Genomic DNA, 112783 nt, shown 5'->3' with positions numbered 1-112783 from the left:
AGATGTGTAAAAAGGGGAAGGTGTGGGAGAGCGGCCGTGAAGGAGTACGGGCCCGGCAGCTGCCACTCTCTACCGGGCGATCCTCATCGCGCTTGGAGTTATCTGCTGAGGCTGATTTTTTTATCTTTAATTTGTGTCCCGGCTTTCGGAACCCCTCACTGCGTTGCCCTTTTGTTTTCCGTGTCTCTGCAGGGGCGCACCTGCTCAGCCCCTTGACCCGCTCCTTCTACAGAGCAGTGGCATTCTTCCATTTTTTCCCCCTCACTTATTTTGTGATGGAAATCTTGTTGCCTTGAAGTTATTTTCTGTGGGAAAAAAAAAACAAACCCAAAAAAAACCCAAAAAGACAAAAGAGCTCAGATTACACCACAGTTCATACCAACCAGGAGAAAATAATCCCATTTTTTTTTAGAAATGCCTTTGACATTCTCTGATCTTCCCACATAGGAAACACTGAACAGGAAGTTCTTTAAAAACAACTGAATTGAGTTAGACGAAGACAAGAACTATGTAAACAGAGTAAATGTCGGGCTCTCCCCTGAAGAGCTGTTACTCTAAAACATCCCCAGGTCAGGAGATCTTTAATCTTAGCATTCTTTTCCATCTAAACTTAGATTCAGGTGAGGTATTTAAAATCTTCAGAACCAGAAATTTGTCCATGAGAACTCAATAAATAAGTTTTCCTTCAGCTGCACTTTAAATTAAAATTTAATGACCAAGGGTTAATGTTACTAGTGTAGCTATGTTATTCTGTATTAATAGGATTTTTCTATCAAGCATTAAAGGGAGGGTATGAATCAAATTTCAAATGCCATAAAATTTCACCCATTTTTTCCATTAGCCCACTTCACTTTTTCTTCTTTGAAAGTACAGATATTTTGAAATTTAAATGCTTTGAAAAATAGATTTCTTTTAACATATTTACCTTATACACTGTTTAGCCCTGTAAGTCAATATTACCATAGAGGCATGATACCACTCTACCAGATCAAGCATGTGACTCATAGTGGCCTCTGCTTCTGCTGAGGCAGTTTGGTAGATGATAAACTAAGATTTATTTATAGATTAAGGCCAAAGTGATATATTGTTGAAATAAAATACCTAAGGTTGAAGGTTCTAGCTTCCAACTGTTAATTTTAACAAGAACTGGTCTAAACAGAGACTCAATCTTGCTAATGCTGAGAGTAATAAAGACATATACCAGAAGGTTTCAGTTATTAACTCTGAGAAGCCTTGTGAATTTGCCCAAGTCTGATTAGATTTCCATAAGTTGTGAGTGTATTTTTAATACAGAAGGGGAAAGTTGGAGAAATTATGGTGCTTAGATTGTTTGGGAATTATGAGATCTGAACTTTTATATACTAAATATTTACAAAGTGTGTGAAAGAACCTTGAACACTTAGGCAGTAGCACTCTCATCTTTCTGATCATGGTATAAAGACACATCCTTTTGCCTTGTCCTCATGGTGCATTGAGAATTCTTAATTCCTGGGTTTTTATTTTTTAAAAAAAATTAGTATTTTTCTGTCACATATAGATAAAACCTGACAAAAGCCAGATGTTGTAGTAGAGATGCACAATGACACCTGTTTCTTCTTCCATCATAGCCCCATCTTTATTACACACAGTTTATATTTATAAGGTTATCAGAAGGCACCGTGTTTAATCCCAGTTGGTTAGGAACTCAGTTCACTGGGTAGTAATGGTGAGTGTACATGTCAATCAAAACTTTTTTATCCAACAATGTTTACATACTTTTCCCACTGATTCTCATGGAACAGATCCCTTGTTACTACAGATGCACTTGTTTTTCTCCCTAAGAATAGTTTGTTATATTAACAAACTTTTCATTCTCAAGATGTTTTTGCATGGGAACTTGTCAGGCTAGCTGCTAGTTATACTTAGCCAAAGTAACAAGGCCTGAGCCATGATTTTACAAAGCCTTTCTTTCGTAAGGTTTTACCCATATATGACATTTTTCTTAATTCCTGTTATTTTAATTAATAAAAGTTACAGTTAGCTACTCACCTGGTTTCCTTCCCTTTTTACCTTTTGTTTCTCACAAATATTTGCTGTGTCCAAATCAAACCCCAAAAAAGGTGTTTTCTCTTAATGCTTGATACATTTGCAGGTACACCACACCAAACTAAACTCATTCCAAGGCTGGAATGACAGATGTTCACAACAAGGAACTGAAGAAAACAGGATGTTTTGCTTCTCTCCCAGGCCTGCGCTCTACCAGGCAGCCTGTCTGATCTGCTTACCCTTCTTGTTCTGCCATTCTCTTTTCCTTTTGTGCTAATCAGAAACCAGGCTGTGCCATTTAATTTATTCCTACACTTTTCACCTTGCCTTTATGTCAGTGCTGAATGCTTTATAAATGCTTTAAAAAAAAAAAAAAAAGGCATAAAGAGCAACATCAGGATCAGAACCAGTTTTAACTTCCCAGGTTCAGTTCACCTGGCTGCTTTCCAAAGCCAGTAATTCAGTAATTGCTTCAGAAGGACTCCTTGCATACATGTGACTAGAAATAGGATCCCTTCTAGCTGTAATTAATTTTAATAATTGTTTCAAAAATGCTTTATATTGTTCTAATCTCACAAATAAAAAAACTGAGTCATCAGAAGTTTTAAATCATCATTAGACCAGACAGTGGGCTTGGACATAATTTTCTGACTTCCAGTTTTATCTTTTGATCAAAGGATTTCTTCAGTGCATTCAAGCATATCATTTCTGTTTGTTGTCCCACATGTGTTATTTGTGTCAAGATGAATCACATCTCTGTACACATGGAATAAAACTGTAAGTCAGCTCTTATATATTTATTTATTATATTAATTTTTTAAGTGCCTGGTGGCCTAGCATCCATCCATCCAGCAGCATCCAACAACACCTTAGCAACAACTCTTAACACACAAAGTTGATCATTATGCCATGTTTATGGTACTCTGTAAACAGATTTTGTTTTAATCTCAGGGAAGATGAGCTTGAAATAGTTTATTTTATAAAAATCTTGACAGTTTAGAAATTTCTTGAAGATGGATACTACCTGGTATGTTGTTGAAATGGTAAAAAGTCCTCTCTTGTGCAAGTTGCTTGACACAATAATAGGTTATAGCTTTCTCAAGTATATTTTGAAAGCTATATGAGACAGAGTAAAAAGTCTCCAGGCTCACTTCGGTTTTACAGCTTGATTTTCTAATAGGCTCCCAATTACTGACACTCATTTAACACATTCCACATGATAACCTGGTTCCTGACTCTCTAAGTCCTTTTTCCAACATGGGGGTGGTGTGGTGCATAATGTAACTCAGCAGCAGATGTGATTACAGATGAGGTTTCCAGCTTCTTCAGCTGTTCAGGGTTTCACATGGCAATCTCAGAAGTTTCTGGAGGAAGTCTAAACATCTGTGCAAATGGGCTTGGTTACCTCCCAGGCCTCTCCAGATGAAGGCCCAGGAAGGAGCCTTTCCTCTGTGCTGTCCCTGGCTCTGAGTCCATGAACTATAAGTGAACAGTTACCCAGTTATGCTTCCTGCTGGAAACCTCAGCAAACTAAATAAACCCCTTAACAAGGCCTGTTAGTTAAACTCAGCACCAGGAAGAGACCTGATCAAACTTGCCTAAGTCAGTAGGACCTAAGACATGCCTACACCTAAACAGGTGCTAAATCAAAACGAGCAGCTTAGAAAGGAATTCTGCAGTTTCTCCATTTTCTCCATGCTGTAGGTTTGTTTAGGACTATTTATAAAACAATATAGCCATTGAGTTAAAAGGAAGAAGAAAAAAATCTTCATATTAGTTACACTATTCAAAAAATACCTGTACAAAAATAGGGATTAAACAAAGCAACACAAAATCATAATTAAGGCATATACCTGTCCTTTTAATAGATAAAGCTGTATTTAAAGAGTAGTTACAAGATGACTGATGCTTGACTGAACTTGAACTCTACATATGTACAATGATTTACCATATCATGGTGTTCTTCTCAAGGGCAACAAGTACACATATTGCATAAGTACCCAAAAAGAGTCTACTTCAGCAGATTTAAAATCTCTTGCATGGAAGAATAAATTAACCTGCAATATGGGAGAAGGAGTTGAATGGCACTTGTACTTTCTAGAAATTTCTAGCAAATTATGCTTTTCTAATATTTTATTGACTAATCGAATATCCTCCTACAAGGGAAAGCTATAAACAGCAATTTAAAACACAGTTTGTGAAAAGGACAATATCAAATATGCATTTAAATGTCATGCAAGCTGTAAAAGAAGCCTAGAATACTTTTATCTCTTTCCAAGGTACTATCAGAATGTCATTATGTATTCTCTAGTGAAATCTCTAATCAATTTTACAGTATAAAGCAGGGCAGAGAGGAGATGGCTGAACTAAATTAAAACAATTAAAAATTGGTAGGGAATTATCTGGAGGGATTGAGATCATGGTTATCACATATAAATGAATGCCACTTTACATTCAACCTGAATCAATGAGAAAGAAGAGAGGTGGATGCAGAACTGGCTGAATGGCAGGTCTCAGAGGGCTGTGGTTAGAGTCTAGCTGGAAGCCTGTAGCTGTGGTGTCCCCAAGGGTCAGTCTTGTTCATCAGTGACCTGGGTGACCATCAGCACATTTGTCAATGATAGAAAGCTGGGAGGAGTGGCTAATCCACGTGACATTTGAGCTGCCTTTCAGAAAAACCTGGACAAGTGGGCACAGAGGAATGCAGCAAAGTTCCACAGGGGCAAATACCATCCCTGCACCTGGGGAAGAAGAGCCCCAGCACCAGCACAGCCTAGGGGTGATGGAAAGCAGCTCTGCAGAGAAGGACCAGGGAATCCTGGTGGACAAAAGGCTGTCCATGAGCCAGGACTGTGTCCCTGTGGCCAAGACCCCAGTGGCATCCTGGGGTGCATTGAGAAGAGCATTGCCAGGAGGTCAAGGGGGCTTCTATCTCCTTTACTGATGAGGCCACCTCTGGAGTGCTGTGAACAGTTCTGGGCTCCCCAGGATACAAAAGGCTAGAAAATGCTTTAGACAGTCCAATGGAGGGCTATGGAGGTTTGTCAAAAGTGCTGGTGCTATGTGACAGGAAAAGGGGCAATGGGCACAAACACAGGAAGATCCATCTGAATAGAAGGGAAAACTTTACTTTGAAGGTGACAGAGCACTGGACAGGCTGCCCAGAGAAGCCATGGGGTGTCCTTATCTGGAGATATTCAAAATTCACCTGGACTTGATCCTGTACAACCTGCTCCGGGTGAGTAGAAAGGTTGGACCTGAGGATCTCCAGAGATGCCTTCCAACCCAAACCACTTTGTGATTCTGTGAAAGGCAAAGAAGGGTGTCAAAGAGGGGAGATGAGAGACAGAAGAGAAAGAGCAGGAAATTGTTGCAATTCTGTGTTAATGAGAAAAGAAATTGCTAAACTGGTTTATGTGTCTTCCTCACAAAAACACCATTCCCAGCAACTTTCTTGGTAGTTTCAAGAAGCCAAGGACTAAAAAAACCCAGAAATTATGCAAAAGTTGCACTGCATTCTTGTGCTTATGGCCAGTTCGTTTATATTAAATTAACAGATGACCAGGAGGACTCTGGGGCTATATATATATATATATATATATATATATACACACACATATATATATCACATCCTTTTCATAATCATTCCAGCTTGTGTGCTGAGGCCCATGTTTCCAGTAGACTCCAGGCTGGATGCTCTTTTGGTGCCCCTGCCTGCACCTTTTCTCTAGGTCTTACTTCCAACCTTGTTCATACCCCATTTCCTACAGAATTAAGGTTAATGTGACCAAATTTTGTGTCTGCTCTCCATTAATAATTTAAGAAGCAGCAACTTTAGAATTTCACTAGGGCATTAACTACCAAAGATAGTTTTAAATCCTCCAATTGGGAATTACTGAACAGGTGGAGCCTACAATCTGTAGGTCATCATCTCAGGCTACTTTTGAAAGCCCTACAGATTATTATTATTATTATTGTTTTCAGGATTATTCCATTATTCACCTTAGATATTATATTTACTCGTGAGGCATTGATTCTCAGGGGGCTGACAGAAGAAGTATCGTGGGCACAAGAGAAGAACAGCTCAGAACAGCCTGATATTTAATCATAGGCTGTAAATATCTTTTACACACTTGTCTGTTTGCAACTGTTGCTAAGCATAGAAAATTGCTATATTAGTCAGCTTCATTTATATTTTTCTTAAGGGAGATCCTGAAACATTAGATAAATTACATTTCAGGTTTAAGGATAATAAAGCTATGTATTCCTCTTGGAAAAGTAAAACAGTGTTATCATAGAAAATAAATAAAATATAATAAAATTATAGCAATTATACCAAAGGGACAGGGCCAAACTTTGCCCAAATCTCTGTCTTCCCTTCGATAAGGCTTTAGAGTTCAACAGCCACAGGAAGCACAGAGGACTGCAGGGGAGAATTCCTCCCTGGCTCCTGCAGCTTGGACAATTAGCATTAAGCAATCAAGAGGGTAAACAAGGAGAAAGGTACCAAGAGTTGATACAAGAACATGGTTTCTTACTAGGAGTTCCCAGTGGTAGTATAATTCAGAGTTTAAGTTTTATCAAAACATCTTGAAAGAGATGTTTCACTGCAGTGTAAGCAAACACATAATCCTTACTGGCTTTCCTAGATTCTGGTTCTTTCTCCTCTTCCCTTAAAACATTTTGGATTGTGTATCAGATCCAACTCTGCAGTCTTTGCACTTGAAGATGTGACACTTACAGCTAGTAAGGTTTTTTTGGAATCCACCAAGCTTTTAACATGTGAAAAGCAAAGAATATTCATTCTGGCTTTCCCCCCACCAGCCCTCCCTCCGCCCTCCCCCACCCCAAAGCACCAGAGGTGTGGAGCCATGCCTCTGATTCCTTCTCACTCGCTGGAATTTTGCATTTCTATGTCAGCTGGGAGTCCCTGCCCGCAGTCCTTGAAGGCTGAGGTCCACTCAGAGTACTGAGAAAATCTTGGACAAGCAATTACATCTGCATTTTTTTTTTCTTTATGATCCGAGTATCTATTGCTTCAATGTTATTCTGATAGTTACATTTTTATCTAAATTTTAAGTCTAAGTGAGGAGATTTTTTTGTTTAGAAGATACTTTTCCCTGGTATTTGTTACAATTGGCTGTGTTTCCAGTATGTCAGTCGCTTAGTCAGCTGTTCCTGCAACTGAGACTTGTTTTTCTTCTTTTTATCCCTTTCATGCAGTGGAAAAAGTTTCCTGCTGCTTTCCCTACTGATATTTGATATCCTGTCTCCAGTTGATGTACATATTTAACTTTTAAAGAACAGCATGTCAGCTAGCTCTGCTAATTAAGACTCCTCCTGGTTTTGTATTATTTGGTTTTCTTTTGTTGTTTTGTTTGTTTGGTTTTCATTGTAAGATTATTTTGGAGGTATTACTTTTCAGAGGAATGACGTTTTCTAATCCAGCTCCCTCTTCTTAACAATAATTTTGAAAATCACTTGTTCATGCTTTGTAGCAATGTATTTATTTAATCTTTAGCACTAAAGGAATGCTTGGAGGGAGCAAAGCAGCCAGTCAGCAGCTTTTCTGAATGCCTGCTACAAGTCATTATAATGCAAAAAAGTAGGGAACTTGAGAGATTTGTTTTTAGTTTCTCTAGAAGTGTTTTACATTCTAAAAGCATTCCTGATAATCATCTTTCCTCCTCTTTTTTTTTTTTTTCTTTTTGCAGGACATAATCTTTCTGGCCCCACCAGCAACTACTTACAGTGAAAAGCAACAGTGGGGAGCCATTAATATGTAGTTATTGATCATGTTATCAAAATGTATTAAGAGAAAGGCTAAAAACTGTCCACTGATCTTTTTATGATGACTAAATGACAAAAATGCTTCCAAACCATCCAGTGAACACTGAACTCCCTGCTCACCTTTACAAGTATTTGTTTCCCTCTGTCTTTGCTAACAGGAAGTTCCAAGTGGTAAAAACCCACTAGTGCACAAAAGCAGGAATACTGAAGGAATATTAGAAGGGTAGACTGATACTGTCATCTCATGGATTAATTGCCCAGATTTATGCATTTATATAAAAACCTGCAATTCTGTTCGTAGACCCTCAGTGGTGAACATGTGGAATTTGTGAAACAGCAGCTCTGAGACAAACACTTCTAGTTCAATAAATCATTGTCTTCCTTTGCTTTGCTATGTTACATAAAGTCATTGGCTCAAGGTCAATTTCTGTGTGGTTCTTAAAGTGTCCCCAAACCAAATCTGACATAGCCTTAATCAGATCCTTTCTTACAAGGCATCACCACAGTGTGATGAAGGAAATAGAATAAACCCAGGTATCTGAACTTTCAGAATCTACTTTAAAAAAAAAAAAAGTAACCTTTAAAATTCCCTTGATGAATTTAAGGTCACAGCTTATTGGTAGTTCACTTTCTTCCAGTCAGGGATTTACATTTTCTCCACCAAGAAGGAAAAACTTTTCTACCACAAAAGTTGATGCCAAAACCTAAAGCTCCGGTGAAAACTATTTTCACTATAATAACATTTCCCTTGCTTACTGTTTCATAAAGCAAACTCCTTAATTGCTTCCAGAAAAAAAAACTGGACTTCTGCTCCTCTCTGGTGTATTTTAATTTGCCCTTTTTATCTTTGTGGTGTTTTTCAGCATTCTTTCCTCAGTGAGCTGTTCAAATTTGATCCTCATAATTCACTGGATGTTTTCATAGAGAAAAAAAAAAAAAGTGAGGATTCTTTTGGATGGAAAAGTTCACAAATAAGAGGTTTTACTTCATCAAAAGGGCCTTGTAAAATCTGAATTTTGTATGGGAAGGATCACAGAGTAGAGCATAAATACAAGAACAAAGCAGTTTTTTAATGCAGTTGCTGAAACCATAATCAAGATCATAAAAAGTTTAGAAAATGAAATGTAATTAGTACAAACCCCCAAACTCATACATGAGTTTGGGGGTTTGGAACTGTATTGGGAAACACAGCCTTAATTGGGTGGGGAGGGGATGATAGAAAAACTGCATGATAGAGAACCTTAGGCTTGAAGTTCAGGAAGCAGCTGAGACAGGCACAGAAGCAGCCATGGAGAAGCTCTTCTCATGTCTGTGACCCTCTTTTACAAAACCCCAAGGGTAATTCCAGTTTTACATGAGGAAAACGTGTTCCATGTGAACACAAGGTGAGTGAAAGCAGTGCAGGTGCTTAAAAATTAAGGTAAGCTGTTTCCATAGGTATAGTCTATGGAAACCTTTTCCAAAAATTAATCATTACTTCTATGACCCTTATCAGCAAAACAGAGAATTCATGCAATGAAATTTATGTCCAATGAATTTAGAATAAATTAAAGAAAGGCATTTTTAGCTGAGATAGGCATATAGAAAATAGTGCTTTGGGCAGTTTAGGTAATCTTTGTGTCAGAATAATTTTAGAGCTGATAGTAATACATGCAGTTATTGCACATCCCAAGTTAAGGATAATTCAGATAAGGTGATTAAATCTCATTCTTATATAATATAAATTGTCAAAAATCAGGATAGAATATTTCTTCCAAACTTTTTAATTGCACACTGTACTTTTAGGGAATATTAAAATATGTTCACCTGGTTTTGGAATCCTCTGCTTCTTGCATACGGATGGTAATAGAAGAGTGGATCACTGATATCCAGCATTAGACTGTTTTTGGTATCTATGGTGGAAAGCCACCAGGTCTGCAAACACACCTCTGCAGAAATTTGCAGTGAGAACCATATATTGCACTGTGTATATATTCAAAAGGATGCTAAAATATTCATTTAGCCATCTTTAATGTGTTTTAAATTTCTCAGTTTGGTGTTCTGTAAGAATTAGAACCTTTTCCTACATTGAGTATTCAGAACAAGTGCTGCTGCACATTGGGGTTGAGATCTGAGGGAAACCTGTCACCAAGCCTTTCTACTGCTTTAATGAGCTCCCCAGCCCTTCAGGGGCTGCTGAGGAAATCCAGGTTCCCAGAGGGATAATTCTTAGTGTTTTTTTCATGCACAAGCCCAGCTGTGCATCCACTGGTACTGCATGTGTAGAACATACACAGATTAGGTTTTAGTTTCTGTACCTTTGTTTTTATAATTGCACTGTGAATGGGCATTGCTCTGTTTTTATAAACTTGTCTGTTTCGCTAATATGATACACTTGTCAAAAAGGCAGAAGGATACACTTGTCAAAAGGCAAAAGGGCAGAATCTCTGGACATATTAGAAAAGGTAGTCACAGCAGGGACTACCTGCAAATCCAGAGGTACATGGGATAAAGAGGTAAGGGGGACTGCAGTACAAACACATTTGAGACCTCATCTGAAACATCATGTCCAATTTACCAGGTTTCATGAATCAAAAAACAAACCAGAAAAACAAAAGAAGTATGGATAAAGGATAATAGCATAATAAAGAAAATGAAGACTCTCCTCCTCTTGTAAGAGAAGCCCTTAGCTTGCTAGTTTTACCTAGTACCAGGAGAGCTGTGTGTGGACAGAGCCCTTCACCACAAGTTTCTGCACAGATGTATCCTGAAGGCATATATTTAGGCTATAAAACCGTGTACAAAAAATAAATCAGGAGTAAACTGATACTGGAGTTCTAGCTGGAAATTTCTAATTGTGCATGGAGATCCTAAAACAGACTTCAAATATGAGCAATGGGGACAAGAAATGTATCAATTAAAAAGCAACTACAACAAAACCACCACAAAAACACACACACAAAAACTCAAAACTAAACCAATAAACAAAACCCCAACCAAACATCAAGCATAATTAAATTGCAAGAATCCTAAGCATTCTGTCCTCTTCAAGACTGAATCAAAAATAGCAGGCTTCTTAATGCTGGGTAGTGTAACATCTGTAAGGAATACCAGACATTCCCAGGAATGCTAGAGCTGTACTTTAAATTCAGCATTCCAATATTTTCAGCTACAATTTGGAATGAGGAGGGTTATGCAGAGAAGCATAACCCAGTGCACAGCCAGCCCATCCCCACTTACGAGTTTTGATACTTCTGTGCATCTGACCATATGGTTATAATACTACTCTTTTTCCAGATTACTTTTTAGCTGCACCAGTTTCAACTACCTGACTTTGTTAATCACAATTTAGATACTGCCAGTTAACAAAGCTGTGAGTGAGGACTGCATTTTACTACATAACAAAGTCATTTTCAGTGGATGTGTGAAAAAAAAGTCTACCACCATGAATAGAAAATGAAACCGACACATATCTGGTTTATGAGGGAAGGTTCCCCTTCCTCTGGGAGCCATTCAGTATCACAGAGAGATTTGAAATACAACTTCTCTAACAGCCTGCTCTGATAACACAGCCTCAGTTAGAGCTGTGAAAACTCAGAGCTGCAAAACCTGCATCTGAAACACTGAGCTGTTACTTCTCTGCTGCAAGCAGATGACAAAAAGCGTCCATGGAAACCATTTTTATGCTTATCTAACAATCTCTGAGCAAAAAAGCCTTGGAAGATGTGAATTACAAAAGACAGGCAAATATCTAAAATGGCAGGAAGAGTCATCATCCTTTCCACATTTTTCTACTGGTTCCTTACCTTGGTAGCATCAATGCCAAAGGTATTATACCTCTTAGTTCTCTCCCATGCTCTCCTCTGTCTAAGGCACCACGCTAAGGATTCCTGGCTCAGAGGAATATCAGAGCCCATGACTGTTAAACAGATTGTGTGTCTGCATGTCAAACACTTCATAATGTGTCCATGGGAATTCCTACTTACAAATAATAAGCAAGACACTTCTAGCAGAGTTTCCCCTAGGCCTTCACTCAGCTCCTGGACTATGAGTAGTCTGACCACACCAACTACCAACCCCACGACAGTGGCTACACACAAATTCAAATCTATCTGTGGTACAACTCATCTATTTGGATAATTCACATGTTATCTCAGAGACATCTAAAAACCAAAACCAAGTCCTACATGCGTGTGCTTATTAAGCAAGATTGTACATGGCAGATATTCAAGAAAAATATTTCAAGTGTTATCTGAGACAGTTTGTGCTTTTTTAAACTTGAAGATCAGTGATATCAAGCTCTTTCCCCACACCTGCAAACAAAAATGAGGTTAAAATAATATTAGGTCTCTTTTAATTTCAAAACAATCCTCCAAAATTAAGTATAGGCTGATGAAGTGATTAATCTATTGATTTGAAGCACTGAAACTTAACATAGTGCTCTGAGATAATCTCTGGCATAAATGGAAAACCTCTGGAAAGGAAAGCCATAGATAAAATAGGAAATTCCATGTAATAGCAGTTAATTCTTCTTATTAGGATTTAGAATTAACCTTCACACAGATCACAGCTATGCTTTGTAACAAATTCTTGGAATGGATGTCCTTTGCAAACTGATTACATGTATTTTTTTTCACTGGAGGGTTCAGCACTCACAGCAATAAGATCATGAAGCCCAGTAGGTTTCCATCCTACTGAAAAGCCATCTGTGAAATACCTCAAAGACTAGTGCATAAAATTATGACACAAATATATTGAACATGTTCAAAAATGAGGATGGATGTACTGGAATATTTTTATTTCTCCTTGCCTTTTTCAGACTGCTAAAATTAGCAAAGGATGGTCTATTCTTAGTCCTTATATTAATAACAACAAGATAGTGGAGATCTTTCTTACTCCAATGGCCTAAATTGTACAGCAGTCATATACTTGTTTACATGAAAACTCTCAGCTACTGTAGAGAGGGATTTTTTTGTTACTTCTTAAAATACAGCAGTGGGTCTCCTTATTTTGGTTTAATATAAGTTTATCTTTAATTTTGGTAGAATTTTCCCAGCTGCTAGGTGCTTTGGTGCTAGGAAGATGCACAGTCATTTTGCAGAATTCTGTCTAATTAAGCAATTTATTTAGCAAGTATTTCTCAAGTCAGGCTGTTCATAATAATCTTGGCTAAGAAAATCAAAGCAGCATCTCCCTCAGCTGCTATCAAGAAATAATTCCAAGGTGATGATCATAATTCTTCCATACATAAAAGCAGAGAAAGGCAGCACAGGCCTGATGAATGAGAATTTTTGTGCTTTGAAGGCAGTCTGAAGACACTGCCCTTGCATTTCAAAAGCCCCATAAATTTCTCTTAACAGGGTCAAATGCAGCATTGAAGACAGCTCTGCCTGGAACAAATTAAGACAGTACTCAAAGAACAAGCACTGATGATAGGTTTAACCAGCTTTTACTGGACAGGAGTTTTTAATTGAGAATTAAAATGGTAAGTAGTGTGAGTTTATTCAAATGGCTAATAATCAAGAAAGTGAACTGGATTAATTCCCACTGCATAATAAAGAATGATCAGTACCAAGACCATTTATCTTCTTTCCTCTGTACATAATTCAGTTAAATGAATCCACAGCGATATTTAAATTAAGGGTTTTTAAAAGGTTTGTGGGGTTATCCTACAGTCCTTGAACTTTTCTGCTTTGTCTGTGAATGGCTATTTCCTTCTGATCTCAGGTGGGAATGCATTCAGGATTAAAGATAGGTCTAAAATAATTATTTGCTTTGTTGGAATTATTCATCTTGTTCCATTAACCCATCAGCCATGGATAAGAAGGCTCAGAATTCAGACCCTGAGCCTCTTCAGTCTCCTTTGGCTTGGCACAACACAAACCCCTCTGTATTACGTTTTAAAAACAAATAGGTATCTCTGTGCAGACACAAGCTTGAATTCCACTTTTGTAAGAAGCTGGATGTGAGGCATTACATGCTTCTAAGACCAAAATTCAGCAGTTTGCTTTGTTAATGAGTTTCATTTTTTTATATATTTAATACTTTAACATTTAATAACTCACAACACCATGTCCATTTCAAATGGAACACACTAAGCAAAAACATCATATGGTTATTAAGAACTGCACTCACTCCATCTTTTAAAGTAAAAAGATTTATTGTTTTGATTATAATCCAATTTAATGTCTTTCATGCACCAGAAAATAACTTGCATATCTTGTGAAGTATCTTGAACACTATTCTAAAGATAGTTTATGTAGTTTCTACAGTTAAAATAATCTCCTTGGCAGCACAGTCTGACCTGTGGAGCAGCACTTATGTATTCTTGCTCCCTATTCGTGCCATAGTTGTTGATGAGACAGGAACAAGCATTAAATACTTCAGAATTGCAGGATCATCACCTTTGATTGTGACAGCAATTTCAATATATAAATATATACATTCTTTAATATGTTTGGTGTGGTTTGGTGTGGGACCTGAATAAATGATCTATTTATTACATTTAGGCAGGAAAAAGGAAAATACCAACATAACATAACGCAAGGTAACATAATATAACAAATTATGAGCAAATTATATACAATTTATAAGCAAATACAACTGTTTCAATAATTGTGGAAGTGTAATACATTTACTGACAAAATATCTCATTTGTCTAAACTCAAAAGAAAAAAAGGCAGAAATTCTGAAAGTGTCATTGAAGTATTTTTTTAATGCTATAAGTACTGCAGCTGACAACTATGTTTAATTGAATTATTTACTAGATATTGACTAATTAACTTGGATATTGTACATGGGAAGGACTCTGAGAGGCTACTATTATTATTCTACTGCTTGTAATTCAATATCTTTGCTAGAGCATGTGCACATGGATTCTGGTTCAGACTCTGTGAGCTGATATCCCAATTATGCCATTGCCACTCATAAAAAGCATCAAGTCATGCAATCTTATTTCCCTCACAGAACTGTGAGAAAGATAAAAGATATCAAATTACTGGCTGAGAATGTCGCACCAGATCCAGTTGTTTGATTCCCCCTGTAGGGGGTTGCATTCATTCCTGTGTTAGTGAATATTTATTTTATCCAACTTCTTTCAAGTCAAGATGGAAATCAAGACCATCAGACAGCAATAGTATAATGAAACAAAATTATAATTATTATTATTATTTCAATTGCTCTCTATTTTTACAAACAGTTGTGATATGGACCAAACCCCAAACTGATGAAGTTCACAAAAGATTGACATGAGTAGACTGTTGGAAAGGTGTCACTGTCCTGATTTAGGGTAAATTTGGGAGAAAACCTCAGAATGGGGCTTTTCTAGAAAGCAAATTCAAGCGGTTGTTTTTCTAACTGGTTTGGGAAAAGATTTCCTTGGAGAAAAGTGGAAAAAACTGTTTATTTAACAAGAAAAGTATCTGCAAGCATAAAAATTTAATAATATTAAACAATAAAATCTCTTGCTGTTCAGAAAGATGGCAAATCCAGAAAAGTCCTTTCCATGGGTGTAGCTCAGCTCGCTCAGTCTCTTATCAGTCCCTCTGGTGCTGGAAAGTGCCGAGGCCCAGGCCCCGGTGGGCCACAGGCGTGAGCTCCCGGGGTTTGTTCGTCCCAGAGCAGGTTTGAACAGATCCAGAAAAAAAACCAGACTTCTCTGGGAACTTCTCTGCCTCAGCGAGCTAAAAACTAACTGAAAGCAAAGGAGAGCTCTGTCCCTCTGTCTGTCCATGCTGCAGACAGCACAGTCCAGGAGCAGGATGGGGGACAGTGAGGGCTCTTGCTGAACACAAACTGTGCACTGCTTCTTCTTCCTCCTCTTTGCTCTCAGAGCCAGTCTGAAAGGTGCAGAAATTAATATGTAACATAAACAAGGTGATTGAGGATGCCAGCATCATGAAGTCACCCCAGGACACTCCCATTCAGAAGAATACAAAGTGTTGAGATTTCATTTCCAAAGGAAATAATTTAATTTGATATACAGAAAACAAGTGTACATAAAAAAATCAAAAAAACCCCAGAAATACAATTTTAGGACTATAAAACTATGTTTTATTTTTACCCTCTTTAATGTAAGCCTTGAGAAATTCTTGGCTTCTCTTTTCCTTAAAGGACAACCAGGTTTTATTCGATTCACTAGATCTTCATGGGAATGTTACTTTGAATATTATTTGAATTAGTGTTCACTGGATAAGTTTTTTTCATAAATATTATGGGATAATTAAAAGACACATAGATGTGGAATTAGGTAATTTAGTGGTAGAATTGGCAGTGTTAGGGTAATGGTAACTGAGAGTTAAAATGAAGTACATATTTCAAGTTTGAATTGGTCCTGCTCAGGCTTCCATCCTTCCCTTACCACACTGTTATATTAGAGATTCTAATGGTAGCAGGATTTTGTTCCAGTAGATAGTAACAGATAGTAATATTGCTCTAATCTTGTGTTTAAACAGTGTAACTACAGTGAGCTCCTCCAGTGTAAATCAGAAGCCACATTAATGAAGCCGTGTTCATAATAAACCTCATCTCTTCATTTCAGGGAGACATTTTCACCTTCCTGATTTTACTGAGAAAGGATTTCACTCCATCTTTTAATCTAATGAAAGGAATTAAGGTTGCAGTGTCAATCAGATACTTACAGGTAGTTATAAACAAAAGTGACTGGGATTTTGCCCTTATCCCAGGATTTGCCCACCCAAATCCTTGTAGTGGACACACAGCACAGCACATATAGAGCAGAAAGAAGGTTGTTTTTTTTTCTGGGGTACAGAGGTTCCTTTCTAAGGATCCATGACTCTGGATACAGAACTCCTATGAGCATTATTAAAAACATTTTTGGATTGGAGTCCATCAAATTTAAGCTGGATTGATTTGAAACACGTGGTTAGTTTTACAGAGAAATACAGGGATTTTTCCAGAAACCAAAATCTGACACTGCAATTTCCTGTGTTGATGATAGCTGAAAGATTCCTGTTTCAAAGACTGCTTATGACAGTAACTGCAGTAGAAACAGAGACAGTATCTTCTGCGGACCAAAGATAAAAAGCATTTTTTTCTTTGTTTTTACAAACTAAAACCCTTCAAAAAAATTTTTCATTCACATCTGTTTAAATTAACTCAGGGAAATATAATCCAAAAGCACTTTTCCCTGTGGATAAGAGACAGCCCACTACATCCCAGGTCCTGCTGTAACCTGAGCAAAACCTAGACCACCACCTTCTAATTTGTATCTTGAAGGGTGGTAAACCAATACAATTGAAACCTACCCTGATGTGATAGGTCAGAAGACTGAAGTTACAAGGAAAACCTTATCTCTGAAGTATCAATTTCCAAACTAAGTGTTCAACATGCATCTCTATCTTACTTAAAACTGAAAAACAAGGGACACATGGATCATTACATTTAAGTGGCAAAATCACCCAGAAAAACTCTCCTATTTTTCTGACACTCACTGTTCCACACAAGATGCCGTTATAATTAGCAATATTCTTTGCTGTTTAGTTGAGTTACAGTGCCATTTAATACATAACAATACCTGCTCAAGTAAGATAATGCTGTTCTTTAAGCATACAGTAGTGGAAACAGGACTTCTATTGTCATGACTTACTAAAACATCACTTCAAAGCAGAAGGGAAAAAGCTCAGCAAGGAACAATCTAGATACTGAAATGCAAAGGCAGATATCACCTCTTTTTTTCCTTATTATGAAAACACACCTTGTAGTATTTTCTGTGGAGTTCTGGCATGCCTATTACTGAGCATGTACATACAAAAGTTTTAGTTTCCAGTATATCCATTATATTTGCCTAAAACCAATGGAAATTCAATGCTATTTTGTAAGCCTCAAGTAGTTTATAGATTCTAGGGGTCTGAGTATACTTTCAGCTGAGTCCCTGATACTTTTCACAAGTCCTTTCTGGCCCTAGAAAACAGGAATGCTATTGGCAGGAAATGTGGGAAGTAACAGGCTAATTTATGGAAAGACGGGTCTCATTCTGCCAGTATAGAAAATCCTCAGCCCCAAGGTAGGTCTAATACACCAAGCAGGTTTCTTAATGCATTAAAACATATCTAATTCATTTTTCCAAGAACCTAAAAAGCAGATTGGAACTGGCTCTCTAAAATAGGTGTTTTCTGATTTCTGATTTGTAGTCCTTTGACTATTAGAATCTTCTATTCAAAAGCTGGATCCTCAGAAATCTTTCGAGAAAGAAATATGCATTGCATTCATCCCTGTATTTCATAATCCCAGAGAATGGGAGATGTTCACTAGGCAACATTTGTGAAGCTAGTTGGCAAAAGCAGCAAATAAACAGATTTGTCAGAAATAAAGAATACATGAAAAAGTTCACTTTATGTTGTTTTTACTTGTTTGAAGTCCAAAATTTATTTTACATTCCCCCAATCCTGGCCTCTAAAACCGTGCACCAGAAATGAAAACATGCCAAACAATATTGTATCTAACATGGACAACCGGGAATGTTTGGGGGTTTTTGTAGTCCCATCTGCTGGTCGTTTTTTATTGTAACAGGGAACTTAAGAATGCTCGTGTTCACAAGTAGTGTAATGGATCAATGGCCCCATTTTTAGGGTGAAGTAGTGCTCATTACCACCATCCACCCCACACACAGTTCTAGTGGGTTATTTAATCCCAGCTTAATTTGCTGCCACGGCCCAAATGCCCTAAAACACCTCCTAAAACACAGTGTATTTGTTGTACTGCTACCTTACACTTTTCAGTTCATATGCTGTATAGCCGCCTGATTATGTGAACTAAAATAACATTTAAGCAGGTGAGATCAGGAGATTCTACTCAGAAAGTTCATTTCTCGTCAAAACTAAACCCTTAACATTAATAGCAGGTTTTCTGCTTCTGATTTCCTTCCTGGGTCTTTGCTCTTCACAGTGTCCTGCTGTCGAGGTTTAGGATTTTTCCTTTTGTTTCCTTTTCTCATGGAATTTTGTCCAACCTGTCGCTACGCTAAGAAACCGTAAGGATCGATATTTAAGAGAGACAAAAGCAGTTGCCACGGGAAGGGTGCGGCTGGCTGCTAACTGAGCTGGGGTTTTCTCTTGGAGGAGCAGGGATGCCGCTAGATTTGGGCTGGGGAAGAGGCTGGGTGCAGGTCCCAGCTCTCTTCCTCCCTCGCCATTCCTGGGGGAAACAGGCTGAGGTCTCTGTGGGGAGACTTCGCCACCACTGCTGGGTTCCGTGTCCTGCTGCCTTCTTCTACCGTGAGTGAAGCTTTTCTTGCGGGAGCGGCCGGTGCACTGGAACCTTATTAACACCCTGCCTAACTAAAAAAGGACCTTTTCACCTTCTGCTCGGGTACCTCAGGGAAAACCCCGGGACCCCTTCCCCTTCCAGGGAAACCTCCCCGGCTGTGTTGGGGAACTGGGCCGCCACTGCCCAGACCCCAGCCGTTCCTTTGCCACGTATCCGGTTTTTTGCTACACTGTAACCACGCACCCCCAGCCTGCCGGGACACCCCGCGGCTCCTGCCGCAGCTGCCGAGATTCTGTCACCTCTTGCTGCCTGGGGTGAGCCGCTGCCAGGTTGGTGCCGCAGCCCTTTCCCGCTGCTCAGCCGTTCCGCCATTGCCACAGGCGGGTGGTGCACAGCGCCCCCTGGAGCCGCCAGGGGAGCACAGCACCTGGGCCCGCCAGCGCCCCTGCCGGCTGCGGCCGGAACTGCGCCAAGGGGCAAAGAGCCTGCTCATGGGGCTTTCTCTTCTCGATTCATGTTGTTTCTTTGCCTCCTTACACATGAGCACACTAGGAAAAAACTGTAAATCCTTTTCTCATATCTTTTATTGAAAGCCCCTTAATTTTAAAGTTATAATAATTCAGGGGGAAGAGGGTCATATTTTCCATTCCAAGGGAGGTTCCCGTTTTTCTTGGCAGACACCTGTCTTTCAAACCAAGATAATTATGTTAGGAGTAATCTCAGAATCACAGAATAATTTAGGCTGAAAAAGACCCCCAAGACTGAGTCAAACCTTTGACCCATCACCTCCTTGTTAACTAGAGTACCGAGTGCCACATTATGAATGCTAAATATGAGCAAAAGCAGAGAGCACAGTGCCTGTGGAAAAGCAGGCCACATGACTTTCTCAGTCTCGCCTGAGAAAGTGGCCTGGGAAATCATAAAGAGGAATTAAAACAATCCTCAGAGATAGAAAACAGCCTTGCAAGTGCTGTCTGTCAGTTTCTCGTTTTCTTGCAAGAGAAGGTCGAGGGGTGGTGTACCCCACTGACCAATGATGGTGATGTGTTAGTTTACTAACCAATAAGAGTTTTACCTTTCTGTACTTTCGTGTATCGGTCTATAAAAGAAGACCTAAGGTAATAAACCTTGCTCTCATGTTCAACTCACAAGAGAGTCTGTGTCGTGCTTCTTGCCGTTCGCAATAGTGTGACACCACATTCAGTCATTCCTTGAACACCTCCAGGGATGAGGACTCCGTCACTCCGGACAGCCCATTCCAGTGCTTGGCAACACTTTCCATGAAGAAATTCTTGATGCCCAACCTGAACCTTCCTGGGCACAGTTTGAGGCCATTTCCTCTTGTCCTCTCCCTGGCTCCCTGGGAGCAGAGCCTGACCCCCACCTGGCTGCATCCTCCTGCCAGGGAATTGTGGAGAGTGACAAGGTACCCTCTGAGCCTCCTTTTCTCCAGGTTAAACACCCCCCAGCTACCTCAGCTGCTCCTCATTGGACTTGTGCTCCAGACCCTTCCCAACCTGTTTCCTTCTCTGGAAACACTCCAGCCCCTCAATATCTTGTTCTGAGGGGCCCCAAACTGAATGCCAGGTTTATGGTGAGGCCTCACCATTGCCAGGCACAGGGGGACAATCACTGCTCTGGCCCAGCTGGCCACACTATTCCTGATCCAGATCAGTATGCCATTGGCCTTTTGCCCACATGGGAACAGCTGGCTCATGTTCAGCTGTTGTCAACAAGCACCTCCATGTTCCTTCCTGTTGTCTCATTAGAGAATTCCATTTAAACATGCATGCATGAGTTAAAAACAAGCATTCAGCCTGTTTATAATTTACTTGGATATGATTAATATTACCAAAAGTATGGATTCTTCCAAGGGTAACTTCCAAGCAAGCCCAAGAGACAAAGTGCTGTGTTGATGGGACTAACTGCAGGTTAGGACAGCCAGCCAAAGATCCTCTATACCTTAATTCCCTACACCACACACTGCTGCATTTCAGTCATATGGTTTGTTTGGAGTATCACATTCCAGCCCATAATATTATTTAGTCTTTTTGTAAGATTAGAAAGAAGGGAAAATAATCCCAGCAGATCTACTATTTGGCTCAACACCTGGCAAGTACTTAACCAAAACACAAGGGTTCTTTTATTTTCCTGCTCCTGACCACACCAGCAGCACAGCCCACATCCCACAGGATCTCATACAATCTGTTTCCATAACCCCACATGTAGGACCACACCTGATCCAACTCCTGGCCCTGCTCCTTTGCTTTTTGCCAAGCTCCCACAGTGCTATTGCCTAAACAAAGACCTTTTTCAGGCATCAGAAAGTTACAACCTGGCTGCAAGAACCATATCAAATCCTATTTCTGATAACTAAATTCCATTTAATCTATCCATAATCCTTCAAATACTGTAAATATTTGTCTTTCGACTAAGAAAACAAAGCCAAACCCACGGGGAGGGGGTGTTGGATTTAAACCCTTTACAGGACACTCCCCTCGAGTGTCTGGGGATGCACGCGTGCTCCAGGCTCCCTGGTATTCATCGGAGCAACTCCCTCCTTGGGGAGGCAGAGCATCCTGAGGGTGCACCAGCTCTTTCCCCGGGAAGTCAGAGAACCCGGAGGCTACTCCAGCGGACACAAGCCGGGATGCAGGATACGATCCCGGCCCATCCCACCCAGCCAGGGCCGCAACTCCCGGACATCGATGACTCGGCGCTCAGGCTGCGCTGGCAGCGCCCCATCGAGGAACCCATCGAGGAATAGGAGCTCGACTTGTACCAGCAGCGTTCCGAGGCCATGGGCGCCATCTTGCAGCCTGGCAGGGGCGCTACCGGGGAGCTTTAGTAAGGTCAGGTTTGGGGTCCGGACCTGAGGACGGACAGCCCCAAATACCAGCACAGGTTGGGGGTGATCTGCTGGAGAGCAGTTCTGCGGGGAAGGACCTGGGAGTCCTGGTGGATGACGAGCTGATCATGAGACGGCAATGTGTCCTGGCAGCCAGGAGGAGCAGCGGTATCCTGGGGCACTTCAGGAAGTGTGGCCAGCAGGTCAAGGGAAATGATCCTGCCCCTCTACTCAGCCCCAGTGAGGCCAAATCTGGAGTGCTGTGTCTAGTTCTGAGCTCCTCAGGGCAGTAAAAACAAGGAGATACTGGAGAGAGTCTTGCAGAGGGGAATAAAGATGATGATAGGTCTGGAGCATCGCTGATGAGAAAGGACTGTGAGAGCTGGGCCTGTTTATTCTGGAGAAGACTGAGAGGGAATCTCATTAATAGATATATCAAATCGGTGCCAAGAGGATGGTGCCAGACTTTTCAGTGGTGCCCAGTTTCAGGACAAGGAGCAATGGCCATGAAGTAAAACACAAAGAGTTTAACGTCAACACGAGGAAGCACTTCTTTACACTGAAGGTGGCAGAGCCCTGGAACAGCTGTCCAGGGAGGGCATGGAGTCTCCTTCTCTGGAGAAGGTCCAAACCCCCCTGAACACATTCCTATGTCACCTGCTCTGGATGACCCTGTCTTGGCAGGATAATTGGACTGGGTGATCTCCAGAAATCGTTTCCAGCCCAAACAATTCCCTCCTCCTGCAACTCCGTTCCCGCTCCCCGCGGGCCGAGGGCGGGGCGGCCGCCACAGCCCCGCGCATGCGCAGCCGCCGCGCCCGCCGCTCCATGGCACAGGCGCGGTTGCGCTGTCCCTGCAGCCCGCGAGAGGAGGAGGAGGGGAGGGGAGGAAGAAGATGCCGGGCAAGCTGAAGGTCAAGATCGTGGCGGGGCGCCATTTGCCGGTGATGGACCGCGCCAGCGACCTAACCGACGCCTTCGTGGAGGTTGGTGGCGGAGGGAGCGGGATGGGCGCGCCGGGCCCGCGCGGCGGAGTCACCTGCCGGGCCCGTCCGGCGTCTCGCTGCTCCCGGGAACCGGCGGCAGGGCGAGGGGATAGCGCCCTGAGCTGCACCGGGCAGGATTAGGTGGGACATCAGCAGAAACTGTTTCACAGAAAGGGGGATCAGACACTGGAACGCCAGGGAGGCGGTGAAGTCGCCGTCCCTGGAGGTGTTTAAGACTGGACGTGTCTCTCAACCATAACAACCATGATGTGGTTGTTATGGTGGTGGTCGGTCGTAGCTTGGACTCAGTGATCTCAGAGGTAATTTTTAAACTAATTGATTCTGTAATTAGACAGACGTAAAGAGAATGGTGAAGTAATAAAATCATCTTTAAATCAGTTATATTGCTGAATATATGAGTGGTTGTACAGGCTTTACTTTTAAGGCTAATGTTCATCTTTCCTTTCAAAACATTTGAAGTACTAAAGTATTTTCAAGGGGGGCTTTTAGTCAACAAATAGTAAATATTATTTGCGTGTTTAAATCACTTCATTGTACCCCGACTATCCAACTTCAACCTTCTTTGTAGTCATGTAGTTAACAGGCAATATGTTCTTTCTCAAGAAGTGATTGTAAAATAAATTGCAGTGCAAAATCAGTGGAATTATTTAAGGTTGGTTGGGGCTTTGAGTAAAGTAATCCAATGGGTGACATCCCTGCCCATGGCAGAGGGGTTTGAATGAGATGGACTTTAAGGGCCCATCCAATCCAAGCCTTTTTATCATTTCTGTTACACGTTCCTTATGTTTTTTTGATTCGTTTTTTCCAGTATGGATGATTTAGAACATTTCAGAAACACTCCATAGATTTAGGAATCATACTCTTAGAAAAATCAGAGCTATTAAAAAATAATGTGCTATGAAAATACCTGTCTTGTATCACAGATAGTGATTGAGGTGTATCACAAGTGAGTGGTTAAGGCTGGCACAATACTGGAATTAAGGTAAGAAGACAAAATGCCTTTCCAGACCTGTGCACACTGAAAAATATGATAATATTAATATAAAAATAAATTTGGGGTGTGTAAGTCCTGATTTCATTTGGTGCTTAAAAATTTGGTGGACGTTAAACTCCAAGGGCAGTGCTTAATGGGAGAGAAGCTGGTAGTAAAGTCAAGATGCTTTTCAGTGGAGCTGAAATAGTGCATCATTCTATTTTATTACCTGAAACTTAGCATTTCACTGTTTTGTCAGCTGTTTCACTGGTCAGGTTTTAATTTTCAAAAGCTTCTCTTGTAGGCTGCCTGTTAATCCAGTTTAAGACTACAACAACTCTGATGCTTGCTACTAGGAGACAGGGAAAACAGGACTAGGAAATACAGTCCACTGGGTTTCATTTGGCCTGTTTTTGCTGTGTTAGGAGAAACAGCTCTCCTCTTCTGTGGGTTACTTGTTCCCAACCTTACTGTCAGTGTAGCAAAATAGATTTTTGAAATTCATATAGTAAAATACTAGCATAGCAAAAAAGGAAAATAAGAATTTTCATCAAGATCAGTTTTCTTAGCTGGGTTAACATGCAGTTCCATGAGTGTCTTGGCGCAAATAAGGGTATAAAAATACACAGATGGGGATTTTGCTTTTAGGATTGTTGCTTAGGATCAGTATGAAGTAACTTCCCTTTCCATGTGCATAGTAGGCAGTACAGCAGGTGAGATTTATTTCAAAATAAATCAAGCTTGAAACTAATGTTTTATTTTTCTCTGTGAGATGGCTGAAAAGTTTTACAATATGTTTTTTCTTAAAAATGAAAAGCAGATGTTGAGGTTCTACTTGTTTACTAACCTTAAATTTCCTTGTTAAATATTGCAATATAAACTTAGAACTAGGAAAGAAAATGAGAAGAGACTTAAGAGCTCTTACTTGGCTCAGGTTATGCAAAACTTGGGCTTCACTAGCATGAGCACAATGATCCTTGTCCCAGTTCAGAATATTTTGTTACAATTTATTCCATAAATGTGCTTTTAACTTTGCACAGTGGACAACAGTGTGGTGTTTTATTATCTCTACAAGCTTCCATGAACTAGCTGGAGTACTGGGGAAATTCAGTTACAACTGCCTGGGGCTCTAAGGGAGCTGATTTACTCCCAAGATAACGCGTTAGAATAAGTTGGGAGGAGCTCAGAGCTGTTGCATGCTGGCAACTTCTGGAGTCAGAACTGGTATTTAATTGGTAGCTCCCTTACAGCCAATGCTAACATCATTCTATTGTACTTAAGCAGGTGCAAAATCTCTTCAGAGTTGGGATATGCACCTGTGCAAAATAATTATTGAAACTATATTATCGAAATGTACAAAGTGGTCACACTTAATACTGTCTTGAGCAAAAGTGTTGAAATAATTACTACACAGTTTTCCAGGCCTAAATTTAGTTTCTAAAATGCGTTTAGACTTTTAAAAGATAAAAGCTATCAAAATCTGCACACGTCTATCTCCAGCATTTCTTTTCTGTCAGCCTACTTATTATTTTCCTTAAGAATTTTGAATAAATTTAAAAACGTAGCTTTGAGTATTTATGAGTACTTGGTATGAGGTCGAGTGCTCATTTTTTTGAGAGAGCATTCAGAGGACTGCAAGTGTTTGCAAATGGTTTGGAATGAAAGCTGCAATGAAATAAAGGCTCTTACATGGTGCTGTGTGGCTTCCTGATGTATGGAGCATCACAGAATTTCAGTTGCACTTTAAAAAAGCAAACAAAAAACCCCCACAAAACCCAAATGGGCTTAACCTCAAATAGATGCCTGTGGAGACCATATGGGTACTGCTGAACTGGGTTATTTTGTGGTTGAAGGTGCAGTAAGCAATGAAAGTATGGAAAATATTTAATTTTTAGTAGTCATCTCTCTATCTCAAGTCCAGTTTGTTTTCATATTTATTTCATCAATTGTCTGTGAAGCTGACTGAGAAATTCCGTACAGAACATAAGCTACCAACATTTAGAATATCTTTCCTTATAGAAGGCAAAGAGAGTGTGCAAAGTGACTTTGAATAGCCAGTATAAGTGATTTTTTTGCCTCTCAAATAATTGAGAAGGAAAATTAAACAATTTTAGCAGTGTGATAGGATGAGAGAGAAATTGATTGGAAATGTCATCGATACATGGATACTGATATATGGAAATTGATTTTAAAAACCACTCAATGAAAAGAAAATTACTTGTTGAAATAGGTATTTAAAATTATTTGCATATGTCAATTAAATGAGTTTCAAAAATTTTTTATTAATATATGTAATTGATAATTGAATGTTTGTATTTTTAGGTGAAATTTGGAAATACAACATTTAAGACAGACGTGTATCCCAAATCACTTAATCCTCAGTGGAATTCTGAGTGGTTCAAATTTGAAGTAAGTATTTTTTTAAGAGTTTGCCTGTAACTATATAGACACTTTGGTTTAGCTGCCCTTAATTAAATAATTGCATTTCAAGCAGAAAATTAATTTTGAGCACTGAAGTGTATTTGTGGTTAAACGCACAAAGCCTTTTCAGCAAACCCACCTTCAGTCAGACCTTGTTTGCTAAGGGCGTCTCATTGGCTTTTTAGGAGTGTTTGTGAAGATAAAAGCTTGCCAGGTTGAGTCCAACTTAAATGTTGTTCTGTTAGAAAAGAGAATACTGTAGTGAAGGTAGGGGAAATGTAGCAGGGGTTAGGCTTTTTCAGTACATTTATCCATAAAAATGTGTATCAATAAATACATGTATATGAAAGTACAGGTATTCTTGTGGGGTTTTTTTAAATTTTGAGCAAGGGAAGTTAATTGATGTTTGAAGTCCTACATTTGGTTGCAAAGATAATGCACTTGTCAAAGGAGAAAATGGAAAATTCCTATGTGAAGATTACAAAATGGAGAGCTTGGACAACAATTATTGGACACTTTGTCTTCCCTTTTCCTTATGTAATAATGAGGGCACTCAGCATTTTCCTGTAATTGCTTGTTGCTTTCCAGGATCTAATTTGTTGATGTCTGATATTATGTCCTGAACAAGTGTTTATGTGCTTCTTTTCTCTTACAACATTTCTTTACTACTTAAAAAATGAGGATTATGTTTAGATTAAATTAATTATTGAAACACTTGAATGTGTAATTCTGATTCATTTACCATGCTCTAAGGCAATATCACAATTCTGCAAACTCTTGAGTCATCCCATTGCAGTTAGCAAACTTAATTCTTGGTTTGTGATATTGAACACAAAAAGTTGTGAAATGTCTGTTTTAGTCCTGAAACAAAATAATTGTTATTTGTAGATGGATTATTGCATTTGTTTAGGAAATTGGATATGTAGAACTATTGATTTTTTACTGAAGGCTGTGTAAAATATCTTCTTTTAAGCCACTGACCAGATGAGTACACCATAATCTTAACATCAGAGTGTAATACTCCTCTGAGGTATTTTGTCTTAAACTAACTTCCTTCCTGCTTTGTGGAATTTTAAAATTAATAATCACTGTAATCTTGCTTTTTGGTTCTTCTTCCAGTGATAGCTCTGTTTCCAGGATCTCACCAGTCTCTGAAGGATAAAATCACATGGAGTGAATGTGTTGTTTAGCTTCAGGAAACTGAAATAACTGATTTATCTGTGTCAGGTCACTGTTCATAACTAACTCTCTTCTGCATTCGTTTTTCAGCAGTGTTTCTATGCACATTCAAATATTCAGATTCCATGTTAATATTTGTTTTCCAGGTAGATGATGAAGAGCTCCAAGATGAGCCTCTCCAGATCACAGTTCTTGATCATGATACATACAGTGCCAATGATGCAATTGGCAAAGTGTACATAGATATTGATCCTCTGCTCTATAGTGAAGCAGCCACAGTTATTTCAGGATGGTTTCCAATTTATGATACCATTCATGGTAAGATTTGCTAATTTAAAACAGTCTTGTTTGAAATGTAATCTGCTTCTTAGAATCTTGTAAGCTGTCTTCAGAAATTTGTAATAACTTTAGCTTTGGAGTTGGAAAACTACATTCCTGGCTTTTTTTTCTCTTATTTTCTGACATGAGAAAATTTCTGGCATAGGAGTAAAGGCCAGTGCTTGGCAGAACGCCTTCCATAGGACTTGTGACAAGTGGAAAAAATCTTCACTACTTACTGCAAATTTCAGATTAAAAAAAAAAAAAAAAAAAAGACTCAGACATATTTGTCCAATTACCACGTGTTTGTTAAACAAATGTAATTTTGCTGGAGTTAGTTGAAGTGTGCCTTCCTGGGATTTGGGATGAACTTCGATTGGGATGAAGGGACAGGATGTGAGATATCTTCCAACAGGATGAAATTCCTTTTCAGTGCAGTAAGTGCTCTCAGTGCTAGGTGGATTTCATCAGAAAAGAAGGTCTTGAAGATATGAGAAAATAAAGTTGATATTTTTGCTTTTGATTTTAATGAAACAGCTTTTGTCTCAGAGAGCCAATATCAACTTAGAGCAACTGACTTGCTGCTTGAATACCTTAGAGCAGACCATCTCTGTGGCTGCCATCATCCCCCTTGTTCATTATTCAGGGTGAATTAAATGACCTAACAATGTTAAAAGCTAATTATAAATCAGTGTTATAAAATAATTGCTAGTGTTCACCTGATGCTCATCATAACTGATGCCAAGTATTTTTTGCATTTAAACCAGTTATAGCAAACAGAAAATATTTAGAAATATTGCATATGTTTTATTAATTGCCTTTTTATCCCTATGCACATACTCCTATCACATTTTTTTCTGGAACTAAATTATGCAAATGCTTGTTTCAGGTTGTGTACAACTGGTAGATTAGAGAGCATTAGATTTCTCTATATTTTCCAGATATGTTGGTATTTCACAGCTTTTTTCTATTTAAGTAAAATTTAGTTTCTTATATTTTCATGCTCATAGCACTAGATTCCAATTGTCTTGACCCTTGGCAAACATTAATTGATGCTTCCTTAAAAAATAATAAATACAATGTTCAGAAGTTTGTATTAATTTTTTTTTCTTTCACCTCAACCTGATTTTTTGTGAAAATATGTTATTTGAAATGCCTGAGGCATTTTCTGTTATAATAACTGAAGGCTTCATTCTGTTGGCATATTGGAAGGGAGATGTGGTTGATTTTATTGCAGTAATATCTAAACTGAGCAACAAATCCAATGCTGCCATTTCATTGTCATGTACTGATGTGATAAAGGCTTCTGAAGATGCTAGAGATCAGACTCACCAAGAAGCTTAGTCCTCAATATGTCAGAAACTATAATATGTGAAATGATTTTGTTACTGGGTGGAGAAAAAGAAGAAAAAGCTCAGAATAGGAAAGAATAGAAATCAAAAAGGAATGGTTATATGTTAGAAAATATTCCATTTCTAGTAAGGTTTAATCACAGTTGAAAATTAAGCTTTGTCTAAAAGGTCTGTAATACCTTATTTTTTAATATATTTCTTGTCACAGTTGAAGTATTTTGCAAACGCTTCCTGTGCCACTTTGTGGTTCTAGAAAGAACCATAAATCTTTCTACGTGGATTGAACTTCAGAGAGGAGCTTTACTGCAATTTTGAAATCGTTTCAGGGAGGAAATTCAGCAGAGAGAGCACCCTGCAGCAGAGGCCACTGCAGCATCAAGAGGCTGATGGCTTCTCTGTCCTCAGTCCCATCTTTCTTATAAAGTTCTGTTTAGTGCAAATAGGCATTTGAGGAGTCATTGCTTCAGCCTCAAAGGCTTGGCAGAACTAGAAACTTCCTCTGAGTCAGTGTCTCTGCAGCAGAACTGAGAGGCAAGGATATGGCTTCTTCCTCCTCTGGCATTAATAACTGATAATAGGAAATAATTTCTAGATCTACTTTTGTATTGATACAGTTATGTTGTTAAAACTTCTGGTATTTCATGTTTTTTTTATCGATAGGTATACGTGGGGAGATCAACGTGGTGGTGAAAGTAGATCTCTTCAATGATTTAAACAGATTTAGGCAGTCATCCTGTGGAGTCAAATTTTTTTGCAGTAAGTAGAGGAAAAACGTTGACTTGAACAAAAAACTTTTTCCCTCCTTTCCTTTCTTTGCCTCTTCTGTTGGTCTCCGTTCTCTTACCAGCTCATTGCATAAAGCTAGTGGAGATAACATTGACACAAATTGCTTTTCATTTTTGATACATTTTTACTGTTCATGTTTCAGAACAGTGTAAATAACTGATGGGATTTATAATGTCCATAAGCTGCATAGTGCATAAGTGCCTGTGCATACACATGTGGTGTTATTTTGGGTCCATATCCTTTTAAAGAGGCACAAAATGAAAAGGTTTCATAGTGGTACGTGGTGTAACCGGTGTGCTGGACAGTTATCAGAGTTCCATGATCTCACGGGCAAAACTTCCTGGGTATGTCCACATTTTCACTGAAAATTGTCTGGAAAACTTTCTGAAATCATTTTTATATGTAATTTTATGTTTTTATTGCTATCCTTGTATCCTAGACCTCTTACATCTTTTATGTATATATTTTTTAACAGCTACATCTATTCCTAAGTGTTACAGAGCAGTAATTATTCATGGATTTGTGGAGGAGCTTGTAGTTAATGAGGACCCAGAGTACCAGTGGATAGACAGGATCCGTACTCCCAGGGCATCGAATGAGGCTCGACAAAGACTCATTTCACTTATGTCAGGTATTACACATGTGGGCTGTAGTGGTTATTGCTACTTCTGAAAATGTTCAGGATTTAAGTAAGTTCTTTAATAAGTTGCTTAAGATTGCATATGAGTTTTGTTGTTAATTATGTTGATTTTTTTCAGTTCACAGTGTCTTCTGTTTCTGAGGATTATGTATTATTAACTGATGGACAGTGTGACTGATGTTTTTTTCCCACTTCTTGGTGAGGCCATGCTGCTGTGTAATTTTTTTGGTTGCTTTTAAGCAAGGTCAAAGAAACCTGTGAAACTTTTTTGAAGATGTTCTTAACCCATTTAAGGAGTATCACTAGAATTTTGACTCAAATAATTAAAGTAATAAGCTTCACCCTCTTTGAACTTTTTGAAGTATGTGAACAAATACACACAATTCCAGATACAATGTGCATAAATAATTATGTTCCTCATCCTGTTTCTTTGAAGTCAGGCTTGGTTCATTGTTTCTCAAGCATCTCCTGTGAGGAAGGAATTGGAGAATTGGGATTATTCAGCCTAGAGAAGAGAAGGCTTTGGAGTGACCTTGGTGGCCTTCCAGTGCCTGCAGTGCCTGAAAGGAGCTACAAGAAAGATGGAGAGGGACTATTTGCAAGGGCCTGGAGTGATAGGACAAGGGGAATGGCTTAAAACTGACAGAGAGTATATTTAGATTGAATATTGGGAAGAAATTCTTCCCTGTGAGGGTGGTGAGGCCCTGGCATAAGTTGACCAGAAAAAGCTGTGGTTGTCCTGTCTGTAGAGGAATTCAAGGCCAGGGTGGATGGGGCTCTGAGCAACCTGGTCTAGTGGAAGGTCCTTGAGATCTTCAGTAAGTGAGGCAACATAAAAGACTATGGAGATGTGCATTCATTGGGAAGGCCAGCATGCTGTGAGGGAAAAAGTGAAATAAACTGTTGTCATAACTAACATGAAGATTTTTTTAATGTAGTCCTCATATTAGTTTACAGGATACACATTTGCTTATTTCTTGCTGTGCATAAATAGTGCAGACAGAAGAAGTATTCTGCTGGATTTTATTCATGGCATGATAGGAGGATAAAAACCCAAAAGAACTCACAGCAATATGGTTTCATCTCATGTAATAAAATGTGTGATATTGCAATACTGTTACAGGTGGTCACACATAAAGAATCTTGAAGAAATCTGTAACTTCTGAGAGTGAGCCAGGCTGTTTCAAAGATCCTTGTCATTATGTGTTAAGTTAAAAAGAATTTTCATACCCTATTTCAACCTTAGAGTTTTTTCAAGACTGGTACAGGCATGGTTTCAATTAAGAAATTTGCAATAGTAACCTGTGCTGGTAATTTTAGAGTCAAACTTCAAGAAAGCAGTAGAAACGAGAGCTGGGAGTTGGACTTAGATGATCCTTGTGGGTCCCTTCCAGCTCAGGAAACTTTGTGATTCTGGGGCCGTCTCGTTCTTCTTGATTTCTCAGCAGCATTAGGACTGTTAGGCCATCCTTGTGACAGTGAGGATTTTTCACTTTGTTAACAGAGGATTTTGGAAATCTTTCATTTTCATAAGAAAAGAGATGGTGTTTTCCACCTCAGTTATTACCAAAGCAATCCAGCTACATAGAACAATTAATTTTTTTATGATGCCCTCCTAAAAAAAGCATCAATGGCAGACCAGTTCTTACAGTCACAGTCTTTCAGTCCTTGTGTGCAGTTAATAGAATAGTAGTGTTTGGTTTGCAGTAGAGGGACAAAAAGTAGGAATGAAGTTGAAATTGGTAAATGAAGAAATTATAGATGCCTGTTCATACAGATTTCAAAGATGTTGCATTGTTTTGAACTATATGAAGTATTTAGAAACTTATGTGAGTTCCATAACACATCTTGACTTCTCTTTCTCTCTGAATAAGTAGAAAAAAGGAAAAAGAAAGCCTACTGAAAATAAAGACTAGTGGGGAAAAAAACCCTCTGAAATGACATGTTGTTTTGAGAATCAGAATGGATTTGGAGAAAAAAGCAAAAAGCTGTGTACGTCATTGGTCGACATCACACAATGTTATAGGAGACAGAAGTTGTGACTGGCTCCCTGGCCTAGCTTTGTAGGATTGGATTTATTACCTCTTCCTCTGGCTCAGTTGGCGCTCCAAAACCAGAGGTCAAAGACCACAAAAGAGAATAGAAGTTCACAGCAACTATGAGCTCTTTCCCTTTTGTTTTGTAGGTGAATTGCAAAGGAAGATTGGCTTGAAGGTGCTTGAAATGAGAGGAAATGCTGTTGTTGGTTATTTGCAGTGTTTTGATTTGGAGGGAGAGTCTGGACTTGTAGTGAGAGCCATAGGAACAGCCTGCACGTTGGATAAATTAAGTAACACATCAGCATTTTTACCTGCATGTAACTCCCCATCCAAAGAAATGAAGGAGTAAGTATGAATTAGTAGCTTGTAGGGAAACAAGTTTCACCTCTATTCTTTTCATACTCATTCAGTTTTCCATAACTGGTGTGATTTCTTTTTTTCCCCAGAATTTGTTTTTCTTTTGTAGTTTTGTCTGCAACCCAGTTTTATATTCCACAATTCTGAAATGTTTTAGGTTGGATGACTTGTTATTTCAGTAGAAGCTGGAGTGATAATTCTTACTTAAGCTAACTTTCCTTGTATTTATGTAGCAATAGTACTACATACCCTTGGTTTGTGACCCACCAGTTCAACTATAATTAGTTCTGCTTTGATGCTGTGTTTGTGCAATGAACATTTTTGTGAGGACCTCCTGTGCAGGAAGTCCTTTTGTGCTTTGATCAGATAGCTTTGGTTCAAATTTAAATTTTTATGAGCATATAAGAGAAGATTAATTTTGAATTATGATGGTTCTGTCAGTGATTTAGACAATGACCCAAAAGAGGTCTCATCTTTTATTGTGTGCTTTGCTTTTTACTGTGGTAAAACAAGTAGGACTATGGCAAAACAGGTAGACAGTGAACTTGCAGAGAAATCTTTTTACATTGAGAAGCAGAATTTTGTGATTTTTGTCATATGTACTGCAGCACCAAACAGTTTTAATGCAATATTTTTATATGCATACAAATTAATAGAAATATACTTTTAGTCTTCTTCCAACTGTTTGCTACTCTTTTGTGTGGATAAATTAGTTATTTGTTGTTTGGTAGAGAAATCCAGGAAGGAAAAAACTGCACCAAGAAGTGTATTACATATCCTGTATTTCTAGATGTATTAATTGAAGTAGCCATTTTCATTAACTTGGAACTGTTGTTCTATCTCACTGCAATAGAGATGAGGCAATTTTGTTGTGTGGGCATCAATTGCTCTGCAGAATTTTGCAAAATATGAACTGACTTTTAAAAATTACTTGTGCCTATTTCATGGCATAGCTTGTTTGACTTGTCTGGGTTTTAAAAAATTGCCTTTAAAAGAATTTCTGGATACAGTACAGCATAGGAAAAACAGCATGGTATTTGCAAACAAAAAAGGTAGACCTGGTAAATATCAACTTAAAAAGCACCCCTAAATAAACCCGTGGCTTTCACTCTGAAGCAAAATGTGGAAATTCCACCTCCCAAATTATCCATGTTCAACTTGGTGATGGATATTGTCTCAGTTAAAAAAATGGGGATGTGTCTCTAAGGCAACAAAATCAACTAATTTGATTCTTCTTATTCTTGACTTTACTAACTTGACGGCCTTTTGCCAAAAATCAATCATGCAGTCACAAGCAAGTGCTTAAGCTGTTCCTTTCCCTCTTTTTATTTCATCTGGACTCTTGCATGCTAGGAATTGAAATTCTTAGAGTCTGCTTAGAGTAAGAGATCTCCTCTAGCTAAACTTCCCTAAAATCATTGATAACATAACTTTGCAACCTGTTTGTATATATTGTTTTCTTTTCTTCCGCCTTGGCTGCAAACTCTCTCAGGTCTCCGCTGGTTCATCCGCCAAGCCATGGATGCCGCTCGACTCACAACAGCCCAATTCACACTGCTACTGGCTCACGACTTACTCAGAACTTCTCTGTGTCTGTTCCCACTCTCATCTACACTGGTACGAGACTGCTCACACTCCAAAGTTGGGGAGAGGCAGCCCACAGGCACAGTGGTCCCAGATAGCAGGCAGGCAGGCAGTGTAGGCAGGTGCCACCCATCTTTCTTCCCTCATTTCCTCATGGACACACCTTCTATTGTCAGGGAAGAAGCACCCAGGGTGCAGCAGCTCAAACAAACCAGAATAGTTCCTTGGAGATGCCGCGGAGTCTCTTCCACAAAGCCATGCTCTTCACTTTAACATACTCTTGCTTCCTGTGAAATTAAGTAAAAAAAATAAGGTGATGTAACTGGGAAACATTGATTTGAGCTCGTAATTGCTTTCAAACGTAATTCAGATACAGTAGGTTTTAAAATGGTTCTAGGAAGGGTCTGTGCCATTTGTGGAAGAGATGGTTTTAGAGAGCAGGTAAGTCAAGCTGTGCATAAGTAAACTGTTTGTCAATAGAGTTGTTCCCATAAAGATTCTCCTCTTTGCTCTGTTTTTAGCTGTGGCATGCTGCTGATGCTATAGGGATAAGGAAACATATCTATTTTTTTTACCACAAAATGCATATGTGTGTATACATAAGTGTATAAATATGTATAAACACAAATATAATTTGAAATCATTTTTTCTTTATTAAACTAACTCAAAGCATTGTGTATTTGACCAGATTTTTAAGCCATAAACTTTTCAATTTTTTTTTTATTTTGCATATATATATATTTATATATATATAATTTTTTGTGACATCTCATGCCTTTCATTTGGCTTAATTGTTTCATTGTAGATGACAAGCATCTCTCTGTAGGATGCTGAGAGGGTAAAACAGCATTTCTTTGCCTCTGGCCTCATTCCCAGCCTCGCACCTAAGGAATAGCTGCTGGCCCTGCCCCAGTCCCATCCTGGTGTTTGGATCATGCTGCTGTCAGCCAGGTCCTTTGGCACAGGATTACTGAATATGTTTCCACCTTCTTCTGGCAGGATTCCTTTCAATGAAGATCCCAATCCCAATACATATTCATCAGGACCCTCCACCCCTCTGAAAAACCAAACCTATTCCTTTTCACCTTCCAAGTCCTACAGTCGACAGTCCTCTTCTTCTGACACAGATTTGAGTTTGACACCCAAAACTGGTAAGGCACTTCCACCCACTTTTTGTTTAAGTTGTGTTTCTCTTTTTGTATTTTCATTCAATCCCTTTTTGCATTTTGGCATTTAAGTTATCAAAATGATGTGAAAATTGGAGACCTCACACAGCGCACCTCAAGCTCAAAAGGGTTTCTTCAAAATTTCAAACCTGCCTGTATTTCCACTGTTCTGGATAACAAGAAAATTACTTTTGTACTGCAACTGTATTCAAATCAAAATAAAACATCTCAGAGCATTAAGGGAGTCCTAAGTAACTGCCTTTTTCTTATTTCCTCCATTTCATATCACAATATGTTAAGGATGGTGTTACTAAAACTATGTAGCCTTCAAGCCTACTGTGTTGTGCCCTAAGTTTACTGCATACATTTATCTAATTTTGAACTCCCTTTTGCAAATTCAAGACTAGAAATATAGCAACCCCTGTCTTTTTATTCTCTTGGTATATGGAAATAGCTTTACATACACAGTATACACTTTCAAAGTAACTTAAATTACATTAGAAGTAATCCAGCCGTCTTCGAAAAGCATTTTTCTTTCTCCATTGCTTGTTCATTACCTTGTTTTTTCCTCCCTCCTTATTTTTTAATCTGTGGTTAGAATCATATCAGTAATAATGTCAGCACAACTCAAAGAATTATTGTATGTTTATTTTTCATTATATGACTAATGCTGTGAATTTTGCTGCCATAGGGCAAAGTATTTTGTAGAATTGTTTATCGAAGTTTGGTTAGTTTTTACGTGATGTTTTAAATTGTGGTATTTGAAGCTCAAAACATTCTTGGCTCCATCTAGTTAAACAATTTTTAAGCATATTAAAGTAGTTGATTCAGCTTTACTTAATAGCATCCCTTTCAAGAATTTTTCCTAGCAGATAAATTGAATATTGCATTCAAATGGAGTTGTATTAAATATTTCATGCAGTTTATTCCCTAGATGACAATAATATTTTTATATATATTTTATATTTTAATATGTTAAAAATATTCCCAATTAGGAAGCTGGCTTTCTTAGTCCTGTCTTCTCTGTCCCATTTTTAAAACAAACAAACAAACAAAAGCACACTTTATTTTTTTGTCCTTTTTAAAGGATGTTTGTCCTGTGGGTAACCTATGGTGGTCACTCATTTAAAGGGCCTACAAATATTACTTAGGAGCATCCCAAATTCATATGTTTGGTGTACTTAATATTTGAAAACCTGTGTCTTTTGATCAGATTTTCCATGGTAGAGATCATTTCATGTAAAGGGTTTAAATGTAACATAGATGGCCATTTTATAGGTGTAAGTGTTGTGAATTTAGGCGTGTGGCAACTTATATGTGTTAAGGTTTTAAAGCAGCAGCCTAATGTATTTCCTGGCAATATTAGGTAGGTGGATAAACCCCGTTGTCTTCAGTCAGTTGCTTCAGAACTGAAACAGATGATGTAATTGGTGCCTCTTATTTGTAGGAATTTTTCAAGTACGTATATTATTTAGCTATCTTTCTACTATTAAAGCAAACTGTGGGCATAGTTTTGCTTATTAGCATTGTCTTTTTGGCAGCTTTTAACTCTGCTACTGAAACTTGTCCAAAGACGATTTGCTAAGTTAGATTTGAGAATTCAGTATGTTGTTCTGAACAATTACTGTTCTGAACAATTACTGTTTAGACCTCTATTTTCATTTCCCAAGTCTGTTACCAAGTTCAGATATCTCAGTGTGTAAGTTAGTGATCTCAGTAGTTAAAGAAATGCAGACTTCTTATGTGACAGTATTTTCTGCTACTTCTGCAGTATATGATATTCTTCTCTATTTGTCAGTCAGGTAGTTAGTGTGCTGATATGTCTGAGATGGAGATTAACCTGGAGAAACAGTGCAGAGACCAAAATTTCCCAGAATTAGTAACAAAACACTGGAGAGGTAGAAACTTGGATCTGCTTAAGCATCTAATTTTCAATAGCTCTAGATCTGGAGAATATTACCTTGATGTCTTCTGTGAAATACAGTTGTGCTTGTGTTATGCCTTCTGATCCATAAATACATTTGCTGAGTCTGGGTTTGAAGTTAAGATTCTGGGAGTAGGGATATATTTTATGCCACTGCAAATGAACAGAATCAGGCTGACAAAAAGCATGATGTCTTTTAATCAGATAATACATTCTGATTTGCCATAGCATATGTTTGGAGGAAATGGAGAAGGTGGGAACTCCTTTTCTTGGTGGGAACTTAAAATTCTACAAGATTTATTACTCTAGAAAATCATAAAACAGATCTATGACCTGTTTGGAAAATAACCTTTTCTACTGAGATAATGAAAGTAATCAGATTGTGTGCAAAGATTCTGTTGTTTGGGTTTTACTCCATATTATTTGCTATCAAATTTTGTTTGACATTTAAAATGTTAAATTACCATGTCTCTAAAAAATTAATTCCAAAATTACGTTAATCAAGTCATGATTTTTAAAAACATGCTTCTCATGCATGTTGTAGAGCTGTATTGTCATTCCATTTCTTTGTATGTCAAGAAATACTTTGCAGTAAGTGTTGATTCATTTAGAGAAAACAAAAATGCTTCATTTTGATTTCTTTTGTCCGTTTCTTTAGTCATCTTCTGAATCTACATCTTTGTCTCTATTACTTTCCTCCACAGCACCTTCCCCACAGGGACCTAGGATTTTCCTGTTTCCCAGCTCCCCTACACTCTCTTGTGATTCCCCACATCTTAAAAAGTCCTGTCTCCTCCTCTCGGGGTCTAGCATTAAACCTCTACACTCTAGCCATGTCAGCCCAGTTGTTCTGAGGAAAAGTGTTTCTTTCACTGAAGAGCTGCTTCTGGCTGCTTCTGGTAGGATCTATCTATTATGGCCTTTTAAACAACCTTTTAAGGAAATGTTGTTGTTTGATTAACACACAGATGCTTCTGTAACCCTGGTTTGCTCAGTTAGCCTCTGAAAACTGCTGGCTACATGACTACTCATTTCATCTCTCACCTCTGCCCCAGAAGCTTGAAACACCTTCAGAACTTCTTAGAGGATTTGAAACAATGTCATTTATGCTACAGAATTTCTTCTTTACCCTTGAAAAATATCCTATCATAATTGGACTGAAATAATTTACTGTATTTGTAATCCCACACATTCTCTTCACTTTTCCTGCATTTTGCATGGAGCAGATGCACATTGCACTTGCTCTTGAATTCATTCATAATTTGCTGAAATAATGGTTATCAGATGCTACCGACTCTGCTTTTTAATTTAAACTTCTAAACAAAGCCCATGTTTTTTATTTTTACTGCCCACTTTTTCATTTCACTGACATGGATTATTTTCATAAATTTCAATTAAACAGTTGATGTTATTGTGCTTTTTTTGTAGAAACTCTTTCGGTTAGTTTGAGTTTTTTGAGTTTGTTTCATGTGTAGTACTTATGCTATGTTTGTCTGTATTTAATATTGTATAGTCCCTGACAGTGATGTTTAGAATCAATGCTAAATAGTAAAAGCAATTTAATCTTGTTTAATGGGACTATACAGATACTAATATTTTTGTTTCCTTATCCAAGAACAGCTAAAAATACTTGTTGAAAATTGTAGTGGTTTTATATCTAATTACATGGTAATGGTAGCTTAGTAACTCTTGAAAATGAATGAATGAATTTAGGAATGAATTTACATTTCTAGATCTCCTGGTCTACGGTTAAAACCAATAACTGCACTTTGATGTATATTTACAGTCTTGTTCATCTTTATCAGATGCTTGATCAGAAGAAAAAGGAAAGTAGCAAAGAATTACTATGTTGAATTAGTTACAAATTCTGGAAAAGAAAATCTTGGCTTCATTTCTAACTGTTTGTGCTGTGGTGTTTGTACTTCATCTTGCTCCTGACACCTTTTTGTTCTGTATGCCCTGCTTTTCTCTACTACTTGGGGGGCTTTTTTTTTGCTTTGTCATGTTAGCCCTGGTGGCTTTAGATGTAAGGAATAGCAATGATAATGTGCTTCTAGGCATGACATATCAAGAAAATCTGATTCACTAGCATTGTGTTTACTTTAGGAAAAACACAGTCTTGGTATGTGTTTACTTCAGCGGTTTTTAACCACGGAGCCCATCATTTACTGTCAGACACATAAACTGCATCTCAACACACTCTATTAAGGGGACATGTCCTTGACAGCAAATAATTCAACAGCAAAGATATTAGTGAATCTGATAAACTTTCTTTGCACAAAATCTTCTGTGGTTAGGGGGTGAGGCTGGAGGTAAAAATATGAAAGAAGGAAAGAGAGAATTATCACATTACACAAAATTGGAGTTTATCTCATGTTCATTTACAGTTAATCTGCAGTTTATGTGTGTGCAAATACAATAATCAAGTGTAGTTTTAAATGTTGAGCAGTACTAGCCCTTAGCTTATTTTAATAAATCAGATTAATATTTTTGTCATTTAAAATAATTTGTAATTATTTTCAGAGTTTATATTTCAAATCAAAGGATATGCATTGCCTTTGTATTTTCTTGTTCCTAATCATGCATTATATAACTGCTGCTGTAATTATGTGTAAAGTCTCCTACTAGTAGTTAGGAAGGTGGTTTAGTTACCTGAAACTCTGAAAACCAGATTTTTATTACTTTTGTTAAATAAAAATATGTAGTAATATTAGTGAGAGATACACAACTATAGTGTCATCTGACAGAGAAACTTTCTGATAAGGGCAGATAATCTGGTTATGTAAAAACTTTGTGAAAAGTAGATCTATATTTAAATCATAGGCAAAAAGTCATAACAGGAAAATAAAAGTTCTGTATCATAGGAAATAATTTTAAAGCCACATCTTTACGTTTTTATATTTTAAAGTTGATTTTAATTCAGATTGACAGCAGGAAAAAATCTTAGACTGGGGGGTTTGTCCAAATACTATAAAATCACAGCTAGTGAATTCACTATGTGAAAAGAAAAACCTAGAACAACCCTCAAATCAAAATTTAAATTTTTTTTATTTTTTTTAATCTTAAAAGTTAAAATTATGGGGAAAATTTGGTTGTTTTCAATGACTAATTTTTATCTATTTTGAAATCACCATTTGATTACAAATTATAATATATGTTTCTTTGGATGTCATTTGTACTGATACTCTTCAGGAATGGGCAGTGGGAGTGCTGGAAAAGAAGGGGGGCCATTTAAAACTCTTTTAAGACAACAGACTCAGTCAGCTCTGGAACAAAGGGTAAGGCATTTTATACTTCCATTTCTGGTCTACTGAAGTGAAAATTTATCTTGTAGTAAGTTAAATGTTTGCTGTTACTTTCTGTTTGAAAATGTGTAATTTTAGGTCTGAACTTACTACAAGTGTTGACTGTTTCATAGCCCTTTTATGCACAAATTATTTAAATATTAATGTATTACTAAAGCATTAGGAAAAGTGGAGCAATTAACTGTGCACAGCACTAAAGTAATTCCGATGGTATTAAGAAGTTAATAAGTAGGAGAAATTACTGTTGTGTGGTCTCTGTAAGGTACTGATGCATGTTAAGTTTAATATTTGAGTAAACACATGATGATAAAGTTTTTACAGAAGCCACATTCAGAAACATTGGCAAAGGTTTAAACAAGTTGAAAATCCCATTTGGAATTGTGAAGTTTCAGTTTTTGGGAATTGAATTCATACCTTGTACCCCATTTTATGGAGTAGAGGGTAGCATTTAATTGGGAATTTGAACCTGAACTACTTGCCAAGCAGTAAAAGACATTTATAAATCTAAACTTTTCCTCTATAGGACTAAAAATACCATCTTTCATTATACTGAATAGATTATATGATGAAAATAGTATTTTTAATCAATTGTTTACATTTGGAATGAGTTGCAAATAAATAAGATTGCAAATCTTTTTTATAAATTATATGCTGTTTTGATCAAAATGTTGATAATGAGGTGTCTTGAAGGAAGAAATGTGAGTATATTCCTACTCAGAAATAAATTTAATTGCAATTTCTGACTACCTAAACGAGTCACATAGGAGCATATATTTCAGTCACAGGAACAAATTCACTTGCATCTGTGAAATATAAGTGCCCATCTGCTGTTTGGAGTAAGTGGATGATTCTCTTTTCATTTCTTGTGTTATCCATGGCTAAGGGAGGATCGCCCCATAGGTTCTGTAGAAGGCGGGTATGTTGAAAAACACTGCGTGACTCTTTCTAGCCCTTTCTTCTTGTATTGGGGATTTCAAAAGCATTATCTGAAATATATATATATATTTTTTTGGTGAGGCTTTGCAAATTCCTTTGTAATTTTGTTCATGCAGAAACTTTTTAATTTGTTGTTTTTAAGAGCATTTTTTAGATGGGTGTATTTTGCATGTTGATATATTTCAGTTAAAATTTTAATTTAGGTATGAATACAAAACCATGGCTTTTTGCTTTTAATTTTTTAATTTGGCTGAAGGAATGCTTTAAAACAAGCCTTTTTTCTTTTTAGCTTTGATTTTGCTAGTATTTCAGACATTCCATGGCTGATCTTTTTATTTCCTTAGGAGGCTTTTTAAAGACAATAAAAATGTAAATTAAGAGTCCTTAATTTATTTTTAGAGCTTGAATTATTTGCACATTATTTTGATACGGTCTGTGTATTGTCTAGTAGAAAAAAAAATCTGTAAAATTGGATGGAGACATGTTGAGTCTGTTATTGATGACGATTATGATGTAGCAGCAAAGCATGTGGACAGTTAATCTATAAAAAATATGTTTTTCTGTCTTCTAAAAATTTAATATTGGATGTATTTTTGTTCTGGTGTTGAGTTAACTGGAATGAATAACATCTATAAGTTATTTTGTCTGTTTAAATATTACACACATAAACAGTGCACTCATCTGGATTACTTAGGATAGCAAGTATTTGGGAAAACCAAGAATAAATTCACTATATATAATATAGTTTCACATGTATTAGATATATCTTAAAATCCCAGAATACTCTGAGTTTAAGGAACCTTAATGATCATCTTATTCCAACCACCCTGCCATAGGCAGGGACACATTCCACAAGGTAATGCTAAGGTACCTTAGAATAATTTCATTTAGTTGCATGTCTCAATAGCTTTTTTTAACCAAATACGGTTTTGGTGTATAACTTAAATATCCCTAACTACAAATTGAACAGAATTTGTTGGAAGGGAATATTCCTTAATTTCTTCCCTGAAAATAAATCTGTAGGAAGTACAGCTGTGGAAAACTCATCTACATGTTACATTGTTACATTGTACATTAATAACTGTTAGCAATTCCCTGGACATATGTAGATAGCAGGAGTAACTGTAGCACAGCTTTCTGTATATTTTTAACTAAAAAATTACGTGCTGTATTTCTATCAGTAGGAAAATTTGAGGTATCTTACTCTTTAAAAATTAGCCTATGTTTTTGTAGAAATGGCCAAAAGCTGCTCTCAATGGTATTTCATGTCTCTCACTTCCACTTGGACAAATTCTGTTTTCTTCCTGTTTTTGCATTCTGCAAGTGGTCAAGAGCTCTTTGCTGCTGCCTTTTTAAAATGGGGATCTGTTTTAAAATGCGGTCTTCACCTCTGAAGGACATTGCAGGAAATCTGTTGTGTTAGAGTGCAGTTCTCTGGGAGATTTGTGTTGCTGAAATCCTCACTTAAGCATCTTTTCTTTCCAGTGACTTCTTATCCACCCATCCTCTCAGTTCAGATCAAGAAAAACTGTAAGGTTGTTTGGCTACCTCATGACATGGCACAGTAAATATGCTTAGAATAAAAATAATTAACCAGGAAATGAGCAATATCTTAATGTGGACCAATTTCTTGCTCTGGTTTAGCCCCAAATGCTCTGTGAGCACACCTGAGCATTACCTGAGGGAGTGATTCAATGATGGGAATGAGAGAGGCTGGAAAGGAATCAGAGAACTGCTTCAGCTGGCACTTAGAGGAAGGGGGTGTGTGTAGCCTTGTTCCATGTCCTGCTTCATTATTTTGTGTCTTTGAATGAAATGCACTTAAAAAAGACCACTAGCAATACATGTATGTGTATACACATTTTTAAACATTGTATTATTTGTGGATTTGATTGTAACCTTATCACACTTTCCCCAAACACCAACTATAAAATCTCAGTGTAGTTGTGAGTATTAAAGGGACAGTTCTTTCATGGTCTATGCAATCAATGACTGTGAAGTGGAATAGTGAATTGGTAGAGGTAAAATGATTGACCATCTTCACTTGTAGCTTGGAAATCATCCTGGTTTGTCATGTACTGAAATATTTTGTGGTTGCACCAACTTGATGTAAAGGAGTCCTTTGCAAATTACAGTAATAGAGGGGATTGATAATAGAGGTGATTTATAATATGGGAACTGCATCTGGTTTTCCCTGAAATTTCTGTTTTCCCTGAAATAACTGTAGATTTATAATTTTGAACTATTACAGTTGACAACTTGTAATTGAGGACTGGAAGTTGTATTTGAGTAATATAATAATAAAATTTAAAAAAACTCTAAATTAGATAAAAAAAAGAAAAAAAAATTAGATAAAAAAAAGAAAAAATAGTCCTCATATGAAGTGATGGAGTTCCATCAGTGTCAGAATGAATGACAGATTGTTAATAGGATTGTGTCAGAATGGTTCAGCGAGTCTGTTATGCAGATTTGTCTGTGGCTCTAGTTAACTGACAGAACACCTTATTTTATAATGGATCATAATATAGGCTTGGCAGTATTGATGTATAATATATATATATTATAATCATATATAATATATAATTATGTTATATATAGTCATACATTATTATATTTATTATAAGATGTTCTTATTTGAGGTTTTATTCCTGGTTTCTAGTGTAGGGAATCAGGCAAACTGGAAGTCTGAACATGTTAAAATTACTTGTAGTACACAGCCTTATGGAAAGGAACAGAAACTAGAAAAACTCCTGAATTTCCGTCTAGATTAAAAAACATTGGATTTGCTTAAGCTTTAGAGCCTGGAGTATTATTTACTTTGTTCACTCCACTGCTTCAGCACAGTGAAATGTGAGTGTGTGTATATATATAAAATGTAAATGTAGTATAGGCTTAATGGAATTTCATATAGGTTGCACATTCAAAAAACTTCTTTATTGATGTCTGCAATCCTGGGAAAGTGAGTATTTTGACTGTTCTGATAACTTGCAAAGCACTTTGCAATCTGTTAGAACCTTCTGGGGGAATTTTTACTGTGTACCTCACTAGAATCCATTGCTGCTCCTGAAGACTCATCAGTCAAACAGGTTTGCAGAATCCTGGGGTGAAATCTTCCTACTTCTTAATTGCATTAAGGCAAAACTGGAGGGTTTGGGTTTTGGGATTGTTTTTCTTCCGGTTATTGATACTATGGTTGCTGATTTCAAAGTTTGCCTCTTAATTTTGAAAGTAAAAGCCAAATGAAAATCCAGAAAACTTGATGTTTGTAGGACCTTTTAAAAGTTCTAGGAGTTCCTATAACAAGGGTGGTAAGAATTCTCAAGTATTAATTTTTAAACCTACATTGGGCTTTAGTTTAAGATGACTTTTCATGCCATGTATTGCTGGAAGAACCTGATCCTCACTGAATCTGCAGCATGTGTGCTGTTCAGGTAGAAGCTCAGTTGAATTGTGCTGTTTCCAAGTATGTGAGAAAGGAATCTATCCTGTACTTTCTCTCATATAAAAATATGGTGTTTATTTGTTCCATTTAATCAATTACAATTATACAAAACATGATTGCATGATTTCTCTTTTTGTTTTTTTTTTTTGCTTTCTGCATTTAGAATTGCTGAACATGAGTTATTGCCTTTCCCCCATAAGTGTGTTATTATGTATATATTAGACATATTGCAGCACATCTCGGGAGAAACTGAAATCTGGTTTTGGGCTCAACTTCTTTGAATATTACTTTTATTTCATCATATGTGTCTTGAAAAATTGCCATTATTACTTACTTTGCCTCTTTTATGAATTAAAAGCTGGAGTAGTTGCTGAAACTTAACTCTTAATTTTACTTACAAACTGGAAATTAATTACCTTATTTAAAGAACTTACAGTTGTGTTTCAAGACCTATGCTTTATTTTAAAAGATGGATATTTACTTGTCATATTTTATATAGAGCTTACGAGCAGAGCAGTCCTTTGATATTTTTTCAGTATGTTTTCCTGTATTAAGTCACTCCTTATTCTTACAAGACTACAGTTTGTTTCACCCTGTGCTTCAGAGTCAAACTGCAGTCTGTTGTAACAAGAACACCTAAAAATGGAGAAAAACATTTGTTTTTTAATCAGCTAATGAAAGAATAATTCTGGTATTTAGCAGCCATGGTAAAAGTGGATCAGTAGGGGTTTTGTTAACCTCTAAATATGGAAAGATTTGATTATTTATCACTGTTGTGCTGAGAAAAAAACTCTGTGGGGGAAAAGTATTCTTTCACTGTGTAAAACCTCTGCTTTTCTGGTACAATGGGTCCATGAGGACACGTGGTTCTGAAGTGCTCAGTGAGCCTGAAGGACACGTCTGGCCCAGTGTAACTGCTTTGCTTGTATTTCAGGGAGGTGATCAATTCATTGCATGTTAACAGGCACTCAGCAATGGTTGGTAAGCAGTCATTTAATGTTTGTTTTTAATCATAACAGGAATTCCCATTTTTTACCTTGACGACCTTCCCACCAGGCTTTCTAGTCCATGTTGGGGGTGTTGTCAGTGCTCGCTCAGTGAAGCTCCTGGATCGCATCCACAATCCTGGTATGTCATCATGGGAAGGGCTTCTTTGCACAAGGCCTGTCATCTAACTTTTATTACATATCAGTGCTTGAATAGCTGCAGATCTAGTCTAACAGTGTATGTCAAAAGCAATGTATTTCAGATAATCATTTAAGCTTGAAAAATAAGTTATGCAAAGGTTATGTTTTTAGTGAGAAACATTGCAGCTAATTAAAGTAGTAATAAAAAATATTTTGAATCAGTAACTTTTACACTGAAAACTACCTTTGAATTATTGAAGGGTTAATTAATTTTTTTTACCACTTTTTGTGATTAAAACTTGATGCAAGTTTTCCATTCAAACAAAAATGAGATTAAATGCTTGGTCTTAACTCTGAATGTTTTCCCATTTTCAGCTCCTTGAAATCCTTAAGGACTAATGGCTACAGTTTAGCTCACAGCATGGTTTTTAACTTTACAGCTTTGTTTCTGGTCTTAAAAACTTTACTGAACAATACTTCAAGGCTTTTATATATTTTCCCTGGAACCCCAGTACGAGAACATGTGTATTTTGCATGTCCTAGTTCTAATGTTAGAACTGAGTGACTTTTGACTCTGAAGACTTGGTTGGTTTAGTCACTGAGACCAGATGAGGAATGCTTTGCAAAATGTTGGAGTTGACAGTTCACTTAAAAATGCAGAGGAGAGTAAAAATAGCACCTGTAGTGGTTTTGCATGCACTTGTCAGGAGTAATAAAAGGAAATTTATGCAAATACGTCCTTAAAAACAAGTACAAAAAACTTATCTGTTCATTTTCTTCCTATGGCCCAAGGCAAGCAATTCTCCAGGCAGGTAGATCAGATTGTTGCTGATCTAAAGATTCAGTAAACTAGCAACATAAAATTAAATCTAAGACTTAATTTGAATTAGATCCTCCTACTTTAAGGGATTTTTTTCAAGTATATTAGTACACAGTGTTAATCTTCTGTCTTCATATTCTAAGATGTATTTACACAGTGAAGAGAATATTGAAAGAAATGCCAAAGTATAATTAATATGTGAATCTTTCTTTGCTACCAAGTTATTTTAGGATTCTGTATTTTCAGCAGATTTTTGATACAGATCTCTTATATGCAAATTTTACTGTGTGAGAATGTAAGACAGAATAGAAAAAAACCCCAATTTTTCTCTGAAGTTTTAAAAACTTATTTCTTGTATTATTTACTCCATTTTTACCAGCTGACTGGAAGCAATATAAGACATAAGGCAAGATAGAGATACATGTTTTCACAGCTGCAGTGCTTCTGTGAGACTTGCAGATTGCTCCTGACAAGTGAATGTAAAATGCATGATCCTTGGAACTCGTATTGCAAAATAGTGGGGACAAAAGGGGGAACAAGGCACATGGCTGTGGGAGGGAAGGTGGAGAAGTAGAAAAAAATTCTGATATAGTTATGATTGTGAAGCATTTGAGTCAAATAAGTCTGTAAAATATTAAAGGAAGCAAATAAACTGGTAAATTAATAAATCAGGAAAACATGGAAGAGGAGAGAACATTTGAAGGTGGATTAAGAACTTGCCAATAAGACAAAATTGCCATATACTGTCCACTTTGGTCACCTAGTGCTAGATTGCTATAGCATGCTCCTTTTTCCCTTTCTATTCCAGCCTCTTATTAACTCTGCTGTCTGTGTCTTTCCAGTTCCTGTGGAGTGGTGTTGTCAATTGTGTTCTTGTTGGTAGTTTTTTTTCACTATTCTGCTTCTATAACTGATCTACTAATTTGCTGTTTTGAACTCAGCCTTTGTCGGAATAATGGGTAACACAAGATCATACAAACTGCTAGACTGGAATAGTTTCAATTCAGGTATTTTATTAGTCATTCAGTACTACATATGCTGACAGAAATTATGGCAGCTCAGTGAAGTTATTAGAAATGCTCTAGGATATTTAGGTTAATGCTTCAAATTTAAATCTATTTAATCATCAAATGCCTAAATGCCATGCTTTCATGTTGTTAAAGACTTTCTTTAAAAATAAAACCCAATCTTTTAGTATAAAATAGTATTGCTAAGAATAATTTAATACCAATCTGGAAAGCTGAATGTTCAGACGTTTATTTAGTAGTCACTTTCAGCTCAGCATCCATGAAGGAAGTAATTTAGGGGAAGAGAATGGATTCTTCCTTACACGGTTGGAATCATGTTAGGTGTGATTTTTTTTTGTTTGGTTTGGGGTTTTTTTATGTAAGGTATTTGTTGGGGTTTTTTTTGGCCTATTGGTTTGATTTTTGGGGGACTGTTAGTTTTGTTTTGCATGGGCTTGCACTTTATTCAACAAAGGCTTTCCTCCTGTTAATTTCAGGAAATGGGTGAATGTGTTTGTTCTTAATAGTAGCTCTAAAATAACAGATTTATTATAGATACTAATAGATATAAAAATTGTCTAAGAAAAATAGAGAACTATCTGTGTAAAGAGAAGGATAGTATGTAGCCCAGGATTTGTTAGTTCATAAATCTTGTATTGTAAAAAGCAGCCAGTTTCAGGACTTAAAACAATTATTTGAACTTTTTAATCACATAATTACCTAGCTTGAAAAGAAGCTCCAATATTCTTATTTTGTATGCAGTTTTAGTAATCAAAGTAACTTTCTTTTACAGCTGTAGAAGGAGTAGATGAGTTGATGCAGTCTAGATAAAATAAAGACCTCTCTCTCTCACGTTTTCTCTCTGGAAAGATAACATGCTTAACATGAAAGAGAGGCAGGCATAACTTCTCTACATGTAACACCCAAGCCAGTAGACCATGTCAAACTTTGATATTTTTAAAGCTGGTACAATAAAAAGGTACAAAGCTGACCTCTGAAGGCTTGCTTCCCCCAGAAGCCTTCCTTCTTGATAATTCCCTGTTGCCATGCAAGCATCTGTATGATGCTCTAAGAGTCAGTTTAAATGTACAGTTACTAAAAATCAGAAATTTTTCATTTTTGAGATTGTTCAAAAGTAGGGAGAGCCTAAAACTCATTTTTATTGTTCCTTGTTAAAATAAGCATCCTTTAATATTATGATTATGAACTTTTCTGATATTGTTAGTTTTCTTTGCTTGTTCTAAAATTATAATCTTTTAAAATTAACTTCCACTATGAAAAGAATATTATAAAATTCTCAGGTCTGTGACTGGTATGGCATAGTCTGATCCAAGGTGTTAAAAATGTGTCGAAATGTTTGTATATTGTGTACAACCTTGAAAAGTTGGAATTCATTGTTACTTCTTCCAGATTGTTTAGTAGGATGTTTTTATTGAAAGAATTTTATTAGAATAATGGAGTAAATGAGTTTATGTACAGACACTAAAAATGCCTTGAACTAGGCTAGAAAGTGATTCACAATGTAAGATTAGGAAGCTAAGTGGAAGTCAGGAATTCAGTTCTTGACAGAATATCCAAAACTGTTGTCTAAATTTTTTTGAGATTACAGGAAAATGAATGTGCATATGTATGTATATAAAACATTTTACCCAGAGGTGCTTGTTACCTAAAATATTGGTTGGAATAGAGAGGTCTAAACCACACAGTAATTGTAAAGTTAATACCTCCCTGAGAACTGGGTGTGTTTCTGTAGCCTTGGTGTGTCAGTAGGTCTGTAGGAAGAGCTGGTTAATCCTCCTGGTTTGGGACTGAGCAGATTACCTTCATATTCCTGTAGTGTGGGGGTTTTGCAGTGCTAGATGTGCTGCTGGACAGAGAATGTAATCACAGCCATAAGTAGGCTAAAATTATTTTCCTTTTGAAAAATGTTCAGGCTTCATTTCAGCTTGCTTAGTAATCTATGTAGTGCAGAGAGTTTTTTGGGTTTTTTTTTTTTTTTTTTTTCTTACCAATTTAATTATGTGTAAGGTAAAACAGGAGCATCCAGTGGTAGGGAAACATCAAAGATTTGAAGGTGCTTGAAAATCAAACATGGGAGTAAAAACTGACTATTTCATGAATGGAAAAGAAGCTGCTTGAATATCTGGGAATTGCATGTTGTTTGATGAAGAATTGATTAAATGTTTGTAAAATACAAAAAGGAGGATATGAAGATGAGTTTGCAAAATTAAAGTAGGGCATTGAGCAAAAATTCATAGTAAAGAGGCCCATAATATAGTGGAAGATACCCTCTGGTGCACTCTCTGAGAAAGAATGAACTGTAAATGTAAAATCATGCGAGGAATCTTCAGTCCAGAAGACTGGATCTTTGTTAAAAGTTTGGCACTGAGGTTAAACACAGAGCAGAAAGATAGGCAGTGCAAGAACTTGTTCAACAGAGACTGCTTTTCCATATGGCTGTTTCATAACACCAAAATACTGTTTCTCACATAATTGAATTTTAAACTCCTCATTCAGGAAGCTACTCCAGCAGTGCATCTTCAGCTCCAGTAGTCAGAAATATGGAAAAATAAGATTGTTAAAAACTTCATGAGCATCTCTTGAGCTCCTTGTGCAATATCCAATATCAGTCTTGCTGTTGGAGTGTGAAATTCTCCAGTGTTAGTTTTGGATATGAGGAAATGCAAGAGGAAAAGTTGGCTATGTTTTGTTTCTGTAACTGAATGTTTTTCTTCCACAGAAATACAAACAGAGAATGTGCAAATTTCATTTCAAGCTGCTTTATGGGGTGTAAGTGTGGCCCATTTGTAGGAACACAGTAGGAAATGTCAGAATGTTCCTGTTGGTGTGTGATGTGGCTATCCTTCAGAACAGGTAGTTAAAAAAACCCAAACATATTAACGTTGACTTCTTGCCTTTTCTTGGAGAATTTCCAGGTTGACTTGTTGTCCATCAGTGTGTGTTGAATGAAAATGGGAGGTTAAGGCAGTTGTCAGAAGCTTTTTCTGAGAAGAGTGAGGGGTGTGATGTTCTCCAGTAATAATTTACTCCAGTTTTCTGCAGCCTTTCCAAAGGAGTGAATGTTCCTAAGTCATTTCCATGGTTAATGTAAATGGTGTTTGAATATTATTTCTGGAAGCAGATACACCCTTATGTTAATGAAAAAATTTATTTGGGACTGTGCTTACTTTTTTTTAATTTTTATTTGTCTTTCTGGGTTTTTTTTATGAGAGAGAGAGTTAGTTCTAAGATATTTATGCAACTGAAAAAAGGGTGGTTGCTGTCACTGAGCACAGAATGTTATTCACATGTTCTGTCAGAGATTCATAAATAAACTTGGCATTTAAAATCTTTGTTTAGAATTTTTTGCCTACCTAAATAATGCTATGTAATCTGTTCATACTGTTTGAAAAACCTCTCCCTAAATTCTGGCTAATGGTGTGAAAGCCAATATCAACTTTTCCTTGCACAAGTGCTCCAAAACAGCCATTGCTTATAGCACAACTACATTTCATTTTTTTAACTGATAGTACACAAGAGACAGAACCTTGGTCTTGCAAAAATTGTATCTTTGCACATTAACTCATCCTAATTTCAAAATATGGGGCTTGACTAAAACTACTTTCTTAATAAAATTTCCTTCATGGATTGCTTTGAGTTTTTTTAGCCTTCTGATACTTGCTTCTGTGGTTGCAAACATACAGTTGTAGAACAATTTGCCTGGCTCAAAATTTATCATTGTTAGAAGAAAACCAGAATGATTCTGGTTGAATCAACACCTTCCTAACTGCTACATAATTACAGCTAAACATGGCCTTGTAAAATGTCTATAGAGGTTTTGTAGGAAAATATAGAGGCAGAGAACACAAGTTCTAACTGAGTGTAACAGCATTATTGGAATAACTGATAAATGTCAATATGAGACACAAGATTTTTTCTTTTTAAGTCTCCTTGGATCCAGAAGTTAAAAGAGGCTTCTCTGCCTAGTTTGTCTTAAAATAAACATTTGTGAGTGTATAGAAACGCTGGTTACTGAACTTCTGCATTCCTGAGGAGTGTAATCAAGGAATAGGAAACTGAGAGACACTGCCATTTCATACCAAATAATGTCACCCCTTTCCTGCAGCAATAAAATAGATGAAATGTGCTTTAGAAAGCCCTGTCTTGTTACAGTGTAGTGTCCCCAGCCTTGGGTAACAGCCTCTTTGTTGTAGTCATTTGAGGCTTTTCTTTGAAAATTGCTCATTTTTTTAAAATAGGTTGTATTTATTGTACTAAGGTGACAAAGCAACAGAGACACAGAATAAGTAGTTTCTTTATTACCAGCTGAGTCACCATTCTAAGATGAATTAGTGTTTGAAATAATCACTAAAAGCTGGAGTAACAAAGGGACATATTTATGCATGGAACTAATTTTCTAGGAGAAAATTTATTTCCTATATTTAATGTTTTCTAACTTCTTGGCAGTATTTTTGAGCTTTTATAATTCTATCTAAGTATTACAAATTTAAAGATTCATTTTTAAATATTTTAAAGTGTAGTTTAATTTTTAATTTTTTTTTTTTCTTCAAATGCCTTATATGTTGACATTATATTCTTCACTTTATTTTAGTTGTATCACATGGTGGTTTCTTTTCTTTTATCTCTACACTAAATTATTACTGCTGCTTTGATATTATTGCAAGATATTTCATTTTTTTAGACAACACTTCTTTCAGCTTGTAGTCTTCCTATCAGACTTTAATATACAATTAAAAGAAAAGGTTGTAGCCACTGTTGTGGCTGTATTAAGCCATAAGGGGAGCAACCCTTCTGCTCCTTCATCTTGGAGTATATTTTGGGATTAAAGCTAACATTCCTCAACAGTGAGCTGACAGTGAAAGGAATGATGTGTGGACTTTTCTATATGGTTTCTCTTGGAGTCTTGATGATCATGTAGTGATTTGGCCTGATTCACACAGTAGAAACTGCCCTGCACATGAAAGTGTTTGTGTTTAATCAGCCAGCCAATATCTCATCCTGTAAATGCAATTTTAATCTGAAGTGTTCTTAAAATTGTCTTCTTAGTAATTGAAGAATTCCTTCAACTTTCAAGTCTTGTTTTACTCATTCAGCAGTTTGGGCTTAAGATGTGAGATGTGTGCTGCTCTCTGACTTCATCTGGCAGAAAAGCACTGGTAATCAATAATATTTTTGCAGGCTGGATATTTTATTTGGAGTTTAACTTTGTAAGAGTAAGTGTGCTTGTTCTCTTTGGGTGTGGTTGCACTGTTTCCTGCTAGTTTAGTGTATCCTAGTTTTCCTTTGATATATCCTTACAGTGTTCTTCGGTCACTTTCTGTAACAAAGTTTTCATATGTATATTTTTTAGTCTTAAAGATGAATATAGGGAGTAGTATTTTTAAACAAGGATGGAGTGACTTGGAAACTTTTTTGAAAGTTTTAGATTAGTTTGCTATAGGTTTAGTTATTTGCTACCCGAATTTTGTGTAAATCTTTACAGACCAGAGGATTTGTGTTTCTCTACAGTTATTTAGTTGTTTAATATTTTAGGAAATTGATAATGTCAATGTTTATGGGATAACCAGAAAGGATTAAATAAAACTTCAAGGTCCAGGGAAGGTTCTTATAAACTTAAAGATGTCTGTTAAAAAAATGCAACCGGCCAAACCTACAGAAAAATACCACACTTTTTCTGTATAAACTGTTACAGGTTTTTCATTAAGAAGATACAAAAATAAGGGAATATTGAATGTGTGGATAATGGCTTGGCCTAATGAAAGGTTCAAAGATTGAGTCTGAAAGAATATTATTGGCCTCCACTGCCATTTTTGAAACAGAGCAGTGAGTCATTTATACGTCGTGAAAATTTTCCTTAGATGATTGTCCTCCTGTCAGAGTATTGTGTTATACATGTAAATATTTACATGTAAAATTGGTTGAAATGAATCAGACAGTTCCTGCTTTGGAATTGCTTCCTCAGGATGTCTAAGGATTCATCTTTACGGCTACAGCAGCTGTTGTGTCATCAAGAGGCCATTCTTCTTAATCTGTCTTCAGTTTTAAAAAATCTATAGGGACTAGCAAAATGCAGCTTCTGGCTAAATCTTGAAAGAACCTGTACAAGTGATCCTCTAGCAAATAACTTTGGAAAGGTGTTGCTTCTTATGAATCTGAAGGTGATAGTGTCCAGGTGAAAGATTTATGCAGGATATTTTCCCATGGATAGTACAGCTCAACCTTGTATTTTAGAGGAGATGGGTGACTTGGTGGTGGATAGAGCTAACTCGAAGAACATTCCAGGTACAGAAGTGCTGTTTTTGTCTTATAAAACTGCTGAATAAAATCAGCTTGGAAAGTTTCAGTTGGAGGAGTTTGAGTTGGCACAATTTTTATAGAACACTGTACTGTTAACAGCATTGTTTCTCAAGTCCTCAGCTATAGAAATAGTGTGCTTTGCTTCCAGTTGGCTATAAATATCCTGCCAATTTGGAAACATTAATAAAGTAAGTTTAATATTCAGCCTTTGATTTCCCACAAAGGAGGCATAATTAGCAGTGGAATCTCCTGCAAACTTTTCTGCTTAAAGTTGTAGAGAAACCTTGGTCCAAACTACTCGGTACATTTGCTAGAAAAGCTTGTGACTGAGTGCTCTGTATGCTTGCCTTTTTGCTTCCACCTAGAATCCAGGGCCATTACTTTCTGTAACCATTTCAGTGAGCTGCCATAGTTTTCAGTCTGTACTGTCACCTGATCCAAGCATGCGCCAAAATACCCACCGTTTCTGGCTCCTGTCTGCTGAATCTGCTTCGCAAACCCTTAGTTCTTAAGCTTTTGCCTTAGCAAAAAAACCAACAGGCACTCTCATGGAGTGTGCTGGACACATGCCATCCTGCTTCCCTAACTCCTCTAATTGTTTATGTAAATCCTTAGCTTTACTAAACTTGTAAATGCTACGACAGCATCCCCATGTGAAATTGTGTGGCTCATGTGTCAAAAAAGGCTGCTTGTGAAAATATTTGTCAGAAGAATATGAATGCTACACATTGCACTGCATTTAGTGTTTTGTATCAACTTATTATTGCAATGTCATGGTGTTTGATTTTAATTGTAGACAATTATTTTGTGTTTTAATATGCAAAGGTAAGTTCATGTAAACTGTGAATGTACAGTATTTATATATAGACATAATAATTGTTATTTTTTGGCCTCTTTCTGGAACAAAAAATAATCAAATATCTTAAGCAGAGGTCCCAGTCTTCTTTACAAACAGTTGTTTATGCATGACTCTTATGCAATAAGAAATTATTGGATTCCTTTAAAGATACTGGGCCTGGTCCTGTTAACGCTGAAGAAAATGGCTGGAAAACACTTCTTAATTCTAATAAGAATGAAAATTATCGATACATTTCTGTAGTTAATAGTTTTGCTAGTGGGGATATTGAACAGATTGTTAGAATTAAGGGTTAAATGTTGTTTTAGCAAGACATAATGTTGAGCAACTTCACAACAGTATGTGTTTGCCATAATGGTAACCTGTTCTTGTAGATGTTAGGTAAGAAAATTAAGTCTTTTAATAACTTCAATAACTTAAACTATAAATTTTTGCGGAGGAAAGCTAAATGTTTGCATAGAATTTGGGACCCGTCACTATTTCTATCTTTTATGTTCACTTTAAGGATCCCTGTTTTCTTTCAACATCTCATTCCATTTCAGTTTTCACTCTGGCTACATTCCTTTTCAATGTCATTCTTGTCTTTATCAGTCTTACTTTTATTTCACAGCACTTTCTGTATTCATCCTCAGTCACTTCACCTGTTGCTATCTCTCGACCTCTCATCATGACTTCACATTTTCTTGCATAGGAATGTCACTGGTGATAAGTAGAAGCAGTTTTTGCCACATGGAACCAAAAGGTGTAAAAAGTTACAGTTTGGAAAAATTGGCACTTTTTGTCTAGAAAAAAAGGTATTTCTTCTTTGCAGGTGTTTTCTGTGAAGTACAAGAATTTGTGTGGCTGTTTAGTCAAAGTTTATAACCAGCTGCCTGTGATCCAGTCTCATTGAGCAGGTGATTTTCTGCATGGTCAGAGAACCACTTGCATTGCTACTTAGACTTTTCATCTATAAGGAGAAACACACTGCTTATCAAAACAATCTCTGGCTCATGATTGGAGGGGGAAAGAGGAATTACTTCTAAAATCCTTATCTATTTAACCAAGAAGAGAGAACTTTCACAGAATGTACTTGTGGTCTCACATCTTCCATGCACTCTGAATTTATGTCAGATGTTATAGCCTGGCCTTACAATCCATTTCCAAAGATTATCCCTCAATTCAAGTGCCCTTACTGCTGTTGCCTGGTGGCAGCAGAAGCAGCCTCTGTCCAGAGATGTACATGCAAAGAGAAGACATTTCCCACTTTTTGTACCACAAATGGTTCTGAGAGCTGTGAAGCTGGGCAGCTCCAACCTTGTGTTGTGATGGATTATTTTTGTAGGAATCTCAGTTTCCAAAGCTGAGAAGAGCAGGTGCTCCAGGAATCTGAATGAGGATTGCTGAGTATCATCTTAAGCATTTATTTTCTTAGGCACCGAGAGGATTTAAACAGTGTTTTTGCACTGAGAGTGAAGTGCAGCACCTCAAGATTCTGCCAGTAATGCACTGAAACCCACTAAAGTAAAGTTGGATATAAGAGAACATGATTGATACAGTTCATAGGAGTCCCTTGTTTTGTGACATAACATGTATATTTTTGTTGATTGCAGAGAACATTCCTAAGAACTCTCACTGTAAGGTTTTTTTTTTCTGTTCAGTGTTCATTTCTTAAAGCAAAGGTTGAATAAACTTCAGTCTGAGCATCCAGGCTGCTGCTGGTCAGCATAATGCTGTGAGTTACACAAGCATTCCCAAATAAAGTTAGGTATAATTGAATATACAAATCTCTGTGGTCTTCATTTTAGTTAGAAAATGATCATTAGTTTAGAAAAATTAAAGCCTAGTTCTAAATGCAAAGTTGAGGTAAAGTCATGAATGAATACATCTTACTTTACAATATTTTTGTTTCAGTAACTTTTAAATTATGTGTATATTTGCATCTTGCATTTTTGTTTGTCATGTTGTCAGAGAACCAAGTGTATGATAATGTGTTTATCATACACTGTTAATAAATACTGTTGGTAGTACAAAATTGGTTCCAAATAATGGTTTTGACCTTGATACTTAAATTATGATTCAGCAAGGAGAACTCAGTGGCCAGAAGTTTGTATCTGGGCAAAGTTCAGTTAATTTCAGGGAGATTGCGTAAGAATATCTCTACTCAGAATCCTTGGTAATATGATTGATTGTTATCAGTTTTCCCTTTTGTATCAACAATTAACACAGTTGCCAACTACATTCATTGAAACAGGTAAGTTTTGAGAGAAGAAACAGCTGACAAATTCTAGTAGTAAATTTAGTATTTGTTGGCTCTATGTTTAAAAAGCTTGCAAGACAGAGCTTTAGTTATGGGAACTAATTGCTGAGCAGGATTGCATGAACTTATTCTAGCAACACACATATTTTGTATTTTTGTATCTTGTCATTTTCAAGAAAAGCAGGCAGGATATATTTAACATATAACCTTGGGAAAAATAAAGGTAATTCAGATCCATTCATGGGCATGGAGGGAAGGTGCAGTTTCCAGGGTACTGAAGCAAAAAAGCACTGACAGCATACATCCTATACTTCTTTGTGTTGTAAATGTAGAAGTAGTTTCAAATCCCTATGGCTTCTCACAGTTAGAAGTGCTACAGAAGTGTTTGATTAGTGATACAGTTTTGAACAAATATTTTGAAATCTGGATAACAGAGAGAACTGCTTCCAGTAGGAAAAACTGTTGAGGTTATTTCAAAGATATCAAGTGTACAGCAAAGTAAAATATTAGTTTACTACTACAAATACCGTTTAATTACTGTTAGTTTTTCAACATTACAGAGTATCTGTGATGCTTTGTTGCAAGTTAAACACTGCTCTTGTGTTATTGGAAACCAAGGGTGTGGTTTGGAATTAAAAATGGGGAGAGATTGGAACAGTATCTACAGTATTTTAGTGTTATGTGTCATATGGACAACAAGAATGCAGTAATTTGTGAGAATCTGCTTACACAGAGGAGAAACAAGATAATTAGTGAAAAAGTCCCATTAGTGTTTCCCTGAATTGTGGTAAATAGGAAGGAAATAAAGTGTCCATATTCAAAACACTTGAATATGAAAACCTCAACTTTTCAGATTAATTGCATGAAGCTTTGTGTTGGCATAGTACAGAATAGTGAACTGATTTATACTTTGTCTTTCAGATGAACCAGAGACACGAGATGCCTGGTGGGCAGAAATCAGACAAGAAATAAAATCCCATGCCAAGGCATTGGGTTGTCATGCTGTAGTGGGCTACAGTGAATCAACCAGCATTTGGTAAATTATGATGATGATTTGATTTTCAAAATGCCACAGAAAACATATTTCATCACCAGTGGATTAAAAATTAACTATTCCAGTATAGTTGTTGGTACTGTCTGTTCTGTAACTACTTTACAGAATTTTAGTGAGATTATGAAAGTCCAGTATTAGGTGTTTTTAATATATGTTTAGGTCTGGGTTTTAAGTTTTTTCTAATGAATGTTACAATTTTTTCTTTTAAACTGAAGTCTACAATTTATTTTGTAGCAACAATATTAATTTATGCATGTAGTTTTCTAAATCTAATCTACTTAAATAATTAAGACTGTTCCTAAAAGTATATGTATTGAAGATTCATTATTGAATACCAACTGGCAGACCAGAACTTAAATGGAAAACTTCACATTTCAGGCCCAGAAAAAGCTTGCCCTGGAGCCAGGTGTGTCTGATAATACTAAACTGAAAATTGCTCTAGTTCAATATTTTGAATAACATTTGGGAAGTAATGAGCAAATTTGATCATCTGAATTTATTTTCTTTCAGGTTGATTTTATGTAAATATTTTAAGGTAAAAGCACTAGATTTGCTTTTTTAAGGAGAGAAGTTGGGAAACTTTTGGTTTATCATATTTACCGAAATTACTCCATCACTGAGGGATGAACACACCAAAAGGAAGCATTTATTCCTTTGCTTGTCAGTCTCCTTGTAAAAAGCATGAATAGTTTGTATTATTTTTTCTACCTTAACTATGGGGAAAGAATGTACTGAGCATAGACAGGCAATCAGTTACTGGGTTATTTGATGCTTGCATTTCTCTAAAGGAATTTAATGTGATAGTGTTTGATTATTGATAAAATATTTATTGTAATTCCCATACTTATTGCCAGTTCAGCTTTATTCCATGCTTAAGTACTGGTCTGCCAGACACGTTATGAATGAAAAATTTTGGAAAGAGAAACAACAAATAAAAAAAAGACATGTGTACCAGTCTAGAAAATGTGGGAAAGATTTTCTCTATTTTTTTTCAATATAGTATTTTATACTGAATACTAGAGGTGTGTTTCTTATTTAACAGCTTGAGAATTATTAAAAGCTCTGTGGTCATTCTGAGAGCTTTTAATTCTGCTAAATCCTAAGTATGGTTGGTTACTTTACATGCAAATTGTACCATTACTGTAGTTCTTCCTAATAAAATTTTTACTAGTTTGCCACTTTTTATTGTTCAAGAAGCACCCTTATCAGTGTTGGGTTTTAACTTCATTTTGAAAATTGAATCTTAATAAGATGCTGAGGCTCTCAACTTCCATTTTACTTCGGTAAAAAAATATGGCTTTTTTGTTGTTGTTGGTTTTTTTTTTTATATTTGGTTGGTTTGCTGTATTTCTTTGCATTGTTAACCATAGAACTGAAAACCATACTTAAACCTGGTTAGTCTTTCTGTTCTTACATTATTACATGAGACAAAACTCTTAAGTCTTTCTGTTCAATCCTTCTTCATCTTGTACTTGTGCAGTGGTTATGGTTTAAATACCAGAAGAGGATTGTTTTTGAGTTTTAATGGATAAAATTGCACAAGTGCACAAAATTAATGGTGATTTTGAACTTCATTGAGGCTTGTACTAGCCATTTTATCTGATAATTTTATATAAAAGCACCACTAAGTAGTAGGAATTCACTCTGTTGTTATTCTTTTCTCTTATAGTGAAGAGGTCTGTATTTTGTCTGCATCTGGCACAGCAGCTGTACTGAACCCTAGGTTCCTTCAGGATGGCACCATGGAAGGCTGTTTGGAACAAAGGTTGTCATGGCAGCCTGGCTTCTTTTCCATAGGGTCAGAGAAGGGAGAGGTTGATTTTTTTCCTCAGAGCCAAGATAGTTCTTCTCTATTAGGGTAGGTTACAGTGTTACAGTGCAGGATGCGGGACCAACCACTTTACTGCTTTTCACTAACAACAACCACCACAGGAGTAATGGAGCTCTGCACCAAATTAGATACTCTGTTTTTATTTCTAACAGTCTCAATAAGGTAACACGTTTGACTACTAACACAGATCATAACTCAGTTTTTTCCTTCGCTGCTCCTCAGGTCTCTTTTCTCAATTTTTTATCACAGAATAAAAAAATGTCAGATGTTTGATAACTTACATAGGCCAAAAGTGGCTGTGTCTCTAATATGTGTATATATGTTCCATTAAATACTCTTTATATGTGGGAGATAAAATAGCTTGGTTATAGAGCAAATATGATGCCAGATTTTTCCAAAATAGGTATGTGCTTATTGAAGTTGATGAACAAAATCATGAAACTGAAGGCCAAACATGAAGTTTCCCTTTGTTTCTGCTCTTGCGAGTAAAATTTGAAGAATGATTATTGCCACAAAGTTATTTTTGGAGAATATAAAGATTAATTAATACATATTGGTAATTTATTATGTATTCATCAATATGGTAATCAAATATTTTAAGGGGTTATTTTAGTTATAAGCAAGGGTATTTATTACACTTCAGCACTTGCATTGCCTTTTCTATAATAAACAAATCAACATAGCATTATTTCTTATTCTTTTACTTTAGCAGAAGACTATTGTCTTCTGGGTTAGATAGTGTTTTAAAAACTGTAGCCACAAGTAAAATACTTCTTTTTGTAGTCACTATATGATGGAGAGAAAGAAATATCATGTTCATAATATAAAGAAAATAGCACTTTTATCAAAATATGTATTTTGGTGCTACTAAGAGTGTTGGCATAGATTAGAATTGCCAGAGGGAGGTAAAACAGGTAAACAGACAAAGCTCATGCTCAACACAAAATATATTTGCCATAGTGTTTTGGTAACTAATGTTCCAAATCTGTCAGATTTGCTTAATGACCCCTTCAAAATCACTGAGAAGAATTGTTTATGTGAAACAGAATAAATTAGCAGTGATGCAGTTGGCCTGTGCTTTCCCTGTTCATATTTTTATAGTGGTCATTCCTGGGTATTGCTCATGGGGGAGAGAGACTATGTGTTGTAAGCAAATAATGAGTTTTAACTGATACCTTATCTTAGGAAATAATCTTGCTCTTCTTCTCACAATGTTAATATATGTTGTGCTGCTTCTCAGAAGGGTGATTGGTTTGCTGTTTTTCTTCCACTCTTATGGGGTTTTGGACACAGTGAATGTAAAAGAGATTTTTTTGGTTTGGTACAGTGTATTCTTTGTACAACTGTTGTATCATGGATTATATTTAGAAGTTACACTGCTTAAAGCCAGTTCAGTAATGTTACAGCTTTATATGAATTGTTGGTCACTGAATGTCCTTTTTCTCAATCCCTGCATAAGAAATTTCAATGCAAGTTTTATTGATAGCATTTGGGCAAGTAGTGTGCAACCTTTTCTTCTTCTAATTTGTATATTGTAATACTTGTCACGTTGGTATAATGGAGCAGAGTTTAGTCGCAGTGTATGGTTTAAGTAGGTCTCTGTAGATTTTTATACACATGTGCACTTTCTGATCATGGTTAACAAGATACAGATGTTTTAAGTATTCTCTCCATAATGTATTTTTAGGATTGAAGAAGCTTCACCACCAGGTTGTGGATTTTGCCATATCCCATATGATGAATTGAACATGCCATTTCCTGCTCACCTCACTTACTGTTACAACTGCAGGAAGCAAAAAGTTCCTGATGTCCTTTTTACCACAATTGACCTTCCTGTAGAGGCAATAGTTGTTGGAAAGGGATGTCTTATTCAAGCCAGGTATCTGCCAAAATACTTCCTTAGTCTAGTAAAGTTTTGTAGATCTTTGAAAGAATTCCTGTTGCTAAAATCTGATGGGTCATCAAACCTTATATTATAAAACATACAATTAGCATGTGTTTTTGAATAAAATTTCTCTCTGGAGATATCATTGCACTGGTGTGGGCTTTGAATTTCAGCTTGTTGGACTAAACCCAAAGAGGGGCAGATGACTAATGTGTAGTCTGAGGTGGGATTGCTATGCTCTTTGTTTTATTCTTTTTAGATAAATATGGTTAATGCTTTAGCTGCGAGGGCACTTGGGTTTGGTTTGTTTTTGGGGTTTTTTCCTTCCTTCCAATGTATGTGTTGGATAACTGTATTAATAGGAATTTTAAAAGTTCTAGTGCTAGAAATTACAGTAGTAATTTTGTGTACTTGTGCCTGAAATGTTTGAGGCTTGCAGCAAGAGAAATAGATGTTTGCATTGAGGTTCTTACTAGAAGAAAAGCTGAAAATAAAAGTTCTCAGATGACACTCTCTTAAGGAGTTCTTGTGAAGAACTGGCATTTTATTTTACTGTTGCAGCAATCTGGAAGAATTGAAAAGAAGCTGTATTAGGTTATACAATGAGGAAAAAAAATTAAGATGCCCTGTGATCCCTTTCAAATCTTCACAAATCTGTTAAAGCTCTGTTGTGCTGATTTGTGTTGCCAGATTGTGCCGTCTGAAGAAGAAAGCTCAGGCTGAAGCAAATGCAACCTCTATCAGTAACCTCTTGCCATTCATGGAGTATGAAGTGCACACACAACTGATGAACAAACTGAAGCTGAGAGGAATGAATGCCCTCTTCGGGCTGAGAATTCAGATCACGGTGGGGGAAAATATGCTGATGGGCTTGGCAGTAAGTACAGTTGGAATCCTGGGATTCTTTTGCTTTCTTACAGTATTTTTTCAGGAAGGCATGCAAGTGTTGTGGGATTCAGAGTGACCAGACTATTAAAACATCACTTTAAGAGCGAGGTATCTTAATTATTGTAAAATCAGGACAGACTTGTCTTTCATAACCAGCAGAAGAAGATTCAAATCTCTTGAAAATGGTAGAAGACAAAATGATTAGTAAGTGGATGAATGTAAAAGAAACTTTTGAACAGTTTAATGGCACAAATTGTAGAAAAAATTATGGTATTCCTGTCAAAGAGATCCCTGCTCTTCAAATTGAATTGCAGTTCCATGAGAAATAAGGTCAGTTAAGTCTGTCAGTAAATATTTTGGTTATTTGGCAACAAGGGGAAGGTCTGTTTCCTCTTCTTTGATGGAACTGAAAAAATAAATGATAGATTTGAGAAAGTCATGAAATGTTCATTAACAATATTTTCTAACCCCATTCTGCCATGCTAGGTTAGAATAGTGAAATACTCTGCTTCTTCCGGCATCAGAGGGTGCTTGGGTAATTATGGTTGACATCTTCTTTTGTCTTTCATTATTTGTTTCCTGTAAATAGAAAAAGGGTTGCCACAACCTCACTGATTCTGTAAATGGTTTGTCCAAATTTTAGATCTTCTAAAACTGTAAGAAACTATTTACTTATGCAAATCATACTGCGGCAGAGTCTTTAATTCTTAGTTTCTTTGGAATTTTTAGGCGAGTTTAAGGGTTCCACCATGAAAAATGAAAAGGAGGGAGTTTTTTTAAAAGAATAATGAAGATTTTTTTATAAGTGAACAGAAGAGAGAGATCTGTTTAGTTATTTATTGTAACAGATACTGCTGTAATTTTGCTGTAATGCTACAGTGTAGTTTTAGCATAAGCATTATGGAAAGCTTTATATGAAAATATTAGGAATTCATGCTTATATACTTGTCTTTTTCTTTGTGACTTTTAAAAGTCTGCAACAGGTGTGTATTTAGCAGCTTTGCCAACACCTGGAGGTATTCAGATTGCTGGGAAGACTCCAAATGATGGCACCTATGAACAGCACATATCCCATATGCAAAAGAAAATAAATGATACAATAGCAAAAAACAAGGAACTTTATGAGATTAATCCTCCAGTAAGTAAAGCTTGAATTGAAAATAAAATATTCTGATTCAAATATGTACACTAGATATCTATTTTTTCTTACTGAGTCATTCAAAATGTAAATTTATTTATAAATAGAGATACAGACATTTTTCACTGTATTTTGGAGAGCTGCTGGAATTTTCAGATCTCTTTAGCCACATAGACAAATCAGTTTGGTATTATTTAGATATATTTCTCAGTAGTATAATGTTCAGAATGATATGATCCTTAGAATTGTTAACATATTGTGTAGAGTTGAATTATTTTTTAGCTGGGCAGAACATCTGTTCTTATATTCCTTTTAGGAGTTACCTGAAGAAAGTATTGGGTCTCCCATTCCAGAGCCAAGACAACGTTCCAGGCTATTGAGATCTCAGTCAGAAAGCTCTGATGAAGTTACAGAGCTTGACCTTTCCCATGGGAAGAAAGATGCTTTTGTCTTGGAGGTGATAAAAATTTTCACTACTTATGTTCATACTTTTCTTCTCCTGAAATATATATTTAAAAAAAATAAAAATCTTCCTAGTCTCCAAGAACAGTTCCTAAATTGTATACTTTTTCCCTTTTGTATCAGTAAAAGTACTAGATTTTGCTTTGTCTCTCTATTTCTTATTCTATTTGCTTAAAGCACAGCTCTGTCTACAGACTACCTGAAGAAACATTGCCCTGCTGTTCATGGATACGTAGCCATCTCTAGAATAGTAATTAAGAGCTGTTAAGAAATGTCCTTCTCTTTGCTTCAAGGAGCAGATCAGACTAATCAAAAATTTAAATTCTATTTTTATAAACACTGAGATTCTGTGTTGTCACACTTTCTATTTAGCAAATAAGATTGTATTTTCTTCCTGTTTGAAAGCTCTTACCTTTGTAGTTGAACATTCATTAGTTTCCAGAATTCAAAGCATTCAAAAAACTGATTGTGCCAAGAGAGCACATAAAAGGAGCTTCTCTGAATTTCAGCTGTTGCTTTTCACAATTTAAGAATTCACAGCTTCTGACAATACCTTCCAGTTCTTTCTACAGCTGCAACTAGAAAGAACAACACCTACAGATAAATAAAGGACATAGATTTCTTTTACCTCTCTGTCCTCTAAAATTCAAGGATGTGATTGAACATTGTCCATTTTGAAGTCTTTAATACTCCAGCAAGTGTTAAAGGAGTTTTGATTATCCTGTAGATACAGGTAGTACAAATACCTATCACTGACTGAAAAAATACAGCCTCTAATTGCAGCCTAAGGTACATTTAAGGCTTTGTTAATCTTCACAAATCACCATCTTCAGAGAAAATAATCTGGAAGAAAGGTTGTAGGTAGGAAGAATGAGGGAGCATTATAACAGCAGTTTGTTTGAAAATAGGTATGAAAGGAGAGTGAAAAAATAACAGGTTGGGAGAGTTTGGAATAATAGATTGTTTGGTGCTTTTACAAAAAAGGTTGAATACCTTTGTAAAAAATAGAGGATTTTGTAAGGCATTTATAGAAAAAAATACTTTCTATCTGTGCAATCATTTATTACTGTTTTATTTGAGAAATTGGATATTTTGCTGATGATTAATTGCATATCAGAAACAATATTCCAGAAGATTTAGTTAAACTGCTGACTAAGCTTTCAAGAGTAAAATTACTAGTCACTGCAGCTATGTAAGAAAAAGTAGTAAAACTTCCTTGTGATGAGGATATGCTTAAAGAGGCTGAGAAGGCAGTTATGAGAGGTAAAGATATCTGGGTTGGTTTTGTTTAAATTTTGGGTTGTTTTTCGAAGAGAAAAATAAAGACACCCTTTTGCATGGAGAGTGAGAAGGAGGCACATTACTTGACAAAACACTTCAATACTGGAGTTAAATTATAAACCATTTCTAAAACACTTGATAAGAAAATGTTGGGACTTAGAGGTAAATTTGGATTTCCTGCAGCTCAATAAGTTAGGATGGATGTAAAGACACAGCAGAAGTATTTATAGAAGGTAGCAGGGCTCTTAGTCTGATCTAAAATAAGAGTGTTAAAGCTTGAATGGAATAGAGGTTATTTTATTTCTTTCTGAAACTTTTTACTGGCACAGCAACATGATTTTCTCAATTACTCCCTTTTTGCAGATTGATGACACAGATGCAATGGAAGATGTACATTCTTTACTGACAGATGTTCCACCACCTTCTGGTATAGTTACAACCATATTTTTGTAATTTATATTGTAGGCTGCAAAATGACAAAATATGACTAGTTTTATTTAAAATTCTTTTAAAAGTTCCAAGAGAACTGACAATATTACTGTTTCTGAAGATTTTTAGACTGAATTACCAATTTGTAGGTTCCAGGTTAATGAAAGTAGAATAGAGAACTAATTATTACCTGGTATCAGCTGTCTTTATGCTATTTATTATTGTATAGATATGTCATAACTTCCCCAGCAGAACTGTTTGATTTAGATTAGAGGCAAATATAGTTGTCCATTATATAGAAACTGCTCTGGATATTTGATTTGTCCTTGTCCTTCCTCTTGTTATAGTGCATTTCCCTGTGTTTATTCTGAGAAAGTCTTAGTTTCCTTCCTAATAACTGATATTAGTGTTAATAATTTTGAGTTGTGTCAAGCCCAGAACTGTCCTTGTAGTTATCTATTACTATCCAAATCTTTTATTCCTCACTGATTATCCAGTTCTGCTGCAGTTGACCTTATTGCCCTAAATTAAGGCCATCAGCAATCATCTTACTTTATCCTCTTCTGCATGTAAGTTATTAATGTGTTTGAAGCACAAAGTCCAAAATTACAGATGTCTTCACTGTGAAAATTAAGTATTTTTGTCTCTCTTTTCCTAGTCTTATGTTTACATTTCATTTGATGATGCTTCATTCTTAGTTTGTTAAAAGAGACCTTGGTGAAGGAACTTTGTAAATGCTTCCTGATGTCCAAAGTAGATGGTATAAGTCAGGTGCTTATTTCTGTGTGCTTGTTGAGAGCCTGTGAGCAGTGATTGTTCCTTAGGAAATTGATATCAGCCCATCTGCAGTCTTGTTTTTCCATCTGCTCCTTTCTTGCATGATCTCCCTTTTCTGGAAAAGTTGCTATGGATCAGTAATAGAGGTACCTGTACTAAGATAATTAGTAGGACCAGCCACATTAGCACCTTAGTAATTGAAATTTAACGAATGTTCTTCTCTGGTAGTGGAGTAAGTTAAGAGTTCAGTGTTGATTAGCTGTTTGATCTTTTGTCCATTCTGTGGTTTATAAGAGTCTTTCTTTTTCATTTGCCTTTTTGTTCAATATCTCCTTCAGACACTTGTTCAACACAAATAAACAAGGGACTGGTTTTCTGCTGTTGTGGAAAGCTCTACTACACTGCTGTAAAAAGAAAAGCATGTTTTCTGCTCTCATGTTACTATTTCTGCACATTATTTCTAAATCTTATTTGATTTTCCAGCAGAATATCAGCTTTTGATGTTCTCAAAGACCGTCTATTAATATTTATACCCTCTGCAAGCTGCTACACAATTTCTTTTCTAGCTCATTTTGTGTTTTGGTATAGGCTCTACCAGATTGGCCTAGTTTCTGCTTATTTAACTGTGTATTCAGGCTTTCAGAATCACTGATTTTCTGTTAATAACTTATTTTACTCTGCAATTTAGTCATTATACTTCTGGTTTTAATTTGCATTCAGTCCCTATGGCAGTTCCTATACATCCTTTTGTGCTCTCTGTTAAAGGTTGGCTTTTTAGCTTTTTATATCACACCTTTTTAAAGAAATTCCTCATTTGTGCATTGTTTATCTAATAGAAATAGGTGGAGCAGTTGTGGATTTGGGGTGTTTGCCCCTCCTACAAACATTTTGTATTTTTGTTTTTTGAATGTTGATCTCATTTCTGGTGTATTATTCAATATGAAAAACCACATGAGGGAAAATACTTGGAAAACCTTGTCACATATGTTTCCTTTACAAGTATTTTTATATTGCAGTGTATAAAATAGATTTTTTCCCCAAATATTTTCTTCACAGGTTTTTACAGTTGCAACACAGAAATTATGCCTGGTATAAACAACTGGACACCAGAAATTCAAGTAAGATTATTCAAAATTGAAACTTCTTGCTAAATTGTATTGAAATGTGCTGATGTACATTTAATATGTAATTTAAATACATACTTTGAAAGATAAATTCAAGGGACATCCTTATGACAGAAATAAAAGTAGTATTTTGGTAAGAGCAGTAAGGTATGAGAACCTTTTTTTGTTGTTGTTTTTTAAATGCTGTTATGTAACAAATAACCTAGTACAGAAATAAAAAAGAAATTACAGTAAATATGAGCTTCAAGGTTTTGTTTTGGCTTTTTGAAAGGTTTGGCTAGGTTTGAAGCCCCTTAAAGTAAACAGATTAATGACTGTTGCTTAGCTAACATATTTTGTTGTTTAGTTAACATATATGCTAACATATTTTACATTGTTTTACTTCTTTGTAAATTTGAATTTAAGACACTAGATAAAATATATTGGCATATGTTGACAAAAAACCCCCATGTTTGTTTCTAATTCAGATGTTCACAGCAGTTAGAGTGTCCAGATTAAGCAACATTAACCCAACAAATCAAACACTCAATAAGAACTTTAATGATCTCTGTGAGAATCTGTTGAAGGTAAGGATCTTGTTTCAAATACTTTTTTAAGTGTTCAAATGGAAGCCAAGTGAAATTCAGCTATACTGAAAATAATGTGTGCCTCATAATTTTGAAAATAGACTGCAAAGCATCTGTAATTAGTTTGTGAGTTTTTGTGAAGATAGGTTCAGCCTTTTTTAGTATATTAGGGATTTCCAAAGCTTTTGGAATCTGAAGGAGTCCTTTGACTTGCAGTATACTCTAGAAATAGAAAGACAGCTCCACGGTAGATTGCATTCTGTCCTGACTTTCCACACCTGTAATTCTTCAAGAAAAAATTATTATCATTAGATGACTTCTACTATTAAAAAAGTTTTGATCCTTAATTTCTCTGAAATAAATCACACTTTTTTTTTTCTGTGTAACACAAAACAATATCCTGTCTTCAACAGAGTTTGTATTTTAAACTCCGGTCTATGGTTCCCTGCTGTCTTTGCCATGTAAACTTCACAGTTGCTCTGCCAGAGGATGAATTAGTTCAGGTAAGTGAATTGCTGTTTTTAACTTCCAGCACATAGGCATGGCCCTAGTTAATATTTGCTGCTCAGGGTAAACTGGGCTAGGATTTGATTTTACTGCTATGTCTGGTGAATTCTTAGAATTTTTTTCCCCTAATATGTTTCTATGCAAAGAACTGCTTGTTTGCAAAATTATTTTTCAGATTGCACAAGAGATCAACTTACCTTATATGCCAAATATTTCTGATTTGCAGATTGCAGTCACAGCTGTTGCCATTACATATGACAAACACCAAGCACTACAAGCCAACAAAGCACCTACAGAAAAATCACAGCAAAGAGGTAACTATTGTGAGGAATCTTTCCTTTTTTATCCCCAGTGCCTAATGAGTCTGGATTTTAATTTCAGTTACGTATACAGATGACAGACCGCAGACTATTCTGAGTTGAAAGGGACCCCAAAAGATCATCAAGTTCAAATCTAGATATTTTTCAGGGAAGTACTCTCAACACATAGAGGTGTTTTAGAGTTCATGTACTTGACCTCCAGAAGGATGACTTACTTATCAGTTGGCCAATAAGTACTAGGTACTTATTTTACATAATCAACAAATTTATAGTACTTATTCTTTTTATGATACTACTTGGATTATTTTTCTCTAAAAGGTTGGTTTAACAGATGATGACATTTCTGTTGTATTTTGGAACATGTGGTATAAATCATCAGATTATAAGTAGAAATTTTGTCCATACTTTAAGAAGGCGGAAAGTAAATTATTCATAATACTTTTTAAAAACCCTAACCTTAGGAAAATCCTTAAGCAGGTCAGTAATAGTTTTGTAACTCAGTGAAACAGTGAAGGGAATGGAAGAGACTACTGTGTTCTGCATATGTCACCTTGCTAATGAAGTACCATCTTAAGCTAGAAATGTATGTGTGCAGTCTGGAAGTGAGAATTCAGAGAGAACACTGAGGATAGTCAATTCTATCATGTGCTTCTAAAACATAAGTTATATCTTACTTCTTCAGTAATAACAGTTTTCTTTCCTGTGAAATGATTGCTAATTTTATTATAATAGCTGACTTGGATCCAACTGCAGAATCAAAACAAAAATGCATGAACAGATTTTATTTTTTTCCAAAATATTTCAAATCCTTTTCAATGGAACAAAAATTCTGTTCAATGTTGCAGCTGGATTTGTTGTCATACTCCTGTTTCTGCAGAATTGCATTACTTTATGCACATGCTGAAAATACCTGTTCGAGTCAGACCTGACTAAATTGACTCTGCTTGTAATTACTGGCAAATCTTATTTTGGGGGTTAATTATCAGTTGGCCATGTTTTCTTTGTTGAAGCATCTACAGACAATGAAGAACAGCTACAATTTCCCTTGGAACTTTGCTCTGATCCTCTTTCTTCTCAATCATTCTCTCCATCTAAAGGTCAGTTAAGGGGAAGAATGTTAAAGTGTTGTTTTTTATGGATTTTGAATTCTGCTCTTTCATAGTTGTAGAGGCTTTAAAATATCCGTACTTTCACAGGCTTTAAATGTGCTTTGCTGCCTAAGCATAATGGGTATATTTACTCCTGTTGTCAGTTTTTTTGAGAGTTGCAGAAGATGGCTTGGCTGATCATTCTGTCTGTATTTCCTGTCTTTGCATTTAGAATATTGAAGGTGCTGCAAACCACTGGGTGTTGGGTGTCATTTGACATAATTGTCACACACTATAAATGACCCATATAAAGTACCTCCATGTTTTCTCAGCCTCACATAATTAATCTCATTGTTTTCATGATGTGAAGTACTTTATCTACCAAATACTGGTTGTTTGCAAATTTCCTTTAAGTAAAAGGAACCTAAACTTGTATAGTAAATAATCTGTACAGTGCAGCACATTGTAGCTGCTGTATTTTACCTGAGATAGAGCTGCATTCCAAGAATGGTTGTCACAGTTCTTCTATGACAGCATTAAAAATTCAATTCATTGAAATCAGCCGTCTTTAATTCCTTCTTCCTTGTTGGATTATCTACCAAAATGGTTACTGAGAAGAAATTAAATATCTGGGAATTAGTGTAAATGTTTGAACTACCTTTTTTGCCATTACATCAATTGTGTGAAGACGGGTGTCTACCACATTTACTTGTATTTCCAGAGGCCAGAGAAAGATTCTTAATGATTTTTATTTTTTTTTAATGCTTAACTTTTAATTTGCTACATTTTTTATTTTCAAAAAGAAGCTGTCCAGAAATTTCTGCTGTTGTCTCTGTACTCATTACTGGACTGTGCTCCCTTGTGTGCTGGGCAATGACAAGTGGAGGGCAACCTGTTCCTGTCTACCCCTTTTCCTGATGTTCTCCACATTCCATATCATGCTGTAGACAGAGCAGTTCAGCCAGAAAATTATTCCATCTGTCATTTCTTCACAATTTCATTGTACTTAGATATACTTAACAGGTTATTTAATATATTTTTACTTTTCTGTAGGATGGTTGTTTTAAAAATATTTAAAAATTGTATAGTAGTGGCCTTTAATAAATGAACATATTAAAATTGCAAGGTAGGTTCAGTAAAGTGAATTATTTGTACTAACTCTGTTATCAAAGTACACAGTGTACTATATGGAGAGTGGAGCTTTTTTGAACTTGACTCTGAAATCTTTTATAAGGGTCAGAGAATTGTGGAGTAATTTGGGTTGGAAGGGACCTTAAAGATCATCTCCTTCCAGCCCTCTGCTCTAGGCAGGGACGCCTTCCACTAGATCAGGGTGCTCTGAGCCCATCTAACCTGGCCTTGAAGACTTCCAGGGATGGGGCAACCACAACTTCCCTGGGCAGTCTCCATCCTCACAGGGAAGAATTCCTTCCTAATATCTAATCTAAACATACTGTCAGTTTGAAGCCATTCCCCCTTGTCCTGTCACTCCAGGCCCTTGTAAATAGTCACTCCCATCTTTCTTGGAAGCTGTTGTCTACCTGTACTTCCTGACTCTGCTTAACAGATTATCTGAACAGAATTAATTTTGTTTTATTAGAAGTCCTGGAGGGTGCAAGTTCCCACACAGGTATTCCTGCTGCTCAGAGAGGTGAGTTTCCTTAACTTAGCCATCTGCCAGAACAGAATGAGCATTCTTGGGATATTGGTATACTCTTTTTGGATGTGCCTTAATCCAGGAAGTGTTTACTACTTAACTGAGAATGCATGCTCTGGTGTGGCTTAATGATACCCTAATATTTTGATATGATTTTTCATTATAAAAGTTAGGTTTGTTGATAATTACAGCCTTTCTGTCAGGTACATTGATACAACTTTTTATCTGACAGAAAATGAGTCCTTGGGAAGAGAGCTGTTTTGCCTGTGTTAGTCTGAAGTTAGCATGTGTTCCTCCCGTTTCTTCAGGATAATGAAGAAACGGTGTTTGCAACCCTCTCTTTTTTTTTTAAAGATGTGCAAACACCCCTGCAACTAATACCAAAAGTCATAGCAGAAACAACTCTTATTTCTTATTGTAATCATAATGGGAGGGGTGTTGGAGGGAGGATGTTGGGGCAAGGAAGACTGTTCTGATGATTAATTTTTGTTTAAAACAGAGGTGTTGTTTCAGTTTGTGACTCTTACCCTCATCACCAAAGCTTTTTTTTTTTCCTGTCTGTAGGTTAGTTACTGATAAAGACAGTTGAGAAGTTTAAATCCTGATCAGCAGCTGTTTGTAAGGAAAAAAAAAAGCAATGAAAATTAAAAAAGGCTTAAATAAAGTTTAAAAAGCCATAACTTACAACCTTAATTGAGATTTAAAAAAAAACTAATCTAGCATAAGTCCTTAATTACTGTATTTGCATGTTTTTTCAGTGCTGAAGTCCCACTCAGGCAGTTGGTTCAGAGCTGGGACATCACCAGAAATCGGTACTTTGGTTTGGACAAGTCCAGACCTATCCTGTAACTTTTCCTTTTAAACAGACCTGCAAACGGATGGTTGTTCTCTCTCAGACACAAATCATTGCTTCCTCAAAAAGGAGCATTGAGATGAGCAAGAGACATCATCCATATATTTTTTTTCTGTTTTTTTTTCTTTTGTTTTTTTGTCTGTGTTTCCAGCAACGGCAGTTGATTACAGTTCCTTTGCAGACAGATGCAACAGCTGGATAGAGCTCATTAAACTGAAAGCTCAGACCATAAGGCGCGGATCAATTAAGACAAGTAGGCGGCTGTTTCTACCACGTTCTGATAATCTGAGACATATCTCTGATTTCCCAGTGGTGACTTAGAGGAGTGCCCTGCCCAGCAGTAGCATTGCAGATCACGTGTAGAATGAATTCCTGAATGTGAAAACTGCTGACATTGTTCTGTAACCTCACATAGGGATGATGAACCAGTAGCATAAAAAGCAAAAGAAAGTCTTGATGTAATTAGTTCCCCATACATGTGTACGCCTACTAATTGTATAACATCCACTGCATGGATGTAGGTGTATGTATGATCTTGGAAAATTGGGGGTGAGAGAAAGAGGAAGCAATCACCAAGGGGACAGTCAAGGCAGTGGTCACTAAATTAGCAAGTGGTGAGTTGGTTTTCAGTAGTTCTTTGGCCGCAGGTCTGACTATCTTGCTTAAATTACCAGAGATTAATACCTGTTTTAATGGAAAATGCTGCACTGGGGAAACACAACAACTTTCACACTTCCTATAATTTATTCTTCCAGCAGAATACATGTTTCAAAATGTTGGCACTTTTTTCTTTACCTTCACATTATAACTGATGGTTGTATGTGCAGCTGCTCGCCTCAATGTTTTCCTTTTGCAGGAATGCCACTCTTTCAAATAAAAGCCATTTCAGCTTCTTGTCTCCTTTTGCATGCTTTGCATGATGATTTCCTTTCTCACGTATATGGCTGAGCATCACAGGCAGCTGAATGTTGTCACCAAGCTATTTGGAAAACCATAACGAAGAGTTTTTATGTTTTGAGGAACAGTGATGGATCTTGATAGTTATTTTCTCCTATTTTTTTCCATTTTTCAGCTACTTCCCTTGAAAAAGCAAGTCCATTGGCTGAGGGATACTTACGGCACCGTTCTGTCCCGTCATGCACCAATTCCACTGTCTCAGTTGTTAAGATGACACCTCTTTCCTTTCTCCCTGGGGCGAAAATAACCAAATATCTTGGCATAATCAACATGTTTTTTATACGAGAAACCACTTCTTTGCGTGAGGTGAGCTGTGTGGCAGGGATTCATTTTGTGTCAGGGAATAATTTTTTATTAATTGTAAGAATCAGAGGTTTGAGTTGGGGTGTGGCACAGCCAGGGAGTAGAATTTGTGTCATTTGTGGGAAGGTGCTGAGTGCAGAGCCAGTTCCATTGTACTGCTCTAGTCGTGGTGTACACAAAGCTGTTTTGTGTTTGGCACTGCTAGGAAGGGGTTAATTAACAATTACCGTTGCTATTGAATTAGACAGAACACTAAAACAGCGAGTTCTTAAACAGAAATATATGGAAAAAATGTCTTTGACCAACAGTGGTAGAAATGGGGATAATTTGAACCCAAATTAAATGCTAAAGAAAAAAAAAATAAGTCATCTATTCTTCCCTGGTTTAGCAAGCTCAGTGATGAACTTTCACAGTGTATTTGGATTTTAAAATTATTTGGTTAATATAACATCGCCCATATCATAAATTATGCTAATTTTTAACATTACATTCTGTGCATTCTCTGTAACAAAGCTTTGTGTGATGAGTGTCAAAAATTAAACCATGAGTCCATGACCACACAAGGAGCTTAGAGGTGATGTTCAAACCCTGATCTCCAGTCTGCATTGGGAAAACAAATAATCCTCTGAGCATGTGTCTAACCACTACAGCATGTCAAAATGCAAGCCATGTTCCTTATAATTTTCCTGTCCTTTTAGGAAGTAGCTGTATCTTTGCTTTTGGCCACAGAAATAGAGTGTACCTCTTGCCTGGTTTGTCTGAAGAGTTTGCTGTTTTCTCCTAATTACACATTGCTAAAATTACAGGGTAGATGTTAATAAAAATGATCAGGCTTCCTCAAAATGGGCTGTGAGCTCTCTAGAGAAACTTGGATCAGACAAACATTTTGTTTGGATCTTAAAAGATAGTTTTAACTTTCCCTTTTAACTTGAGAAATCCATGTGTGAAAAGGACAGTGTTTTCAAAAGTATGTCAGCAGGGAAGTGGTTACAAGACATTCCTGTACTAAGTGCAGATTCTGTAGGTACAAATTCTCAATAGCTGATAAGCTTTGGTATCTGTGATAGCAGATCCCAACAAGGATAGGTCACTCAAGTGTTTGATTCAGTTCCTTCATGAAGCTGGAATGTTGCACAGTCCCTGGGATGCTGTGCTCTTTCCAGCACCTAGGGGAGCTAATTTATTTCAGCTACCCAGGCTGAGTCACAAACTACTCTTACTATAGGATTGCTGTGAGTTATAATGGAGTCAGAACAGAGTAGTCATTATCTCCAACTCTAGCAATGTGTGGTTCAGGTCCTACAAAAAAGTAATGACCAGCATTTTTGTTTATATTGCTTTATGTTTTGCTTGTGGTAGTGCTGAAGTATATACCAGAATAAAAAATTAATGATAATTTGAAGTCAGATTAATCCATTGTTCTTAGGCTTTGCTGTTTACAGCGGGGTGTTTACAATAGTTTGGTTACCTATTGTCATCCAATGTTGTGTTAGTTTTATAATATTTTTTTCCCCATCAGTTGTTGTACCTTTAAAATACTTGGACAAAGTCAAAATTCCATGAGAATTATGAACTTGTATTGCATTTTGATTTCTTGCTGTAGTTGACTTCATTATGGCTTTATGCTGGATTTGATAAAATTATACCTGTCCCTTTTGTTTGTAAATTTTCATCCAAGATAGGTTTTTTTAATGCCTTTATGAGTCTGTTCAGGGAACATACTTTTAGGAATGAGCAAAGCCCTTAGAAATTCAGCTTAGCTCAGTCTCTTCATCTACCTGCCTCTTCCATTTTTTCCAGTCACACACACACACACACACAGTCATGTGGGAAGTCTAGTGGTCTTGCCTTTCACTTGAATTTTGAAATTTTATATGTATTTTGAACCAACAGTGAGCTCTGTTTTGATCAGTTTCTTTTCTCAGCATTTTCTGTGGATTTTTATTTCTTTGATTGGTTGCCTGTTCCGTGTGCAATAGATTTTTCCCCACAATGTAGTTGTTCATATTCTTTTATAAGGATTTATTAGGAAAATCCATACTTGGTTGCTTTCCTTCTCCTTTGACATCTGTTTAAATTCTTCAGTTTTGCACCAAAGTAAAAATGCTCCATCAAGTCAAAAAAATTAATGAAATGAGATGGCTAGGAGTTCCTTTGTGCATCAAGGGTGAAAGTAAAAAAAATGAATAGCTTGAATAGCTTAGGTCTCTTCTTTACTCTTTGCTTACTTTTTATTTTGAGGGATCATTTGTTTAGTGAGTGTAGAGAGCTAATGACAGTCATTAACATACATGTAGTTGCAGTGATCAAAGGTAGTGGTCACTCCTTACTGGGAATTTCCAAGAATTTTATACAACCATAGAACAGTTTGGATTGGAAGGGACCTTAAAGGCCCTCTTGTTCCACCTCCTTGCCATGGGCAGGAGCACCTTCCACTATCCCAGGCTGCTCCAAGCCCCATCCTGCCTGGCCTTGGATGCACCAGGGACACAGGGGCAGCCACGGTTCAGGGCAACCTGTGCCAGGGCCTCAACACTGTCACAGGGAACAGTTTCTTCCCAATATCCAATCTATGCCTGTTAATCTGAAGCTATTCCATCTTGTCCTGTAAATGGTCCCTGTAAATGGTCTCTCTCTGATTTATAACTGTGACCCATTACACAGTGAATGGTTTTTAAGTTCTCCACACTTAAATGGAGATTAGGATTCAGTAAATTATTCAGCTAATAAATATGTAAGAGAAGTACTCAGCATCTTGTAGCTAGATGTAATATAATTTGTAATGTATATTTTTTCCATTCTAGGAGGGTGGTGTCAGTGGTTTCCTCCACGCTTTTATTGCTGAAGTGTTTGCCATGGTGAGAGCTCATGTTGCAGCTCTGGGAGGGAATGCAGTTGTGTCATACATAATGAAGCAGTGTGTTTTCATGGAGAACCCAAACAAAAATCAGGTACATTAGTATGTGAAATAAAAGGTGCTCTTGTGGTTAGTATGATACAGATATGCATTTTATGTCTTCAAAAACCACCAGTGCTGTAGAACCAAACCTGCACAACATTTCTTGATATCTTGGGATAATGTTTGAAGAATCCAAGAGTGTTACTGTATTAACACAAAGTTATGAGGATGCTTCATAAATACACAGATGGATAAAAGAACCGAGCTTGCTAGAATGAAGTAAATTGCAGGAAACAGTTGCACAGTAGTGCAGAACTTACTTGGTATTTATGATGTTGCAATGTAGGATTTCCATCCTAACTCCATGTAAAAATATGTGGAGTTGCTGATGTAAAATGCTACATTTTGTACATGAAAAGACAAACCTTAATTTGTAAAGACAATAAATATTCAATAAATCAAATATGTTCAAAACAGTAATGAAAGCTAGTACAGATATCCAGATATTTCATCTGTGGGTGGTCTTCCTAGAATCCATCTGCATGTTTGGTAGCACATAAGTGAGCAGATAGAGAAGAAAATATAGCTCAGGTTGCTTCACTAATAAATTCTAATAATTTGTCCTTCTCCCAGTCTCTGTTGATTTTTCTGTGTAGTTATATTTAGCAGATATAAGTAAACAAAAAATATATTATTGTTTAACGTTTGGTAACTGTGTATTGTCTTTTTTTTGCAGGCTCAGTGTTTGATCAATGTCAGTGGTGATGCTGTCATCTTTGTCCGTGAATCTGAGCTAGAAATGCTGCCAGTGCAGCCTTCTACAGCTGCTCCTCAGCCTGCAAGTTCTGCAGGAGATGTTACAACATGAAGGCAGAACAAGTGAAGTAGTCTCTGCAAAATGTAAAGATTATTTAAAATGTGGGACTGTTCAGGTTTGCATCTTCAAAGTCAGTATTTCTCCATGACATTCACAGCCAAAATCCAAGACAATCACTCTTTTTTTATTGTCATATAACTTACATAAGTCAGAGCAGGTGTGCTCTGGTTCTTCTATTGCTGTTCCTGGCCTCTGTGAAACCAGGCAGCAGGTGAAGCACTGATAGCAGAACATGGATTACAATAGCAGGCATCACATGGAACTGTGGAATGAAGGAAAAATTCTGTTGCTTTTTTGAGCTGTTCAGTGGGACCATCATAAGTTGTCATTCAGAACCATTTCTGAGTTTGAGTGTTGTCTGGGCTGATACTCAGCTTGGGTCAGGGTGGGAGCGAGGTGCCTGTGTTGGAAACCTTTGAGGAAGAAAGGAGAGATTTGTGTGCAGGCCAAGAAAACATAGGCTGGACTCTGAAATTCCTTTCCACTGTAGAGTGTGAAGAGGAAAAAGCAGTACCAAAAAGTTAGGGTCTGAATTTCTGCACATTAAAAGTATTTTTTTCTTGTTTTGCTGTTGTTTTTATATTTGGGGGTGTTTTTTGTTTTTTTAATTGTTTTTTAAAAGCTGACAGACCACAATGCTGTGATCCTGAGCATCTCTGTGGTGGGACAAAAAAAAAAAACCCAGAACACAACAAAAAGTTCCAGGGTGTGTCTGGTGCTATTATAAGATGTTCACTTCAGTATTCACAAAGCAGGTCTTTTTGTTATTTAAGACTTTGTGAAAGAATTGTCCTGAGATTCATTTTCTTAAGGCAGAAATGTCCTTGTTTCAAGGACAACATAAACAGTCCCTCAAAACTCAGTTGTGCAGAGGTTATTCTGCAGCCTCCTTTCTGTTTAAATGCCTGGCTAACTGGAGATTGATGTGTGTGTGTGACACTGGTTCCTGCAGGTTGCTTTTGTGTTTGGGGTTTTGTTTGGGATTTTTTTGTTCTTTTCCAGTGCTGTAGCTGGGAAATAAGGGTACTGCAAAGACAGGAAATTTGTCATTTCCAGTAAAAGTCTGAAAGGTGATACTCTATTGTAAAAAAAAAAAACAACCAAAAGAACATCAACTTTTATTTGAAGATGCATTCTTGCTTAATTCTGACAATATTGTACATGGAACTTGAACAAAGTTGTAAACTTGAATGTAAATATTCTGTTTAGTGTTGAAATTAAGCAATGGCATGATTATTTGTTAAAATTAATTATTTCATTGTAAATGAGCATGAAAAATCATTCTTGCACAATAAATCTCTTTATAAAATCCACTGTCTTAATATATGTACATTAAGTAAATGTGTAAGATGGGTGTAGTAAGGATGTCCCACCCCCATTCTCCTCAGAGGAATATTTTTTGTATAGTGTGTTACAACTTCATCTGTATCCTGGGCTGAAAATTGTATCCTGGGCTGAAAATTGTATCCTGGGCTGAAAATTGTATCCCAGGCTGCATCCAAAGCCCCATGGGCAGCAGGGGCAATCCTGCCCCACTCCAGTGAGACCTGGCCTGCAGAGCTGCATCCAGCCCAGGGGTTCCAGCACAGGAAGGACGTGGAGCTGTTGGAGTGAGTCCAGAGGAGGCACCTCTGCTGTGAGGAAAGGCAGGGAGAATTAGGATTGTTCAGCCTGGAGAAGAGGAGGCTGTGGGGTGACATCATGGTGGCCTTACAGTGCCTGAAGAGAGCCTACAAGAAGGGTGGAGAGAAACTATTTACAAGGGCCTGGAGTGATAGGACAAGGCGGAATGGCTTCAAACTGACAAGAGAGTAAGTTTGGATTGGATATTAAGAAGAAATTTCTCCCTGTGGGTAATGAGGCCCTGGCAGAGGTTGCCCAGGGAAATTGTAGCTGCCCCATCCCTGGAATATGAGGTTGGATGGGGCTCAAGCAACCTGGTCTAGTGGAAGGTGTCCACTCCCAACATGCACCCAACAACCCCTGAACACCCTCCTCAACACCTCCCCTCTCCTCCCAAAAGATGAACTTTTGGAAGCTGTTCCAATGCAAACCACTCTATGATCCTGTAATTCTAATATTTTGGGAGTTAATTATCCTTTATATTGTTTGAATTTGGCCCTTACCAGAACCCATAACTAACACAGTTAATCACCTTACTAAATTCTGTAGCTGTTGCAACCAAAGCTGCCATGAATTAATTTGCCTGTAAATAGTTGCAGCTCTTTATTACTTGCAAGGCAAATCCTGTTTCCTTTTGAAGCTAATGGCAGAATGTGAATAACTTCAAAAGGTCTTGGATCTGGCACAAAAAGTTGTTACCAGCAGAAGTATTCAGCATGAAATATCTGAAGTATCACACTGAAGTATCTGATTTTGATTATTTTTCCTTTTGAGGGGTGGTAGTTGCTTCTATGGAAGCATTAATGCCATCTTTTCATTTCTAGTTGTTTAAATGTCACAGCTTCCTCTAGTGTGTTTCTTTAGGCATAGATAAGCCTTCTTATCTAGATACTTTAATTCTTCTCCAATTATTAATCCAGAAGTGACAGACACTGTTTATACTGTTACTTAAATGTGATTTAACTTTTCTTAATTGGTCCAGCTGAACAAATATAACTTGTATTAGTATTAGAAAGGTATAAATTTCATTGATTGAGTTTCAGTGATTGTAATTTTTTTTGCCTCCTGTATTAAAAAATGCATTACTGTGTTGCGACTGGATAACAAGGAAGAGCCTCTGCAGATGTTGCTGCTGCTGCTTGGTGGTTCTTTCCACACCTTCCTCTAACCACCTCTATTTTAGGAGCTACCTGGTTTTTGCTAAGCTCAGAAGTGGGCAAGAATAAACTTGAAGGGAATTATTGGTTTCATGTTGCAGTCTAATGAGTTCTGCGTTTTAGGAATGAATCTTCCCAAATAATCATTTACTCAACTAAAAGCTTGTTTTCACAGCTGGTTGGAAAGTCCTCTGTTGGGTTTTTTTCTGTGTTAACCTTTGAGTTTGTGAATTCTGATGTGCACATGTGAAAGGTGCAAAGTGAGAGCACATCTCCCCTAGTGAATGGTGTGGGGTTGATTGTTCCCTTCTTCCCCAAGTGGCATCAAATTTTTTTTCTTGATGTTCAGTTTGAATCAAAATTTCCTTGGAAATGAATCCTGAGGGTCTGGTTCACTTTTGTCAGACTGGAAGCCTGCCCTGCACCTAAAGACTTGCTGGGAGGTGGAGCCATGAAAAGAGGAGCAGGATGCATGGGAATTACAAACAGTTGCAAAGAGTGAGGCATCACTGGCTGTGAGGTTTTTGGAGAGTTCTCAGTTCCCTTTAGGTGTTCATATAAGGATGGATGGAAGTTTTGATGACTGATCTGAGTAACAATTTATTTTATTTTTTTTCAATGCAAGGAACAGCTGTGCTGCTGTGGCATCTGCAGGTTCAGAGGTTTCCAGTAGCAGGAAAGGACTCTCAGGGACTTCCCAGGGCTCTCTTCCGTGCACAGGCTGGCCTTCTTCCCAGGTTTTTGATAAAGTCAGGTGCATAAACCCTGCATGGTAAGAGAGCAAGCCAGGCTCCTGCTCCTGCTTGTACAAACAACCCCACCAGCTAACACTTCCCATGAGTGACACCTCCAGTGTTCCACAGAATGGGTTAGTGGCATTTCTCCACTTTACAGCTACATTAACTGAGACAGACAGGGGAGAATCAGTGTGCCAAGGATGCTTTGAGGGCTGGGGAAGAAGCTAGTCTTGCTCCAGGCATCACCTCGACAACATCCTTGTGAGCAGTGTGACAAATGACAATCAGCCAAACACAGATCTGAGTGGTGCTGGGTCTGCTGTCACGAACACATCTGAAAAACAGTCTGCACCAATACAGCTGGTAATACAGAAATTATTTACTACTAATAATAATCTACTGTGTGCATCAGTCAGTGGGCAAATTGCTGAGCGAAATGTGGAGTCTGATTTTTTTTGTTTAATTTTTGAAAACAGGAAAAATAATTAATTTGCACATTTTTTAGCATAAACATGCACACTCTCATAAAATGACACACATTTATTTTTATTGAAAAAACATTTCCATTAATGTGTACAGATATTTCTCCTTAAATTGTAGGAAGAGGAGCTGGAGTGATTCCAGTTTTGGTTTCATTTTCCTAAAATCAGATGTTTGTAACACTTCAATCAAGGTGAAGCTTTGCCTGGAAACCTTGTGATTTTTTGAAATGTCAGTGTGATTACAACCTTGTGAGCCGAATACTAACCCCTAAAGAGCTCTTAAATTTTGAGGGAGTGCAACAGAGAGCCTGGGAAGCTTTGCAGAGACGACATTATCTCCTGCCATGCACTGTAAAAGCCAAGGAGCAGGTGAAAGCACTTGGAGGCAGAAACCCTTCCTCTTCCTGCCTTCCCTTTCTGCCCAATCTATCCATGTCTGTCCTCTCCCTACCAGGCACCTTCCTTTCCCGGGATTAGCCCTGGGCTGCACTTCCTCCTGTCTCTGGAGAGTTTGGGTAACCACAATTAGTCAACAACACATGCTTTTACCTTCTGCTTTTGCTCAGCACAGGGGAGAGGAATTTGTCACATTTCCATTGGGAAATGGTGGATTCTGTTCCCACCTCTTGTGGGATAGCAAAGTTTTCTTCATTGCTGAGCTGTAATTCAATTCCCAAGATTTTACTGAAATTGGTGATCTATTTATACTTGGGCCTCAGCTCAAGTGCAGTTCTCAGACCAGGTGCTGTTTGCATGAGGGGGAATGGCTGAGAGGAGCTAAAATGAAGAGTTGCTTGTTATTAAATTGTCCTTCCTGTGTCCCCCAGTGCCCAGCTCCCGCCCTGGTGCTGTGAACTGCTAGCCTCAGCACCAATTCACTCTGTCACTTGGAGCTCTGTGTGCAGAGTGATCAGAGCATGCTGCTCCAGAGGGACCCCTTTTTTGTATCAGAAACCTTCACAGAGTCACTAAAATGCTACTTTGTGTGTCAGTTGTGCAACCCATTTGTGGGGTCTGGGAAGAGAGTGAAATCCTTATAATAATAATTGTCTGTGTCACAGTTTTGTGTGGCAATGTCAGAGCACTTTTAGTTGAAGGTGAAATGCTCTTGTGTGTCTGGTACCATGTTTGACTGGTTCCGCAGCTATTGGCAGAGCACACCTGAAAGCCAGCTGACGGGTCAGAAGAGTTTGTTGTCTCCACACTATTTCCTCTGCAGAAGATAAAGAAGGGAAAGGCAGGAGATGGGGTAGATGAAAGAAGATGATATGGGCAGGAGGAACAAGGGAAGAGCACAACATGGAGCTGAGTGTCTACCAACAAAAAATGACAGGAAGGAAAATTGGTAACTGGAGACACAGATGTGTGATGGTTCCCCAACCAAAATAAGCAATACTGGAAGTAAAGTAGCAGTCCCAAGCTCCTTCTCACTCCTAGGTCTTCATCAATTTACATGGATTTGGTCTTCTCCTGATAATATCTGTCTTCCCAAATGATCTGATTTCTGGCCTGATCTGCTCCTCCTAACCCATGTTCTTGTGACTTCCTGGCAGGAAATAACAAACTTATATATAGGGAGTATAGGGAGACACAGCATTTGGGTTCAAAAGACAGGTGTCTTGCCAAGGAAAGTGGGAACCTTCCTTGGATGGAAAATGTGACCCCCTTCCCTCCTAATTATTATAATTTTGAAATTACGGGGCTTTTAGGCAAACATGTAAGAAAATTAACAACAGTTCTTTGCATACATATATAAAAAACAAAGACGAAAAACAACAACAACGGCAGCAACAACACCAAAACCACAAACCCAGTGCCAGCCCTCTCGGCCGCAGGCACTTTTCCCTTGGGTGCAGTTCCGGGCACGGCCTGCAGGGGCGCTGGTGGCTCCCGGCCGGGCAGGGCGGGTGCGATGATTCCCCCGCGGCTGCAGGGGGCGCTGTGGCGCGAGCTCAGCCGCCTTTCTGCACGCGGTAATGGCGGGCGGGATGGAAAAGGCGCTGCCTTTGCAAACCCACGGGGGCAGCCGGTCCCGGTGCCCCTCTGCATGGCGAGATGGGCTGTAGCAGGAACCTCGGAGCCACAGCTGGAACGGCAGCGATGACCGCACCCAGGATAGCAAACAAAGCGTAGCAAAAGCCCCGGAGCGGTGGCAGGAGCAGTGGGCATCAAGGTGCACACGGGGTATCAGGTTAAAGTGTAGCAGAAAATCTGAATCAGTGTCAGGAAACAGCAGGGCTGGGCACTGGTGGCTGCGCTCTCGCAAGCAGCCGGGAGGTGGGGGAATGGGTAGGGCTCTGGGCTTCCCTCAAGCCATCCAGGCAGATGGTGAGGGTCCTTCCCAGGGAGGTCAGATGTTGGAGAAGTCTCAATTCAGTGGCTGCTCCTGCAAGCAGAGGCTCACCCTCGGTAAGAGAAGCAGCGAAAAGCAGAACTCTGCAGTGGCAGTGAATCCTCTGGGCAGCAGCAGTCCAGCACCAAAACCATGAAACTGCCTCCAGTCTGATCCCAAGAGTGAGAGAGGGCTGAGGCCAAGCCCCGACTCCCAGCCGAGTCTCACAGTATCTCTGCAGTTCCCAAGAGAAAGTCCCTCCAAATACCAAACCCACTCCCCAGCTAAGAAACTACAGCCACAGGCACCCCTTCTCCCTCCTCCCTATCCTGGCCACATCTTTTATCTCTTAAGTGCCCTCATTCCAATCTCTTAGGCAACAAATGGGGGAAAATTTCCCTGAAGGAAAGAAAAAAAAAATATAAATATAATATCCTAACCTTCAATACATGGACATTGCTTTTTACAGTTACCCTTCCTACAAATAAACTGTCATTATTTTAATAATGTAATTAGAATAGCATCAAATCCAATGGCATTGTTTACTTCCTTGGAATAAAGGTTTATTATGATTTGTCTGAACTCATCATAGACTTTAGACTTTAAAAAAATCCAAGCAGGCCCTTCTGAAAGAAAAGGGGTTTGTACTACAGCAATTAAATCACCATCCAAACTAAATGGGAATGTGAAAATAGCCTGGACAGAAATTTGCTCAGATCCCAGCATAAGCAATAACTTAAATTTAAACTGATCCATTTAATCTGATATTCTGCAACAAAACAGCCACATTGTCTCATTTAATTTAATGACCAACAAAGTTGTTTAGTTTCTGCAATTCAAAAGGTGTATGGGATAAGCAGCTGATCTCTCAATTACCCTGGATGTACTTTAGAGACAATTTGACAGGAAATGATGAGAGACTTCTCAAAGCAGTTGCCCAAGCCATTAGGAAATCTGACATGGGAGGCTGGGAGTGATTAAAGACTTCAGTGGGTTAAGCATAGATTTGTTTGATAACAAATGGCTGCTCTAGGGAAGATGCAATTTCTTTGTGGCTCATTCTAGCACAGAGTTGCACAGCCAACTGGTTTCAAATACCTTCTGCAAAGTGAGTAAGTGCTTGGTCCTCCCATTGTCTTGCCTGTTGGAGTTCTCTTGCCTTGTACGATGAAATTCCTTTCAGCTTAAAACTTGTTAGCAAGAGGAAAAGTACATACATAGCCAAAAAAGTATTTAACATATAATATTCATCATAATAGTTGTGATATTAGTGTAAGTGTGACCTCTTTGCTTCCTTTGAAGCCCTCAGTGAGTTTTTTGGACAGAATTTAAAAGCATGGTTCAAGCCCAGTCAATGAAACATCAACATAGAAACAATAGCACAATGTAGACCTGAGGAAATATGAGATGCCTTCCTGTGGTGGTGGAACACAAGAATGTTAAAGTTTAGGTAAAAAGGATATTGCAACTGAGCAAATACAAAAGGAAGTGTGTGGGTTTAGTGCCTTGTTTGGTTAGAAGTTTGTTCAAGATGAACAGTGTCAAATCTTCTGTAAGAGCTTTACGGAAATCAGAGTAACTTTATGAGAAAGTTAAAAGATGATGCTTAAAAAGGAAAAGTGTTTGTGTGTTGTTCTTCCTTTGTGGAGTACTTGTCCGTGGAATAACACAGGAAGCAGTTTTTTCCAGTGTCTTCCCAGGTTTCATCTGGTTTAGAGTTATCACTGGGATGGGCCCTGAGCGAGTGGCTCTGTGGTGCTCAGCTGCTGGCTGGGGTTAAACCACAACACTGTCTTGTGATGCTACTGGAGAAGGAAAAAAAAATACACTCCAATGACAACAATATCACAGATATTTTTGGCTGGCTAGACACAGATTTAACTCATATTATTTGTTTGATCGGTATAATTATGATATTAATTTTCATCATGTTTCCTAAATACAAATGCAAGTGCAGAAAAAGAAAACTGAATTGGCAGCCAGTGAAATGCAGTTAGTGCACAGGAAATATATCAGACTAAAGTAATTTGCAGATTATGAGAATAGGTGGGAGTGAAACAGCAAGAGAGAAGGAAAATATGACATATGGAGATGACAAAAAATCAAATCACATACAAATTTTACTTCTATGTGTTTTACCAGCTATGCTTACTTTTGCCATAAGAATATATTGTATTACATTAGCCTTGACTACCTTAATGACAGGAAATGAAAATATTTTTTGACTGTTCTCTGGCATCATGTCCAAAAAAATTCTTCAGTTGGTAAAATGAGGGGACTGAAGGTACCTGAAGTCTCAGAACAGTCAGAATTAGTGAAAAAGATGCAGTCAGGCAAAGAATGGAAATATGTATGGCTGGAATGAAGAGGGGAAGCACCCATGTGCTGATACAACTTTGAAGTAGTGGCATCTGAGCTCTTTAAATCTTCAAACATCTAGAACACACTGGAAAATTATGGTTTGTGGGATTAAGGAAACTTCTGAAAATTAACTCTTAGTCTTAGATGGATGAGGCAGTAAAATATTCACAAAATCGATTTTCTTCCTTAACTTTCCAGTTTATCAAGGGAGGGGATTCTGCCCCTCTGCTCCCCTGTGCTGACACCTCACCTGCAGAGCTGCATCCAGCCCTGGAGTCCCAGCACAGGAAGGACATGGAGCTGCTGGATCAAGTGCAGAGGAGGGACACCAAGGTGATCAGAGGGATGGAACAGCTCTGCTGTGAGAACTGGGATTGCTCAGCCTGGAGAAGAGGCAGCTTTGGGATGACCCAATTGTGGCCTTCCAGTACCTGAAGGGAACCTACAGGAAGAGAGAGACTATTCTCAAGGGCCTGGAGTGACAGGACAAGGGGGAATGGATTCAAACTGACAGAGAGTAGGTTTAGATTGGATACTGGGTAGAAATTTTTCCTTGTGAGGGTGGTGAGGCCCTGGCACAGGTTACCCAGAGAAGCTGTGGATGTCCCATCCCTGGAAATGTTCAGGGCCAGGTTGGGTGGAGCTTGGAGCAATTGGAATAGTGGAAGGTGTCCCTGCCCATGGCAGGGGTGGTGGAACCAGGTAATGTTAAAGGTCTCTTCCAGCCCAAGCCATTCTTTGATTCTATCAAATGTATTTGTGCTATTTCTGGATGGATATAATCACGAGCATAAATGTGCAGTGCAAACATATTTGTGCTGTGGGAATTCCTACCTAAACATGCAAACATGTGCATCTGATTTCATGGAGTTTTAACTGTTGAAAAATTTTAGTTAATGCTTGGATATTCCAGCAAAAAGCCAGAGGCACAACTGGGTGCCTTGCAGAGAAACAAGGACAAAAATCTGCTGCTCCTGAAAACAGGTTACAGAATTGAAGACATTGGAAATCAAACTCTGATCTGACAGAGGTAACACAGAAACCAATAAAACAGCAGATAATCATGTTATTTTTGAAATATTTCAACTTATGCTTGGGTTAATTCCTATCCTATGTTAAGTGAATTGGTTAGGACACTGCTGTACAGTGCTCAAGTGCTCCTAAGTTAACAATCAGGTGAAAGAAAATCTTAACAGACTGTCATGGAGTTATTTTACCTTTAAGAAAAGTTGAAGTTTCTGGGAACTGCCTGGAGTCTTTTCTCCTGACCCATTATTGGTCATTGCTGAGAACTGACAGCAGTTTAGGCCATTGAAAAGTGGGATCAACTTGTGAACCCTACCTTAAAGTGTAAAACCAGAGCTCTCTTGGCTCTCTTTGTTTCCTGGCTGTGAAGAGTGGCGGAGCTCCGGCCTCCCGTTCCCAGCCCAGGCCTTGTGGCCGGCGGGGACAGGGCTGGGCCTGCCGCGTCTCCTGGCCGGGAGATGCGGGCCCTGCGGGGGGTTTTCCCTGGGCTGGGGCCGGGCCGGGCCGAGCCGATCTCTGGCTCGGCTGCAGGGTTTTTGCTGTAACTAAATTCACTAGAAACTGCTGAGTGAAGAAGGAGAGAGACTCTGGGCCTGCAGCGGGCTGGGGCGGCGACTACACTCTCCAGAGCAGCCATGAGGAACTCTCCATCGCAGACGGCTCCAGTTCTTGCACCGGCCGAGGCCACAGAACTACCTACAACAGCCTGGGCAAGATTTTAACTCTTTCATTACCCAGATGAGACTTGCGGATTAATCTTTTTATCCAGAGAGAAAAAAAGAGACTTTATAAACTACCAGTGACAGGAAAGAAAAGAAGCTTCAGAAAAGGTAGAGAATTAAGAAGATGCTTTAATTTAGCTTTTTTAAAATTTTTTTTAGAAAATATCTTTCTGTTAAGACTATGGAGATGGACAATGAAGTCCTGAAAAGAACTCCTTTAATTCATGATAAGTATCTAGGGAGGAATAAAGTGTTCAAAGTGTAAACTTGAGTAACTATGGTATAGTGAAGTGCTGGGAGATTTGAAGTCTTGAGAGGCAATGAGAAAACTGTTGTCTAGTGAAGCTCACAGAAACAGATGAAGAAGACTTTTTTTTGCCTTTGAATACTCATCCTTAAAAATGCTATCCCTCGACTCATGGCCCATACACATCTCAGAGTGATGTAAAAATGGGAGGGGTGGGCTCTGATAACAGCAGTTCTGGGCAGCTGACATCAGGGCAATGGAAAACTATAACAAAAATAGTTTTCTTGTGAGAAACTCCATAAATTAACAGGAAGAAACTTCTGTTTCTCTACAAAGACTGGTGAAAAGACTGTAGCAAGAATTGGGACTGTTTTAACCACCAAAGTTCCAAAGTTTTTGTCTCTGTTGTCATGTAAACAAAGGAATAGTAGATAGATAGGGGATGAAAAGGTTTTTCTGGAAGTTTATTCTGGTGTTCTTATTATTGTAGTTTGTCAATAAACTTTGTTTATTCCTTTTATGTTTTATGCCTGTTTTGCTCTTGTTCTAATCCATATCTCACAGCAAGAAATAAGTAATTTTCTTAGTTATTGGTTTTAAACCACGACACAGACACAATGAAAATCAACTTAAACTCTAAAAGTACCCTATTTTTTTCCGCATTGTGACAAATGTTTCAGTTCCCTGTTAAATTAGATAATGCACTTTGTAGAAGCTGGTCTAAAAGACCCTTTATTTACTAGAAGGGATGATGGGTAGTTAGCTCAGACATGTCTTGCTGAATTTCTCTAGGTTTAATATGATCTTCCTATGGTTTTATAGCAGTATTTTAGAGCTACTGGATCATTTAATTTGTGAGTATTTAATCCCTCTGGAAATCTGACACCTGAGGGCATTTCATGTTGAACAATCACAAAATGAATCACTGGCATTAGGCATGAGATTATTTTGAACTCATCACCCAAAAATGTGGAGACACGGTTTGGACATACACTGATTGAAAACCCAAGGGAATCTGCTCCTGTAATCTGTGTCATGCAGGACAAAAAAAAGGTTTTGAATTAATCTAAATGACACCCAAGGCAGAACAGCAAAGGCTATAGCTAAATCCTAGGGCTGAACTTTTGCCTGACTGTAGCTCTTATCCATGCTCCAAACCTAGCAATCACAAATCCTCTGACCCAGTGACAGAACACCCTTTGTTACGTCAGTTCTGTGCTGATGAAAAGCATCACTTGCAGATTTAGCCAGCTGTCCTTCCACATTCATTTCCTCTTCAGCCTCCATTAACGAACTTATCCTTGTTAAACTACAAACAGATGCCAACAAATCTCCCAAATTTCCATCTGAGGAGTTATCTGCTTATTCAACATTTACAGCTTGGAAAATCTGTGGAAAGAAAAGAAATGCAAGTTGTTTGAAAGATGTTTGATGCTTGTAATTATTGTAACTGCAAAACATGGCACATTATTTGTTCCAGTAATAGGTCTCGGCAGCGACAGAGTGTTTTCCTTCTGCCAGGTCTCAGCTGTGGGAAGTATTTTGACAGCTCAATCCACAGTGTAGAACTACATGTAGGCAGAGTTGTGTTTTCTTTTTGCTGCTGAAGAGAGACTTTCAAGTTTGCCATAAATCCTGGCCCTGTGAGCACATTACCTCCTTACACCCTCCCTTGCTTCCAAGGGAGGGAAGTTGATATCCACATTGTGTAGGATAGTATCACCCTCTGGAAATGCTTTCTCTGCTCCTGGTGGGACACCACAATGTCAATTATAACTTTCTGTCACAAAGCTGTGACAGCTGGAACTGTAAGATAAAGTTGGCTCTGAACCTGGAGCCTCCCTCACACCCTCCCATTGCTCAGGCCCCTTTGGATGCAGACACTGAGCTTTTTTGTCTTTTCCAGGGGCACATCCCACCCATTTCTGGCACCTAGCTGCTATAAATCATGACCTCTGGAATCAGGAGAGCACCCTAGCAGCCCATCATGTTGCAAAAAAACTTCCCTGACATACTTTTCCTCTCTTGTTTGGGAAGAGAAAGTAGGTGATGATGTAGGCTGACATCCCACACACCCAACCATCACTGCAGGATGTGTGAGACCTCCTGTTTACACTCATGATCTAGAAACAGAAGCTAAATCTAAACACAGTTCAAACCTAGAAGAAGTTGAAGGCAAGAATCTGGAGAATCTGGGGTCAGCTTAGAGAAATCCACCCTCCACCTTTGAAATCATGGGCTCTCTGTTCACTTGGAGTGACAGGCTCCTTCTCTTTTATACTCTGCAGAGTCCAGGCAACTTCAGCTTGACTTCACAGATAAGATTTTCATTTCCATTTCCCTCTCTGAAGACAGCTCTAGAAAGAGATGTCTTTCTTTTTTTCTCAATTTTTGATTACAGTGACTAAAATAATAGCTTTTACCACAATTTAGAGCTTCCTCATGTCCTGACGTGAAGGACCTTGGTAGTTTCATGTAATTTGGTTAAAAGCCTACATTTCAAAGCACTGCATGGCATTTCACTATGCATTTTTTTCCCCAATGTTTTTCAGGAATATCATGTCTGTTTGAATCTTCAAGTCTGCAAAAGTCATCATACTATGCAAGTAAGGACTTTATTTTAATAACTGGCTTTTGAATGGCACTCAATAATGTGTTATCTCAATTCAGACTGTATATTTTACACAGCAACCTACAGTTTGACCCTTCCAGTTCAGCAGAAATCATGTTAATGATGGTAGAATTACACCTGCTACCAGGTGACTGATTTTTTGTGCATCAAAGATTTTGTTCTTTGCTCCATTTGTGACACACTGGCAATTTTCTGTTACATGCTCAAAAAATTATTCTTTGTGCAACAATGTAAAAATAAAATAAACTTATGATGTCATATTTCCCACAAAGTGAATAGGCAGGTTGAAATTGTGTTGGGTCTCCAAATAAAAGGGCTTTGTTGATATTTATCTTCCCAACCAGTTTATGTTATCTATTAGACTCTCTCCTACCAGCTGACTGAATTAATGACTTGTGAAACTTCCCTTCCAACATGACAGGCATCACAGTGTGTCTTTTATAAGACAAAGCCATCCATCTCCTGAGTCTCTTCTCAACAGAAGGAAACTGTTATTTCCCTGCCTTTCAAATGGTTTATAGGACTAATCTCAAAACAGAGTGAAAGCACAGCACCTCAAATCTTTTCATTTGAAAAAGTAACTTGAGAAAAATAAGAATGATGAAGCTCCAGAACTGTGAAGTCCATGGTGAGATCACATTATTTGACAATTGTGAAGGAGCTGTTGTGGTCTGGGGTGCAAAGTATGGCTGAAGTTCAGCAGAGGAATGTGCAGGTAGGTCCTTCATTTCTTGAGTTGTTAGTCATGGTGTTCATGTCATCTTTATGCTATCACTGCAAATCCCTGTGGGATGTTTCCTTGTTTTTCCTGGGAAATCACACTCAGTCACAGGATATTTCCCTCTTCCTTCACTAGCAATTTGTATTGTCACCCAGCATGAAAAATAATACTCCAGCTGTTTTCAGTTTCATCTCTGACCTTTGGTGGACAATTTCTGTGCCGAGCCTTGCATTTATTTTAATTATATTTTTGAAGAAACAGAATAAATTTTCGCTCTTTTTTGCCCATTAAACAAACTTTAAATTTTCTGCCTGGGTCCCAATGAAGTGTTGCTGCTTAAATTTGGAGGCCATTAAAAAAAAAAATCATGATAATATTGAAGCACTTCACTAATATTAGCAGTTTGAATCACAGCTGAATTTCTTTAGAATGTGTGTCCCACAGCACTGCACTGGGCTTGAAGAAGTCTCTGTTACAAATCTACCTCAGTCATCAGTTAAATATTTTCAAGTCTCTGTCTCTGTTTTCTCTGTTAAATAGAGGTAAGGGTAATATTTTTTTTTTCCAGAAAAATTTTGAATCACTTCTGAGGCCTACTGAAAAATGCAAGGAGGTTCTTGTTCTGGTTCCAGTATACCAATGTTACTGTATGCATATTGCTGCTGCACACAAATCTATGTCAATCAATATATTTGGAAAGACTGTTATGCGGCCAATATGTAAATTTTGCCTTTGATGTATGGGTTAATGGAAAATCTGGCTAATGCAAACCTGACAATCAAACAGAGCTCTGCACAGAACTCAACGCTCTTCACTGGTTCTGTGCCTGAAGTCTCCATCTGGCCAGGCTGTTTCATTTCCCATCACTGAAGCCTTGGCTTTTTGCTCAATTTTAAGTTAGATTTCCATTTTCACTGTGGATGCTGGAACTGGTTTTGCCCATGATCCTGCACCCTTCAGAGCAGTAGCTTATGCTCAGGGTCTGAGTGTTTGCCAGAGGGGGCCACCAACAGCCAGAATGTTTTAAGGTTTCTTTTTAGACACTTGTCTGCCCTGGCTTTGAGGGTTTCAGCCACCCTTGGTGAAAGTTGTCTTTAAACAGATTTCTGCATCCTCTTTTTTTGATTCATCCTTTTCTCTATTACCTTTTCCAGGATGGACAGTTGAACAAATCACATCATCATGTTAATTCTCAGCAGTGGAGAAGTCTCCTGATGCCTCACACAAATTCAAGTTTCTCCCTAGTCAGAACTAAGGATCATTTGTGATAAGAAGAAAAGATACAGCAACAACATTAACAAGCTTTTTCTTCTGTTCTGCTTTTCTTCAATCTACTTTCTCCTGGCCTAGAGGGATTACTTATTGCGAGACCAAATTTATTATGTCCTCCTCTATATCAGACACAACCTTCCAATGAACAGGATTCTTAACCAACACTAAATTATGAATGATAGTTTCCTGACAGCAACTGCTCAAATTTAAACTTCAGCATGTCAGACATGAGGTCAGAATCTGTTTGAGTCCCCAGGGAAAAGGAACTGCACTTACAAGGGAAGAGGCTGTTTGCTTCAGAGATGTGCTTGTAGTCTCTGTGCATGTGGGTTTGCATGTTATATCCTGTCTTTTATATGCATTTTATTTCCTTCATAAATTGTGCATTATACAATAGGAGCTTCCAGCCATAATATCTCTGTCATGTCAGTTCTAATACATAAAGTCATAGAGTAGTTTGGGTTGGAAAAGCCTAAAAAGTCATCCAGTTCCAACCCCCTGCCATGGGCAGGGACACCTTCCACTAGACCAGGCTGCTGAGAGCCCCATCCAGCCTGGCCTTGCGGTTCCAGGGATGGGGCATCCACAACTTCTCTGGGAAACCTGTGCCAGGGCCTCACCACCCTCTTAGAAGAGAATTTCTTCTGTAAATCTAACTTTATTTCCCCCCTCTTTCAGACTGAACCCATTCCTTCTTTTCCCATCACTACAGTTCCTGATGAAGGGTCCCTCTTCAGCTTCCTTTTAGACCTGCTAAGATAGAGGAAGGCTGCCATGAGGTTCTTCATGCAACCTTCTCTAAGCTGAGCAGAACTTCATTGTTACCAATCCAGCAAGACCCTTACCCTTCTGAGTAGCTGTTTTTGTGAACAAACCCATTAACTTCAGCACAGCTTGCTCCTGTTAACAGTGAGGACAAATTCACAGAGCTGCACAGGTAGGAATTTCACCCAGAATTTCAGTGTACTTGCTTATCTTCACCTTACTGGTGCTCCTGCCCATCTGTCCTGCCCATCCATGTCTTACATGAGCATTTTTACATGCACTAAAACACGCTGAAGAGGCATCTTGAAACCAGTGCTGTACAACAGAAGTCTAGAGTTTATGGCTTCCCTAGAGATACTGTAATAATGTACAGCAGCGATGCTTGAGTCTTTGTTTGAAAAGACAGGTGTCTGCTAAGGAAGGTAGAAAATTCCCTTGAAATGAAAAAAAGAAAAAAAGTAAACCACCTTGCCCCTCTGAATTATTATAATCTTGAAATCAAGGTGTTCTCAGGCAAAGATATGGGAATAGGAATAACAGCTCTTTACTAAAGAAATTAAAATAAAAATGCAGTAGTACAAAAAAACCCCGAAAATCAAACCTAAAAAAGAATGCACTGACAGAGTCAGAATACAACCTGACACCCTGTTGGTCAGGGTGTTGGTAGCAGTCTGGTGGCTGCAGTCCTGCTGGAGTGACGGACGTGGTTCTGTTGAAGCAATGATCCCATAGAAAGGTGTCGTTTCCTGTTGGAGTCTGAGATACAGAGTGTGTGCCCTTGTTTTGTGTGCTTAGTTCTAGGATCCAGAAAAACACTGAATTTCATATAGCATGAAATTCATGAGCATGTTTTCATGGTGATACATGAGAACAAATGTTAAAGTTAGATAGAAAAAGTGAAAGTGTGTAGATTAGAAATTTTTTTAAATCACTGGGTGAAAAAGTTAGTTTAGAGAACACGAGACAAGATGGAGGGTTTAGGGTGTTGTCTCTTGTCCTTCTTCTTTCTTCTTCATGTTCTTCTCCTAGAGGTTTTTGGGTAGTAGTAAGTGATTGGATAAAGAATGCCACAGTGCAGCACACAGGTGTTGGGTCATTGGGTCACTAAGAAAAATAATTTAGTTGGCATCTGTTAATTGGGTAAATGGACATATAAAAGACCTTGAAATGAATCTTTGTTAGCCATTTTACCCCTTTTCTATCATAGTGCACATAGCTCCTTGTACCCTGTAATGCTGATAAGAAAAGAATAAACAACTGAGACCAAACAAGAGAAAATTGCCTCCCTCTCGTCAATCTTCAGTTCAAAGGGAAAAAGAACCTAACCCAAAAGTCCTTAACAAGACAGTTTCCCACTGAAGGTCCAGTGGTGTAGAAGGGTCTGGTCTCTCTCTCTCTCTCTCTCTCTCTCTCTCTAATAATATATTATATATATTTTATATATATATATATATATATATATATATATATATATACACATATATATATACACACACACACACACACACACACATATATATATATCTATATATCTATATATATCTTTTGAGTAGCTGTTCCTTGTCTCAGATTATATCCAGGTAGGAATGCTTGGCTCCTCCCCCTGGCTGCAGCATCTCCCAATGGGATGATGTAATTGTATCAGTCATGCAGTGAGACTTAGTGGCCCATTAGCAGAAAATATCCCCCCCACCCCTTATGAGGAATGAGTCATGAAAGAAATAAAGAACACTGCCCTAGATGGTAACAGAATGCATGTTTTTGGTTACATCTTGCAATGCAACCTAAGACAGGTTGCCAAAAATTGCTTGTGTTCCTCCATTTTATGAGAAAATCTTCTTTTCATTCAAAACCAAAAAGCAAAGTGCCTGTGGCTAATGCCTTAATACATTCCTCGTCACTTACTGCTGCATGTTTTCACTCATTCCTGTCCCACCTTTTTACCAGCCAACATCACTGTTTGCATTAAAAAATGTTTTGAAAGTCTATTCAACACTGCTTATAAAAGAGGTTCTCTATTTTAGAGAATGAGCTTTGTCTTTCATCAGTAAATAATTTTCCCCCATTTTATGCTTCTTATGCATTCTAATTCCTCTCTGCAGCTGGAAGGACGACTGTAGGTGTTGTCACAGTAATGATGTGAATATTACAGCATGACAGCTGAAGGGAAAAACAAGTGGCAAAACTGGTAATATTTTTTCAGAGGATAACTGGTACAAGCCAGGTAAAAACTGATTAGCTTTTGGACACCGTGACTTTGCAGGAATTAATTTGACACTGCAGTTACAATTCTCTCCTTTAATAAGATTATATAAAACTGTCTATCAAATTAGGGGCTTAAAATGCTTTATCAGTGAGAATATACATTTGTGGGTGGTTTCGACAGAGCTGTAGAGTAAATTCTGATAGGGGGAGGCATTCTGGGCATTTGCCAACGGGGCAACTGTGCATCCATTCATAAAGTTCACAGTGTTTGTGGTGCTCTTACAGCAGGTGATTCAGATGCCAGTTTTTAGATCTGTGTGAACAGAAGGAATTCAGAGAAATCAACCTGTTCATAGGTGACACCTGAGTCATGAATTTTAAAAGAATTAAGAATTTTAGAAAAGTTAAAGCTTTTAGCTAGAGATAGACTCTGCTGGAACTGATTAGAGTTAATGATTAGGATAGAAGCAGGATTTGAGATAATGAATCCCAGATTTAGATAACAAATCACTTGTCATTGCATGTTTGTTTAGCTCTGCTTATAATGAGAAATGGAGGAACTGATAAATAGACCCAGGAAGAAGACAGACCTTACAGCTAGAAACCTATTTAAAAGTCACAAAGGGAGGAAACTGGAGTTCCCCCAAGTGTCATTTGTAATGTCAACCATTGTAAAAGTAGAAAGGTCAGAGTGAGGAAGAGTGGTTTTCCTTCATCTTTTACGACCACTCCTCACTAAAAATGATCCCCCCTCCAATTCAGGGAACTGACCATGCAGGTGTAATGGCCTTTTAAACTCATTACCATGTATTTTAATATGAAGCAGGGAATGGGAGGTGTTAGTGCTATGAATATGCATTAGTATTTTGGGTACTCAAGACTTTTGTAAATAAATAGGCACTGGAATCTTTTGTGAGTTTGCAGTGTACCTTAGGGGACTACCCCACGCAATTGCCCAGTGCCGAATAAACATACACTTTCTAGCTTTAAATTGTTAGAGAGTCTTTTATCTGTCAATGGACTGATATTGATACTAGATTAATATCAATATTTGGTAAATAATTCGGTGAGCCAGCCAGGAGATCTGCTGTTTGTAGCCAAGGGGCCATTGGGGTCATGGACCCCTCCAGGATGGTCCCCCAGAATTTTCCTGGGGAGAGGGCTCCGCTGCCCCTGATTGACAACCTGGGGATAGACCAGGACCTGCCGAAACTACAGACAAAAAGATATGTTTAAAATTGCAAACAAGGACCCCTGAAGGAGCTGTAAGGTGTATGCAGGATCAGGAGGCGGTTGGTAAGCCACGAGAGGCGTTGTACGCACAGCGAATGCCGGTGTGGTTTGGTTTGTAAGTTTCCATGGAAATCTGGTATTGGGAATTTGCTCTCCAAGCCTGGAGCAGTGGGAAGCGGCCACCAGCGGTGTCAGCCACCAGTGTCAGTGTCAGTCTGTGTTCCGAGCTGAGAGGTGGGCTGGGGCGCTGGGGCCGGGTTTTGTTTGAGGTCCGGCTGCGCAGTGTCAGCTGTGGATACTGTTCGGGGTTTAGCAGCATCCCAAGCTGCAGAGGAAGTTTAATCAGTGCACACTTGGGATGTGTCTGTTTGATGGTGGACAGATCTGGTATTGTGTGCTTGGGCTGTGTGAATTAGCGACGCATTGTGTGTATTTTGGTTTGCAAGCCCTTGAGCTGTGTGTTGGTGGTGCCCGTGTGCACCTTGGGTTGCGTGTTTTTGGAGCATGTTGGCGGTGCACTGAGCGTGTTTTGATTTGTGTATGTTTAGGCTGTGGGGGAGAATTTTAAAGAACGCTTTTGGACCTGAGGAGGAATTTGCACTGTACCCCAGACATAGCCCGCCAGATTCCCAGCGCGACTTTGGAAAACCCTTGACTGGGTGCTTGTTTTGAATCGCAGGGGGCTCGCAGCCTTTTTCTTTTGTGTGGTTCTAAAATCACTAGTGTGGTGGAAAGGGAGGTCGACCTGGCAGCCTCTGGCTGCACGAAGGGAGCAAGAGAACCCGGGGACTCATGTCCGGGCCGGTGGAGGGATCCGATCCGTGGTGCTGGGATGTGCCGCAGATATTGTCCACATGGTCCTCCAGACAATTCCAGACAGGGTAATGGCATCGATTTGTGCAGTTTGGGGAAAAAACTTTTGCTTTGTTATTTTGTGCGAGTGTCCCGAGTGTGGAAGTGTGAATTTGAGACGTACTTTTAGCACGGAGTGAGTGTGGTAGTTCATATTCCACATTTCCACCCCGGGTGACCCTGGGTGGCTGGAGAAGGACAAAGTGTCTGGGGGTGCTTGGCACGTTGTGTGGACCCCTTTTAGATTTGAAAAAAAAAAAAAAGAAAAAAAGAAAAAAAAGAGGTTTCCCTGCACAGTGGTGTGGTGAGCATGTCTAAGGGAACACTCCCATCTTGTGTCAAAAGCTGTAATTGCACAGGCCTCCTTGGTTTAACTTCAGAAAATCTGGGGACTAATGGGGTGAAATTTAGACTTTGTTAGATGAGGCATGGAGAATCTTTAGCAATCGCGAAGAGGGATATAAACAGGGGATGAGAAGATTGGTAGCCGTGGTAAGGGAGGAAGATAAGGGAAAATGTGGGCAAGGCCCACTAAAACACTAAACAAGGACCAACCCAAGTGGGAAAAGACCAATGTGCCCTCTGTAAGAAATTTGGATCCTGGCAAAAACAGTGCCCAGACTGAAAAAGGGGTGATGAACAGAGAAGAGGTGATTGAAAAGGGGAAGGGGTGGTTGCTTGTGTAAAGGGCTGAGGAGAACCAGAGGGCCCTACCTTGGGGGACCCTCTGGTTATAATTAAACTAGGGAACAAAGAGAAAAAGAATTTTTAATAGACATAGGAGTGACTTATCCAGTGTTGAATAAGGCCTTGATATTATAACAAATGATTATGTTGTGGTAACAGGGGCAACTGGTCAATCTGAAAGAGCATACTTTTGTAAACCACTGAAATTTAAGTTGGGGAAACAGTGGGGAACCCATCGATTTTTGTATATGCCTAATGTTCCATGTGCACTTTTGGGCAGGGATATGCTGGAGCAGTTGGAAGCAAAAATAATATTTTAAAATGGGGAAATTAGTTTGGAGGTGAAAGACCAACAATATGTGGATTATTAAGCTTAATGCTAATAACTAAAGAAATAGATGCTGAAAATGAAGAGGAAAATAACAATAAAAAATGGATCAGGTATTCCCTGGAGTGTGGGTTTCTAACACAGCAGGGAGAGCACAGAATGCACTGCCCATGCAAATCAGACTCAAAGAGGGAAAAAAAACCAGTCAGGGTTAAACAATAACCTTTGAAAAGAGAAGATAGAGAAGGGATTGGCCCAATTATGGAAAACTTTTTGCAGATAGAACTATTAAAAGAATGTCAATCTGATTTTAATACTCCTATTCTGCCTGTAAAGAAGCTCGATGGGTCATGCAGGTACAAGATTTAAGGGCTGTTAATAAAATAACTGAGGACTTGTACGCAGTTGTTACCCACCCCTACACCTTGTTAACTGATTTAACACCTGAGATAACCTGGTTTACTGTCTTAGATTTAAAGGACACTTTCTTTTGCCTTCCTCTCCATGAGGCCAGCCAGAAAATTTTTGCATTTACATGGGAAAGTCCCAAAACTGGGCTCAAAGTCAGCTCACCTGGTATGTCCATCCCCAAGGTTACAAGAACTCGCCCACGATATTTGGGGAACAGCTTGAGTCCTGGGAACACCCACCAGGTTTTTTTTGTCCAATGGACAAAAGAATCAACATGAGCCTTTGACCAGCTGAAGAAGGCCCTCATGTCAGCTCCAGCCCTGGGACTCCCAGATGTGAGTAAATAATTTTTTTGTTTTCTCACAAAAAACAAGGGATTGCCCTGGGAATACTAGCACAGAACCCGGGCCCGTACTGGAGGGCAGTCACCTACCTCTCCAAGCAGCTGGACATAGCAGCTGAGGGGTGGCCAGGGTGTCTCAGAGTCACTGCAGCAGTAGCAGTGAATATCCAGGAGACCCATAAATTCACCCTAGGCCAGAAGATGGCAGTGCTAATATCTCACACAGTGTCTGCAGTCCTGGAAGCAAAAGGTGGACACTGGCTTTCCCCACAGAGATTCCTGAAGTATCAGGGCATACCGGTAGAACAAGATGATGTTGAGATTGTGGTAACTAACATTGAGAACCCAGCTTTTTTCCTCAGTGTGAGTATGGGAGAACTGGTGATCCACAATTGCCTGGAGACCATCAGAGCCACCTACTCCAGTACCTGGACTGAAGGACACCCTGTGGCTGTCGGACACGAAGTAGAAGTGTGGATTCTATGCAGCACACACCAGAACGAGATGCTAAGGAAAGCTTTATTATCTGAACTTTTCAGCTTTTTATAGGGTAATACGCTACAGGTTTTACATGATTGGTAAAGGGAACATCGCCTCTTGTCCCATTGGTGGGACAAGAGAAAACATACTAACTACAGCTCTACAGAACTGTTTTGAGAAAATGAGATTATTTATAATAATAGTCCTTGAGCAAGAGATCCTATCAAGAGACTTTCCATTGGGAACAGATCAGCCACTGACAGCTTGTAATTCTCTCAGACTCAGAAAAATCAGGTCCACAGACACCCCTCTTGAGGATGCTGAGACCTGGTTCACTGATGGGAGCAGTTACATCATCAGTGGAAAAAAACATGCTGGGTACGTGGTTACCACAAGCAGAGAGGTAATAGAGTCTGGAGCATTGCCAACAAACACCTCTGCACAGAAGGCTGAAGTAATTGCCTTAACCCAGGCTTTGGAGCTGGTAAAAGGAAAAAATAAATCAACATCTGTGTGGACTCAAGATATGCATTTGAGGTGGTTCATGCACATGGAGCCATTTGGAAAGAAAGAGGACTGTCAAATTCACAAGGGAAGGATATCAAACGTGCACAAGAGATACTGAAACTGTTAGATGCAGTCCAGTTGCCTGAAAAAGTAGCCATTATGCACATCAAGGCACACCAAAAGCTCTGAATTGGAAGAGGGAAACATGCTGGAAAACAGAGAGGCAAAAGACACAGCCAAAGGTGAGGTACCCAATGAGGCAGTTGAGGCAGCATTAATTCCATATGGAAAAATTTCTACTGAAGGTAAGCCAATATATAACAAAAAGGACAGGGAGCTTATTGTCCTGGTTTAGGGCAAATTTGGGAGAAAACCTCAGAATGGGGTCCCTCCAGAAAACAAATTCAAGTGGCCCCTCCCCCAGCTGGTTCGGGAAAAAGATTTCCTTGGAGAAAAGTGGAAAAACCTGTTTATTTAACAGAAATTGAATAATATTAAACAATAAAACCTCTTGCTGTTCAAAGAGATGGCAAATCCAGAAAAGTCCTTTCCATGGGTGTAGCTCAGCTCACTCAGTCTCTTATCAGTCCCTCTGGTGCTGGAAAGTGCTGAGGCCCAGGCCCCGGTGGGCCACAGGCGTGAGCTCCCGGGGTTTGTTTGTCCCAGAGCAGGTTTGAACAGATCCAGGAAAAAAACAAACTTCTCTGGGAACTTCTCTGCCTCAGCGAGCTAAAAACTAACTAAAAGCAAAGGAGAGCTCTGTCCCTCTGTCTGTCCATGCTGCAGACAGCACAGTCCAGGAGCAGGATGGGGGACAGTGAGGGCTCTTTCTGAACACAAACTGTGCACTGCTACTTCTTCCCCCTCTTTGCTCTCAGAGCCAGTCTGAAAGGTGCAGAACTTAATATGTAACATAAACAAGGTGATTGAGGATACAAACATCATAAAGTCACCCCAGGACACTTATTAAAATGGAGAATGGAAGTTATAATCAGGAGGGGTGAGCTACAACAGAAGAAGGGAAACTTGTGGTACAACAGAAGAAGGGAAACTCTTATTTATTGTGGTCATTAGTGAAGGAAGAACATGAGAAAAAAAATATTGGGGAACAGATGCCCTGTATAATCATCTGAAAGATAGGATCATGGCCAGAAAATTGCAGGGCACAGTAATGCAAGCAACTTGCCCGTATGATCTATGCCCCCGAACTAATCCAAAAAATACCCCAAAGCCTAAAGTTGGACAAATTGGGAAAGGTTGTGGACCTGAGTTGCAATGGCAAATTGATTTTACAGAATTATCCAGGAAAGGGAGGGGTATCGATACCTATTGGTGTTAACAGATACCTTTTCAGGATGGCCAGAAGCCTTCCCTACCAGGACAGATAAAGCACAAGAGGTAACCAAAGCACTGCTACAAGAAATAATATTGTGCTTTGGGGTCCCAGCCACCATATCTTCAGACAGAGGGCCACACTTTATTTCCAAAATTGTGCAGAAAATTAGCCAGCACCTGGGTATAGACTGGGAATTGTATACTCCATATCATCCTCAGTCAAGTGGCCAAGTGGAAAAGATGAGCCATTTGATCAAATAACAAATTATAAGATTGGGACAAGAAGCAAATTCGCCTTGGCCCCAGGCTCTCCCACTGGCATTAATGCAAATACAGACAAAACCAAGGGCAAAAGAGAAATTAAGCCCTATTGAAATACTGTATGGGAGGCCATATGCAGTCCAAGAGGGAACAACACCCATTCAGGTAGGGGAAGAAACCATACACAGATATATGGCGGCCCTGAATAAACAACTCAGAGAAATTGAAAAATATGTGTCTGGGGCTCAAAACAGGGAGTTAGATGGGCCAGTACATGATGTACAACCTGGGGATAATGTATATGTTAAATCTTTTGCAGAGAAGACTCTGGAACAACAGCGGGAAGGACCATTCCAGGTACTCCTCACCACCTTCACTGCAATCAAGATTAAAGAACAGAAGGCTTGGATCTGTCATTTTTGAGTGAAGAAGGCTCCTGAAGGAGTTTGGAGAATCACGCTGGGTGACGAGGGACTGAAACTTACCTGGAAATGCAAATTTCACAGTGAACTTAGAGTTATCATGGGCAATCAAGTAGGCATGATGTGGAAGATCATGACTTCTGTAATCACTGCTACAGCTATAACAGGAGTTAAAGCAACATCACACATATATAATGAAATTGGGATATACAGATGCCAAGGGAAAGCTTATGATCCCTACTCTCATAGGGCTTTGAGCACTATGTTAAGGGTTACAAATGTGAGTATGTGGGAAAGGAAAAATGTTTGGGGATGTGAGCATCAAGAAAGGCTGTGATGACCCAGGTCCCAGTGATTTCAGAAAAAGAGGAAGAGTTTATGACTCCCACCATCACTAAAATTGGGCCATATGCTAATGAGAAAACAGGGATTCAGAGGCTATTGATTAATCTGGAATGGTCTCTGAAACGAGAATGGGAATGCTGGTAAATGCCCCTGCCATTCATCCAGAATGCACTCCATTTTTCAGAAATTCTTCTATGGATTGGACCACTTGGCTTCAAAAACATATGCCCTCTAATTTTAGGAAAAAGAGAGATTTTACTGGGTTATTACAAACAGGATTGGGAGTCCTGAATACGATGGAATCAGAAGTGTTAATGAACAAATTACCACAATCAGGAGTGATTCGGTTATATTACAGAAACCTTTGCAATCCTCCTTGTCAGCATTGGGTAACAATCACTGGAAATTATCCAAAATATTACCAGAATGGGAAAGCACAGAAGAGGGAGATCATGAAGTGATGGTTAATGAGTTAAGTACAGCTAGTGAAAACATTTTTTTGGCTCTTGGGTGTACTCGACCACAGCTGTGGATGCAGTCAGTGGCTGCCTCAGTCACTAGGGAGGGTGAAGAAGGAACATTCCCTGCTGAGATTTGCAGAATTGTGCTGGGGTTAATGCCTCTGATATGGAAAGAGAGCTTTAGTGTTGGTGGGTTTTAGTCAATTTCACCTATGACCCTGTGGCAGGTATGGTGAGAGCCTTTGTTTTAACCATACACAATGCAGCAGTGAGCCTGATACATCCAGTGGTTGCTTTAGGAGTAAATCATGAGGGGACCTTATTGTATCCATCTGAACACAGAATGTGGGCATGGGAAATTGAAGGAAAATGGCAAACTATTAAACTAGAACCCTGTTCTATGAAGAAACAATTGGGATACATATGTGAAGGAAATTTAGAAGGCAATAAGGATATTTATTTGGACCAAAGCATTTTTTACTTTGAAATGCATTCAGTCAACCAGACAACCTCACTTGTGTATACAGGACAAGGTTGTGTCTGTCTCAGGACAGCATGCCCGATTGTAATGATAGACAACATGATTGTGAATGAAACTCAATTTAATGTGTGCGTTTGTAATTTTGTCAAAATTGAAGGATGCAACTTGTCCTATCAGGAACCTGTAATATCACATCAGCACATGAAGGCAAACTTAATTACTGTGCAGGAAATATTGCCTGTGCCTATAGGGGTGAATCTGACCTTAGTCGCCCAATTATTGAAACATCATGAATTAAGAAAAATTTTGAAAGAAATTAAAGATGCAGGGAAAAAAGACTTTGATCACAATACATCATGACACAGAAACCATCAAAAGGGTTTTTAAATGATTTGAAGAATCTTTGTCTCATCATTGGTGGGATGTGCTTTTCAGGTGGTCACCAATGGCAAGTGGTACACTTAATGCCTTGATCCACCCTATTATTGTGTTACTCATTTTTGCAGGCATAAGTTTGATTTTGTCTATTGTAATACTTGTTTTGAACTGGAGAATACTATGATGAATGGCAGCTTTAGCATCACTATCAAAGGTGTATGGCTTGATCTTGAGAGATATCAGTTTATGGCCTGGATAGATGAGGAATAATCTGTATACTGAGTAAAAGAATTTACTAATCTTAAAGAAGAACTGGGGAATGAGTCATGAATTTTAAAAGAATTAAGAATTTTAGAAAAGTTAAAGCTTTTAGCTAGAGATAGACTCTGCTGGAACTGATTAGAGTTAATGATTAGGATAGAAGCAGGATTTGAGATAATGAATCCCAGATTTAGATAACAAATCACTTGTCATTGCATGTTTGTTTAGCTCTGCTTATAATGAGAAATGGAGGAACTGATAAATAGACCCAGGAAGAAGACAGACCTTACAGCTAGAAACCTATTTAAAAGTCACAAAGGGAGGAAACTGGAGTTCCCCCAAGTGTCATTTGTAATGTCAACCATTGTAAAAGTAGAAAGGTCAGAGTGAGGAAGAGTGGTTTTCCTTCATCTTTTACGACCACTCCTCACTAAAAATGATCCCCCCCCCCAATTCAGGGAACTGACCATGCAGGTGTAATGGCCTTTTAAACTCATTACCATGTATTTTAATATGAAGCAGGGAATGGGAGGTGCTAGTGTTATGAATATATATTAGTATTTTGTGTATTCAAGACTTGTAAATAAATAGGCACTGGAATCTTTTGTGAGTTTGCAGTGCACCTTAGGGGACTACCCCACGCAATTGTCCAATGCCAATTAAACATACACTTTCTAACTTTAAATTGTTAGAGAGTCTTTTTTCAGTCAACAGATTGATACTAGATGAATATCAATATTTGGTAAATCAACACCACACAAAAGCTGATCTACAATAATAGTTCAGACAGGTGGTGATTTTTGAATGTTTTTGTGCTGTACATTGGGTCAAAAAAAATGTGCCAAAGGAGCACAGGTTATTTATGGCAGTGGGGAATTAGGGCTGGTGTTCCACACAGAATGCTTACTTTTATTTCAGCTTCATTTTCCCTTGAAAAATGAAATCAAATTTTCATATAGACTCTACTAATGTAGTGTTAAATACTTGCAGAGCAGAGGGCAAGCACAGAGCAAGGAATTTTGGTCAAGTGGCAACCGAGTGCATTGGGAAGGTAATGGATTTGCCGGTATATTGCATGGTAACATTTTCATCAACTAAAAGGATGCCATACCCTGAAAACTGATTCCAGTGCAACTCCTCTGATAAATTTTGCAGAACAGAAAGTGTGTGGGATGCTGAAGTGGAGGGAAATTCCCTGTTATTTTGGAAGTGAGAGAGCTGAAAGAGTGCAAAGACGAGGTACAAGGGGATGCCTGTAGGAGCACACGATACTTCAAATGAAAGCAGGCAAAAGCTGGATATTTTGAAGGATGTAGTTTTAATCTTTGCAAGTGTTTTGAGCTGGGAGCAAGGGAAAGAAGAAAATCTGGATTCTATTGCTGGGGAAAGGTGTTTGCTGAGCAAAGTATCAGCTCCATCCACAGGGGCAGCGGGGGAATGCAACAAGGAACATAGGGGATTCTTCTGGTGCATTTTGGAGGGGAACCAGGAAAATCACAGCATGATGTTTTCCTTCTGCTCTATGAATAGTCACATTGTCTCACCTGAGAGTTTAAAAGGCATTTTATTCCATGCTGTCACTCGTTCCTTTTCTCTGTGCTGCTTTTTAAAGGTACCTCTCAGGAACAATTGTTGGGGGTTTTTTTGCTGTAGTGGACAGATCCTGCCCAGGATACCTGGTCCTTCAGGCTGAGATCTTGGAATTAAGTAATGGAGGTAAATCATCACCATCAATTCTCACTAAAATGGAATTCAACAGAGTAAAATTATGCCTGAATATAAATTTTGTACTTGGATTTAAAGATATGGATTGCTGATCATGACATCTCTACATCTTCTCAAAAATTGCTAAGTGTCACTGAAGTACTTCAGGCTATTTGCTTGTAAGCAAGATTCATTTTTGGCAATTTATTCTTACCTCATGTTTATTCTCCAACTGCAGCTGTTATTCCAAATAAAAAGTAGGGATGTGCTGTTCTTCAGGGCTCACTGACAGAGGAAAAGGATAGCAACTGATAACGCTGCACAGAAGCATTTGACTCCAGAGAAACACACTTGGCTTTGAGCTTGTCCTGGTGTGCCTGTAATTCCCACCTGTGCAAGAGCAGAGCCAGGCATTTTCAGTTCCCTGTGGCAAGTCAGTGGCAACATGAAGCTCCACCTCATATCTGTCTTGATCCATGTGGCTCCTTGAGGGTGGCAGGCAGGATAAGGTGATGGAGTTACTGCCGTGGTGCCAGACAGACAATGGACTGCTATGAAATCAATGAACAGCCTGGGGGCTTCAAGCTGAAATAGATTTAGAAAACAAGGGAGGAAATGCTTAGGAATATATCACAGGATCACAAATAAAAGATATCTCAAAATCTTGTGTATATTGAGTGTACTTTAACTTAATTCATTGAAAGCAGTTTGCTTTCAATATTGAAAGAATAAGTAATTCCTACATTCTCCTGTTCTTTTCCACTTTCTCATTTCCAAAGCAATACAGCGCCTCTAGTTTGTCTCTCTTCTCACCCAAAGGTGAGAAAAGAGGATCTGATTTGGGATACAGTTCTGTACATCCTTTTTTCAATCACTTTTTTTTTTTATTTTATTTTTAATGGCTCTAGCTATGTTTTGAATTTGTCTCCAGAGACGGAATGGTTCTGTTTCTTTTTAATAGATGTGACTGAACAGATTCTGGTTTATTCTGCTGTTGGTAAATAGCTTCCTCACGAAAACGAAAATATTTATCTGGCTCCAAATATTTTTTTTTCCTAGAGGTTAACCAAAATGCCTTGCTCAGTTTCTTTCCCCATTTTTGTCCAGAGAAAACAGCTGCAACACTCCAGACAGCTCTAGCATATCAAATATGAATGAAAATTATATTTTTTATGCAATTACATGTTCCTGGCATTTTTATGTTCATTTGACATCTTGAAGTAAATGTTCCATTTGTCAGTGTATATTTCTACATAGCAACACATTGTGAATGAGAATGTTATTCCTTCTCTCAAGCACTGAAAATACATTGAGATTTCCAGGTTTATTTTTTCACTGAAAACTAAGTATGTTGGGATCTCTAGCTGAAAGCACTGTTGAAACACCCAGCTAGTATTTATGGTTATTTTATTGCTGCCTTAGGGCCAGGAGATACTAAACTAACTGTATCAAACTTTCTTCTTGATCTCGTTCCTTCACCCAATTACCCCGTAATTCCCTTAATCACTACTCAACCCTGAAAGCTGCCCCAAACCAGCCAAGTCTCCATGTGCTTTTAGTCTGGAAAGCAGCTGGCTGCCAACTCATACAAAACTCTAAGGTTATGTGGGTCTGGAAGGTTTGTCTGGAGATGGTGAACACAAATGGATGTTACCAGCCTGGGCTGAATCTGCCCTTTATGCCAGGGACTAGAGACTGGGTTCTGAAACTAGGATCTGCCACAGAGATACTGAGAGGAGCTGAACGTGTCTCCCATGTTTCAGCCTACCTGGTTATCACAGAGAGGTGCTTTCTACTGCTGGAGTCACTCTGTTGGCATGAAATGATGACACTGGTGATTTAGGAGGGCTGAGGGCTGTGCATGTGGCACCCTCATCCTAGTGCACAGATGAATTCCCAGTGGGAAGCCTGAGCTGGGCACTGCCATAGGTGTGCAAGGTTCGTGCTGCTGCTCCATGGTTTGTGGGTGGTTTCTCTACCACCTCTCCCTCACTCTGAGCACTGCAGCAACAATCCCAGAGGGCTGGAACACCCATCAACCACTCACACTCCAACCGGGGGTGTAACCCTCACTGTGTTCTCTGCAAACGTCCAACCACACTAGTGGGCACAGAAAATAACAGAATATCCCCAAGTGGAAGAAACCCAAAAGGATCATCAAAATCCAACTCCCGCTCCTGCACAGGACAATCCCAAGAATCCACCGTGTGCCTAAGAGTGTTGTCCAAATGCTTCTTGAACTTCGTCATGGTTGACACACGGGTACCTAAGCACTTCCCTGGGGAGCCTGTTACAGTGCCCACCGCCATCGGGGTGAAGAACACTTTCCTAATATCCAACCCAAGCGTCCCCTGACACAGCTACATGTCATTCCCTTAGGTCTTTTCAGGAGTCACCACAGAGATCGGATCAGTGTTTGCCCCTCTGCTTCCCCTCACAAGGAAGCTGCTGCAGAACGGCTGCGAGGTGTCCCCTCAATCTCGAGGCTGAAGAGAGCAAGTGCTGCTCCTTGTAAGAGCTTCGGCATCACTGCTGCAGGCAGGGGCACGCTCTGCTTTTGGGTTTGCCGTGCCCTCGGTTTGCTACATTCTCCCAGAACCATCTTAGCCCACAGATTTTTCTGTGTACTTTTTGTGGGATGTACTTTGTGAGGGATACCCTTTTACTGGGCGGACGCGGTGATCCCGGCTCCGGGACTCTTGGCTCGAAGCCGGGGAGATCCGGAGCGTTCGGGGCGGCCCGCGGAGGGAGGATGGGACGGAGCGGGTCGGTGTCGCCGACACCATCGGGAAGGGGTCGGTCCCGCTGGGGCGAGTTGGAGACTGGTGCGGCCTCTGCCGGGGAAGAGAGCCAGGCGGCAGGAGAGAAGGAGAAAGAGAGGGAGGGTGGGTGCCGGAGGCGACACCCGGAGCGGGATCTCCCTCCCTCTCTTGAGCCGTGCGCTGCGCTATGCTCGGTGCCCGCGGTGAGGCGGGAGCGGGCGTGGCGCCGGAGCCGAGCTCCGCAGCAGCGAGGGCTCCGCTCTCTCCCTCCCGCGGCGGCCGCGGGCCAGGAAGCGAGGCCGGAGCACCCCGCGGCAGGGGTGGGTTGGAAATTTACCGGGTCGGTCCTCAGCGAGGCTGCAAGCGAGGGCCTCGGCAGGAGGCGGAGGGAGGGCGGGGAGCGGCGGAGCATCATCTGGCGGGGAACGCGAGGGACCAAATGACTGTGAGGAAGGGCGGTAGCCGCCACCGCCGCCGAGAGAGGAGCGAGCCGCGGCGCAGCGGCAGCAGCAACCCCGCTCCCCCCGGCGGCGATGGCAGCGGGCGGCGGCGGGGCTGAGCTGAGCTGAGCCGGGCCGGCCCCCCCGCCCGTGGGCGCCGCATGGCGCGGGCCTGATGTCGGAGCGCGGCCCGGTGCCGCGGCGGCGCTGCGGGAGCAGGAGGATGGCGGGGCTGGCGTGGAAGTGGCCGCGTACCCGCCTGCCCGTGGGCGCCAGCGCCCTGGGCGTCTTCGTCCTGTGCTGGCTCTACGTGTTCCCCGTGTACCGGCTGCCCGACGAGAAGGAAATCGTTCAGGGGGTGCTGCTGCAGCAGGGCAAGGCGTGGAGGAGGAACCAGACTGCGGTCGCCCTGTTCAGGTACCGCCGTGCGCAGCCCAAGGGCAGCGGGGACGGGCGGCCGCGCGAATCCGCGGCCCAGAACCCACCCGGGCATCCTCCCTACCCCGCCGAGCCCCAAACTTTATTCTTTCTTCCTCCACCCTTTGTTTTTTCACAGCGGGCGGGAGGCAGGCAGGGCCCCTTCTGCCCAGCAAAACTTTTTTCGGGGTGGCTCCGTTCGCTGCGGGGAGGAGAAGGGGCTCGGCGCGGGGGATGGAGGCTCGTCTTCGCAGGTACACCTTTGCAAAGGGGGATGAGGTTTCCGAAGATTACGGCGCTCGCTTGCACAATGGGATGCTTCTCGCTTCCCGGATATCAGTGGCACTGGCAGCCCCTGTGGCTGCTAACAAAGCCCAGAGCCGCTAGCCCGGCTTCCCTCGGTGCTGGGGACTGCCAGCTTGCTGCCAGGAGAAAGCCCGGCTTGTGGAGCTCCCCAGGATGCGCAGGGGAAGGTTTGCGTGGATGTGCATTCGTGTCAGCACGCCCGCTCCGAGCAGCACTTGGGAAGCTCCGCTCCTTGACTCTATGTGGTTTATTATAGAAGCCACGTGTAAAGGCACCTTTTTTGCTTTTGACGTGGCTGGGAAATGGCGATAATCCTTGGGGCCCATTTCACCTTGCCCAGCTGCACAGGAGAGGAGGAATGTTGCAACCGAGCTACCGCAGCTGAGAGCGGTGGAAAACCGACCGCGTCCCTGCGGTGGGGAGGATTTTGTTTTAATCACTCTGCTTTGAAAGCGTGTGCAGTGGAGATTTGCATTTCCTCAAAAATTTCTCACATGTTTGGGTAATATACAGGCAATTGGAAGAGAGGCAGATTTCCCTCCCTTTACTGGAGGGAAGCTGTTTTTTTCCTCCCTGTCCTTCAAGTAGCAAATTAAAGATCAGAGTGTGTGGTAATCAAACTGCCTCTGGAAAAACCCTCTTTAGTAAAATGAATCAGATCCAAAATTCAAGGGACTTATTTTCCCTTTTAAAAATATTTTCTTTTGTTTTTAAGGGACGTACAGTTTTATTTTAAGTTCTTCAGTATTTTCTGAATCTATTTGCCTTTGTCATGAACTGGAGCTGATGTGGTCGCTTAATATCTTGTCTGCTGGGATAACAGAAACTTCACATTTGTCTGTTAGCCCCCAAAGCCTGCAGGAAATCTGAGCAATGATGGGTTATAAGCAGATACGTGTTAATACTATCTCATTAAGCAGGCCTGGAAGAAGTCTTCCCTTTAATACAGAACTAGCAATAAGGTAGAGATACAGAATCCCTCTCCTAAAACACTTAACTAACAGTAGAAGCTATGTCGTCCTTGAATATTAATTAATCTTGATCCTGTGCACCAAAGACCCCCATTTTTGAGGGGAGATGAATCCAGTTTTTTTTTAAAAATTACCCTGTAGGTTATGTAGGAAAGAGTTTGGTCTATTAGTTGTTATGTTAGTAAAGCAAATGTTTGAAGGTTGGTAGTGCTGCTGCAGTTTCAGTTTACAAAACAGTTTTAGACCATTTCTACTACATGGTTTAGTAACAAAACTTCTGTGTGGCTTATCAGCTATTCCACTTGCCCATAAGTTTTTCTACTCACTAAGCATAGTGATTATCTCAGAGATGGTATTGAAGAGAGTCTCATGCAATAAAAGGAGCTGTTGTTTCTTGTCTGAGTCTCTTGATGAGTTGGTGCAGTACTAAATACAATGAGCTTTAAATCAATCTGCTTTAAAAGCAGCTTTTAAGAGAAATTGTATGCTGGAGATATGTAGTGTGTATAGTAAACTGTATTAATCCAAAAGTCTTGAAATAGAACTGTATTTTTTC

The 112783-nt window shown here is 38.7% G+C and overlaps 2 protein-coding genes across 22 annotated transcripts in view; both read left to right on the top strand.

Moving 5' to 3' along the window:
- Window positions 1-22684: 22684 nt before the first annotated feature.
- C2CD5 (C2 calcium dependent domain containing 5) lies at window positions 22685-79873 on the top strand. Of its 21 annotated transcripts, none has more exons than XM_015627920.3 (29): window positions 22685-22854; window positions 26171-26257; window positions 27595-27766; window positions 29779-29874; window positions 30380-30535; window positions 32730-32928; window positions 35524-35675; window positions 38319-38513; window positions 40807-40892; window positions 41803-41835; window positions 46317-46425; window positions 48186-48251; window positions 58586-58700; window positions 60388-60483; window positions 62237-62428; window positions 63125-63311; window positions 64296-64460; window positions 64777-64917; window positions 66567-66630; window positions 68466-68527; window positions 69001-69099; window positions 69513-69602; window positions 69833-69920; window positions 70937-71023; window positions 72615-72665; window positions 73676-73777; window positions 74597-74787; window positions 77589-77735; window positions 78420-79873. In XM_015627920.3, exons 1-29 carry the CDS (start codon window positions 22765-22767, stop codon window positions 78549-78551), a joined length of 3450 nt encoding a protein of 1149 aa, XP_015483406.1. In that variant the 5' UTR covers window positions 22685-22764; the 3' UTR covers window positions 78552-79873. The 21 variants fall into 21 exon arrangements, with proteins under 21 accessions (XP_015483406.1, XP_015483404.1, XP_015483400.1 ...); XM_015627918.3 differs by having other exon boundaries at window positions 60388-60516; XM_015627914.3 differs by having other exon boundaries at window positions 60388-60576.
- Window positions 79874-110423: 30550 nt separating this feature from the next.
- ST8SIA1 (ST8 alpha-N-acetyl-neuraminide alpha-2,8-sialyltransferase 1) overlaps window positions 110424-112783 on the top strand; it is a 136834-nt gene continuing 134474 nt past the window's right edge. The window contains exon 1 of the mRNA XM_015627953.3: window positions 110424-110950. Within this exon, the coding sequence (XP_015483439.1) occupies window positions 110709-110950 (242 nt within the window). The 5' untranslated portion in view covers window positions 110424-110708. The remainder of the gene's footprint in view (window positions 110951-112783) is intronic.

Source organism: Parus major, chromosome 1A (assembly GCF_001522545.3).
Source record: "Parus major isolate Abel chromosome 1A, Parus_major1.1, whole genome shotgun sequence".
NCBI lineage: Eukaryota > Metazoa > Chordata > Aves > Passeriformes > Paridae > Parus > Parus major.
This window is presented reverse-complemented; position numbering and strand designations above follow the sequence as displayed.

Bases quoted from the DNA above. Each gene is read 5' to 3' on its own strand.
- C2CD5 (XM_015627914.3), top strand. From the start codon at position 22,765: ATGCCGGGCAAGCTGAAGGTCAAGATCGTGGCGGGGCGCCATTTGCCG. The intron at 41,836-46,316 runs GTATGTTGAAAA...TAATCATAACAG, and splicing joins ATAGGTTCTGTAGAAGGCGG to GAATTCCCATTTTTTACCTT. The intron at 66,631-68,465 runs GTATAGTTACAA...TTTTCTTCACAG, and splicing joins AGATGTTCCACCACCTTCTG to GTTTTTACAGTTGCAACACA.